The following is a 117,920-nucleotide window of genomic DNA, read 5'->3' as shown; positions in this document are numbered from 1 at the left end:
GTTTAATGGAACTATTTTTAGATCAATATTATGGTCTTGGTGTCGTAAGAAACTCTACCTTTGCATGCTTCCAAGCTAGGGTCCATACACATGTATGTTCTCAACCATATTTGACGGTCCATACTCTAGTGAACGACAAATTATACTTTGACTTTGTCTGACTTACGTTTACGTTGGTTTTTGAATGAACTCTTTTCAAGTTGCCATTGGCCTCTTGAACTTCACAAGCACCTTCAATTATGCATGACCATATTATGGTCTTAACGTAACTCTCATGTACTTTGGTGTTTGGACCGCATGACTAGCTTTGATTTATTCCCTAGTAGTTATTTTATTGTTGTTATTAATATTGTAGTGTGTATAAAGAAAAAAAGAACATATATATAAAGAATATTGATGCCTATGACAAACCTAAAAAGTCAGTTTAATGAATAAATCACATGTCATATATTTGGGTTTACATTGACTTATGCCGGAAATAGGTAATTGTAATATGGTGTATTACGTATAGCTTAGAGACTAAAATAAAACGATTAAAGATCAAAGAGATAATAAAATTTATATTATCCCAACAGTTTTTCACATGTTCTCTTTCGATTAACATCTTCTTAACTATTTATTTAGTTAACATCTAATAACAAACTACTAATAAAATCACGAGGTCGTATTTGAAAACATTGAATTGGAAAAGGGAAATAGATTGGCGAAAAACCAATTACGTTTTTTCCTAAGATTAATCAAACATAAACCTAATTTTTGACTTTTTAAAAATGTAATAGTTCATCCATGAAAACAAAAGGTATTCAAAATGGTTGTGAAAAAAAAAATGTTCCATTAAACTTAGCTACCAAAAACTAAGCAAAGTCAATGATAATGAATTCCATTCTCCACTATATTAAAAAGTTTCAACATATAAAGAAATAAACCTAAATTAAATTGTTAACTTTTTTTTTTTCTATAGAGTCAAAAGCCATTTTCTTAACCATCAACTAATTGAATTGCCAATGGCCATCAAGTTTTGATGGACATTTTAGGCCAAAAAATGGTGTGTGTTCAACACACTTGTCCAATTGACAAAGAGTCAAAAGGCCCCAATTTTGAATTTTAGAAGTCCCAAGAAAAAAAAAAGAAGGAAATATTCATCAATAATATTAAAATTTTACTATAGGGTATTTTGAATTCTATTTGTGTTTTTGGATGAATTGCGCATTTAGATTAAGAACTTTGGTACAATATTAGATAACATGATCCAGTTCTATCTTAAATTAATTGAGAAGGAGAAGAATAGTTCATAGATATTGATTCTTTCTACATTAAAGTTTACATTTTCATATTATAAAGTTTAGTTAAAATGTAAACTTTATGTTAAAATGTATATCAACATACATTATATTATTTCTTTAAGTGAATTTGAATCATTCAAATTTCATCCAAGATATAATAACCTAACGACCCTTTACAAGCTAGAAAGAGAATCTAATGAACCTACATGTCAGAAGTTACAATGATTGTGTGAGATTAATTAACTAAACTCAATAATCAAACTAATCAATATTTGTTAACTGTATGTACACTGCGCTAAAAATTCACAGTGGAATTATTCTTACTGTATATATATTTCTGTTTACACAGATATAAATCAACAAATTAGTCCTTCACAAATGTTCGTAACACTAGTTGGATCAAATTACTGTTTTACCTTTTAATTACTTCTTAGTCCTTAAATATGTTCCTCTAATGAGCAACCTGTTTATGGTCTAACTGATAAAAATAAGCACCTCTCTTTCAATAGAGAGGGTAGGACCATCTGATTAAGTGCTAAATACACTATTTAAGAGAACATTCATCCACTTATCCTAAAGTCAAGAATGAGTGAATTTTATCTTGTGTGATTGTGTTCCCTACTCCCCACTCGATCTTGTCCCCAACTGGTAGGCTTATTGAGTCAATAATTTGACAATTCCACCCGTACAAATCAAAAAATAATCATTCGCGAACAGAAGTTCATAATATACTCAGGATTAAGACTAAATTTGTAAAGACTCAATTTTTTATACTAAGCTGAGGTCATTACTACTTAAAAGAAAATAAAATTTCTTAAATTAAATTGGAAAGTAAAACAAATGTTCATGATCAAAACTTCAAATACTCATTTAAATCATAAATAAATAAATAAATAGAAATAAATCTTCAAATAACAGAATCCTAGTTCGGGCTCTATCTAGTTTTAAAGAGTAATAATGAAAGTACAAGAAATACTAAAATCAAACTAAAATCATAATGGTGGAAGCAAAACATTCCCTATGGCATGTCACAGTCACTTCTTGTCATTCGCCAGCTTTCCTCTACCTCTCCCTTTACCTTTGCCTGAAAAATTAAACATAAGAGAGTGAGTATAAAAATATACTCAATAAGGGACCTACTACTAGTCTCGCTAGGTGGCTATTAACTTCCTATTAGAGTCCTGTAAAGTGGTATCCTTAACTGGCACGTTCCTGAACACGTGTAATCTGTGATCCTGTAGGAAATCTTTGGTCTTCGGTGAACCCAAATGAACACTTAGGACAAAACTGATCTTCGGTGAACACAAGGAACGCCAAGGACAAATTGGTCTTTGGTGAATCTCGAAAAAAACACTAAGACAATCAGGCTGTTAATGACCCCATCGAGCCATTCATAAACATATCATCTCATACTGGATTGGTGATCCCGTTGGATTACATAGTCATAGTAGTTTGTTATATTTAGGAAAGTTTCCCTATTTTAAACTTTAAATTCAAATTATTATATACTCCTATATAATTATCCAAAATTCTCTCAAATACAAATCTCCAACACAAATTTCTTAAAACAACCAAACCAATCATTAATTCCAAAATTTCAATTAATTAGATATTTTTCCAAAGTATCTAATTAATTTTAATTTCTACATATAAATGATTTCCAAAATTTAAATCATATAACACCTAAAATAATTCCAACATTAGTCAAAATTAAACTTAAGATAATTAAAATAAATTACCTGAATTTGGGGCGTTACAAAGTTGCCTAGGTCATTCTATTGAAATAAAAATCTTGCTAATCAATGAAGTTACATCTAGTGGTTACTATTTCAATCATCTAGTTTTATACAAACTCATTATATAGGATATCCTCATTCACTTGTTGTCTACACAAACTCGCTGGATCATTGTATTTGTATCAAATACAAAGTGGGTTGTATGCATATTGTTACCATAATAAGATATTGTCTTATCCTTGTACTATAGACGCTTTAAATTGTATCTTGAGCATTGATCTTTGTGCGTCTCCACATCCAGTTCAAAAATTACAAGACGACTTAGGATATGTTAGTTTATTGGATTTAGCTTATTAAGAAAAAAATTAATAAAATAATCAATAATACTTACTCAAATTAAAATAATAAAATTTTATTAATAACGATCAATGAATTGTATTTACTATCTACGAGATGTAAGACATAAAATCCAATAATAAACTGTTTAACTTTATAACATTAGTGGATCATCAGTACCTCCCAAATGTAGGTAGTTTACCATAATACAAATTTGCCAACTCTTGTGTGTCTTACTATATTTACTTATTGTTTGTGTTTTTTGTTTGTCATCCACGATTGTGACAAGTCATCTCAGTATTTTTTTTTAACAATAATAATAATAATTTATATAAAAGGAAATACAATACATATGTGAATATATTTTAGAATTTATAGTAAAAATGTTATAGATAAAAAAAATAATGGTAGTTGGAACTAAATTTAAGATGTATTAAAATTAGATAACTGAATATACAAAGAATAAAATTGTACGTTGGTATTTTAACCTAAAATGCGAAAGCAGGAGGGTGAGGGGGAAAGGCAGCATCTGGCGAGGTGGATTGTTATGGATGTGGGCTCAATTATTCGTCATTTTGGGCCCAAACCCAATTATTTGTCGTTTCAGCCCAAACCCAAATTATTTCATTCAAGTACCAACTTGGCACGTCGACTAAGTGGAAATTTCATATTATTCGATGCTCGTTGAGTTAAATGTGACATATCGTTGAAGAACTCTAATAAAATAAAAAGTAAAAAAAAAAAGCTTTTATTATTATTGTTATTAAGAATATCAAATTATATATCAACAATTTAGATGAAAAATTTTAACTTTCAAAGCTTTCATGTTTCACAGATAGCATTCTTTTTACAATTAGTAATACTAATTTCTTATCTTCCTTCACCGAGATTGACCATTTATGAGATTGTATGTGTTATTAAACCTTTCACTTCCAGGTTGATAGAACACGCATTATGCGCATTGAAAGGTTTTTGGAATACATATAAAAGAGAATGACAATGCACTTTATCTGGAAGTTTATCTTCTTTTATAGACTTCTACAAGATAAGGGTGTAAACGGGTTGGTTGAGAGACAACCATATATTTCAGGTTAGTTGGGTTGACAACCCGAATAATCCGAATTAAGCTTTCAACCCAACTGTAAAATATGGGTTGGGTTGGATTGTCGGATTGTATTTTTTTTATTTCTAAATTCTAATATTTGTAAAGTTCGAAATTGTTTCTTAAAAAAAAAATTCTACATTGTTGTACATTCAAAGTTCCAAACAAACATATAAATACATATACATATACATGTACCTATACATGTGTGTGTGAATTTTTCAATCCTACAACTCGAGATCCGATCCAACTCGAAAAAAATCAAAACTTACAACCTAATCCACATTTTAAACTAGTCCAACCTAACCCAGTAATATAGGTTGAATTATCTAGGTTGTTAGGTTATTCGGGTTATTCTTGCACCCTACTACAAAATGATTATTAACCATTTAAATTTGGAATGTGCTTTTCTAAAACATGTTGCAAAATAATGTGGTTGATGCACCTTCAAGCAATCAATCATATAGGGCAGAACCATCGTTCCATAAGTCATGTCACCAACAAGGCACTCGTGAACCACCAAATTGTAAAACAATTTCGTAATCTATGAGATGCAAGCCATTGAATGGTTGCAACATAAAAGGGGTTGTTTGGAAAGATGGAATTTATGAAATTTATATGTTTGGAGAGTTCATAGGTCTATATATTTTGGGGTGTAGGTTTATTTCAATTCATGTCTTTATTTGGGATGGGGAGTTGAATTCAAAATATGGGAGGTATCGGATGGAATTTCTTTTTAATTATAAATATTTTGTTTCTTTATACTTATTTTATATTTTCAATTTTTTATTCAATAATTTTGCATATATTTGTTTGAATAAATTGTGGGTTTGATTTTTTTCTTTTCTTTTTTACGATGAATAACAATTAACCCACCACATTTATTGCGCTAACGTAGATAAATAAAATGTGAAATAATTCTTAATTTTTCTCTATGAATCTCATCACCATCACCTTTTTCTTTTTACTTCTTCTATTGTTGCTTTGCATTTTTAATCTCTCCTCATCAGTTTTTCCAAATTTAGAGGATCATAGAAAACTAATTTCCATTTTCACTCATTTTTTTAAGAAACCAATCTCCATTTGGTGGGTTTCTTCTGTCATTTTTGTATGTTTTGTCTTGCTTTTTGTTCAACTACATACCTACTTTTCCAAATTATTAAGACTCGTTTTGATATGTGAATTCAATTAAATAAAAATATAATGTTGTACACATTTAGCTTACAAAAAAATGTTACTCTTTAAAATAGTTGAGTTGGTTGGTCCTACTAAATAAGCATAAAAAATACATCTTCATTCATTGTGGTGAGGTTATTAAGAAAGAAACAATCTTCTGAAAGCTTGTGACAAGAGGGTCTATAAGAATGACAGAATCATCCTTAGACAACTTCACAATATCAAATTAATATTAAAAAAACAACTAGTGAACATTGTGAACTAATGATTTCATTTTTATATTTTAAATCACTTTTCCCAACCAAGTTCTTTTTATTTTTTTTTCTTTTTATAGTATATTATTGGTTGAGTTAGTCATTAGAAATGAACAACAAAGTTGATGATTGGAGTTCGTTACTCAAAACAGTCGTCAAAATTGACTACCGAATGTGATCATTGTTGAAGAAAGTCATTAGAGGTGGTATTTGTCGTTCTCGGTTCCCTAAGGTGAATGTTGGTACTGAATTTAGAGATTGTTGTTATTGAAGTTCATTATCAAATGTGATTTTCGTAGAAATTTATTGCATAAGTAGTTGTTGGAGCCCGAAGTTGCAGGTGCTAGTCGAAATGGGTCATAAAATATGATTTTTACCAAAATTTGTAGTTGTAGGTGGTAATCAAAGACAAAAGTTGATTGTATGAAAGTGACCTTAGAGTACAAAAGTTGTTGTCAAAGTCTAGAATTCATTGCACGAAAGTGGTCATCGAAGTTGATTTTTATCGAAGTTTGTTATCAAAGGTGGTGGTTATTGACGACCAAAATCGGTCACCAGAGTTAATTGTGGAGGTGGTTGCCCAATTTGGTTCTCAAAATTAATCTCAAAGTTAAACATGTTAAAGTGATTGCCAAATTTGGTTCTCGAAATTTGGCATCATCAACAGCGGTTGATGGATGAAACCATTGGAACATTCCCTACATGTAAAATTCAGTGAATCAAACAATGATTTAGTATTTATACCAACTCAACTCATGTTGGTGTGCCAAACAACCTAAAGATTTGAGACTAGATGCACCTTAGACTAAGATAAATATTACGATCTAAACCTCATTTGTATGTTTCAATAGTTAGACTATTCACAATCACCAGTATGTGATTAAAAAAAGAAAAAAATGGGTTTTGATTAGATAGGAGATTTTAGGACCAGAAGATTCCATAGTCATAATTTCAATTTCAAAATGTTCCTTTATTCATCTTCCACACCTATCTCTCTATCTCTTGCCTAATGCCTATGTTGTATTTAACTAGAAATATTCTTGAATGTGTATAAATTTGTTGTGAGAAAACTTATCTTCCTAATAAAATTTGCTTCAATAAATGCACTCTTCAACGTTTGTACTTGATTTGGAGTGAGGACTTGCGTAACCATATAAAATTGGTGATGGAATTAAAGAAGACTTGGCAGAACCTTCAGAATTTGTTAAAGATAGAGATTATGAAGAAACAATTAAAGAGGGAGAGTGGTAGCCGTCTCAATTTTTGGGGATTTGAAGAATGTAATTGGAAATGCAAATTACAGATTTTGTGTTGCAAGGGTGGGCAATAAAAAGGATTCAAAATTGAGCATTGTTTAAACCCGAGTCCCGATTCATATCAACCATAGCACCTAGATGTCTAGACTGAACAAATCACTTGGAACAGTGATCAAAACCATGGTGGTTCATTCCACAAAACTAACCATAAACGTCCGGATAACTTGAGAGTTACTCTCCAATTTTCACTTCTGGAATTAGCTATTAAAGTTGCCCAAGAGGTTCATATAATTATAAAATAGAAGAATTGAAAAAAATCATCAAAAGCTGGAAAAGGAATCATACATAAACATGAGATATAGAACACACAAATTGATGGGCGAGGGAAGGATAATTGCTGTCTGAAAAAATTGCAATGAATTCCAAAGCTTGATAACTATGGCAATTCCAGTTTCAGTATAGCAAACAAATAAAACTCATAGACTAAGAAAATTGGCTCATGAAAGTCTTCAAAAAGAATGCAGGCCAAATCTCCTGTAACCTCCCACCAACCAAAACAGCAACTAAAAACAAAACAGGACTCTCTACTTCTTCCCATCTAAGTTCAAAAGTGCGAAAATACCAAAAAGAAGTAAAACCAATCTCATAACATTACTTAGTAAAAGAAACCAAGCACTTTACCACCAACATTCTTTCTTCTGGCCTCTTCGTGATCCATGATTCCCGCAGACGTAGTCAACACAATGAATCCAAACTGCAATCGTGCGAATGACATTTTTTTATAAAAGTTTGGATTCGAATAAAATACAAACAGGTCTTAAGCATAATACAAGTAAGAAAGAAACATACCTGTCTAGAGGGTAGCAACCTAGCAGTCCAACCTTCAATCTCCTTGACACCGACATCAAAACGGGGACTTATGACACCACATTTGTTGAGTCTCCCATTCAGTTCAACAACAATTTTCCCTGATCTATGGTCATCAACGAACTCAAACTCCCCAATGTATCCTAAAACAATGAAATTTTTAACAGAACCAAAATTAAACAGGTTTAAGGTGTTGCAGCGAATGAGATGGATATGAAATTGCTAAACAACGTGTACCGTGCTTCTGCATAACGAGAAGAAACTTGATGATAACTTTAGAAGACGGTCTTATCATGACCTGACGCTTCCCTCGTTTCTCAGCATTATACATGCTTTTAAGCGCATCATTCAGAACACTCACACGCACCATTATTACTGCAAATACATAAATCCCCAAAGTTCAAGTTAAGAATGCCGCAAAAGTTAAACGAACAACTAAAAAAGTGTATATCATTTTAAATGATAAAACCCTACTTCTAATATGAATCATTAAATAACAAAACAATCTATGAGATTAATTAACAAAAAACACAATCAATCCCTTCTTTTAAAAAATCCAATTTATCTATGAACGGTGTATAAATTTGACTTGTACGCTTAAATCATCAACCAGAAGAAGTAATGAAAGATTGAAAACAAAGAAATTCAAAACAAACCCGAGAGAGAAGGGAGGCCAGAAGACTAAAGTTGCAGACTTCGAATGGGAATTAGGGCTTCTGGTTCTTCAACGGCTGAGTGAAAAGAGAGAAGAGTGAGGATGAAACCTAATTTATTTATAGTGCCGTTTAAAATGGGCTCGGTTCGAAACTATAGGGCTTCGGATTTAGGCCCAAATAGGGGAATTTGGACAAAGTGGTTTTGGAATTTTTGTTCGCCCACAAATTTATATTGCTTAGTATGGTTTCAACCATATATCATTTTACACAATGACCTTTTTCACTAATAAATTATAGAAAGTAATGGACTGTAACATTTAACAAATATATGGCCTAATTTATCTTATTACTCGTTTTTATTAAAAATACTAAATAAATAAAAAATAAAAAAAGGAATGTGCAGGTATGTTATAAGCGTGAAGTATGGTAAGTGATTTATTAAATATCCTACGTAAATATTGGAAGTAATTAATTATATTATGGAAATATTATAATCAAAATTACTCATTAATTATTTTCGTTTTGATGATACATATATTCCACGTTATATAATTATAGTATATATTTAATGTTCTCCGATATATGTAATGTTGAGGAAAATTGAATATGTTTACGATATAGGGACTTTGATGAAAGAATTGAAGATCTAGGGAATTGTATGAAAAAGTGGTTGAATGGGGAAGATATGTTAAATTGATTTATGAATAATATATATGAAATTATGAATGAAAAGTTGAATTTTCAATTTGTTAAATTGTTTTATGTATTTTATTTCAAATATTCATATTATATGTAATAAATAATAAGTTATGTTTGAAACAATAATGATTATGTATGAAGAGTAGTATATTAAATATAATAAATTGAGGAACTTTAATTAGTATGCTGGAAATTTATAAAAAAAAAAATGGAAATAAAATAATTGAACTAAAAATTGGAACATGAATATTTCAAATAAAAGTCTGAAACAACATACTAAAAGTCTAATAATAAGAAGAAAAAAAACTAATTCAATAAGGAAAACTTGCATCTCTTTCGGTTATGGTTAACACGTTCACAACGACCAAATTTAACACATCTCATGAACTCTATTTTAGAAGGAATTCTAATATTCTTTGGTCGACCAACTGAACATTTTACATTCAGTAGGAGAATGACAACTTCGATTTCTGTATTATTGAATATATGCAATAGTATATTTGTAACAAATCACTGAACATAAACGTATTATGCAGTAGTATATATGTAAGAAATCAAAGAAAATACTAATCAAATCAAGAAAACGATACGAAACATGAAGGAAAAAAAACATGAACTATATGTGTTATTAAATATCGGTTATTGTATATATAAAGATGTATATATTGATAACATCATCTGTGTATGAAGTGATATATAATGAAATTCAACTACAATTTACATATTATTGAATATATGCAGTAGTATATATGTAACAAATTAAATCACTAAACATAAATATGAATAAGATGTATATATTTGATAAATCACTAGTAGAAGTAGGTTAAACAGTGGTATATAAATGTATATATTGTTCACAAAAACTTTACTAAACAAAAATATGAATAAGATAGTCGAAACATGCTGTAATTATTGAATATATACAGTAGTATATAAATTGAGTAAGAAAAAATTACAAAACATGATAAAAAATATGTGTATGTATTATTGAATATATGCAGTAGTATATATGTAACAAACCACAAAACATAAATGTATTATTTAGTAGCATATGTGTGAAAAGTACAAATAGGAGGAACATTACCGGAATATATGCTACGAAACGGAAGAAGAAAAAAAAAACTTTTTAAGGAAAAAAGTTATATGCTACGAAATGGAATAAGAAAGAACAAATTTTTAAAGGAAAAATGTAACGACTCAACTCTTTATATTAAGTTGAGGTCATTACTACTCACAAGAAAAATAAAATTTATTAAATTAAATTTAAAGGTAAATGTTCATGGTTAAAACTTCAAATGCTCATTTAAAATCATAAATAAATAAATCAATAGAAATAAATCTCAAAATAGCAAATTCCTAGTTCGGGCCCTATCTAGTTTTAAAGAGTAAAATAAATAAAAGTGCATAAATACGAAAATCACAACTAATATCATTAGATGCAATCAAAACATTTCCTATGGCATGTCACGGTCACATCTTGTCATTCGCCAACTTTCTTCTGCTCTTACCTCTACCTCTGCCCAAAAAATAAAACATAAGAGAGTGAGTATAAAAATATGCTCAGTAAGGAACCTACTACTAGTCCCGCGAAGTGGCTGTTAACTTCCTATTAGAGTCCTGTAAAGTGGTACCCCTAACTGGCACATTTTCGAACACGTACTATGTGATCCCGTAGGAACATCTCTGGTCTTCAGTGAACCCAGAGGAACACCTAGAACAAAAATGGTTTTCAGTGAACACAACACCTAGGACAAACTGGTTTTTAGTGAATTTCGAGAGAAACAGTAAGACAATCGGGCTGTAAGTGACCACATCGAGCCACTCGTAAACATATCATCTCATATTGGACTGGTGATCTCGTCGGACTACACATTCATAAAAAGGTGGTGATCTCGAGGGACACCCATGTGGGTACGACTCTAATAGAAAAAGCTAATTGTACACTCTATCCATAACATGCAACTTAACATATAATCATCATAAACATGGCATGAGCATTAATCGAAACATTCTTGATCATGAGATTAATACTTTATGCATAAGCATCAACAACATCAAATATCAACATCATAAACAGAACTCAGTCGAATCTATCAGTCATCATAACCTAGACTAGTCATGACTAGCAATCATCATAAACATAAACACATTATGCATTTTAGCTACATCATTGCATAATGGAAAAGTTACATGCATGCTCTGACTTCAATTCGTAGGTTTAGTAAGAGAATCTCTTACCTGGAGATTAGCTTAACCAAATGTAATCCTAACAGTAAGGTCAAGCTTCCAAAAAATAAATCATAAACAGTAAGGGCAATTTACTCAGTTCAAAAACTTAACTCGCAGTTGATTAAGGATCCAAAAATCCAGTTGATTTAACTTACCCAAAGTCGAGGTCGAATTCGATTTACACTTAGTTGGACAAATTCCCAGCTCAACTTCCAATTGAATCTAACCAATTTAATCAAACATCCAAAATTACATTAATTAGAGGCAAAAAAATCAATCTTTGTTGAGCAGTAACCAAAACCCAATCAAAACTTACCAAAAATAGATAAAAAGGCCAAAATAAGTTTGGTGGCTCAAAATGGCTTGGCTAGAGGAAAAACTAGCTAGGTGGCTCGGTTGAAGGAGGGAATCGACTTGGTTACGGCTTGGAAATGGGGGCGGCTCAGACGCTGAGGTTGGCTTGTGCGCGCGGCTCGGACGCTGGGGTTCGGCTAACACACGCACGCACAGCTCGGGCAACTGAGGGACGACTCGCTGATGGGTCAACTTGGACAGAACGGTGCGGTGGGAGGCGATCGACTGCGACGGTTGACGAGAGACTGACGAAGAAGCGACAAACGACAACCGACTGTGACGGCTGACGATGGAGGAGACGACTTAGAGACGGAGACGGACGGTTGACGAAGACGACTTAAAGACGGAAACGGCTCGGGCTTCAGTCAACAATGCACAATCGGGTCGGCATGCGAGACGATCGACGTGGAAGAGGGCACGATTGAGGGGATGATTGTCAGCTCGGTGCTCCTTGTGGCAATCGACGGACAGGTCGGGCGGTGCTGAGACGAGACGTGGCGGCGGTTGATTTGGGGTTGAGATTAGGGTTTCTTGAGGGTTTGTGAGGAAGATGATGGATGGTTACCACGCAACCCGAGGCCCTAATTAAAGAAAATTAATAATAATATAAAATTATTAGTATTTTCTTTATTTAATTCCTCAAAATCTCATACTCTCTCTTTGTTAAAACCCACCAAATCTTCTCTTTAAACTCAAATTTCTCTCTTTCTCCAATCCAATCACCTTTATCTTTCAAAAATAGATATCTTCACCTAATTATATTATCTACATAATATAATTATTTAAACTTCAAATTCAATTAAATTATATAATCATATATATAATTAATCAAATTTCTCCCAAATACAGATCTCTTAAAACAAACAACTATAATCAAAATTCCAACTTTAAACAATTAGATATTTTCCAAAATATCTAATAAATTTCAACCTCCACAAATCAATCGTTCCAACAATTGAAAGAAAATTACACCCAAAATTTTCAAAATTACCCTTAAGATAATTAAAATTAAAATACCTTGATTTGGGACGTTACAAAAAAAGTATATGCTACGAAATGGAAGAAGAAAACAATTTTTTGAAGGAAAAAAAAAAAGATATGCTACGAAACAGAAGAATAAATACTATACGAAATGAGAAAAAAATTAACCATATAAAAATAGGCAAATCAGAAGGAAGAAGAAAGAACAAATTTTTTTGTAATAGAAATCATAGAAGAATGTGACGTCGGAATTGATGATCGTGAGAAAAATAACTTTTGGTTTGGGCATACAATTTAAAATATTTATTTTGTAGGATAATTAAAAAAAATATTACCATATAAGATAATAATTTATACCTTAAATCATTCTAAAGGTAATAAATATTACATTAATAAATACAAATATATATTTATCAATAGTTAAGGAAGTTACAATTGATACGGTAAATATGATTGTTGATAAATAAGGAAAATATTGTTCAAGATTTTCGAAAATCATTATTTTTAAATAACTATATGAAGGTTAAAATTGTCCTAAAACACCACGATTTCTTACTTAAGATAATTATTGAAAATATATGATTATGCATTGGGTAACTTTAGTTTTATTAGCATTATATTTGTTGCTACATCAACTAAGGTAGCATAATCACCTTATGAGTGATATAAACGATTGGAGTTGCTATGAGCCAAAGCGTTAGATATATATTATTAACTTGTACAAATGACCAACATTATTGGTTAAAGAAATACCTAAACTACTCTCCTATTTTATATTGTCGAGTTAATTGCAAACTTGAGACTGGCTTGAGTGCAAAAGTGTGTGTCTTGACACTATAACGATGTTCGATCTCTTTTGTCTTGGTAGGCACTTTGACTATTTTTTTCTACAATACAAATTTACGATTGATCCATTTTTTGACATCAACACTGCTCATGAGTTAGAATTCTTCCACCTTTGCTCTCTTGCGCTAACTTGCAACCCTATTTCCTCTCTCACTCTTATGTTCATTGCTTTTTGAAAATAAATATCAAACATAGACATGTAGTTTGTGACATCATCGAATAAATATTGTGATTTTAGGGATGTTTAGCTCTCAAACACAAGTTGGGTTTGTTTGGTTTTATGTCATAACATACGTACATAGTAAATATAAGTTATTTATTGATGTTAATAAAGTATTATTATTGCAATTTAAATAAGTACTGTTGATTATTTTGTTAGTTTTGGTACTTTATTCTGATAACACTGTGGATACAACCTATTTTGTATTTGATACCATATTAATTTGATATTATAATATGATATCATATATTTTAAACAATTTAATAAAATATTGTCCTAAAATTAACATATAATTTTCTAAATATCAATACAATATAATTATATATAATTTATAAAATATTATATAAATTTAAACCAATGCTATATAGTTAAGGTTGTTATAATATTATAACCCTTAGTATTTAATAAACCAACAGTATTTATAATATAATTTGATAATACTATAGTTTCCTAATATAGTATTTATAACAATATTAGGTAGCTATAACATTTGCTAATTAAGAACAAATATGAATAATTTTATACTATCACTAATATCCCTACAAGTTTAATTCATATGTATGTTATAACAATTATATATAATAATATGGGAAAATCATAATATCTATCATATTTATCACTATATGTATATTATAAGCAGTGAAATACATATATTATAGATAAAACTCATGTTAATTGATTGATTAAGTTTAAACTATTGATTTGGAACTAAGTTATTATAAATTTAACGCAATCTTTCATAACTTTGGTAAAAGAATTAACAAAGTAACAACACCAAAAAAATCAGCCAAATTTAGATTATTTCCTCCTACTTCTTTTATCTCCTCCTACCTTTATAACCAAATAGCCGTTAAGCTTTGCAATCAATGATAATTGGTATTGCCTCTTGCTTAATTATGCTAAACCCATAATTACAATGTCTTTTGTCCAAAAGGGTTCATTTCAAGATAGAATAAGATTGAGAAATTAGCTATTTGGTTTTGTAACTTACAGCAGACTTAACGTGCTCCAACTTATTCATTTTTGTTATATATAATACTATATATAATATAGTATTATATATAGTATATATTTATACATTTTAATGATAATATTACAACATAATGTTATTATATGATTATATATAATATAATAAAAATTATCAGAATAGTATAAATTTATTAGTAATATCTATTTAAATATGTAATAATATAGTTGAAGATTAGATATACACATATTAATATAACAATTTATTAATAACTATTATTTAAAACATATATATTATATTATTATGTTAAATAATATATGAATAATTTAGTTAAGATATTTGTAATTTATAGTTAGTGGATAGTATTTTCATTAATATACTAATCAATATGCAGGTGTTATGAAAACCAACTGTCAATAATAATTTCCATAAACCATTGAAAAATAAGCTATTATTGTGGTTTCAAATTTTTCAATTTACGATCACCGATGAACAACCAACATTGATGCCCAAGGGAGTCTTGGAATGCAGTGTAGTGACGTCAAATGCCAGCATGTGAAAGGTCCAAGTCGCACACAAAGTGCCATTGCTCTTCTCCTTGATTGCCTTGGCAACAACAAAGGGTGAAAGTCCAAAGCTGCACACCAAACACTAGCGGAGTCGAACAACAAAGTGGCAGAGGGTGGAACGAATCAATGAAGGCCTTCGCAAGAGAGGTTTGGGGGTTTTGCCATGAGTTGGGTTTGTGCCCGTGAGATAGAGAAAAAGTGGGGAGGGAGTTATTTTTTTGTTTTATTAATTATTTAATGAAAGGGGTTGGAGGGAAATTAAAAAAATAAAAGGGAAAAATTTGGAAGTTCGGTAAAGTTTTAGTTACATGTTTGTTGCTAAAACTATTTAATGTTTAGTGACATTATCGTTGTGTTACTAATTCTTTTAGTGGCGCAGATTAAAAACGTGTTGTTAATAGTAATATTTTGTGATACTTTTTTTTTTGCATTGTTATAAACGATCTTTTACTGACAAAAATTACTTATTCCACTAAAATTTTGTTATTGAATAATGAATTTCTTGTAGTGAATTCAAAGGACTGACCTCACAGGCAAGAGTTCATAAATGACTCAAGATTAACATCAAGTTGCTCGTAATCATCATTTGAAATATTTATCTCATCAACTAATAGATTACAAAGATTATTTCGCAGTCCGATCTTATACGAACTCTTTGTATAGAATACCCTCACTCACATGACTCCACATGAATAGTTGGATTAAAACATTTGTAACTATTACAAAATGAGTCATATCCATAGTTTCACGAGGATAAGACACCCAACTGTATCCATATGCCACAAGGTCTTATGACATGAACAATCAACTAATAAATTACGTGGGTTTAGGGCATAAATATTCCCAAACTCATTTAGGTTAGATTGAGTTGGATTCAAATGAATGAAAATGTTATGGGTTAGGTTGGTTCATATATTCATCTAATATAACCCAACCTAAGGTTGAACTAATCCAAAGATGCTATTTATGTACATATGTTAGTTTCATCTATTTAATTAATATTTTTAATAATTTATTATTTAACATCTAAAAATAATGTTTTAACACTTTGAAAATAATTTTCATTATATAAATTGAAATTGATGGGTTAATCTTAATTTAATATAAAAAATATAATTAAATCAAACTTTTATGTATTAACATTTTACTTCTTTTATACTAAAAAAGATTAAATAAACAACCTAATCTGAAACAATCCAATCCAAATGTTTACTTTGGATAAATGATAAATTTTTATTAAAATTGATAAAATAGCAAAATAAAAAAAATATGGAAAACTAATTATTGGAATAATGTCTTCAATACCCATACCTAGCTGAAAAAATTGAATCATAAATACAATTATTCAAGAAACTACAAATACCCTATAATTAAAATCAAACTCCCAACACATGATTTACACATCAAAATCAAAACTTCCATCAGTTGCAGAAACTTTTGGAGCTTCCAGCTTGTCTCCTTCAAACCTTTTAAAGTATTCATACTTGGATTTTCTTCTTGTCGGCTCCTCTGACCGGAGATTTTGGGATTTTCGTCTTGCTTACGGCTAAACCTGTGAAAGTTGACTAACTCTGACTCCAATAAACGTCGAAACGTTAGAACCCGCTGCAAACCCACAACCAACATCGAGTCGTCAAACGCTGCTAAAAAGAGCCAGTTTCTGTTGACGTCAAAACTCCAACGTCTTCCTCTGATGGCTAAACCAACCTCTAACCGCTCTAAAACCATAGTTAAACCAGCCGTTAAACACATTACGAAGTTGTTGAAACGAACGTCGGAGTTGCCGTAAATAGCACAAAATCGTCATCTTCTGTCTGCTTCGAAACCTATGACTAAACCTTTAACATCTTCCTCTCCATTGACCAACGTCTCTTTTCCTGTTGGAACGCCGAAAACCGTCACACCACACTCTTCTCTATCAATCTTTTTTGCTAGAAAAAACTCTCTTTACTATGTTTTTTCAACTTGTGGCTGCCCCCTCTTCCTATTTTTCATGTTTCTTTTTTCTTTTCTCTAATTTAATTTAAAAGACATAATAAAGAAGATTCAATTAATTGCAAAAACGCCATTAAGACATATTTAAAGTCATTTAAGACATTGTAATAATTACCAATATTATTAATAAATGGTTTAAAATATAACAAACCCCAAGTCTTGTAGATATATTTTCATCATTTTAGAGATAATATATAAATTTTGAACTCAAAATAAAAATGAGGTATTATGTATTATTTATGAAATTATTGTTAAATCAGCAAAATTTGGGGATAAAAATGCTCTAAATGAAGTTTGTTATTTTAGCATTATTTCAGGGATGATAATTTAACTCAGATTTAAGTTTAGTTTCTTTAGCATAATTTTAGGGATTCAAACTAACTATTTAAAATTAAAGTGTAAAAATTGGATTTAAAAATAAGGTTAAAAATTGAGATTAAAACTAATTATTTTAAGATGAGATATATATTTCTAAACTTTAATAAATATCAAATACGTATTATGTATTATTTAAGAATATTTTTTGATAAATAGTTTGAAGAATAAAAAATGCGAAATCGCACTACAAGAAACGGGGGCACTCCCGACGCACAAATACGTCGGCGAAAATGCAAAGTACGTCGGAAAAGGATATCCCGACGTACAAAACGGCGTCGGGAAGCACGTCGGGAGAAATGCGTCGCGAGAGGCTTTCCCGACGCCGTACCAAAGCAGCGTCGGGAAAGGCTTTCCCGACGCCGGAATATGCGTCGGCATGACGGCGTCGGGAAAACCTTATTCCCGACGCCGTCTATGCCGACGCATATTCCGGCGTCGGGAAAACCTGTTTTCCGACGTTTTTTTCCCGACGTAATGAACGTCGGGAAATATTTTTTTTATATATTTTTAAAAATATTTTATTTTTACTTTTTTCCTTATAATATTTTGCTCAAACATTCACAATGATGTTCGGATTGCTCAAAAAAATTTCGCGACGTTTTGGATTAAATTAAAATAAATTAATAAATATACAAACACAAATTAAAAAAATAGAATTAAAATTAATAATACGAATAAGTTGACTACAACAAAATATAGTTCTCAATATAGAAAAAACATAAACATAATGAAGCTAGGGATCATGTGGTGGTCCCTGTTGTGCACGAGTTAGGTCTTCAATCATCTTTTTCATAGCTTCCACTTGTGAAGCTAATGCTTGGTGATTTCTATCTTGTACTTCAATCCGTTCCAAAGCTTCATGAAGTTTAGCTTGTAATTCAATCTCTTTTTGTGTGGACTGCGAACAAGATGTCGACGAACTGCTTGCACTTGCCGTTCTGCGGGCCTTCGGCTTGGGTCCCCAACCAAGGCCTTTTGAGTAGCCTGGTCGTCTACCCAACACCTGATCGCATATCTCATCCTCAGAGAGTGGCTGACTACCCTCTGGGATAGGCTGGGATTGGAGTTCCAGCATTTGATTCTGCAACAAATTTAAAAATTATGTTAGGTAACGCGCAAAAATATATAATAAAAGTGGATAATTAATAAGGGTATAACTTACATGCGCATCCTCGGCGGCTTGCGACACGAATGTCCCAGCTCGAACGTGTGTTTCCCGGAACAATTCCACACGATCGACCGGCTGCCCTCTTCTTTCAGCGAGCTCATGCTGTCGTTGTAGAAACGACTTGGACCCGCTACTATGATTGTAAGGCTGCTTCTGTCTAGCAGCCTTGTTTGTCCGTGATTGCTCCTGCATTAAAATAATTATATTGTTTATTTCTTATACATATAAAAACTTGTTATCATAATTAATCATGACAAATACCTGGAATGCACGGCTGATATAATGGTCGCAGAGGAAGTGCCATTCCTCATCACGTCCAACCAATGCGTTTGGTGGGTTGGCACGAGCCTCCTCCGGGTCGCTGTACTTTTTGAAATGTTAAGACAGCGGACGGGAAATGTCTTTCGCACGCACACGCCTATCGCCTGGCTGAAGCGAACGGCGTGTGGAGAAATAGGCTTCTCCGCTCCAGGGGCGATCGTCATCGGAATGCGCCCATTTATTGCAACGTGGCGCTCTAACTCCAAGAGTCGAGACTGCGCACGTCTCCTAGGAGTCGGAGTCGTTTGTTGAGAAGAAGACTCTGCTCAATAAATAGACAATAACATATAAAGTTAGAAAAAAAACATGAAATATTTGTAAGTTAAAATGAAGAAAATTCTTAGACTCACCCGTATTGTCGCCCACAGATGATGACCCTCCCGCGATGTTATTATCTAAATCGTCCTCAAACTGGAGGAACATATCGTCCGTCTCCATAAAATTTGATGGTCGATATGACATAATGGCTATGGACATAGAAAACAAACATTTTCAATTTAACTTAAACCTCCCTCTCCCCAGATAAGTAGTAATTCCATTTCATAATAATTACACGACCACTGTACACAAGATAATCTTCCCCATAGAATTTCTATCAGATCAAGACATCTCGGTATAGACTTAAGCATATTCAAAAATCTCATGCTAAAACTTTAACTTTCTTAAGTTAGCATGCTTATGAAAAAAGAAACTCTTGCATTAAGCAAGTCTCAAATCTAGCTTTGCTTTAAATTATCTCTTTGCTCTAATATTTTCAGAAACTTAGCATTCTAACACATTCTCATAAATCTCATGTTTTAAGAAATATGTTGAGTAGACCCATTAAAACCATCCGTATATAAGATTGAAGAATGTTAAACATTTTGTATAAACACAAAATTAAAAGTTTATTAGGTATTTCTCAAAGTTCAAACGACTAAGTAATTGGAGATCCTAAATCACAATCTCAAATTCAATAAACACCCCCCCCCCCCAATTCAATATAACCTCAAAAATCTCTACACATTCAAATTTTTTATCAATCTCAAATTCAATTTCAACTTCAATCTCAACGTCAATCTTAAATCCTAAAACCACTTCAAATTCAAATTCAACACTAAAACCTAAAACTAATTCAAAATCTATATCCTAAAACGATTTCAAAATCTAAATTCTAAAACTAATCCTAAAACTAATTAACTAAAGCAAACCTAAAACAAAAACAAAAAAGAACTTTAAACAATTTCAATAATACATACATTTTTTTAACTTTGAAACAAAAAGAAAAAAACAAAAAAACAAACAAACCCTAAACTAATTTTTATCAAAAAAAATCCTAAAAAAACTAAATAAATTTACATATTTCACTTACCTAAAGTGGCAGACGGCGACGAGGAACAACGGCGAGGCGGTCGGCGACGGACGGCGGCGGAACAAAAGGAAAGCACGGCCGGGCGACGTTCTTCTTCTTCTCCTTTCTTTTTCTCCTCTCCTCTCGGCTTCGGTTCTGTGAATACAGAACTGAAACGAATTTAAAGGGGATTTCCCGACGCAGTGACGGGGCGTCGGGAAATCCCTCAAAATGCGTCGGGAAAAGGGGAATTCCCGACGCTCATTAAACCCCTTTTCCCGACGTTTAACGCGGCGTCGGGAAAAACCCCTATTCCCGATGCCGCTCCCGACGCACTGTTCACGGCGTCGGGAAAAAACCCCTTTTCCCGATTTACTTTTTGCCGACGCCTTCATGTTGCGTCGGGAAAAAAGGGTTTTCCCCGACGCCGCTCCCGACGCACTATTCACGGCGTCGGGAAAAAACCTCTTTTCCCGATGTATTTTTGCCGACGCCTTCATGGTGCGTCGGGAAAGGTGGTTTTCCCGACGCATCTCCCGACGCGTTGTTGAGGGCGTCGGGAAAGCCCTTATTCCCGACGTTCTTTATGCCGACGTGCTTTTCGGCGTCGGGAATTCTCCATTTTCTTGTAGTGTCGCTGATTTTATCTTTTTGTTATTTTAGGGATGCGAGGTAAAATTTTAATTCAAATTGACAATTTTAGGGAATGATATAAATTGTAGAATCAAATTGTTATTAAAATTTTGTAACATGTATTATTTAATAAATTGTTGATATTCATATAAAAAATTATGAATTAATTGATTTAATTCTTAATAATCAAGGGATGTTGAAACTAAAGTCATATGGGATGTTGGTGAAATATTCTGTGATAATATTTTTTGATTTAGTTAAGATTTAGCAAGAGTGAATGTGTTTACAAATACACTGTATCTATTCATACTCCGTGCTATTTTGTTTGATTTTTTGACCTATACAAATACACTATGCGTGGAATTGCCCTTCGTAAAAAGTATACTCAGGCAAAAAAAATTGAAAAAAATATGCATAGGATTTTGCCATAAATCAAAATATTTTTGGGATTTGCAATTTTTCTATTTGCAATCCAATATTTTGCTGGTTAATTTTGATGGAAATAGCAAATTGAAACTAATGACATATCTTTAGGGATTGTTCGAACAATATAATATTTTTTTTGATTTAATTAAGAATTATCACAAGTGAGTGTGTCTACAAATATATTGTATTCGTGATATATGATATTTTGTTTGATTTTTTGATCTCAACATATATAGACAATTGTCATTCGTAGAGGTAAATTCGAGCAAAAAAAATTGAAAAATTATTATGACGGTTAGTTTTGCCATAAATCAAAATAATTTAGCAGTTTGCTATTTTTCTTTTCACTATCAATAAATGTGCTATTTCCATGCTTTTCCCTTTTTAATAATGATTTGTAATCTAATAGTTAAGTGGTTTTAAAAAGTATTTCAACCCAATGCACATATGCGCCACTTGTTTGGGTTGAAACCTAAAATTATCTATTTTGAAATTTTGTTTGGTTTGTAGAGTTTGTCTAAGAATTCAAATATATTTAAAACTAAAAATTGATATTTCTACATTTTAGTAGGTTCAATATTATTGATATAAATTAACGTTTTTATTATGATTCTTAAATATTTTCAACCATTTTTTTATTTAGGATAACTAACTTATTGTTTATTAATTATTAATTAAAAAGTTATAAAAAAACATGATTAATTTTATAAATTGAATACGAACACAATTTGTTTCTAGAAAAATTAGGATGAGACCAAACAAATTCATATTTTATTTGGTGGAGGAATTTTATTCTCATACTTGGTTATTAGTATCTTGAATTTCAATGATATCTCTAAAATCTCAATCCAAACTGTCCTAAAATTTAAAGATTAAAATAGAATTATTATTATATTATATTGTTTAAAAAGTAAAAATAGAAAATGAAAAATGATCTCCACACTATGACCATTTATTTAAAAGAAGTATGGTGTAAAACAAAAAAGATTCTCTGCTGATTCTAGAGCTTTTGGCTTCCATTGTACTTACCCCCGACACAGTTCCTCATCCTGAACCGACTTCGTCTTCTCTTCTAGCTTCCACCACCACCACCACCACCACCACCCTTCTCTTTCACCCAATTCTCTCTTTCCTTCCCTTTTCCCGTTTCTCCTGATCGCCGGCACTTTGCCCAGCACCTCCTCTTCAACCTCTTTCCCTTCGTTGGTGCGCCGCCAACCACCAAACCGCTGTTCTACGATATCTTTCTAGTATTTTCTCCCTTGGACCCTTCTCCTATTTCCCTGATTGGGATCGTTTTCATTAGCTGCCGGTGATTTCACCGTCCTGAGTTCCCGGTATAATCACCGACTCGGATTCTGATTGATCGGCTTAAGTCTCTTCTTGTCTCTATCTCTCTTTCCCTTTGAAGGGGTTTGCGTGCTTTGAAACCCTAAATTTCATTTGAAGGTTTGCTTTCTTGTATTGATGCAGTTGTGATTCGTTTTGTGTGCGTAGCTATTGGTTTCTTCTTTATTTGTTTCGTTAACTCCGACTTGGGTGTTTAGGAGATGTCTGAGAAATTCTCGGCAACATTGAGGATAGGGGATCTGAATGATTTCATAGCACCTTCTCAGGCATGCATAGTTTCTCTCAAGGGGCTTAAAGCCACTACCACGAAGCCGGATAAAGTTGAGGTACTTTTTCGATTTGTTGTGCCTATTGCTGCTAAAGTTGCAGCTCATTATATGCTTTTAGTAATCTCTAGTAATTGGCACGTATAAAAACTGAGTGGTTCTTTAGGAATTCTCTGTTTGTTGATATGTTGCTTTTCTCTTTTTGTTACCTTTTCTTTCATTTCTGCATATCTAGGTTTCGGCTTCTAGGATGCAATTGAAAGCAGAGCCAGTTAAGATTTCACTGAAGGATTGCTTAGCATGCAGGTAACTTTGACTATCTATGTTGTGAACTATTTTTGAAAGTCAAAGTGATTTTTGGCTGAACAAATTTTTTTAAATGAATTTTTAAGTATTTTCGATGTTATATATTTTCTCTCTCTATGTATTGTTTTCCGTTGATATAACCTGCTTGTTCTTTATGGATAAAAAAATCAAAGGAACTTCAGAAACCTTTTAGATCTGAGGTGAAGTATTTGAAAAGCTGTGAATTTCTGATCAACCACTGATAGACCCCTAATTAGATTTGTTTACAGCAGAAGGAAAAGTTAGTTATACCAGCTGGAGTTTGTTACATTAGTTTGTTATATTAGTTGTAATAACACTCACATGTGAGTTAGTTAGAGGCTGGCAAGATTAGTATAAATACTAATAGAATTTAGGAGGAAGGATATGAGAATTTTGTAAGAAGATTTACTGTAATTTCTTGAAAGAGAGAAAGGCAGTAGAGAGAGAAAGGAATTGAGTTACTCAATTCCAGAATGTACCCCTTATCAAAATCTAAATAGAAGAGGAAATTCATACCAAAAGGTGGTGTTCCATCAAATTGGTATCAGAGCGGTGAATCTTGGGAAGGAAATCAACAATGGAGCAAACGCAAATTGAAGAAAAACTGGAAGCCTTTGAACAAGAAGTGATTGGGATGAAGAAAGAATTAAGCAAAATTCCGGCAATTGAAGAAAATCTGAGATCCTTAACAAAGAGCCTTCGGCTGTTAAGAATTCAAGCCGAAAAAAATCAACAATTGTTGTTACAATGCGTTGAAACCATGGTGAAAGAAAAATCGATAGTGAGTGAACAAACAGTGAGTGAAAGAATCACAACAAATCTACCAGTGATGAAGAGTATAGTTGAAGGAGGAAGTACACCTATGAAAAGAATCGAGACCGAAGAACAAAGGAAGGAAATCGAAACTGAAGAGAAGGTGGGCGAAGAACAAACAAAGAAGATAGGAATTGAAGAAGATATAAGTGATCAAAACAAATTCAAGAAGGTAGAGTTACAGAGGTTTAGCGGCAAGAAGTTCAATTCATTTATTTTTTGGATCGAACGGAATTTCCAAAAATATGAACTGATCAATTCTGAGAGAGTAAACGTTGTTGTAATCAAATTCGATGGAACCACATTAGATTGGTCTCGGTCGAAGGATGAACACGATGCATTCAAGGATTGGTTGAGATTAAAACAGAGGTTGTTACTTCCTTTCCAATCAGTGAGGGAAGAACTTAGCCGCGGGTGATTTCTAGCAAACAAATCGGAAATCGTGGAAGATCGGCGAGAATTACCGGCGAGACCCAAAACGAAGATCCAAGTGAAAAAAAAGTTGCAGTTCGGAGACGCTGGAAGTGACTGGTTTCGATGGAAAAAAAAGAGACCGGAAGTTGACTGGTTTCGATGGAAAAAGAAGACGGCAGCAGTCGTGTGGATGAGAAGGAGGAAGAAAATGCTGGCAAATAGTGGTTGTCCGAGAAGGCGATACGGAAAGCGGGAGAGTTGCGAAAAGAAGGAGATGTTGCCGTGATGCTGATGACGTGGCAGAAAGGGATAGAAAAGGAGGTTAGAGGAAAGAAAACTAAACCCTAAAATTGTCGATAACAAACCAAAAAAAAAAAAAAGGAAAGAAAGCTGTAAACACACCTTGAGGACAAGGTGAATCTGAAAGGGGGGAGTAATGATAGACCCCTAATTAGATTTGTTTACAGCAGAAGGAAAAGTTAGTTATACCAGCTGGAGTTTGTTACATTAGTTTGTTATGTTAGTTGTAATAACACTCACACGTGAGTTAGTTAGAGGCTGGCAAGATTAGTATAAATACTAATAGAATTTAGGAGGAAGGATATGAGAATTTTGTAAGAAGATTTACTGTAATTTCTTGAAAGAGAGAAAGGCAGTAGAGAGAGAAAGGAATTGAGTACAATTCCAGAATGTACCCCTTATCAAAATCTAAATAGAAGAGGAAATTCATACCAAAAGGTGGTGTTCCATCATGAAGTATTTGAAAAGCTGTGAATTTCTGATCAACCACTTATGAGATTATTTGGTAAAAACTTAATTTGGGAACTCCCAGTTTTCATGATATTGTGTTGGAAAGTTTGAATATTCTATTTGAATTCATTTTCTTTTTCAATGATTTATTGCTCTTTTGATTTGCTTTATATTTCTCATCTTTTACTTTGTGATGATGTGTAACAGACCTGCTTTTATGTATGACTGTAGTGGTTGTGTAACATCAGCTGAGACTGTCATGCTGGAGAAGCAAAGTTTGGATGAATTTCTATCCAACATAAACAAAGGAAAGGTTGTTATTGTCTCATTATCACCACAATCCAGAGCTTCACTTGCTGTCCATTTTGGTATCTCTCCCTTGAAGGTAAAATTCAAGTTTTGTTATATATATCTTTGCTTGTCCCATGATTGTAATTAGTTTACTGCATATATTCTTTTTGAGAGGGCGGTGGCTAGAGGGGAAATCTAATTTACCGAGGTGCTGCCTCTCGATGTTGTATTTATGTCATTAAATGCTTGTAGTGCCTTTCTCTATTAAGGCAACTAACTACGAAGTGCTTGGGGTTGGTCAGGTTTTCAAGAAACTAACGACATTTTTTAAGTCCATGGGAGTGAAAGCTATATTTGATACAAGTTGCAGTAGAGATTTAACCTTAATTGAAGCTTGCAATGAGTTCATAGCAAGGTATAGAAACAGCCAGCTAGACAATGAAGAAAAATGCAATTCATCAGTTCCTATGATATCATCAGCATGCCCAGGTATTTTCTTTTGTTTGGACGTTTGGCTATTATACTTCAATGGTAATTGTGCAAATCCCACTTTCTTTTTCGAAATAACTTGTATAGTTGAGGGTGAATGTCTTTTCTTTTCTGGTAGGACAGAGTTAGTAGGGAAATGCCACTTGTCTTTAAATGGGCCAGTTGGTCAATGATATAACACTGACGTAGTGTCTATACTTTATTGATATCTCAAAGGAAAATTACAATATATGAAAGCAAAAGGTAGTTCTCAGACAATGAACTACGTTAATAATCCTCCCTTAACCACGATACCCCTTCTAATCCAAAACACAGAATAGAAGAAAAGAAAAACGAAATAACAAGAATAGCAAGAAAGGATGAAACCTGATCCTTCTGCTTCTCCTATCTCTCAAGGAGTAAGGCATCCCTTTCATTCACCAAATCTTCCTCCCTTCCTCTCTTTCTTTCCCGGCTTTTAATTTCCCCTTCTAACTAACTGCTGGTCCCACCTGAGTGGTCCCCTTTCTCCCTCCCGCACTGCCTAAGTTTCCTTTCACATGTGCTTCCTCTTTCTTACCCATTCTACTATATTGTATAATAATAGGATGTCTATCAGTCAATTTGGATAGTTTTGACTCCAATGTATAACGATGTTTGGGTTGTTGTGCGACTTATAATTTTCACTTTTCTAACTTCTCTGCGATTTCAAATTGATCGTGTGCAACTTCATATGCTAGGAAATCCAATTTCACTATAGATGGTTTTGGTTGGATGGCCAAGAACATAAATAAATAACAATAACAGTGCTTTTAAAGTTTGGTAAGAGGGAGAAACAAAATGGTATTTTGCAAGCAATGAAAAGAAGAAGAAATAAATAGAAAGAGATAGAGTTGAAGCTTATTTTGCAACCAATGAAAAGAGGAATAAGAGTTTTTCAACACCCTTAATTTTGCAATGCGTGAGTGGAGGAAAGGAGGGTGTCAGCTGAATATTAGGATAAGTAGAATGTAATTCCCCATTTGGAATTGGGATATTCATGCTGACGAGATTCATGAGTTTATAATGAATATTTTCGTATTGTTATTATGTTGAAGTTCCTTTCCCCTGCACTCAGAAAAATCCAACAAAAATAGCCACAAACAGAGCAACAAGCTCTGGAATAACGATATTGATTGAAAATATGACCAAGATCGGAATGTAGCAATAGAAGAAAATAGTTCAGTCTTATTAACTCAAAAAACAGCCACAAAGGAAATAAAGATCAAGAAAAGAAATATATGACCAACACTTTCAAGAGTGCTGGTGATCCTCTCCTCCAAAAAGCTTCTCTCAGCTTTTCTTTATTTTTCTTTACCCAAAATAAAGCTCGCCTTCACAGATCCCCAAAACATTCCCATCTGTAACAGCTTCTGTGCCCCCTTAATATCGCTTTCCTTACCAACGTCTTTTTATCTTCTGTTTTCTGTGCATTTCCCTTCTTGCCCCTCCTTGTATGTATGAAGGATTGGGGGTTTAACATATTACAACAAGAGATTTCAAAATTGATAAGATACACAAAGGAAAGGCTAGAAAAGTAAACTAATCTAATTAAAACCTAAACTTTGGGAATGAAATAATATCATAAAAAGATGTAATGAAGGAAACTTTCTCTAAAAGGTTATGTACAAGTATTCTCTTCTTTGATACTCATTTTATACAACAATCATATCATGAATAGTGGCACTAGGGTGAATTGTAGGGCCTCTGATGTATTCTGACGTAATTCAAGTAGAATTATATTCAAAAATGAATTCTCTCTTACCTAATTGCTGGGAGATGGGGGTATTTATTGAGGTTCCTTGTGAGTAGTTACAAGTAACTGTTTTAGAAACAGTTGAGAGGTCTAACTAATTACAATTTTAACAGCTCTAACTGATTACAGCTGTTTACAGCTTAACAGCTTAACTAACAGCAGCTTAACTAACCTATTACAGCCTTTGTTCTTATTACATCATTCCACCCCCTAGCATTGAGCTCGTCTCGAGTGATTTAGGTGGCCAAGTTGAAATCATCTGGAGCATAATACTGTTTTAGGTCTGCCACATTAAAAACAGGATGAATGTGTAAGTCTGGTGGTAGTTCTATTTTGTAGGCATTATCTCCGATTTTCTTTATGATACGGAATGGCCCTAGTTGTCTATCCTTTAGCTTATTGTATGTTCCAGTTGGGAATCGATTTTTTCTGAGGTGAATCATCACTAAATCCCCTTCAGTAAAGGTAGCTTGTCTTCTCTTGTTGTTTGCTGCTTCTTTGTAGCATTGAGTTGTTTCTTTTAGGTGTTTGTGCACTTCGTCATGTAAGTTTTGGATCTTTTCTATCATCTTTTCTGCTTCTAAGTTGGTGTCCACAGTTGTGGGGAGTGATGCTAGGTCAAAGGTAGTCTTGGTTGTTTTGTATATACAACCTCAAATGGGCATTTGCCGGTCGATCTATTCTTCATATTGTTGAAGGCAAATTCTGCCTGAGCAAGAACCAAGTCCCATTGCTTCGGTTTTGTTCCACTGAGGCAACGTATCAAGTTGCCTAAGGTTCTGTTTGTCACTTCTGTCTGGCCATCTATTTGGGGATGTGCTGTTGAGCTGTATTTAAGTGTCGGTGTCAAGTTTTTTCCATAGTGTTTTCCAGAAGTGGCTTAGAAATTTCACATCTCGGTCAGAGACAATAGTCTTTGGTACTCCATGCAATCGAACTATTTCTCTAAAGAAGAGATTTGCTATGTAGATGGCGTCATTTGTCTTTTTGCAAGGTATAAAGTGTGTCATTTTGCTGAATCTGTCGACCATAACCATGACTGAGTCATGTTGTCTTTGAGTTTTGGGCAGTCCAAGCACAAAATCAATTGATAAATCTTCCCAAATGGAAGTTGAGGTAGGTAGTGGTGAGTATAGGCCTGCGTTTGTGCTTGTACCCTTGGCTCTTTGACAAGTAGGGCATCTTTTGACGAAGTTATTGCAGTCTCTTCTCAATTGAGGCCAATAGTATCTCTTAGAGATTATTTCAAAGGTCTTATCTTGCCTGAAGTGTCCAGCCAATCCTCCTGAATGGGCTTCTTTTAGTAGGACTTCTCGAAGTGATGTGTGTGGAATACACAGCTGATTTCCTTTGAATAAGATACCTTCCATTATGTGAAAGTCTCCAGCTTTGATAAAGTTGCTACATTTAAGCTATGTCTCAGAAAAATCAACATCTTCTTCATATAGGCTAGGAAGGGGTTTGAATGCTTCGATTTCCATGGATAGGAGAGTGAGTGAGGAGCTTTTTCTGGATAGGGCATCTGCCACTTTATTCCCTTTACCACATTGATGTTTTATGACAAAGTCAAATCTCTGTAAGAAAGAGATCCATCGAGCATGCATCCGGCTGATGCTCTTTTGTGATTGGAGATATTTTAAAGAGAAGTGGTCTGTTAGAAGTACAAATTCCTTACATAGGAGATGGTGTTCCCACTGCTTGAGTGCTCGAACAAGGGCATAAAGCTCTTGTTCATATGTGCTCCAAGACTGCCTTGATGTACTCAATTTCTCGCTGAAATACTCAATTGGATGACCTTGTTGGGATAATACAGCTCCAATTCCAGTTCCGCAAGCATTAACAGCCACTTCAAATGGTGATGCGAAATCTGGCAATTGAAGAATTGAGCTAGAACTTAATCTCCTTTTAATTTCTTCAAAACTCTACTGCCGCATATGCTCCCATTTGAAATTTCCTTTCTTTAAACAGTCGGTTAGGGGGGCCACTATTAAGCTAAAATTCCTGATGAATCTTCTGTAGAAAGATGCCAAGCCAAGAAAAGCTTGCACTTCTTTGATGGATGTTGGTGTTGGCCGAGAATGTATAGCTTCTATTTTCTTAGGTTCCATCCTTATCTTTCCTTCTTTGATCAAGAATCCAAGAAAGACGATTTCCTTGGTGAGATATGTGCACTTCTTTGGATTTATATATAATTCTATTTCAGTCAAAACTCGAAACAGTTTCCTTAGGTACTGTAGATGGTCTTCACGGCTGCTGCTACACACAAGGATATCATCAAAGAAAACCACTATAAACTGGTTTAAGAATGGATGTAGTACTTGATTCATCAACCTCATAAAAGTGCTTGGCGCATTGGATATAAGCTAAAAAGCATTACCAACCATTCAAACAATCCTTCATTTGTCTTGAAGGCTGTCTTCCACTCATCTCCTGGTCTGATTTGTATTTGATGATAGCCGTTCCTTAAATCAATTTTTGAGAAAATCGTAGCCTTGCCTAGTTGGTCCAAAAGATCTCCAATCCGAGGGATAGGAAACCGATACTTCCCAGTAACTCGGTTAATAGCTCTGCTGTCTACACACATCCTCCAACTTCCATCTTTATTTGGTGTGAGTAGTGCTGGTACAGCGCATGGACTTAGACTTGGCTTGATGTGGCCCTTTTTTAGTAAGTCTTCAATATGATCGTGTAAGACTTGGTATTCTTCGGGGCTCATTCTGTAATGGGGTAGATTAGGTAGTGATGCTCTTGGAACGAGATCAATTTGATGCTGAATGTCACGAAGTGGTGGCAGTCCTTGTGGCTCCTTTTTTAAATGAGGGAATTCTGCAAATAATTCCTTTAGCCTTGGTTCAACAATCTCACTATTTCCTCCTTGGGATTTGTCAGTGACTAATAATCCCAAAAGATCTTGCTCCCTTTCTTTTAATAGGTTTTTTCCACTTACTGTGATGAAAAGCTGCCTTTTATTCTTTTGCCTTATGCTTTCTGTGTTTTTCTTTGCTAATGGGAGTAAGATAACTTTCTTTCCCATCCACTGGAACTCGTAGGTATTTTCTCTCCCCCTATGTAGGGTTTGAGTATCATGTTGCCAAGGTCTGCCTAGTAGTAAGTGACACACATCCATCTCAATTACATCACACACAATCTGATCCTTATAGCTATTACCGATGGAGAGTGGTATAGTGCAGATTTCGTTGATTAAGGTTTCTCCTCCCTTCTTTACCCATCCAATTTTATATGGATCAGGGTGTGGATCTGTCTTCAGATTCAAAGCAGTCACAAGTTTTCTTGCCACGAAGTTCTCACTGCTCCCACTGTCAATTATAAACATCACAGACTTTTCCATTGATAGTGCACCTCGTTTTGAATAGGCTGTGATGTTGGGGATTCGTTTCTTCTTTAGGAGTAATGAGGACTCTTTGAACAATGCAGGAGATGCGATCTCCATCATCGGCTTCAATTAGCTCTGTTTCTTCTTCTTCTTCTCTATCTGTTCCGCTCATGTAGGTGTCTTCATCTTCAGCTAGTGCTATGGTCTTCCTTTGCGAACAGTTGTTGGATAAGTGACCGGGCTCTCCACATCGAAAACACTTGCCCAAAGATGGGCGTGTGTAGTTGTTTTGGGTCTTTCCTCTGACTAAACTTTCCTTCTTCTTGTTTGTCTCTTGGATATCAATAGCTTTACCCTTATCTACCATTGACGTTGAAGGTTGTTCATCTGTCTTCTTGCCATAAGATTGTTTCTTGGAGGGGTTCGTCTCCCATGCTGTCCTTCTGTTGGAGTTCTTCAGGCGTACAGTCATCATTTCTTCAACAGTTTCTGCAAGGGAGATGGCCTCAGACAAAACACGAAAAGAATGTAATTTCACCTTTTCCTTAATGTCGAATCGTAGTCCTCCAATGAATCTTGCAATTTGATGTTGCTCATTTTCACTCAGGTTGATTCTTGCGCCCAGTCTATGGAATTCTTCGATGTATTCAGCCACCAATTGACTTCCTTGACGACAGTTTTGATACTGACTGTAGTGTCTGTTCATAATTTGGGGGTAGGAAACGGGCCTTTAGTAGTGTCTTCATTTTTTTCCATGAACAAATAGGAGGCTTACCACTCTTCTGCCTATTTACTTCCAGCTGATCTCACCATGCTGAAGCTCCTCCTTTTAGCTTTAAAGCCACTAGGTGTACCTTCTTTCTGTCCGGAGGAACCATATATTTAAAGAAGTTTTCGGTGTTTTTAATCCAATCTAGGAAAGACTCAATATCGCGTTTACCATTGTAAGTTGGTAGGTCGATTTTCATCTTGTAATCATGATAAGTTTCTCTCCGTGCTTCTTGTCCTCTATAGCCTTGGGCCATTCGAAATTCTCCATCATCATTCCAAATGTTTCCTTGTTCGTCACCGATGGAAGAATCATGATCTTGCGTGTTCTGCCAATGTTCGTACTCTTCTTGACTATTATCGTCGGCATATTGCAGTGGTATATCCGTTGGTCTCCTTCTTTGGTTAGGAAAATTTTTGTAGTTCCTTCGTGCCCGTCGGCCCCCTCTATTTTCATCATTTCGAGCATAGGCTTCAATCCTCGCCGGGCTGGTAGTTCATCCATCCTTCGAGTTAGTGCGTCCAGGCAATCCATCACTCTATCGACCTTTCCGTGCAAATCTCCCAAGGAGTCTTCGACGGCCAGCAAGCGTACCGTAGATGTCCTTGGAGAGAGGGTGGCAATTTCCTCCACCTCTTCTTGCTCGCGGCCCCTGCGGTTGGGTTGTTTCCTCTCCGGCCAGCCATTCGTCCAAGGATTGGGGCTGTTTTGATACCACTTGACGTAATTCAAGTAGAATTATATTCAAAAATGAATTCTCTCTTACCTAATTGCTGAGAGATGGGGGTATTTATTGAGGTTCCTTGTGAGTAGTTACAAGTAACTGTTTTAGAAACAGTTGAGAGGTCTAACTAATTACAGTTTTAACAACTCTAACTGATTACAGCTGTTTACAGCTTAACTAACCTATTACAGCCTTTGTTCTTATTACATTATATTCTAAGTAGCCTCAAGGAGTAATCTTCCAAGAACCAAGATCGTAAATATTAAAATGATAATATTTTTCATATAAAAGAGGAGACTCCTAACCAGTTGCCAGAGGGCCTTACATTTCCCTTTTTACCCCACGACTAGTCTCACAAGTGAGTGTATTTCAAAGGGGAGGGATGCAGAGACAGGTAGATGTTCCTCTGCATCAACTTCTTTTATTTGTCTTTTTCTTTTGTGCGTCCAGAGGCTAGTGTGTTGTGGTTCTTAAGCAGATGACTTTTTTTTTTTTTTTTTTTTTGGAACTAAACTATTGAAGACTCATTTTCTTTGTTAGCAAACATAATCATTTCCTTGATAAGATGAAATTACACAATGTTGTGGACATCCCAAGGGTTTACAAAAAAGATCTCCAATTGGACAAAAGATTAGACAAACTACAATTACGAAAGGTAGGAATCAATTTACACCAGTTAAGTGCTAAATAGATGTGGATGTAAGAAAAGATTCAGTGTCCTGCTCCTTATCTGTTCAGATACAAGAATTGTGCATCAATCTTGTGACCACCAAAATAAAGCCAGAGTGAAATTCATAGTATCAATCTTTCTTGAACGGATGGCCTTCGAAAATAAGTGGAGATTATCCAAACATCTTGAGGAAAGTGTTCTTCCATGTGAATTCTTGAAAGATGAAGTCCAGTTTTGGTAAAGTGACACCGAAAGAAGAGGTGGATGTGCAATCTCCCCTCATTTTTGCACATAATACAGCAGTTTGGTGAGATGTTTATACAAGGGAGTGCCTGTGGAGTTTGTGTTAAACATTGGAAAGAATCTCATCTTTTGGGATACTATCCTTTTCAAATGGATACATATAGATCTTTAAAGGCCATGTAACCCATCGACGACAAGGATTTTGTGAGGGATTTCGTAGAGAAAACCCCATTCTCCTCTAAACTCCAGAGCCAAGTGTCTAAAGACTCGGAGAGAGAGAGAGAGAGAGGACCATTCTTCAATTTCACTTTCGGTCTGTCCGATTTATCCTAGGATGGGAAACTATTGAAGACGCCATGATTAACTGCTATTAGTTTGTTCTTCTTTTGGGGGCTGGTGGGTTGTGTTGATCAATTGTCCGTGTTAGTGATCTACAATTAAATTTGCCTTCAACCACTAGCTTCAGCTTCGGGGTGAATTGGTAATTTAATATGGTATTAGAGTAGGTGGTCCAGGGAAGTCTTGTGTTCAAGTCCCTACATTGTTGTTTCCTCCCTAATTAAAATTGATATTTAAATAATATTTTTATACATAATCGGGAATGATATAATATTATTACATGTTTAAATATTAGATAAATATCATATAAAATAAAAATGATTTTATATATGTTAATTATAATAATAATTAGTATTATAACTTATAATTGTTGGTTTATTATATAATAGTATAGTTTAATTATTACATTATATGTGATATTTTATTATAATGTAAACATATATTAATTAAATATATATGTATGATATAATCAAATAAATAATATAATAATAATATTAAAAGGATGATTATATCATTCCCTATTGGTTATATGATAATAATAATTAATAACTAAATTATTATTTAATATTTATATAATATTCTATTTATAAAAATATATGTGTTTCGTGATTTTGCTGAAGCTAGTGGATAATAGTCTCTTTATCATTAATTAAATTGTGATGTTATTAATTATAGAGGCATCAATATATTTATATTGATGAGGCATCTTATCAATTGGGACATATTATACATAATTAAGAAAATTGATATTTTTGTAATTGTTTTTCAATTTTTAATATTTGTATGTTTGACCTCTAGTGGTAACCAATAATTTGACCGACAATGTCGACATATTAATTAATCATATGTCATATATGATTAATTAATATATGTCATACTTATTATCATATTATGGCAAAGATATTATGAAGTATACCTCTAATACCTTAAGCTTGTATTATTATTTTATTATCAATATAATTATATGAAATATCATTGCATAACATTATTATAATATATAAAATAATTTGCCAAATATTATTATACCTAACTAATAATCAACCTTAATTATATTAACTACAATTACATCATTTTAGATCATAACATGATTATTATGTTCACGGTATTATAATTAAAATGTATTATTATAATATATAATACATTTTAATTATGTTAATAATTATTATATAGATTATAATGCATATTAGAATAACGATTCTAATATATTATAATCCATTATATATTATAATGCAATAGGATATACTATAATTAATATGTGTTAATTTAATAACTATTCTGATAATATAAACAATACTTAATAAGTACAATCATAAATTACTAAATAGGGTATAATATTATTATTATATTATTTATTTAAATATAATAAATTAACACATATTAATTATAGTATATCCTATTTGTGATAATATTATAATTATTATAATATTATCTTAGTCATATGTATAATTACGGACATTGCTCTTACCTAATTAATGGGTATGCTAGAAATATATGTTGTCATGATGTTATTATATTGTATTACCCTTTTTCTTAATAGGTTAATCACTATTATAAACATATCACTATTATAAATGTGTAATATTTTTGATATAATATTACACATTAATATTCACGCATGTTCCTTTTTTAATACTATCTTGTGCTAGATAGACTTCTCCTTCTCATTTTTTACTGTCGGATACTTTATATTTAAGAATGATCGCTCCGTGGGTGAAGAGACCATGCTACTATTCCTACAACTGCAACCTCCGCTTAGAGAGACTGACTATCATCTATGAAAGTGGAAAATCATGATTCTGAAGGGGATTGCATTCTAATGCATGCTTATCTATAGTTGAGTATAGCAAGTCCCTAGGGAGTGAAATTCAAATCTGGACTAAACCTCTCATCAACTAAAAGACTGCAACCTAAAAGTTAGGGGCTAGCCCTTGATCTTCCACTACTACAGAACAGGGTTCACTTGACACTTTTACAATTGATATACTTGACAGTTTTAAGAAAAACTGTCAAATAACACAAAAAAGCGTCAAGAATAAGAAAGATTGAAAAAACCCAAATTTTTTGTTTTGATATAGCTATAGTAGTGGAAGTTATAAATGCGATAATTATGGGTATTATATAATAAGGATTATATTTATATGGGTCTAATGATGTTTGTATATAATCTATAATATGTAATAATATGGGATTAATATTTAAATAATTGTAGGAATATAATTTATAGTTATATATATTATGAGGTATTATTTAAATATTATATTATTTTTGAAATAATCAATTATATGGTTAAATATAAGCATATTTAAATACTTCACAAGTTAAACCATATCCCTTACATTATTATGAAGGGATATGATTATCAATTATTATAATTAATTAATTATCATATTTTATATCATATTAATTACATGCTTATATAATAACATTAGTCTTTTCATACATTAATATACATATAATACAATGTATTATTATATCCACAAATGTAAACATGTGGATATAATTAAAATAAATAATATAATATTATATAAATATTATTTTATATATTAATTAATTAATATTTATTTATAATAATATCCCCTATACTTATAATGAAACACATCTTATCATAAAATCCCCATTAACTCTTCCCACCTAACCCTTCCCCCAAACACATATTATCATAAAACACCTACAACTGTTATAATAATATGGTATAATGGGGATTTTATGATCCAAACAACCCTATATATATAAATTAATGAGGGTATAATAATTATACCCAATCCATTGTATAATAATCAATATACAATGTGATCGTATAATTTTTGGATATCATAATAATTAATGGGTAATTATTTATATTTACTTGTAATTAATGTGATTTAACTTTTTTTTTTTTTTTATCGAAGATGTACTTCAGACTCTTATGATTTGCAAAGATATCCAAACAAGTAATACCTTCAAATCTTAAATGGCAACACTACGACTGCTAACTCTAAATCATGAGTAGGATAATTACACTCATGCTTCTTCAGTTGTTTAGAAGCATAAGCAATCACCTTACCTTTTTGCATTAGTATAAACCTAGTCCCTTTCTTAAGACAGTGTGATAGATCTTAGATCTTAGACTCTTTCCCTAACACTAAGGGTGCGTTATACCACCAAATAATATTATTATTACCTTAACAAATCATTAATAGGGTGATATAATATCATTATTATTAGAATTGATATTATAATATTACTTGTAATAATGCCCAACGATATATATAATAAGTATAAATATTTAATTTATACTTATATAAATTAATATTAATTAATTGTTATTACTATATGTTAATAGAACACATCATATTACCGTTAATTATATATTTATATGGTAAATTATCCGTAAAGATAATTTACGGATATGATGTATAATTAATTATCATGGCGTTGAAAGTTAGTATTCATATCCGCTAGTCACAGTTAATAAATAATAATATTAATATTATTTATGTAACCATTAATATATGCATTATAAAGGTAATTAACATTTGTAATTAATTGATTATTTATAATATATTAATTGTTATTACTATATGTTAATATTATATATATATGTCATATGGATAAAAATGTTATCCTTTAACATTTAGTGTCAAAGGATTATTTCAAATCAGTTTATACTAATTACTAAAAATGATAATTTGTAAATAATCCTTGGGGTATTATATGTATTTCATTGGTTTAATTAGTTTACTGAGACTCCTAATAATATTATATTTTATATTAAAGGGATAGTTTATTATTTATTAAAATAGTATATTATATTGATTATCATATAAAATATATGGTATTTTTTAGTATTTGAGGTGTGGTGAGGTTTGGTCCTTATCAAAGGGTACGGCCCAAGATGCCAAAATTCTTTATGTATAATTATCCCTCATATTTATATAGTATTATGTTTAAAATATTAGCTTATCACATTTATGATAATATATTAAAATATTATATATTACAAAAATATCATATTGGGTTATGGTATGATTTAACCATAATATTATAACCATATTATATATATAGTTATAAATACAATATTTTATTAATAGATATTTAATATCTATATAAATGAAGGATTGTACATTGTTAATATTTATATATGATATAAATACAACGGTTGTATTAAATTACAACTTATAATACGATGGCATATGTATAATGTATGATTAATGATGCGTTTATATTAAGTTGTATAAATATATATAAATTATTTAATAAAGTTAAGGTATTATTTATTATAATATTATAATATATAATTTGTTTATTATAATTATAAACAAATTATATATATTATATAATATATATATAAAATACTATTTATATTTATTTATTATATTATTAAAGTAAAAATATTTTTATAATTATAATTTACTTTAACTTTCTTTTGATATTATGCTTAATAATAAATATAATATAATAATTATTTTAATACTATATTACGTATCAATATCACAATGATATTAATAATATTAATTAAGATACAATAATATTTAATTATTATAAAAAATATATGATTTTATTTTTTTAATAAAATAACACACAACCATAAAATAAATTATTATATCCTATAATTATATTTGTCATTATAATTATATTAATATATTAGATATTAAATACTAAATATATTATAAAATAATTATATTTTTGGATATAATTATTATTATATTATTTATTTAATATATAATAATTAAATAATATAATTATAAAATAATACTATTATAATGAATAATATTACAAGGTCATTTTAATAATGGTAATAGTTTAGTTAAATACATTTTTATATAATATTATAAGACTAAAATTAATTAACAATAATTAATTAATATTTATATCATATTATCAATTATTAATTATTATGATATTATCAACTTGATTGTAATGCTCGAAACTAGAATATAATGTTAGTTAAAAGATACTAACTCTAGCATCTTTTAACGGTAATAATAAATTAATAGTATACATATCTGATAATTGATATATCAGATAACATCTTCCTTTATAAGAATTTAATTATACTATCCCTTACAATTATTAAATATACATATTAGATTAATATGTATATTAATAATTATGTATAATTAGATATTATATAATATGTATGTTACATGGATTCCATATGAGCTAGCAGGGGATATTAGCATCGAAAAATAATTTATATTTAACAACTTGTTGTATATTATGTAAATATTAATGTATAGTCATGTAGATTATAATTAATTTTATTTAGCATATTTTATAAATTAAATGTTTATATAATGTTCGTATCAAATATTAATAACTTGTGTGTTGATAATAATGTTTATAATACTATATTTCATAATAATTAAATTATATATTTAATATTTATTATTATATTATAGGATGTTCAATATATTGATAGTTCATTAATATATATGATTTATATATTGATAACATAAAATATATTATAATATGATTATAATACGTAATTATTCTAATGCATGATAAAACTATATATGTAATATAATAATCTATTATATAATATTATTATTATTTATTGTGTTGAAAGCAATGCGACAACTTCTAAGAAAAGGCTAGGAAAACTAATGGTAAGGGTTATGCATTCAAAGGTGAGTTGCTAAGTTTGAGGCGTTGAGAGAGTGTTGGTTTGGTTTTACATATGGCTAAGCATGCATTAACTTCAAATTCCGACAAGCATGAGCTGTCAAGTTGAAAACATGCAAGACTGATTATATAATCTTACTTTAGACGATGAGTGCTACCATCTTACTCATGTAATTTCAATGATTTTAGTCTCATAAGAACTCTGAGAGAGTAGTTTTTCGATGAGACTACGAAGAGAAAGGAATTGGGGAAGGACTTTGTTGGTTGAAGAAAGGCATAGAAGATCAATTTTCTAGAAATTCTGGAACAACCTTTAAAGATTTAAGTCCAGCTGAGGATAAAAAGCAAGTTTATATAATGATCTTTCTTCATTTTATGAACGGATTTTTAGTTATAAATTTTTTAATTTAAAGCTTGAAATCCAGGTTGCACAAGAGACTTAGGCATCTGAGCAACCATAAGGGCTTAGGCTGAGAGTTGGAGAGTTGTGCATAAAAAAGGTATGCAAGAGTAAATGTGTTGACGCATTGAGAAGCTCAAGGCAAGGCTACCAATAGCTAGACGGTAAGGCTTGCACACACTAGGGCTTGTGCACGCAAAAGGCAGGCAAGCGGCAAGGCAGGTGGCCATGTTTGGCACGCAGCATGTGGCTTGTAAAGTTAGCACACATCTTGGCACCCTCACAAGGACAACATGTGTGTGCAGCCTGTCACCGCCCAACCATGTCCCAGCCCACACTTAGTTTTCTTTTTTCAAGTGAAGAAGAAATTGGCCAAGTCTATAGATTTGAGGGAGTTAGCTCAAACTGATGAGTGACAAAATGAATCTTGATTTAAGCATGAGTTTCAAGTATAACTGCTTAAGGAAGCTTTTGAACTACTTAAAGCATTGTTCTATTACACTAATTGATTTATAAGCATGAGATTTAGCTAAAGTTTAAGATTTGTTAAATGAGCATGAGATTTAATCATGAGATTTAATGTTTAAAGTATTTCCTCAAAGCATGTCTTAAAGAAAATATGAGTTTGCAATAATCAAGAGATCTACTCAAGCATGTTGTTTCTAAAAGCTTTTAAGAGTATAAGCATGAGATTTTTCTAAGTTTTGAACTGTTTGAATTAGAAAGCTTGAGTTTACAAGTATGTTTTACATTACACTATACTGAGTTAACTAGAGATCAGTTGAAACCTTTCGTAGTTAGTATATTGTGCACAAAGTTTGATTGACACTAAGGTGAGGCCCCTATTAGGTGCCTAGAGTTCCCTTCAACGAAGGCATAGTAGCATTGATATCATTCTACTACATTGAGCCAAGTTTTAGAGAAATTGGGGTTCTTAGTATCGATTAAATTTTACCATACCTGAGTTAGGTACAAACAATTTGTAGATGGGTAGTAAACTAATGAGAAAGTTTTATGAGCTTATTTATTGCTTTGCTAAGTTTCTTTTTCTATGGATTTATAAGTGTGTTTTGTTTTAAAGTAGTCACTCACTGGACTTTAGCTCATGTTTTCAATGTTTTCTACTTCTCAGGTAGAGATTACGAGCTTGACCTACTGCCGCTAGTCTATCTTCCAGTTTTTGTTGTATGTCATATACTTTGATCATGCATTTTATTTTGTGTATAGTGTGAGGATTGAGTTAACAGTTATCTATATGTCCTTGACTACTGAACCATGGTCTTATGTTGTTTATGGTTGTGTTTATGTTATTCTCATTACTGAACCCTAGTTTGGTATGTTGTTATCAGTTTCATATTTATGCATAGTTATTTAATAAAAGTATACATATTTTCTTCAATTGATTCTAGAGTTAGAGTTAGTAACTAAGTAATTTGTCAATGAATGGCATTGACAGAAGAACAATACTTGTTGGCTTTATTTCTAGGCTTAGAGAAGAGGTTTAGAAAGGTGTGTGACAGTTTGGTATTAGAGCAAGAGTTCTTAGAAAAACCTAAGGAAGTCTAGACAATAAGAAAAAGACTATAAAAGTCAAATAAAAAGTCAAAGAGAATTAAAAATCAAGTATCATGCATTATAATTTCAAATCCAGCTGATGCAAAAGCATGGCTTAATCTGATATAGAAATGCTTCAAAGTGATGGATTGCCTCAAGGAGTGAAAGGTTACACTGGCTACGTTCCTACTTCAGAAGGAAGCAGAAGGCCGATGGAAGGCAATAATAGAGTTTTGATGAAGTGATGTCAATACCTTAGATTGGAAGACATTCAGGAGAATATTCAAGGATAAGTACTAACCTAGTACTTACTGTGAAGCAAAGAGATGATTTTATGAGATTAGTGCAAGGTTCACTGTGAGTAGCAAAATATGAGAAGAAGTATAATGAGATGTTCCAGGTATGCCAATACTATAGTATACTAAAAAAGGTTCTGAAAACATATTCGTAAGCTAGTGACTGCGATATCGAAGTGGATTGATTGTTCACACTTAGTTGAGACGGTTATGAGAGTCGAGCAGAGCCTAGCTGAGGAGAAGCAAGAGGTAGAACCTAGTCAAGTTGTTTCTTCTGCTAGCAGATTTTTGGGACAAGTTCAGACTCAAAGACGTTTTACTCTTAGAGTGTCGGGAAGGGATTTTAAATCCCAATCCAATAGACAGCCATTTTGAAGGGATAGTGCATGAAGTGCCTATCTGAGACAGAGATAGAGAGCCTCTAGTCAGGCAGCCAGGATGACAACAGCATCCAAATCAGGACATGATTCTATAGCCAGCAGTAGAAGCGAGTGTTTGCTATCACTATGGACAGTTGGGTCACTACAAGAGAGATTACCCTCACAGTTGACATTAGGACTACAAGTAGAGCAATTTTTCGAGTCATAAACAGTTAATCAGGCAAGAGTTGCAGCGATTGGAAGTCAAGGATGTAGTGATACAGACAATTTATAGATGGATATTAAAGTAATGATTATGCATTTTAGTTTATGTATAGTGTGAGGGTTGAGTTGACAATTATGTATATGTCTTTCACTTATGTTGTTTAGGGTTGTGTTTATCTTATTTTGATTATTGAACCCTAGTTTGGTATGTTGTTATAGGTTGCACAGTTATGTACAGTTTGGTTTAATAAAAGTATACATGTTTTCTTCAGTTGACTCCAGAGTTGGAGTTAGTGACTAAGTTGTTAGTAAATGTTGTTGAGAGAAGAACGGTACTTGTAGGTTTCACACCTTCTTTTAGGCTTAGAGAAGAGGGTCTAAGAGGGGGCATGACAGATAGTCATTCACTAAGCCTTTAAAGTTCATGTTTTCAAATGTTTTCATTTTTCAGGTAGTGATCGTGATCCCAAATCTTGACCTACTGCTATCAATCTTCCATTTCACTTACTAGGTGGTTTGTCAATTTGTCTCAGTCCTACGTGATGAAGTCATGCATGGTGGTGTTGGATTTTGGGGTTGAATTTTGTTAAGTTTGTAATGTTTTCAAATCTTTTTATAACCTCATTGGTGTAATGACTTTCATGGATGTGTTTTTCTTAAAACGATTTTCCCCGATGAATGTTTTAAATTATGTTTTTTTTAGTTCATCTATGCATTTGCAATGTAAGTTTCAAGTCAAGTAGGTTAGTAAGTGTCGTAAGAGAGTGTATGCTTGTTGGTTTCATGCCTCTTTCTCGACATAGATAGGGTGCCATGGAGGAGGTGCGACACATACTTTTAAGGAGGGAAGAAGGGATGTTTTATGCATTTGGTATTCGAATAGAGTTTTCTTGTAAATCCTTCTATAGATTATTGTTGGACCATTCTCCCACTGAGGAGTCCACTTTTGATGATGTTTGGAGGATTAAGATCCTAAAAAAGTAAAGTTCTTTTTTTTGACAAGTCTTGCTTGGTCGGGTAAGTGCTTTTGATAGGCCTGTAGGAGAAGAACTTCGCTTGTGGGGCCTATCTGTTCTATCCTTTGGAAGGGGGAGGAAAACCCATATCACCTTTTTTGGATGTTATTATGCGTGCTCGGTGTGGATTTGTTTCTTACAGAAGTTCGACGTTAGCTTCGTTGGGCAGTGAGATATTCGTGCAATTATTGAGGAGTTCCTTCTCCATCTACTTGTCACACAGAAAAGTTGTTTCTTATGGATTGTTAGGATGTGTTTGGTGGCTTTGGATATTTGGGGAGAGAGAGGATAGGTTCGAGATTTGATGAGATTTCACATTTTTCTCTGGACTTCAATTCCGAAGTGTTTTTTTTTTTTTTTTTGTAATTGTTCTTTAGGAAATAATTTCCTTTACTTGACCCCCCCTAGTTGGAAGTGTTTTGTTGGGTGGTTTTTTTTTTGTATGCCCCTGTATTTTTTTTTCCTCAATAAAAGTTGATATTTCATTTTTAAAAAAAAAAGATTTGAGGAGTAGAGAGAACCGATGTTGAAGATGAATTAACAATCAGGTTTAAAAAATACTCAGTTCTAATAGGTGGGATCAAGTTGTAAGATAGTGTAGGAAAAAACAAGAGAAAGAAACAAGAGTTTTACATAATCGCCAAATTTTAGTTAGATTGTATGTTTTTTTTCGAACTTCTTTTTCTTTACTTTTGTCATTTTTGTCCTTAATCTCAAAATAATTAATTTTTTTGTTTGTTTGTTTGATGATAACAAATTTGATTTTGTGTAGTTGTAATTTTATTATTTTAAAGAGTCCATTGCATAGAGTTTGGAACAATGATTTTGATGCCTTTTGTATAACTTAATCGGCGTTCAAACGAAAAAGATATAATTGAAATAAGCTTTTATTACTTTTTCACTTGTAACCTCTACCCTTCCTTTTATATTTTGAACAATTTAAAGGCTGAAATTAAAATTCCGTTTTTACCTCTCTTCCATCTTTTTATACTTCATCTTCTAAAATTGTTTCAAATTTTACAACTTTGCCATACTCAAAAGTTACAAAAATCAACCATTGTTTCTCTCTCTGCAAGCTTCCAGTTATCAATTTTTTCTCTTATTCTTGAGAGAATTTTTTTATTATTTTATGAAGATCAAATATTGTGAACACACGTGTATGATAATCTTCAACAATATTGTAATGGTTGGATCCTTTTAGAAAGGATCGACTTTGCTCTAAAACTTGAGGAAGGAGCAAAGTGGTAGCTTGACTCTAATCAGCGGAATTCCCAATGCTATGCTTGAAAAAGTAAATATAGGCTAAGCTTTATCGAACCACTATAGAAATTATGATGCCTTTCTCTCTAACTCGCTCTTAATTACTTTTGCATTTAATTTTGATCGCATATTTCTTGTTTGTTGAGATTGATTTAGTATTTTATTACATACTCTTAATCAATATTGTTATTTACCAACAATTAGGATGTTTATTAATTTAATTTAGAATTGCCCCATTAGTTTAGATTGAGCACATTTATTGAAAAATATAATTGAATTCTATTGACACAGCAAGGGTTGTATACTGATCCAACATTTACATGCAGCAATAGATGGTCAGAGGTGTTAAGATTGTTGTCGAAGATGGATGGTTTTCCCAAAAAAGTTTGGAAACTATTATCTCACATCAACACCACAAATAAGATAGATAGTAAGAATGTAGCTTACAAAGAGGTCAACGAGCCTTTAATAGTCCAATAATTAAATTTTACTAACATATTGACAAATATTATGAATAAAGAAATTAGAATTCACACAAATCGGCAAAAATGTTGTAAAATATTTTATTAAAATAATTAATATATGTGAGATGGTGGAAAGAGGGAAATTTAGTTTCCAATTAAATTGAGAAGTTAGGGAATTAGTGGGTATGTAGGAATTTAGATATAGTTTTCCTTATATATATTATATATAGCCAATTAATATACTTCATCCAATCTTCATACAGTCAACCTACTCACTCACACTCTCAATTGGATTAACTTACATGTGCACTTACCTGTCACACTAACTGGATCAGATACAAATGGCTAAATAAATGAGTTGTTAAAGGTAAAAAAAAAAAATTCATGCTAACATTTTTAGTGTTATATTCCTGGGGGACAATGCCATCAATACTCTACCCAAAAAAAATAAAAATATATGAAAATAATAACAATTCTATATTACTTTTTTACATCAAAACAAAACACGGTTATATATAGTATGCACACTAAATTAAAGTTCATAAACACAATATGATATAACATATCAATCCTCGTCGCTATCGTATTGGCACAATGACTCAAGTCCAGTTTTGGTATCATTGCTTTGAAGTTGCAAGCTCTGTTTATTCTCCACCCAAGCAGTCACTTCTGGTTTTTTTTTAACAGAAACTATAACCGGAAAAGATTTCGAAACAAATTTCGTATCAGTAGACGTCCCAACGTTGCCATTTTCACCTGTTCAATAAAGTAACAAAAGAGCAAACACATCAAAATTTGAGCACTCAATCCGTTTATCAACTCAACTGATGCAATCGCATCTCTCACATAGACTATTATTTTACTTATTTTCTTAATTGTAACGCCCCAAAATAGTTAGCAAAGGTAGTACGAATGAAAAGTGTTCCATGTTAAAATACTAAATAAAACCAATATGAGATAGCTCAAATGACAAAGCATAACCCCAAAGGTTCGAATCCTTACTTTGTACATTGTTAAGCTAGAAAAGAAATGAAAGAAAGAAGAGGGAATTGAGAGTGCCTTGAAAGATCTTTATTAGAAAGATGTACAATAGCCTGAAACAGTAAGTAAAATGTTATACTTGTAAAGAGAGTGACAACCATGATTGCACCGGTTAGTGGAATACGACACATGTTGGAACCTCAAGATTGAATAGAGTACCAGAAAAGATCTAGTAATATCTGTTCCCCTTACCGATCAACAAAAGGAAAAAAAAAAAAAACAAGGAGAACCCCACGGTAGATGCTTTTATTCAAAAGGTCGAAGAAGCTTTTCAAATATAGTCAAAATTCGTGGTGTTAACATAAGAACAGCCCTCAAGATTTCGATTATAGTTTCTACTTAATGTCCATGTTCCCACACTCTATCCCTTTTCCAACCTCACACCGCAGCTAACAATGGCTGTTTGGTGGAGCTCCATAGGTTGAAGGACCTTGTGAAATAACCACCCGATTTCTTTACACCTATATTACATATATAATAAAGTGGAGGGAGCAACCAATGAAAAGAGTAATCCCAAATGGCTTTAGCTTTTTCAAAACTGAAAAGAGGTGGGAGGCGGACAACAACCTAAGGTTGGGAAAAATGGGAAAAGGGAATATTGTTGAGATACCTCCTAACAAGAAGACTCAAACACAAGAACACACCAAATAACACTAAAATATAGATTTTTTTTTAAACGGAAACATGCCTATTTATTGATGAGATAATAAATGAGACTTAAGCATAAGGTACAAAAGTATTATACTAAGAGCAAAGAGAGCTAGGGGAAAACATTCGAAGACTAAAACAAAGGCTATACTTAGACAATGTAAAAATTATGGCAACCTAAAAACAAATTCCAACCAAAAATAACGAGTTAAACAAACCACTTAAAAGACAAAACAACAATAAAAAGTTAAATACAAAGCAAAACTTAAAATCTCTCCCAAAAGGAACCCATTTGAATCTAAAATATTGCATGCCCAAATCTTCAAGATGAAAGGTGAAAGAGAAACCCAAGAAGATGCAAACTGGCAGCCTCAAAACTGTCTTGCCAAAATAATCCAATACTCAAATAACCTCTGAAACCAACAAAATCGATAAAGAATCTAAAACTGATGCAGTCGCATAATTCTTAGTTTGAATCTTTGAACTGCCTATGCATTTTCATCAACAGTTTCATAACAGCTATCACTGTACTTTTGTTGCTTAAAATGGTGCAGCTCTAGTCGTCATAATGATATTGGAGGCTCCTTTTCTTGATTACCTTGGAAAAATATTTCAGCAATTTGATTGCTGTGGGTATACTTCTTTTGACACTAATCTTCAGCATCTTATCGTTGAAAATATGTTGCCCACAACAAGCTTCAAGGTGAGAAAAGAGGGGACCGCAAGAGAACAACAGCCATCCTTGCTAAAACTTCACTAAGATGAAAACCACAAACGGCTAAAAAGTAATGATTGATCAATCAATAGGAAACAATTCTTGAGCCCAACTTCTTCAACGAATCTAGGGGGTACTAGTTCTCAATGAAGTGTTATAAGAGACTGTAGGCCCCCAATCTTATTTATGTACAACAGGAGAAATAAGAAGAAACATGAAACCAATGAGGGGGAAACAAGTGGCAGGGGAGAACATGCCCATGAATCCAATCAGGAGGAGGCACGTGGTGGAAGGGAGGAAAGCAAGGAGATCGAAGACCAGCAGGGGGACCCACAGTTAGTTAGTAGTGGGTAATTAAAAGGGGAGCGGGGAGCACAGAGGGGGTACGATTGTTTTGGAGAAAAGGGTAGAGGCTGCCGACTCCTTGGGGAGGAGAGTGCAGAATCCAGGTTTCATCATTTTGTTTTATGTTCTTGTTATGGCTGTCCTTGTGAACGATAGTGTCGTGCTCCTTAGTCTTTTCATTCTACTATATAGTTTTATGTTCTTTTGTTATCACTCCAAGTAAAACGGCTTGTATTTGGTTGGAGTGACTTGTTTTTGGGCTGTAAACTCTTTTTGAAAGTAATAGATAGATAGCTATTTTGAGGTGTCTTAACATTTTGGTATCAGAGCCTGAAACCTGGGCAAGTTCACAACAATGACGAAGGTGGTTAACGTTTGGAAACAGTGGAGCAGGAGATGAAGAGATTGTCGGTGATTGAGGAGAATATAGCGTTGTTGTCCAAAAGCATTGCTGAGATGAACTCACAAATCGACAAACAGTCCCAGCAACAGCAAGTGATCTTGAAGTACATTGAAGGGATCATTAGAGATGACTCGCCGAGAAGAAAAACAGAGGAAGGATCCACCAGCCAAGTCACGACGGCGGGAACAAATCCCCCAACGACAGTTGAAAAACCAAAGGTGGAGACAAAAACAGAGGAAGAACGAACGTGGGATCGAAGTAAGTTTAAAAAAGTTGAGATGTCGGTATTTGATGGAACAGACCCCAACTCTTGGTTGTTCAGAGCGGACCGCTATTTCAAAATACATAACCTATCAGACTCGGAGAAACTTACGGTAGCCGTGATTAGCTTCGACGGCCCAGCACTAGATTGGTATCGGTCACAAGAAGAGCGGGAAGCATTTCCCGGTTGGGATGATTTGAAACAGAAAATGTTAGTGCGGTTCCGAGCGACCAGAGAGGGAACATTGGTGGGCCGATTCTTAACCATCAAACAAGAGACAACCGTCGAAGAATACCGGAATCGCTTCGACAAGCTACTAGCACCGGTGGCTTTCTTGCCCACCGTGGTGTTAGAGGAAACGTTTATGAATGGGCTTAACTCGTGGCTGAAGTCTGAAACCCAGGAGCCCAATGGGCTGGCCCAGATGATGAAGTGGGCCTTAAAAATAGAAAATAGGGAGTTGGTTCGAAAAGAGTGTGGGCTGATCAGCGCTTATGATATTAAAACCACCTACAAAAGTCAACAAACCAAGAATACCGGCTCAGCAGCCGCAAAGGATGGGGCAACCGATGGAAGCTGGCCAATGAGAACGATAACACTGAGAGAGGTGGCCACGGGGGATATCCGTCGGGAGGGGCCCACGAAAAGATTATTTGACGCTGAGTTCCAGACTCGAAGGGAAAAGGGGTTGTGCTTCCGTTGTGGAGAGATACTTCGCGGGACATAGATGCAAGTCCAAAGAGCATAAGGAGCTCCGAATGCTAGTGTTCAAAGAAGGAGGAGAAGAATTGGAGATTGTAGAGGAAGAATTTTTCGATGCCGAAACTGAAATGAAACAAGTTGAAGTCCAGAACGTGGAAAACCTGAACATCGAACTGTCCATCAACTCGGTAGTGGGACTAACCAACCCAGGAACCATGAAAGTAAAAGGAAGGGTTGGAGAAGAAGACATAGTGATATTAATTGATTGTGGGGCGACCCACAACTTCATTGCTGAGAAATTAGCGACCAAACTGGGGCTGACACTGCAGGAGACACCGAACTATGGAGTGATCTTAGGATCTGGAAAGGCAATCAAAGGTAAGGGGGTGTGTCGCGACATAGAAGTACAGATGGAAGGGTGGAAAGTGAACGACAGCTTCCTACCGTTGCAGTTGGGAGGAGTTGACATGATCCTGGGAATGCAATGGTTCCATTCTCTTGGGGTGACGGAAGTCGATTGGAAGAAGCTACTGCTGACTTTCTACCACCAGGGTAAGAAGATTATGATAAGGGGAGACCCGAGTCTCACCAGAACACAGGTGAGTTTGAAGAATGTGATGAAGTCATTGGGGGCAGAAGACTAGGGATTTCTTGTGGAATGTCGAACCATAGATCGTGAGTTGCTGGAGGAATACGAACAGGGAAGAGAACAGGGGAAGGAAGCAGAGGATCCCATAGCCGCCTTGCTCGAAAAATTTGCCAGCGTGTTTGAATGGCCAACAACACTTCCACTGCAGCGCAACATTGACCACCACATCTATCTGAAGAGTGGGGCGGACCCGGTTGAATGTCAGGCCTTACCGGTATGCACACCACCAGAAGGAAGAAATGGAGAGGCTGGTGGATGAAATGCTCTCCTCAGGATTTATACGACCGAGCAAAAACCCGTACTCCAATCCGGTGTTATTGGTAAGAAAGAAAGATGGGAGTTGGAGGTTCTGTGTGGACTACCGGGCCTTAAATAGTGTGACGATCCCAGACAAGTTTTCAATCCCAATTATAGAGGAGTTATTCGATGAACTGAAGGGAGCTAGCATCTTCTCCAAGATAGACCTCAAAGCAGGATACCATCAGATACGGATGTGCCCCGAAGATATAGAGAAGACCGCATTCAGAACTTATGAAGGGCACTACAAATTTTTAGTAATGTCGTTCGGATTGACTAATGCACCATCAACGTTTCAGGCATTAAAAAATCAGGAGTTCAAACCATATCTGAAAAGGTTTGTTCTTGTCTTTTTTGATGATATTCTAGTTTACAGTCAAGGATTTGGAGTCGGGGCGGTGTTGACTCAATGTCGGAAGCCAATAGCTTATTTCAGCAAGACACTATGTATGCGAGATAGGGCGCGGCTGGTGTATGAAAGGGAGTTAATCGCAGTGGTTTTTGCAGTACAAAGATGGCAGCCGTACCTGTTAGGGAGGAAGTTCACGGTGAAGACAGACCAACGATCATTGAAATTTCTGTTGGAACAACGGGTCACACAGCCCCAATACCAAAGGTGGATAGCGAAACTCTTGGGATATTCGTTTGAGGTGGTCTACCAGCCGGGATTGGAGAATAAGGCAGTAGACGCCTTGACCAGGATTCCCCCAACCGTGCAGTTGAACCAAATCACAACCCCCACATTGATAGATGTGGAGATCATCAAAGAAGAAATAAGGAAGGTTCCCACACTGCAGGAGATCATAAGGTTGATAGAGGAACAAGGGATGGAGATACCACATTATACCCTACAACAAGGGGTGCTGAAGTTTAAGGGAGGTTGGTGATTCCAAGTAACTCCACATTGCCGCCGACAGTCTTGCACACCTATCATGACTCAGTTTTCGGGGGACACTCGGGTTTCTTAAGAACCTATAAAAGACTGACCGAGGAACTTTACTGGAAAGGAATGAAGAACATCTAGAAATATTGTGATGAGTGCGCGATATGCCAGCGAAATAAGACTTCAGCATTGTCACCAGCAGGGTTGCTGATGCCACTGGAAATTCCAGACGTGATATGGAGTGACATCTCCATGGATTTCATCGAAGGGCTGCCTAAATCCAAGGGATGGGATGTGATACTAGTGGTGGTGGATAGGCTAAGTAAATATGGCCACTTTTTGATGTTGAAGCATCCATTCACAGCCAAGGTTGTGGCCGAAACGTTTGTAAAGGAAGTCGTCAAGCTCCATGGGTACAGGGACAAGGTCTTCCTAAGTCATTTCTGGAAGGAACTTTTTCGTTTAGCAAGCACCAAGCTGAACCAAAGCTCTTCCTATCATCCCCAATCGGATGGTCAGACCAAGGTGGCAAACAAGAGTGTTGAGACATATTTCAGATGCTTTTGTGGGGAGAGACCGCACGAGTGGAGCCAATGGATACACTCGGCAGAGTATTGGTACAATATTACCTATCATAGTTCGAGCGGAATCACCCCCTTTCAAAGTACTTCGGCCCTTATCGGATCATAGAGAGAATCGGAGAAGTAGCATACAGGCTAGAACTCCCTAATGTCGCAGCTATTCATCCCGTGTTCCACGTGTCACAATTAAAGAAGGCTGTAGGGAGAGGAGAAACTGTTCAACCATTGAACCCTTATATGAATGAAAATCACGAATGGATCACACAACCCGAAGAAGTCTACAGCTATCGCAAGAACCCAGCCATTAAAGAATGGGAGGCCTTGATCAGTTGGAAAGGGCTACCGCCCCACGAAGCAACATGGGAGAACTGCGCCGATATGAAATATCAGTTTCTGGAATTCCACCTTGAGGACAAGGTGGATTTGGAAGAGGAGAGTGATGCTAGGCCCCCAATCTTATTTACGTACAACAGGAGAAATAAGAAGAAACATGAAACCAATGAGGGAAAAACAAGTGGCAGGGGAGAACATGCCCATGAATCCTATCAGGAGGAGACACGTGGTGGAAGGGAGGAAAGCAAGGAGATCGGGGACCAGCAAGGGGGCCCACAGTTAGTTAGTAGTGGGTAATTAAAAGGGGAGCAGGGGAGCACAGAGGGGGTACGATTGTTTTGGATAAAAGGGTAGAGGCTGCCGACTCCTTGGGGAGGAGAGTGCAGAATCCACGTTTCATCATTTTGTTTTATGTTCTTGTTATGGCTGTGTCCTTGTGAACGATAGTGTCGTGCTCCTTAGTCTTTTCATTCTACTATATAGTTTTATGTTCTTTTGTTATCACTCCAAGTAGAACGGCTTGTATTTGGTTGGAGTGACTTGTTTTTGGGCTGTAAACTCTTTTTGAAAGTAATAAACAGATAGCTATTTTGAGGTGTCTTAACAGAGACTTGAATCCCGATTTCTTTATTGCAACCTTCAAACCTCGCAAAGTAACCGATTACTAAGCCAAAGGGTGACTAAAACCAGATCTCAAACGAAAACTAGTTTGCATTTTTCTACTGTCGACTTTAAATGGCCGGAATTTCCCAAAGTTTAGATTGAGAGGGGTTTCCAGAGGTTTAATTACCATCATTCAATTTCTCTCTATCTAAAACAAATCGTTGAGATTAGTTTCTAAGGGTTCCTTCAAAGAATGATCCCCCAACTCATCTAGCTTCCCCAATTGATCATCTTCAACACTACTCATAATAAAAGGAGATTCGAAATTTGAGTCACATTTCCTCTTGGATGGAGGTCTGGAGTTTAGCAAGGAAAGCCTCTAAAAACTTTTTTGAGGAAGGTAGGTAAAAAACAGAATATTTAAATGGTGGATGACAAGATCTTTGAGGAACTGACCCAATTGAAAGAGAAGGAACTTGAATCCGTGTGCAATTAACCTCCAAAGAATTGGGGTTACGAACTATCGCCAAGTTTTCCTTCAAGGCATTAATCACCAAATCTCTATATCAATGAGTGTCCGAACCAGTTTAGGCGCAACTCGACTAATCTCACGGGACAACCCGCCTACAATATTGGAGTGTCAAGGTAATTCGTAGAAAATTGATTCTTAGGTAGATGGTCACAATGGATCGAATCCATGACCTCTTACCACTAGACCAATCCATGATAGGTTATTATTGTCCAATTTTCTACTCCCATATGACACTAACGGAGGTGGTGGTCTGCCAAACACACTTTAAAACAAGGTAGACATTAATGATGCATGAAATGTGGTATTATATCACAACTCCGCCCATGGAATGTATTGATTCAATTTAGTCGGTTGTTCATTGCAGAAACAGCAAAGATAAGTTTCCAAACACCAGTTGACACTCTTCGTTTGCCCATCCGTCTGAGGTGGAACGTTGTGCTTCTCATAGGGTAGTACCCATGGTTGAGAATAACTCCTTCCATAAATTACTCAAAAATGTTTTATCACAAACCATGATAGACTTCAAGACCCATGCTTACTTATCAGTCTCTCAATAAAAATTTCAAAAACTTGTTTGTCTGTGAAGGGGTGTGTAAGTGAGATGAAATGGGCAAATTTACTAAGCCCGTCATTACACCCATTATGTGAAGGGGTGTGTAAGTGTGATGAAATGGGCAAATTTACTAAGCCTGTCACTACACGCATTATGGAATTGGGTCTCCCTAATTTCGACAATCCTTCGATAAAGTCCATGGTCCAATCCTCCAAAATTAACTCAAGTACGGGCAGCGGCTGTAAGAGGCCAGCTAGGGTTGTAGCATCAGTCTTGTTTCTCTAGCAAATTTCGCATTGCTCTACATATTTCTTAATTTCATGTTTCATTCCTAGCCAATGTAGTTCACCACTCATCCTCTTATAGGTCCGAAGAAAACCTAAGTGTCCCCCTAAGACAGTATCATGGAAGGTGTGTAATAGAGATGGTATAAGAACTGAAGTCTTAGGAAGTACTAACCTCCCTTTGTATAATAGCTGCTGATTCACACCCATTGATAATTTGGCTTTCCCTTAGGGTCCACTTCCAATTTCTTCACTATTTTCTACATCTCCTCATCCTTCCACACTTCTTCAAGCACAGTTTCTACATCCACAATACTCGAGGGCATTAAGACTGTCAGTTCCAACCGCTTTGTTTTGCAGCCCCGCTTGATATAATATCTCAATGTTGTAACCCAATAATTTCATTAACCATTTACGGAACTGTAGATATCACCCATGAGGAATTTCAAAGCTTTCTGGTCAAATACCACCCTGAACTTCCTGCCCAAAAAATAATGTCACCAATTCTGCACTGCCGTCGCTATTGCCATAAGTTTTCTTCTATAGATGGACTTCATTTGGGCCCTAGGTGATGGTTTCTGACTGTAGTAAGCGATGGGTTTAGCATACTGACTAAGCACGGCCCCCAGTCCCACTCTCGATGCATCTGTTTCTATGGTGAAATGAAGAGAGAAATCAGACAGAGCCAACACTAGGACTGTTACAATGGCGTGTTTCAATGGTGTGTTTTGATTGTTCAAAAGCCTTGGTTGCCTCTTCGTTCTAGTTGAAAACATTTTTTTGTAGCAGTTTGGTCAATGGGGTTGCAATATCTCCATACCCCTTCACAAACCTCCTGCAATATCGGGTTAACCCCAAAAACCCAAGTAGTTCTATCAAATCTTTAGGTTGTGGCCAGCTAATCATAGCTTTTACTTTCTCACCATCTGCTTCCTCCCCTTTTTGATATCTAATGGCCCAGGTATTGGATCCTCGTATTCCCAAAAACACATTTCTATCGATTTCGAAAACAATTTATTATCTTTGAGGATGTTAAAAGACCACCCTAAGATGTTTCTCATTTTCAGTTATATCTGTACTATAGACCAAAATGACGTCGAAGAAAACCAACACAAATCATCTTAGGAACGGCTGAAATACGTGGTTCATTAAGGATTGAAAGGTAGCCAATGCATTGGTCAACTCAAATGGCATAACTAAAAACTCATAGTGACCCTCATGAGTTCAAAACGCAGTTTTCTCTACATCGCTCTCTTTCATTCTTATTTGATGATACCTCGAACACAGGTCTAAATTAGAGAAGACAGCAACCCCATGTAATTCATCTAATTTCTTCAATCACTGGTATCGGGAACTTGTCCACTACTGTTACTTGGGATGGTTAACACAAAAACACCACCCTCTATCTTTCTTTTTTACCAGAAGTACCGGACTCAAGAATGAACTCACACGGCCAATGATCCTAGCCTATAGCATCTCCCATTACTAATTTCTCAATTTCAACCTTCTGGATATATCCATATTTGTACGATCTAACATTTATTAGTTGTTGTCCTTCAGAGTTAAGATATGATGGTTAGTAGTCCTTTTTGGAGGCAAGCCCTTCAACAACTCAAAGATAGTTTCATTTTGCTCCAACAATGCTCGGATTAACGAAAGTTCTTCACCATCCCCTTTTTCACTAGTTTCTTCCACTCAACTTTCTGTTTCAATTTCCAAATTGTGAAATTCGTCTAAGAATCCTTGATCATCTTCTTCCTATGTCTTGGCGAGTGATTTCAATGAACATTCAACCTTCATTAGGGATGGGTCCCCTTTTAACAATCACTAGGTTCCACCAGCCCTAAACGTCATTGTCATGAACGGCCAATGTACCCCCATGAACCCATCATGAGTAGCCACTGCATTCCCAAAATTACATCCATATTTCCCAATTCAATCGCTAAAAAGTTGGCCACAATAATTATATCAACCAAAACCACTTCAACTCTTCTACAAATGCCGCTTCCTTCTCGCATTGTTTCATCCCCAATTGTCACCCCGAATTTTGACTCTTCTATATTGGGTAAGTTCAATTCGTCCACTAATTGTTGGTGGATAAAATTATGGGTTGCTATGCTATTAATCAACACTATCAAGTGTTGGCCCTTTACCCAACCCCGCAATTTCATCACTCCCTTTGCAGAAAATCCCAAAATGGACAGTAGCGCTACTTCTATCTTACCTGGTACTTCCAATGAAGTCAATTCTACCAATTTCATTTCTTCATCCATGGTCGTAATTTACTCACCCAAATCCGCCAAAACCTCAATCTCTTCTTCTTCGTTCATGATAAACATCAGTTCGCAATTCTCCCTTACCTTGCAACAATGGTCGTGGGAGTAGTTGTTGCAACAAAAACACATCCATTTATCCAACCATGCCCTAAATTCACAATCTAAGAGACTCTTCACCGGTGGTTCTCTCTTTACGCCTCCAAATTTCATCGAAACCACCTTCCCTCTCTACTATCTTCGGTGGGATTTCCCTTCAAGAGGGCTTAATACCTTTCCTTCTTCCTTGATGCCTTGCGATGGTTGTACAAATCCTTCCATAGATGAGTTTCCAATTGTAATCTGATGGGAGGTTTCATATTCAATAACCATCATGAGTGTTTCCTATTTTTCTGACCCTTTCTCGGCTGATTCTTCTTCCTCAATTTTTTTGGTTGCTAGTCTACTTTCTTCTTTTTCTTTATCCCTTTGCAGTGATACAGCAAGCTTTTGTTGCAATGATCTAACATCCCTCATACTTTCCAACAAGATTTTCATCCTCCGTTCACAATCCAAATCGATGGCTCTAACACCAATCTTTTAGGATAACACCTAACAAGGAGACTCAAGAACAAAAGAACACACCAAAGAACACTAAAATAAAGAATTTTGTAGTGGGATTTACTTGATTGGGAAATTGGGGAGAGTCCAGCCCTCTCAAAAGGCCAGGGGTTGCTTGTTACTTGTTCTTGTGGTATTCCAGCATATATTTCATATATTTTCACATTTGATTGTTCTTTAACTGTTCTTGAGTTCCTCCTTTTGTTCTTGAGATAATTCTTGTTAGGTGGGATCCTAACACAATATCGAGAAGAAATGACAATATATCTCAAATATTCAACAGGGCGGAGAATCCTCTTCCAAATTCCCCCATTAGAAAAACCTTGACAAAATTCTTCACACCTTTCCCCACCCCTCTCCTACTATACGTAGCAAAAAGACCTAACAAACTATTTACTAAAATGCCCCCAACTAAAACCATATTAATATTCGCCGTACTCCTTTATTCTATAACTAGGAATCTCATAGAGGTGAGCGTGGGTTGAGGACCAATAGGAGAGAGAAATGGGATTAGAAGAGATTTTTTATTATTTTTCTTGACACAATAACTACAAAAATATTATAAAAATAAATATCTTTACCTTAGCACATATATATACTAGTCCATAACACAAGTGATGCATATGACATTTATAGTTTATTTTTAGTGCATGGAGAAAAAAATTTAAAAGATTATAACTAATAAGTAATAATATATTTTATGTCCATTCCAAAATGTCTCTACTTTAAATCGTAATGTTCCATATTTATGATATTGTTTCTTAAAAAAGGAGTTCGTTAATTATTCCATTCAAGATATTTACCTCAACTGGAATGTTTTTCTCAATCAAGACTAACCGTTGCTGCACCAGATCCACTGCATTGCAGATTTCACAGTCTGAAGCCTCGAAGTTTTGAAGGATCGGCCTTTTGTAAGTTTTTAATTTTTAGATTGTTTTATTGGGTCCTTTTCTGTTTTTTCTGGTCACGTTTTTCCTATTTTTCTGGACCCTTGTAATAGGCTGGAAGTTATTATTATTGTTCCTCCATTGGTTTTTTGCCTTTATGTTTTTTGGGGATATGATGCTTGGCGCTAAGGGGGTGTCAACCTAGTTGAGATGTCTGGGTGCGCCTCCCAATCCCCCTACGACTCCCTCGATTATACTTTGAGTCCTTATTAATAAAGAAGCTTCGTCCCCTTTAAAGAAAAAAAATGATCTAGATCATACTGATACATAAAAGAATACACCATTTCACATGTAACCACCTCGACTCAAATCATTGTGACGCAAGACATACGAATTATGAAGACTTGTACAAGCAAAGCAGGGATGTAAAGACTCTCATCCTAGTCTCTTTTATATATAGTATAGATATAGATATATAGATAGATTCATGAATAAAGAAGTTTTCATAGAAAAGAGTTTGAAAGAATACACAGGTAAACAACGAGGAAGACCCACAAGAAGGAGATTCAACCAAAAGCCCACGACAAAGCATTAAATTCAATACGGGAAAAAGACCACTCGAAGAATTCTCAACCCCTCTAAAAACTCTACTGTTCCTCTCGACCCAAAGGTTCCACAAAAGAGCACACAACATGACTTGCCACAAGAAACAACCTTTCTCACGAAATCTAGCCAAAATGAAGCCAAACTCCTCAAAGACCAACTGCAAACCAAATAAGCAAGATCACAGCTCCAAAATATATGAATAAGATCTTTTGCCTCCCTCCTACAAACAACGTAAGACCACAAACCAGACAAATTGGGCACTTTGCTCAACACCCAATCCAACTTGTGAACTATTATGTGGATAACATATCAAGTAAAAAATCTTAGCCTTCTTGATAATTTTTCACTTCTGCAACAAGGCAAAAACCCAGAACTCACACGGAGGACTGCCAAGAAAAGAGGAGTTGCACAAAAAACCATCAATTGAGCAAACTCCAACCACAAACATCTGGATTACAACGAGACTTCCCAATTCAAGGAAAGAATAGCAATAATATTTGCCATTTCCTTATCGGACAAACTACAATAAAATCCAAAGAATGGGGAAAGATAGCAACAAATGATTGATTCCTCATTGAGGATGAAAGGTAAAAACATGGAAAAAGAGAGCAGTTAATAGGGTTATCCCTAATCCACTTATCCTCCCGAAAACTGTTTCCTTCCCATCCCCACAGAACACAAGAAGAAAGGAGAAGATAAAAGGTGAATCTTTGTGATGCCTTTCAAGAGTTTCACCATATGCCTTTGTTTCACCTCCCTTCAAGATGGGGTCGTTTTGAGAAAGAAAAGCACAGATATAAACTGACTTGTTTAGAGGAAAAAGACGCATCTGAGATCGTATCCCAATCCCTTGTAAACTCTAATTTCCTACCTTAAACTAAGTGCTACCAACTTGAAATTCCACACCTGCAAACCAAAATCATCTTGATTTTCCTCCCCATGAGAACCCCTCATTCCTCAGCAACAATCTTCCTTATAAGAAACATGAAAGGATTAAAAAAGGAGAGAACAAACAGCCTAGGGGTTGGGATAAGAGGTAGAGAGAATCCCCTCCCAAAGGAACTATAAGAACGCTCGTTGAAAAGTTCCTTACTAACTATTCTTTTACCATTTTCCCACTTTTGAATTGGAAAGGCCTTCCTATTAACTGTAACCTTTTCATGAAGAGAGAAAAGAATAAAGAAGATCCTTTTATACCCAGCACTAGCTTCTACCAAAAACTTTTTCTCGCAATATTGAGAGAAGGGACAAATCAATTAAAGATTGGTATATATTTGTAACATTCACACCATTTTCCCAATATATTCCTTAGAAAAGTATAAAGGTAGGGTACCTTCACCCATGCGGCTATGGAGAAAATCAGCTTTTGTTGAAGTACTGGTAGGATCATGAGGAGATCCTTCAGAAACCCTTAGCTTCTGCAATCCAAATGGATTGAAATGCTAATGAGAAAAGGCACATTCAAATTTGAATGCTACAAATAGGTTTAAATAGCAATCTTCTATGCAAAGAAATAATACAAATACTTTAAAATTCAATAGCAGGGACAAGTCTCAAACATACTCCACTTTTTAGTCCTTATCCTCCGCAAATTAAGATATACACTAAAATGAAGTTCATGCTAGCAAACAAAAAAAGAAACAAGTAGCAATTTTGTTATATACTTCACTTAAAGATTCACAATTAGATAGAAATGCCTATGAGAAAAGGCAAATGCATTTTTCTAGAAGGCATATGCATGTTTGAATGCTCCAATGACGTTTAGTTGGCACAAATAGTATCTTTATGCATATTTAAATTACTTTTGAGTTTTGACAACCCTGAAAATTAATCCTAATCACCAGATTTACCTTTGATTAAAAACTGCAGAAATAGTTAACATGTCGAGGAGTTAAGAATAAGCTAAATAGTTGAGATTCTCAAAGACCCTATCCGGTTTACAAATGTCTCACACCTCTAATGTTCACTATTCATCCAAACCTTCATATAAGGAATAGGAAAGAACTTCATTTATTACTTTATTACCTTTGCTTTAAAGTCCGATGCTATATCATTGTTGGTCAAATGCTGAACAGAATGACTACCATCATCAAATTCATCATCTGAAATTCTTCTAACATAACTGTTTGAGTTCTGCAGAAGGGTATTGACAAAAGCATATGAAAAATTTTAATTCCAAGGAAACAAAAAGAAACAACTGTAAATGGTTTCAATGGAAGATGAAAAACATATAGGAAAAATGAACTCACATTGAAGACTATTGATTTTATCAGTGCTTCATCTTCTTCTTCTAACTTCTTTTCCTGCAAAGTGTATATTGCTCAATATGTTAAAATAGTTAAGATGATGCTCGAAATTAAAAGACAGAATCAAGGCTTCTGTTTTCAATATTTTATCACATACATTTCATGTCAAACTGTTTTCATGAAGGCAGTGCTATACATACCTTTTCAGCAGCAGTTCGTTGCAAAGCCACAAGCATTGAATCAATACTCACAGTTGCGTGTCTCGACTGCAGAACAAACACCCACCAAGTTATTTTAAAAAATAAACTATACTTTATAATTGAATATGTTAAAATCAAGAAACAAATTAGAATCTTGTTCAAAGCCACAACTCCAAGAAAGCAATCACAACCCAAGAATCTTAGTAACAAAACAAAGGGTAATAAAACAAAAACCTTCATAGACTTCATCTCATCCAAAGCAGCAAGAATGTCCATCTCCCGTTTGGAATCCAAGGTTCTATTCTCCAAAGATTTCATTGGGTCCCCCATCTCTTCCGCATTCCTTTTGTGTTTCTCCTTCTCAGAAGCTTCATCTTCCTCACGCCATGGTTCGAAATTACGTGTGGCTCCTGATTCTACAACGTAGTCTGAGTTTTGGGGGTCTGTTTTAATGGTAAGCTCAGCAGAACATCTGGTACACTTGAAGTAGAACCTAAAAATTTGAATTCCCAAATATGTCTGAAATAAAAGGAAAAAAATACATGAGAAATCAGAAAATCAATTACAAAAGGAATAAACATCTTTTAGGTTAAAAATATAAAAAATATATAAAAGGGATTCCCTTGCCTCACCAATGACGTCCTCCTTGCGAGAATTGAACTTTGTGCCCTTGTATATGTAATTACCACAAGTATTGCACCGGATGCTCATAGGAAGCATCATACGAACCTTCATTTGCTGGTTTTTGGGTCTACGAACCCTTGGTAGCTTTGACGGATCAAAATCCGGTGGGTAGTATTTGTTAAGCACCTTCCTCTCACCCATTTTATCTCACTTCAAAGGGAAAGGAGAAGGGTGTATCACTCTGTACCTAGCACGTCACAGAAACCATGGAGATTTATATGCCATATTTTGAAGTAATGCACTTAAGAAAAGACATTATTCAAATAATGAATTTTACAAATGGAAAACCTAATTAATTCAACTACTCAAGAGCAAAATGAAAAAAAAATCATCACCCAACTAAAGCATCGTGATTTATATTTTATGACAACAAATTCCCCCTATTAAGGAATAACAAACTCACAAATTCCCCTATCAAGAAATATTGAACTCATAAACATGATACCTATCTCATCCTAAAAAGTTTTTCAAACTCAAAACAACCTAAGATGCTTAGTAAATACAATTTCAACAACAACCAGCGACTTGCAAACTCAAAATCAACCTAAAAAGAGACATTCAAATAATAGTAAAATTGAAATTTTGACATAGATATCTACATCAATACTTTAATCCTCAAATATAAGATGCTTACTAAATACAATTTTTCAAGGAACTTCTTTCATTCTTGTTCAGACATATAACGACATGATTAGTTATATATTAAACTTTTCAGCCTCACAACTCATTTTAGAAGGTTTAACAGAGAGGAGGGAGGTAGGGGTCGAGGAGGCCACATGTTTTAGGTTTCCACATGCGGCCACGCCATGTTAGGCTAGGCGGCGTCAAAGTACGACGCGGCGCCCTGAGGCCGCGTCTTTTCATTGCTTGGAAAGGTTATTTCTTTATAACTTTCGTTTTTAGTCATACTCATCTATCCACTTGGCAATCGCATTATTCAAGTTAAGAATGCCGCAAAAGTTAAACGAACAACTAAAAAAGTGTATATCTTTTTAAATGATAAAACCCTACTTCTAATATGAATCATTAAATAACAAAACAACCTATGAGATTAATTAACAAATCACACAATCAATCCCTTCTTTAAAAAAATCCAATTTATCTATGAACGGTGTGTAAATTTGACTTGTACGCTTAAATCATCAACTAGAAGAAGTAATGAAAGATTGAAAACAAAGAAATTCAAAACAAACCCGAGAGAGAAGGGAGGCCAGAAGACGAAAGTTGCAGACTTCGAATGGGAATTAGGGCTTCTGGTTCTTCAACGGCTGAGTGAAAAGAGAGAAGAGTGAGGATGAAACCTAATTTATTTATAGTGCCGTTTAAAATAGGGCTCGGTTCGAAACTATAGGGCTTCGGATTTAGGCCCAAATTGGGGAATTTGGACAAAGTGGTTTTGGAATTTTTGTTCGCCCACAAATTTATATTGCTTAGTATGGTTTCAACCATATATCATTTTACACAATGACCTTTTTCACTACTAAATTATAGAAAGTAATGGACTGTAACATTTAACAAATATATGGCCTAATTTATCTTATTACTCATTTTTATTAAAAATACTAAATAAATAAAAAATAAAAAAAAGGAATGTGCAGGTATGTTATAAGCGTGAAGTATGGTAAGTGATTTATTAAATATCCTACGTAAATATTGGAAGTAATTAATTATATTATGGAAATATTATAATCAAAATTACTCATTAATTATTTTCGTTTTGATGATACATATATTCCACGTTATATAATTATAGTATATATTTAATGTTCTCCGATATATGTAATGTTGAGGAAAATTGAATATGTTTACGATATAGGGACTTTGATGAAAGAATTGAAGATCTAGGGAATTGTATGAAAAAGTGGTTGAATGGGGAAGATATGTTAAATTGATTTATGAATAATATATATGAAATTATGAATGAAAAGTTGAATTTTCAATTTGTTAAATTGTTTTATGTATTTTATTTCAAATATTCATATTATATGTAATAAATAATAAGTTATGTTTGAAACAATAATGATTATGTATGAAGAGTAGTATATTAAATATAATAAATTGAGGAACTTTAATTAGTATGCTGGAAATTTATAAAAAAAATATGGAAATAAAATAATTGAACTAAAAATTGGAACATGAATATTTCAAATAAAAGTCTGAAACAACATACTAAAAGTCTAATAATAAGAAGAAAAAAAACTAATTCAATAAGGAAAACTTGCATCTCTTTCGGTTATGGTTAACACGTTCACAACGACCAAATTTAACACATCTCATGAACTCTATTTTAGAAGGAATTCTAATATTCTTTGGTCGACCAACTGAACATTTTACATTCAGTAGGAGAATGACAACTTCGATTTCTGTATTATTGAATATATGCAGTAGTATATTTGTAACAAATCACTGAACATAAACGTATTATGCAGTAGTATATATGTAAGAAATCAAAGAAAATACTAATCGAATCAAGAAAACGATACGAAACATGAAGGAAAAAAAACATGAACTATATGTGTTATTAAATATCGGTTATTGTATATATAAAGATGTATATATTGATAACATCATCTGTGTATGAAGTGATATATAATGAAATTCAACTACAATTTACATATTATTGAATATATGCAGTAGTATATATGTAACAAATTAAATCACTAAACATAAATATGAATAAGATGTATATATTTGATAAATCACTAGTAGAAGTAGGTTAAACAGTGGTATATAAATGTATATATTGTTCACAAAAACTTTACTAAACAAAAATATGAATAAGATAGTCGAAACATGCTGTAATTATTGAATATATACAGTAGTATATAAATTGAGTAAGAAAAAATTACAAAACATGATAAAAAATATGTGTATGTATTATTGAATATATGCAGTAGTATATATGTAACAAACCACAAAACATAAATGTATTATTTAGTAGCATATGTGTGAAAAGTACAAATAGGAGGAACATTACCGGAATATATGCTACGAAACGGAAGAAGAAAAAAAAAACTTTTTAAGGAAAAAAGTTATATGCTACGAAATGGAATAAGAAAGAACAAATTTTTAAAGGAAAAATGTAACGACTCAACTCTTTATATTAAGTTGAGGTCATTACTACTCACAAGAAAAATAAAATTTATTAAATTAAATTTAAAGGTAAATGTTCATGGTTAAAACTTCAAATGCTCATTTAAAATCATAAATAAATAAATCAATAGAAATAAATCTCAAAATAGCAAATTCCTAGTTCGGGCCCTATCTAGTTTTAAAGAGTAAAATAAATAAAAGTGCATAAATACGAAAATCACAACTAATATCATTAGATGCAATCAAAACATTTCCTATGGCATGTCACGGTCACATCTTGTCATTCGCCAACTTTCTTCTGCTCTTACCTCTACCTCTGCCCAAAAAATAAAACATAAGAGAGTGAGTATAAAAATATGCTCAGTAAGGAACCTACTACTAGTCCCGCGAAGTGGCTGTTAACTTCCTATTAGAGTCCTGTAAAGTGGTACCCCTAACTGGCACATTTTCGAACACGTACTATGTGATCCCGTAGGAACATCTCTGGTCTTCAGTGAACCCAGAGGAACACCTAGAACAAAAATGGTTTTCAGTGAACACAACACCTAGGACAAACTGGTTTTTAGTGAATTTCGAGAGAAACAGTAAGACAATCGGGCTGTAAGTGACCACATCGAGCCACTCGTAAACATATCATCTCATATTGGACTGGTGATCTCGTCGGACTACACATTCATAAAAAGGTGGTGATCTCGAGGGACACCCATGTGGGTACGACTCTAATAGAAAAAGCTAATTGTACACTCTATCCATAACATGCAACTTAACATATAATCATCATAAACATGGCATGAGCATTAATCGAAACATTCTTGATCATGAGATTAATACTTTATGCATAAGCATCAACAACATCAAATATCAACATCATAAACAGAACTCAGTCGAATCTATCAGTCATCATAACCTAGACTAGTCATGACTAGCAATCATCATAAACATAAACACATTATGCATTTTAGCTACATCATTGCATAATGGAAAAGTTACATGCATGCTCTGACTTCAATTCGTAGGTTTAGTAAGAGAATCTCTTACCTGGAGATTAGCTTAACCAAATGTAATCCTAACAGTAAGGTCAAGCTTCCAAAAAATAAATCATAAACAGTAAGGGCAATTTACTCAGTTCAAAAACTTAACTCGCAGTTGATTAAGGATCCAAAAATCCAGTTGATTTAACTTACCCAAAGTCGAGGTCGAATTCGATTTACACTTAGTTGGACAAATTCCCAGCTCAACTTCCAATTGAATCTAACCAATTTAATCAAACATCCAAAATTACATTAATTAGAGGCAAAAAAATCAATCTTTGTTGAGCAGTAACCAAAACCCAATCAAAACTTACCAAAAATAGATAAAAAGGCCAAAATAAGTTTGGTGGCTCAAAATGGCTTGGCTAGAGGAAAAACTAGCTAGGTGGCTCGGTTGAAGGAGGGAATCGACTTGGTTACGGCTTGGAAATGGGGGCGGCTCAGACGCTGAGGTTGGCTTGTGCGCGCGGCTCGGACGCTGGGGTTCGGCTAACACACGCACGCACAGCTCGGGCAACTGAGGGACGACTCGCTGATGGGTCAACTTGGACAGAACGATGCGGTGGGAGGCGATCGACTGCGACGGTTGACGAGAGACTGACGAAGAAGCGACAAACGACAACCGACTGTGACGGCTGACGATGGAGGAGACGACTTAGAGACGGAGACGGACGGTTGACGAAGACGACTTAAAGACGGAAACGGCTCGGGCTTCAGTCAACAATGCACAATCGGGTCGGCATGCGAGACGATCGACGTGGAAGAGGGCACGATTGAGGGGATGATTGTCAGCTCGGTGCTCCTTGTGGCAATCGACGGACAGGTCGGGCGGTGCTGAGACGAGACGTGGCGACGGTTGATTTAGTGTCTCTACGACTTTAACAAGGAGCCCATATATTTTTTTATGGCACGAGAGGGTTTTGTTTATTGGTTGAGCCGTAATTGTTCATTAAAAGTGTAACGCCCCAGAAAAATTTAAGGTAATTTATTTCTAATTATTCTAAGTTTAATTTTGAGAATTTTGGGTGTTATTTGATTCAATGGTTAAATTATTCGATTGGTGGAGATTGGAATTTATTATATATTTTGAAAAATATCTAATTATTTTAATGTTTGGAATTAATGATTGTTTTGGTTGGTTTTAGATTAATTATATGTTGGGTATATAATTAATTGAATTTAAGGATAAAATAATTATGTTATGAGGGTAATATAATTATTTAAGGTATATTTATTTTTTGAAAAGGTAAAGGTGATGTGATTTGGAGAGAGGGAGAATATTTGAATTTAAATGGAGGATTTGATGGGTTTAAATGAAGAAAGAGAATGAGTGGTTTTATTTGGAGTAAATTAGGGAAAAGATAAAAGAAAAATAATAATAATTATATTATTATTAATTTTTCTTTAAAAAGGCCATTGGAAAACGTGAGGCACTATTCATCATCTTCTTCCTCACAAAAACCCTAATTTTCCTCTCCATCGACAAACTCTAACCCTTGCTTCGCCGCCGCCACCTCGTTTCTCACCGTCGACCGCCGCAACCGACATCCAAGCTGCATAAGCCTTGCTCTTTGTCGCATCTTTCCCCGCACCGTTGAAGTCTCTGTCAGCATCCGTCGTCCCCGTCGCTCGGAAGTCACCGATCTCCTCTATCCGACAGTCGCCGTCAGTCGTCAGTCGTCGAGTGGGTTTCCGTCCAAGCCGGTTCGCCGAACCCGTGTGAGTCTACTTGTACCAGCCACCCGCGTGGAGTAGAGCCGTGATCGTCTAAACCCACACCGTCGACTTTCGCTTCGAGCTGCGCGCGGGAGCCCATGCCCAGCCGCGTTTCATCCCCAGTAGTGCACGCGTGCGAGCCGCTTCCCAGTGCGTCCCTTAGCCGCTCGAGCCCAGTCGAGCCGCACGCGAACCCTACCCAAGCTGCCCTGCATTCGCAAGTCGTCCTTGCCTCCAGCCGAGTCGAGCCCCCTTTTGACCCAGCCATTTGAGCCACCTGACCTATTTTTGGTCATTTCACCTAATTTTTTGGTAAATTTTGTTGGGTTTTGATTATTTTCCCAATAAGGATCAATTTTGGACCCTAAATAATTTAATTTTTGATTAAATTGAATTATTTCCTTAAAGGGTTGTTTAGGTCAATTGGAAATTGAACTGTGGAACCTTGTCCTAAGTTAAGGTTGAGTTGGAACCGACATCAACCTTGGGTAAGTTAAATCAACTGGATTTTTGGACCCGTAATCAACTGTGAGTTAAATTATTTTAACTTAGTTATTTACCCCTATCGTTTAGGATTTTTCCTTGGGAAGCGTGACCACGACTGTTAGGGAAATCTCGGTTTAACTGAGATCCAGGTAAGAGATTCTACTGCTAGACCCTCGAGTTTAATTTAAAGATACTGCATGTATGAATGGTTATGTACTTATGATGGCTAGCTACAAAACTTGAGGTTACAGATAGAAACTGGTATTCTAATTATGACTGCTGGATGACTTTGTGGTTAGAGCTGATAATGCATTGATGTTATCGCCTACGTTCTAATGACATAGTATTGTGGTTGTGGATGACATGGTATGATTTGTTATGATATGACATGTCATGATATGATATGTTATGATGATGATATGTTATGTGCATGCTATGAATTGGGTGTATGTTAGCTTTACCTATTAGAGTTGTACCCATATGAGTGTCCTTCAAGATCACCACTCTTTTATGGCTGTGTAGTCATACGGGACCACCAGTCTGACATTGACATCGACATAGACATGACTTGAGCGATTTGATGGGATCACTCATACTTATGACTGTGTAGTCCGACGAGACCAACAGTCAGACATTGACATTGACACAAACATGATTTGAGTGATTCGACAGAATCACTTACAACCCGATAGTCTTAGGTGTTCCTTTGTGTTCACCAAAAATCAGCTTGTTCCTACGAGATCACAGATTGTACGTGTTCGGGAACGTGCAGTTCAGGGGTACCACTCTTCAGGACTCTAATAGGAAGTTAACAGGCACCTAGCGGGACTAGTAGTGGGTCCCTTACTGAATATATTTTTATACTCACTATTTCTATTTCTATTTTTCAGGCAGAGACATGAGTAAGAGCAAAGGCAAGCTGGCGAATGACCAGAAGTGACCGTGGTGAGCCATAGAGACACGTTTGCTTTGCTTACATCATGTGTTAGATTTCAGAGATGATATTTCCTTTCATTTTATTCTATTTTATTTATTTCTTTATTTTTCTTTCCCTTTAAAACTAGTTGGGCCCGAGATAGGATTTTGTTTTAATTTACTTCCGTACATTCTATTTATGATTTTAACGACAATTCGCAGTTTTGTTTTATTTTCTATTTACTTTAAATAAAATTTAATTCTTTTCTTTTAAAGTAAAGTCCGCAACTTAGTATAAGAGGTTGGGTCTTTACAAAAATAGTACTGATATTTAAGGACCAAGAAGTAACCTAGGGGTAAAACGTTAATTCGTGGTGTTACAGATATTCGTGAATGACTAACTTGTTATTATTGGTCTTTATTAGTTGATACATAAATATATCTACGGTGATAGGAGTTCAACCGTGAGTCTTTAGTGGATTGTACACGCAGTTAAAGAACATTGATTAATGTGGTTAATGAATTTAACCAATTAATCTCATATAGTTATAACTTCTTATTTGTAGGTTTATTAGGTTCCTTCTTAACTCATAAAAGATAATGAAGTTATTATAAATTGGATGAAATTTGAATCATTCAAATTCAATTAGAAAAAAAAATATAATGTTTGACGATGCATTATAATATAAAGTTTATATTTTAATTAAACTTTATAATATAAATTTTATTTTGGATTATATTTAAAACTAATTTATGAAAGAATAAAATATTGAGTGCGAAAATAATTCAAATATGGATTAAATTAAATATTATATATTTATTTTAGTAATTAATTAAATAATTAAATAATTAAATAATTAATTAATATTTTAGTTTAATTCAATTTGGCTCTAAAATTATAGTCATTTAAATATGGTTTAAATAAAATATTAAATAATTATTATATTAATTTACATGATTATTTCCTATTAATTTAATTGATTTAACTTAAAATAATAAAATAACCCCATTACGTGTTAGTTATTTAGGGGAACGTTGGATGATCCTATATATTCATTCTCTCTCTATCTTCCACTTGTTCAATCGGAAAAAGTAGTAAAATGATGTAACCTAATTAATAAACTTTTGTAAGAAAAAAAATGTCTCAAGTTTTTTCTCTCCAGAATTTTCTCAATTATAAATTGTTGGTTCCCACTGGCCATAAACCTTATATCACTTAAATGATAGGAATGTAGCTAGTGAGAGTGTTCCAACAACAATTTGGTATTTAGTAGATATAGTGACATTCACGTGAGTAAGTACTTATTTTATATGTAATCTCTCTTTTCTTTTTTCCTTATGTGAAAAGTATTTTTAATATTTAATACGGTAGATTCTCTATATATTTTTCAATGTATGAGTATTTCCAAATTCAAATCTAGTTGAGTTAGGTATATGTATTCTTATGTTGCACAATGACTCGAATCTCTCTAGGGTTGAGTTGGTAAAAAGGGCATGGACTTAATATTTGCCCACAAACTTTTAAAATGTTTGGTGGTGTTTGGTTGATTACTTTTGCCAACTCACCCAACTTTCCTTCGAGGTGTAAAATTGAGGTCGAGATCGATACTTCAATAAGGGAGAAAATTTGATTTTTCCCCTTTCTTGAAATATTGAGATTTATATGTAAAATTTTGTTTTTATTTCTTTTCCTTTTATCTTCTTAGACTATCTCAATCCATGTTTTTTTAAGGTTTATGGACTTTATCTAATTGCACCAATTGTATAATTCACACAAAAAAATATTTAATATTATCTCACAATTGAATTGTTGCGAGTGTCTTTTTACCATCTTCAACTTTCATTTTCAAGAAACCAAAATTGAGAACATAGTTTCAACTTTATTCAAAACATCTTTTGTATCATGCATGTAATTCATAAAATATATTGTAGGCAAACAATCCATTTCATTTAATCTTGCAACTAGCTACCCATGTTTGATATTGCTCTCTAATTATCATTATTTTATTCAAAAAACATGCTCTTGCATCAACATCTCCATGAACTTTTAACACTATATTTCTAAAAGTTGTCTTACTTTATAAAAATGATTAAATGTGGTATAATTAGGTCACGTTCAAAGTTTCATGAACTAATTGTAACAATTTTCATCCAGTTCTTTTAAAAGTTCCATCAATATCGATATTTTCAGTAACTCTATCTGACGATTGTTGTTTGCGATTATATTGTCACACTTCCATGACCAAAATTGAGTTATTGCTACCCTCTTTGACGACGAATTCCAGTGACATATACTTCGACCATCCACCTCCAACGATCATTTAGGACGAAGACCACCTTTGATAGTCATCCATAACAACTCCACCTTTGACATCCAACACCAACATTCACTTGAAAAGACCAACTTCAACGATCACCCAAGCTCCAACCACCCTCAAACAACTCCTTGAGCCAAATACACCTTGCACTCTCGAAAAAATTACGTTAAGTCAACGCATAAGTTGTTCCTTGAATGAAATAATTGGGAGCTGGGCCTAAGAGACGAAGAATTGGGATCTTGGGCTAAAACGAGAAATAATTGGGCTTAGGCCCAAATATTGAATAATAGAGCCCACACCATAACAATCCAGCTCGCCGGTTGCCGCCATTGGCACTCAGCTTCGTGCTCTCGCACTGTCTCTCTCTTTTTGAATGAAGAAAGCGAGGGATTGTCTTCTCAAAGCCTTTCGCAGAACCTTCTTCACTCTCCAAAACCCTAAACCCCAGGTTTCTCTCTCCCTCTCCCTTTCTCTCACCTCTCTTTGTGTTTCATTCTGTGGCTTAACTTCGAAGGAAAAAAATGGCGCAACAGATGGAAGATCTACCAGAAAGATACAGTTACAATCCTGTTTTGAGATGGAATCCTCAAGTGGAGGAGTATTTCGTGAAGGCTTACGGAGCGGAGCATTTCTCCCACATTTCTAAAGCTCTCACGTACTTTTCTTTCTTCTGTTTACGTTATACCCTGTCTTCCCCGTAGCTATGAGCTTCATGATAAACAGGCCCGATTGAATGTAATTCTCAGTTGTGCGGTTTTTCTATAGTGGTTATGCAATTGGGATCGATCGAAGTCTAAATTTAATTACGTAGTTTGTGCTTATAAATTGACACAGCGTAATTAATCGTGCGCAAGCGACATTATGTTATACTTTTAGGAAATACAGGATTTTTTGTTATTGAATTTGTGAAAGCGTTGCGTCAGCCTCCACTGCGTTGTTTTTTACTTCTTTGTGATGTACTATACGTTTCATCTTTTTTTTTCAAATTATCATGTTCTTTCGTACTCTTTCAATGATGTGAAAGCATACCATTTTCCGTAGCGTGCCTGGTGAACCCGGGATTCCGCCAGAAAGAAATATATTGGTTATGAATATTAATAATGGGCATCTAGTTTACCGGTCATATCTAAGAAAATAAAAGGTCCAACCCAACACGTGCCCATTAGTTAAACAGTTGGAGAGTTTATTTTGGTGGTCACTGTTCCTAAGTTGCTTTGGTACTTTACACAGCCGTTTTGCACCACCATCGCTTGCTATCTAATGGTATCATCCATTAAAAGGTGGAATAATATATTGTGTTTTTTTCTTTTTTTGGCCGTGCTAAAAACATATGCTATTGAGTATTGACTCTGGTTCATATACTGTTAAAAAGTATTTCTCATTGTCTTATCTTTGTTTTACTAATGTTATACATAGTCGGGATATACTCTAATAGTTTTTAACTTATCCAATGGTCAGGCGTCCGTCGTGTTACTCATGTATACGTGTAAATACACTCAAGTCCACAACTGATACTGTTATCGAGAAGTTGTCAACAATTGTTAAAGAGATGGATCGTCCGAATTCTGAAGACAAAACATTAGTGGGTGGTGATGTTGATGCCAATGGTATTGATCTTATGCAAAGTGACAGTCAGAGGGCCTCAATAAAGATTGAAGATGAGAAAAAATCAGTTACTGAAAAGTTTCAACATCCATCCATCTCAAGGTGTCAGGTACCTGGGTTAGACTATGTTGTATTTGTAAGGGGTTCGGGACCACACACAATTGATTATGGTTATGCAAATGGCAGACCTCCAAAAGAAGTGATTGTGAGTCGAAAATGTGCCGAGGCAGTTCTTCGAGGAGCTCAGGTTAGCTGATTGGTTGGCATTCTTTTATAGAGTACATTTACACTTCTCTTTTTAATGTCATCACCCACAATGTGATTGCTTTCTATTATCTTGTTATTCTTTTTTTTTGTATCTTGCACTACATTTTGTCGTGGTATAAGACAAGCAATTCGTTACTTTCTCTGATCTTGGTTATACACTTATCACGAACTGTTTTCTAATTTAGCTTCCTTTAGGTTTATGTTCCCGGTGTCATGGCTTGCAGTGCTCATGTTGAGAAAGGGGATGCAGTTGCTGTTTCAGTTGCTGTGGAGCAGCCTGGACTTGATGGTGGATGGAGTCTTGGTATTACTCGAGGGACTGTTGTGCAGGGCTTACCGACTGGTAGGAAGTGCTTCATCATTCTATTAACTATAGAAAATGTGTGCAGTTAGAAATAATCTATTTTACCTAAATGAATGGGAGACCATTTTATGTGATCACTTTAGTCCTCGCCATTTTCCATTTGTTTGGAAGACATAATTAGTTTTGTCAACTTGTTGAAGTTCACTACTTAGAATAGAAACATTTCTTCAGGATAATTGTTATGTTGAAGAGCTAAGTTACGAGAATAGAAACATTCCTTTGGGAGGCAAGTCAAGAGCTAAGTTACGAGAAGATTAGAAAGAGGCTAGCCAAGTGGAAGAAAAGTTTTTTCTCCAAAGTGGGTAGGTTAAGTCCGATCAGATCGGTTCTCATTGGTATCCCTGTTTATTATTTTTCCCTCTACCAAGCTCCTAGTGCAATTTGTAAATGTTTAGAAAAATTCACGAGGGAATTTCTTAGGGAAGGTGTGGATGAAGGAAAGGGCTCTCATTTGGTAAGTTGGGAGGTAGTGGGTACTCTTTTAGGGAGGAGAGAGAGGATGTTCGCATTTGGAATCCAAATCCTATGGAATGGTTTTCAGTTTTTTTGTAAATCCTTCTTTAGATTGTTATTAGATCCTTCACTCTTGGGTTGTTTGTGTTTGATATTATTTGGAGGATTAAGATCCCTAAGAAAGTTAGGTTCTTTGCTTGGCAAGTATTGCTTGTTTGTGTGAACACTTGTGATAGACTAGTTCGGAGAAGAAGTATGCTTGTGGGTCCATTTTGTTACATTCTGTGTTTGAATGCAGAAGAGGACATGAATCATCTTTTTGGGACTGGCTGTATATGAGGACGGTGTAGAGTTCTTTCTTAGGAATTCGGTGTTAGCATTGCTGGTTAGAGAGACATTCAAGGCATGGGCGAGGAGTTCCTTCTCCATCCACCTTTTAGAGAGAAAGGTCATTTTCTGTGGCTTGCTGGGGTATGTGCAATTATGTGGGATATTTTGGGGTAGAGGAATGAGAGAGTTTTTAAAGGTTAGGAAAGGGGCCCTTGTGAGGCGTGGTCCTTGTTGAGATTTCATGTCTCCTTTTGGGCTTTACTTTCGAAGTTTTTCTATTAAGAAACATCTCTCTTAGTTGGAATCCCTTCCTTTAGTGGGAGGTCTACAGAGGATGTTTTGTTAGCTTTTGTAATCTTTCATCTTTACTCAATGAAAGTTGTTTTCATCAAAAAAAGAAAAAAAAAGACTAAATAACTTCCGGTTTTGTTTTACACACACGCGCACATATATATATAATTTATATCTATAGGTCACATTATAATAAATAATTAATGCCATACTTCTTACTGCAGATCCTTATCATTCTGAAAGGAATGGATTATATATTGGTCAAGGAACAACAGCAATGTCAAGGGCCGGGATTTTTCGTGTTTCAGGAGGAATTGCTGTGGACATGAATAATAGAGTATTTAAACTACCATCCTTTTATGGTACTTTTTTTTCTTTATATGACCTCTGTGTGTGTATTATGTATATTAATATTAATAATAAACAATTCATCAAATAATAATAATAATAATTCCTAAGAGAGAGAGAGAGAGAGAGAGAGAGAGAGAGAGAGAGAGAGAGAGAGAGAGAGGAGGAAAAAAAAAGAGAACAGAAGCAACACTTAAGTTTATATTCCCAAAATCTTAAATGCATAAATACATAAGGTTCCTATGTAACTGACAGTGTTGCATTATTCACACGTTTACTGGTGATATTTTTATTTTGCTTTTTGTACCCATTTTTCCAAATATCATATGAATGTCTTCTATGGAATTGGATACTGCACTATCGTGGCTCAACTGATGTTATTTCCATGCCGTTTTGTTTGAGTAATAGCAAAGAGATATGGTTGACGTTTCAGTTTCATCCTTGGAAATCACAGTATTTGACTAGTCATACCCCTTCTCTCGTGAAATATGATTACTCCATAGAACTTCTTAAATGTTAGTAAAAAGGAATCTGCTGTGAAGATTTTAAAGTATTTTACAAATAATCACATACAGAGCAATGCTAGCATTTCAGTCATAGCTTTGGAACTATGGTTTTGTATTATTCTCTTCATATAATTTTGCGTAAGAAGTTGAAGATCAAGAATTTGCATGGTGGTTTTGTTTTGGACATTTTGGCAACTCATTGTTGCATATGTAAATGCTTGGAACCTTTTAGATTATTTTGCAGTTCTTGTTCCATGGATGTATTATTTAGTTGTTGGTTCTGTTTGGAGTCTAGATTACTTGGTAGGTTAGTTGTCTGTAGGATGAATTAAATATTAGCATTTATCGTACATACAATTGTGACTGTCTTACATAAACCTATTTGTTTTTAGATTTAATATTTTGTCTTACAGATGTGCTTGAGGGAGAGATCTTTCTTCAAAACCTGCCAAGCATTGTCACTGCTCATGCTTTAGGTATTTTTGACAGACTTACTGTTGTTTCAGCGACTCCAAAGTTTCTGTTTCACTAACGAATTTCCTATCCTTTTGGTTTACCTTTCATTCAGGCTATTACTTGGCTAGTACTTGAGCTGTGTTTCTCGTTGATAGGATTTACTGATTTAAACTTATAATACTTTTTCTTTGACAATTGATATATGTTTTCCCAGACAGTTCTTTTCCCCTGCATCCTACTCAGTCTGTTTCTGCCGTTTCTTTATATTCTGTGCACATTTATCCTTGTTTTGTTTTGTATTTCTCCTTTTTCTATCTAGGCATGATTCAATATCTCTCTAAATGGACGTCTTTTTCCTATTTCTCAAATTAGATCCACAAAAAGGTGAACGCATATTAGACATGTGTGCGGCACCTGGAGGGAAAACAACAGCAATTGCAATCCTTATGAAGGATGAAGGGGAGGTCATTGCCGCTGATAGGTCTCACAATAAGGTACAATGTTACGTTTATAAATGGAGATATGGCAAAGAGGTTTTCTTTTCCCATCCATTTCTCATGTCATATTTAAACTGTGGAGCTATTTTTCACAAGTGTAGCTTTTGCTACGGTCTGCTTTCTTTATTAACCCTCCATCAAACTCATGTTCAGGTGATGGATATTCAAAAATTGGCTGCAGAAATGGGGTTGAGCTGTATCGTAACCTATAAGCTTGATGCTCTTAAATCTGTCAATCGAAACGGTGATTCCTGCAAGGGCACTTCTTCAGTTTGCATTGATGCCAATGATGGTGTTGTGAACAATGTCTCCAATTCAATGAATCTCAACAATGTAGAACCATCTTCAGTTACTGAAGTATCGGAAGTTGACAAGACTAAAATGCAGAATGGTAGGTTGTCTTTATTTTTATTCCTCCCCTGCCCTTTTGATCTATTTCACATAGGAAGAAATATTAGTTATTTATACATAAAATCCTAGCTTGTGGAATGATGTCTAGTTCTAACGACATAGGAGTTTGAAGTAAGGGTCCAAGGAATAAAGTTAACTTCTAGAATTCATCTTCCACATGTGCCAGTGTTATGATTGATACATTTTTAGTTCGATGATTGCTTACAGAAAGTCCTCGTTCATCTAAATTTGTAAAGATGTGTATTTTGATTTGTCTTTTGTGTACAATTATATTAGCTTTTGAATTCTTTGCAACTTATTCTTTAAAAACAAACTAGCATCGATCCCTTCCTTTTTGGGACAGTTCTGCAGTTACACTCCTGAAAGGTTGTTGATATTGTAAAGTTTAGTCTCTCTTTTGAAATTGAAATACGGTTCGATTTTAAATTTTGTATTATTGGGATCTGAATACAGGATTGCTTTTATTTTCTCGTTTCGTTACTTCCAGTTTTACTTCATTGACTGCATCATCATATATGTGTTTCGCTATCTGTATTTGCAAATTCAGTTTCTAAAATATTTTATCAACCACGAGAAACTGAATGGTGAACTTTGTTTAATAAAGCCAAACAAAAGAAGAATGGTTGGAGACCACGGAATGGTCCAGGAAGAAATCAATGCATGGGCGGTAGAGCTGAAAACTCAAGAGGTTTTGCCCCCAACAGCTTTGACAGAGTCCTTCTTGATGCTCCTTGTTCGGCCCTTGGTTTAAGACCTCGACTATTTGCTGGGGAGGTAGAATCACTTCAATTTTCTTTGAATGTGTGTTTATTAATATAATGTTAGGTTGAGAAACAGTTTTGTTATGCCTAATTTGTTTCCAAATTATGTAGATGCTTGTTGAATATGTCATTGGTTTATCTAAAGTCCAAGCGGGTGGAAACTTGAGGATAATAATATATTAGTTTGCCAGGAAACAATTGCGTCGTTGAGGAACCATGCAAAGTATCAGAGGCGCATGTTTGATCAGGCTGTCCAATTAGTTCGTCCAGGCGGAGTAATTGTGTATTCAACGTGAGTATGCAACATTGTATTATTTCTTCATATTTCATGTAGACCGTGAATTTGTACAGTGTGGATAAAATGTCTGCTTTTGAACTAATATTGTTGCCTCTCCTTAAACAAGAACATCCTTCAAGATTCTGCTGTCATGGCTATATCTTAAGAGATAATAAAGGGGGAGGAAGAGAAACCACAGGATCTTTTAGGATGGAATTAAAGATGCTGACCAAGTTTGGGAAATAAATTATTCCAAATATGTTCCCCCTTGTAATTAGACTGCAACTGTTTTGATGATCACTGAATCTCGCTCATTACATTATTCTTATGGTCCACCCCACTATCAATCCTTGTGAGGCTTTTGTCTCCAAAATTTGCTGCGTCTAGTATACACATCCCCTTTTGGACTAAAATTACTCGTGTCATTATATTTATTTGGCTTGTTTTTTTTTAATATTTTTTACTGTCAGCTGTACAATAAACCCCGGTGAGAATGAAGCTTTGGTTCGTTATGCTTTGGACAAGTATAAGTTCTTGACTTTGGCACCGCAGGTTAGATTGTACCATGATTCTTGCTACCTTCCTGTTTTTACTTCCATTGACCTTGGCACCAGAGCTTGGCTGTTCTTTCTGTATTCACCTCCTCTTTGGACAATGTAATTTATGTGATTCACATTCGAACATGCAACTTTGTGGTATTTCAGCATCCAAGAATCGGGGGACCTGGGCTTGTTGGCCATTTTGAGTTTGCTGATCATTTCGTGGAGTAAGTGCTTCGACTCAACACCCCCTCCCCCTCGTGAAAATGTTCATATATGTTAGTGAAAATTTTGTTTTCATCCCTTTAAGCAGTTTGATTAGTTTATTTATCTAAATTTTAGTTAGTGAAAATTTTGTTTTCATCCCTCTAAGCAGTTTGGTTAGTTAATTTATCTAAATTTTAATTAATTGGGTAATCTAATCTAAATTTGAATAAGTAGTGAAATGAAAACCAATTTAGAACTAAAGAGTTCTTGAAACAACCTATAAATCATCTAAAAATTCAATAAAGCTCAAGGCATATAAAATGCCAACTCTAATCAGTATGTTAGTATTAGTAGGCTTGGTCCAACAAAAATTTTTTCCCTAATTTTCTTTCCCTTTTTTATCCTAAGGTTGTTGTCTTTTTTTCCCTTTGTATCTTTCGTTCATAAGAAACAAAAATAAGAAAGTCAGATCGTGGTTTTTTTTCTCGATACTCAGGTTTCCACGTAACTCGGTGTCTATTTCCTTTTACCGCATTTAATACAGTAAAATACCTTAATCTAGTCACAATGTCAAGTAGATAAAAGTGTGGAAGTGTCCAAACTTGATAGTAAAATACCTAAATTTAACATTAATGGATTCAACTTAAACCAAAAGAGCTGACACTAACAAAAATATTTATCCAGTTATGTGAATGCACATAGCTATTCATAAAAAAGACTCAAAATGGAAACTTTGCCTATTAAGGAGCTGGATTTTATCAGCTTGTGCTTGTCTAAAAAAAATAAATTGAGAATCTAGACTTGAAAATCTTAAAAGAAAAGATAAGAAGCATAATATTAAGTTAGTTAATTAAGATTGGTTGAAGGAACAACAAGTTTACTTTAAAAAATGAAAGAAAAGAAAGAAAACGTGCTTATATAGATAAGCAAACTCTACACGGAAGGAAAACGTATGCTTCTGTTGGCCTTGGCCGTGCTCATGGCGTGGCATGTGCAACACATATCCCATGGTTGTGGTGGTGAAGCAGCTCATTTGCGTTTCTTTCAGATAAGCTCATTCTTCAATTCTATCATATGATGATTCATATCCCAGTCTTCTCTCTCTCCTTCATGCTCAAAGTACAATAAAGAAGACAACTTTTAAGAACAATGGTTGTTGAATTAAGACAGTATTTTTGTACTACTTCCATTCCATATAGTGTTTGTTATAAAAGAAACATTCAAGAATTGTATGAAAACATGTATTGTATTATGTAATGACGTTTCAAAAAATAATTGGAAGGAATACATACTGTGTTATGACACTAGTGATAGAAGAAGAGAGGAATTAGAGAATATATGTGTTTAGGAGTTGAAAGACAAAGTGAGTTGTAATTTGTAAAGATATAGACGTGCAGAGAAGAGGATGGATAACGGGTGAGAGAAGATGAATTATTTTTAGTGCTTTCAAGAGTTGTATATGACATTTTTGTACTTTTTTTGTTTTCGCAGAGAATGGTTAAGACCTGGTGAAGAACACCTTGTTCAAAGGTTTGATCCGTCCTCGCCGCTCGACACAATCGGTTTTTTCATTGCCAAATTTTCTGTTGGTGCAAAAGATTTCGAACAGTAAGAAAGATCTTGCAATTGTGTGGTGATCGACACCGGAATAACATTCTTGTTTGAAGTTAATTTGCAAGTTGCACTTTTAAGAGGAGAGGAATACGAATTGTTCCCAACAACTTATCAATTTAGTTGTCATGAAAGTATTGATGGGAACTTGATGTAGAATTGTTAACGCAAATACTTATATTCATTACTTCAGTAGATCAAATAAAGTATTTGTAAGAAGGATTGCCTATTCATATTAATCAATCCAAAGTTTTTTTTAATACTAATTTATTTATGTTATATAGATTTCTAGCATGATCTAATGCTATATCATTACTAAACACATTTGAAAATATACATAGTTTGAAAGAGTTTTTTAAAAAATATAACAAACCAACAAAATATTTACATTTTATAAAACAAATTCGAAAATAGAAATAGTTTATATGTCCATAATAGAAAATATAAAAAATGTTCCAGTCACACGTGCACTTGTAATTTTTTTTCTAAACGTTTACGATATGTGATCGTGTAGGAAATGATACATAATCGTGTAGCTCTCTTTAATGATGGGGAAAATGTTTGGTGTAATTCTTCTAAGCGATCATGATACACGATTGTCTACAAGAAATGAGAGAAATTATACACGGTCTTGTAGTACTTTTTATGATGGAAAAAATGTTAGAACGATCGTTTAGACCATATCAAAGTGATATTCAAACGATCTAGATATTTTGATGGAGAAGCCGTAAAAAAAGAGAAGATGAAGAAAGAAATAAAGAAGAAGAAGATGAATAAAAATAGAAGAAAGAAAATCATAGAAGAAATCTGTTTTTTATTTACAAAAGAAGATGAATGTAGGAACTGAAGAAATTTGGAATAAAAATAAAAACAGAAGAAGAAAGATGAATTAATCACAAAAAAGAAGAAAGAGAAGTAATGAACTGTCCGTAATATCAAAGACAAATATGAAATTTATGAAAAAAAAATTACTAACTTCATAAGCTTTTTGATTATGTTACACGGACTGTAAATATTTTGGTGTTTTGTTATATTTAAGAAAATTAACCTTTCAAAATAGATCTTTACTAAATTTTCATTGGGTAATTATTTGTTTTTTGTTTTTGGATTTTAGAAAATTAGATCTATTTTCTTTTCAAGTTCTATAATAATTTTCATTTTTATTCAATATAATGGTTGAATTCTAAAGCAAATTTAAAAAGAAAAAACAACTTTTTAAAAGTTATTTTTATTAATTTTCAAAATTTTAAATGTTTCTATAACTATTGATAAAATGTAGATGGTAAATGAAGAAGATTGGGAGTAGAAAGAGTTTATATTCTTAAATTTTAAAAAACAAAAACAAAATGATTATACAAATAGGTAGAATTTTAAAAATAAAAGGATTGCCGATCAGTTCAAAATAAGTTTATTTCGTAAGTAATTCTTTTTTCCCTTTTGAGAATATATAACCGATAAAATATAAATATTGATAAGTTTTTGTTTGTGAGCAATTTTTTTATAAAATTTAGGACAAATATCAATTTATATCTCTAAAATTTTAAGTTTGTATATGTTAAAATTTACGTCATAAAACTCGTAGTTTGTAATCATATTCTATTCAATAAAATTGTTATTGAGAAATTATTAGTAAAATTAAATATTACAATCTTAAATTCAATTAACTAAGGGCTAGAGGCTATCTTGAGTAAATTTGAATTTTATATAGACATAAACGTGAATAAAGTTCGAGAATATAACTTAAATAATCTATAGTATACGAATAACGTTGGACACCTTATTTTGGAAACACTATGAATGCGGCCCACTTTATAGTTAGTACAAACAATATATGATATTGAATCATGTAGAGACATGAAAACGGGATATCCTATGTAAAGAGTTTTACATAAGACTAAACTATGAATTAGTCACTTTTACGTTACAATGTCGTTTACTATTTAAAACTAAGGATGTAAGAATAGCCCGGGTTAGTTTAAAATATGGGTTAGGTGGGTTGAAATTTTTTATTTTTTTCGGGTTGGGTTGGAGGGTTGAAAATTTGGGTCAACATATATATATATATATATATATATATATATATATATATATATACATGTTATATTATATTATTATTTATTTATTTAATAAAAATTAAACAATCTTATTAGTTCGAAGAGTTTTTTTTTTTGCTTAACTTGATGCGAAACATATTCGATTTATGCTTGATGATTTCCATTTACAAACCTTAAAATTTAGAAATGAAAAAAAAAAAAATAATAATACAACCCAACTCATATTTTATGTGTAGGGTTGGGTTGGAAACTTAATTCGGGTTGACAACCCAACCAACCCGAAATATGGGTTGAGTTGAGAATGTCTCTTAACCCAACCTAACTCAACCCGTTTACTCCCCTATTTAAAAGTAACTATTTCGATTATTGATGACCTAGTTAACTTAATCTTAATCTTGAGCTAACTATAAACTCCTGTCCACATAAAATTATCCTTAGGTCTGCATAGGTGAGGGCAACTCATCAATGTTGGCTCAATAAACCTTCCATTTCAGGGTAAGCTCGAGTAGATAGTTCCACATATGGTAAAAGACTTGCTTTAAGGTTAGTAGATAGATTGTTCCCTTAAGAATTGAATCCAAGTCTTGAACAAAGGGCCCCACCCTCTCATTAAAGATTCATTTTATAGGTTGGATCTTAAACCAATTATTTAATAGTGGATCAGTGAGACTTAAGAAGTAATGTAGTTTCGGGGGTAAAATAATAATTTGAACCAACCGATGTTACAAACAACCTATTAAGGATTAACTTAGTGATCATGATTATATCAAATGGACACAAATATATCTATAGTGGGAAGAGTGCAACTACGAGACTTTAGTGAAATTCCTGCTAGTTAATGGATGTTGATTAGCTCGATCTAAAAGAGTTTAGTCAGTTAATCTCAGATCGTTGGAGCCTACGATCTATAGGTCCATTAGGTTCCTCTGCTCGTTCATATGGAATAAACTTAAAACAGTATGATGGAATGAGTCGAATTGTTTGATTTAGGTGAGGAGAGAGAAATCAACAAATATATGAGTTATACTTGTCAGTTATTAGATTAGATATAGAGCTTTATATTGAAATGAGATTTAAATATTAAACATATGGATGCAGATTCATACTTGGAAGCTCGAAAATGATGGAAATAGTCAAAATTGTAAACACTTTTTACTTTGAAAAGTCAAACTTTGACCTTCGATATATTCAAATGTGATTTGAATCTTGAGAAATTAAACCCACAACTTTGGAGTTGTATTAACTTAAACATCAATTTAAATCTTAGACTTTTATAAATGTATCAATTTAAACTTTGAGCTGATATACATATATTAAATTAAACCCACAACTTTCATAAGTGTATCTAAGTAAAACTAGATTGATACAGTTATTTAAGTTCATGATCTAAATTGATACACTTGTAAAAATTTAGGATTTAAATTGATATTCAAGATTAAAATTGATACATCTTCCCAAGTTCAAGATTTAAATTAATACAATTATCAATTTATGATTTAAATTGATACAAATCCCAAAATGGAGCCTAAATGAAAATTTACCTAAAATCTATTTAGATTATTACTTTACTCACGAATTAAGTATGTGGGCATATATATTTCCATCTTCATCTAAACACAATTTAGTATACAAAACTCCATATACCATTTAACAACACAATTCTCCACCACAGTTGAAAAAAGAATCTACTTTGATATTACTTCCATCCATTCATTTAACTAACCACCGAAAAATAAACAAATATATCCGATAGAGTTGGAAACTTTTATTAAGAACTAAAATAGGTATCCAATGTCCAACTTATTTAAGTTATCATGCATTAAAGAACCTAATACCGATGAAAATGGTATGATAGAGATCATCCTCACAACCAAAAAAACTAATCGTTTCTAATAATCTTAGAGGTGAGAGATCGATCATAATCTACAAAAGAAAAAAAACCTTAAAAAACATATCATCTTTTACTTTGTAAGTTACACAACCAAACAACTCTCGAACTCTCGGTGAAACAATTATTTATATAAGTTTATAGTTAAACCATACATTCAAATGATAACATAGGACGACCAATTAAGGTATCACATGATCTGCCACATGGTCCTCGAGCCCTGTCAACCTTGCTCAAGTACAAATAATATTCATATGATGACACTGAGTAGGGCAAAACTTATCCCATCCTTTTGTCTTTTTTAGATCACAAAATACCTAATACTATTTTAACACGTCTTGAATTCTAATCATTGTTCTTTTGGTTCAAAAGAGTACAAAAACTTAAAATTCATAGTAGTATGATAATACCTATCATTTTCATTCTTAATCCTAACTTAAAACATCTTTAAATGATATATTAGTTTTCACCGAACCTTCTAGAAAAAGAATAATGTTTTAACTTTCAGATTGTAAGTCAAAATAGACAATAACACTTGTGAAAACAAACCTCAAACTACTTGAAGCTATTTGCATGATTATAGAAGGTCTACACTCATCAGGCTAACACATTTCAACTTCTATTTCATTGGTATTAAGGTATCATAGGATAACCATTTGAATCTTTTTATGTGAAAATTAAGCTCTTTGATACTTCTTGCTGTGATTTTTAGTTTTTGGGTTACGATCGGTTTTGGAGAATTCAGCTAAGGATTCACATGTTTCTGCAGGAAAGATTTGACAAGATTTAACAAGAAAATGATGGTTTTGACTTTCAAATAGCATTTTGTATCTTGCAACAAACACATCTAACGAATTGAGAGTTCTAATAATGGACTCCAATTCTTTCTGATGACAGATCTCTGAAGTTTCTATTACTTTATTTACACAAAAGAAGAAAGTTTCAAGGGCCTATCGGATGAACTCAATACGAAAACAGCTGCTGATTTTATTAATAGAAGTTGGTTTAGTTCACACAATTACTTACTAAGATGAGACAAATAAAGATGCATTAGAAACTATACAGAGAACTCATGAAGCTAATAAATAGCTTCGTTGGGTTTCTATTGCTGCTTTTACTGCAACAAGTATAAAGTACCTTATTAGTGTGGCTTCGATATGTTAGACTGAATGGAATTGATTTTCAAGCATCAGCTGACTCCGAAACTCGTTTGGCTTCAAGAGTCTTCTCGTATTCTTCAATGGATTTGAAAAGTTCGGAGAAGTTTCCTTTTCCAAAGCCACCACACCCTCCTTTCTGATATGCTTTCCCCTCTTCATCCTTCATCATGCATCCCAATCTCTGAATTATCTCAATAAATATGGTAGGCCTGCATAGAATATGTATATGAAGTTATGAAGCTATGGATTAAATCTATCAATATCGAAGAAAGAAAGTGTTACAAGATAGCGCATATGTGAATTATATAGTTCAGATTGATTAGAAACACCAATGTTTATATTTCCATGGAATTGCAACCTCCATCGACACTAAACTATAACTCAACTGGTTAGGTCATTATAAGTTCGACCAAAAGGGCAGCGGGTTGAACTCAAGGAGACAAAAGTGGATTCTTCTTCAGCTTCTTCTTCTCCTCACCCTCATCCTCCTATGAGGGTAGAAAATAGAGTATCTTTTGCTATTATAGCTGTTCTTATCATGGAAGACAAAACCATGATCTGCTAAATTATTGATCGACTCAAAAAAGCTTAAAGATGATGGGTTATGACTTATGATAAATTTGATTATTTGAACACTTTTAACATGATACTAAAGAGGTTCGAAAACATGACTAACTCCGAGATGGGATGTGGTAAATTTAATTATACTTGCACTCTAAGAGCTCTACTACCAGATAAGGGATCATCCATGGAGGTGAAGAAAACAGGACAATTTCATTACGACCTTTGCAGCTCAATAACGTATAGAGAAGCAATCCAACAATGTTATGCACAGATACTACAACTATTCAAAGGGTATGAAAATATAATATGGCAAAATTCAACTGGAATTTGAATTAGAACCAAAGATAGAAGAAAAAAAAAAATGCCATGGTTTTCAATGGAAGCAATTGATTACGCACCTATCTCCCACGGGCTTGGTGAAGATCTGAAGCAAAGTTCCTTGATCATCTTTATCCACTAGAATCCCCAATTCTTCGCACTCCTTAATCTGCTCATCCGTCAGCACATCACCCGCCCTGCTCTTCAAGTTCTTGTAATATGTTGGCGGCGGCGACGGCATGAACTCAAATCCACCGACGCTACTTCGTTTCCTCATCTCCCTCAAGGTTCTGAAAATATCCTCACTCATCAATGCCAAGTGCTGAACTCCTGCTCCTTCGTTGTGCTCCAAATACGTCTGTATTTGGCTCTTTCGCTTTGTCCCAAAAACCGGCTCGTTTATCGGTAGCAGAACCATTTCCTCGTTGTTTGCCAGAACCATCGAATTCAATCCGCTTTCACTCGTCCCCACATCCTCCGCCGTGAATTCTGCAAACTCGTGAAATCCAGTGAAACCTTTCAAGTAAGATACGGCCGGTCCCAACTCCGGCACATTTCCGACTGCATGATCCAGTCTTCGAATCCCGAAATCAAGTGGGAATGAAGCAGTTTCCTCCATAGCCTCGAATTTCGGCAAGAACCAATCGTCTGGTTTATTCTCGCCATTATCACCAGAAACCGGGTTTTTGTAGCTAATGTAACGCAAAACAACATCGCCATACATATGAACTTCTGAAAGTACAGCGCGATTATCGAGAACAATCGGAGGACACGAAGGTTTCGCACCGTGTGTAACGCTCGTTCTGAAGGCAATCTCAGCATCTTCAACCTCAAGAGCGATTGCTCGAGCGCCAAATCCATGGGTACCGGAGAAGGCACGGCAGACGGAATGGTCGAAACTAGGGATTGAAGCAGTGGATGCCGGAGTAAGGTTATGAGCGGCGGCAATGGAAGGCGAATAAGGTGCGGTGAAGAGAAAGCAAAGCTGGCCGGAACGGAGGAGATAAGAAGCATGAGTCATATTCCCGGTGGAGAGATCCGATTTAGCCACAATCTGCATACCAAGTCCCCAGGAGAATCTCCGAGCAACATTCGTAGCGTCGGTACACCAGAACTCAATATGATGGAACCGCTTAACCTTAAACCGATCCGATTTGGGATTCGTTCGAGTGAAGTTATTGAATCCTGTAAGCTTGAACCCCGACCCGGCAGCAGTAGCGCCGCCCTCAATCGGCGTCGGCTCCGGCTCCGCCTCCACCTCCGAGGGAGGTCTAGGAAAATCGGCCTCTTTCCCCATAACGCTGCGTGTTCTCGTGTTTTTGTGGGTGTGGAAATGGCGAAGCAATACCGTGGATAGACACACAGAAAATAATTATATATACCGGAAATGAAGTGAGATTGTCGCCACGTGGAAGGTTATGATTGGTAAATTTTTCTGAATTCGGTACTTTGACACGTCGGAATGACTTTGTCCGGGTCGGGTCGAGTATTTGATTGGAATGATGAGGTGGCAAGATATCGTTTGTCAAGACTGAGATAAAGCAAAGGGTTGGGCGCGTGGCGTCAGTGCCGTGACGGAGAAGTTTGTGCGTCCGCCTCCGTGAACTGCGTTTGGTTTTTTGTTTGCTTTGTTTTCAACGACTTTTTTACTGGCTTTATCCTTATCCTTAGTTAGGGATCTTAAAAAACTAGATCAAAATCGGATCCATCCACAAATTCAACCACAATCGAACACAAATCGTATGCATGGGATCCGATTTTGTTTATACGGTTCGATTCGATTTAAGACATTAAATCGATTCTAAAACTAAATTGAATTGCTTTATTTTTAAAAAAATTATAATTACTTAATTAATTATATAAGTATAACTTACTTAGGATAGATGGTAATGGAAGTGGAACTTGAACGTCATTAAAAGATGAATACGATACCCTCTGGCATGCAAACCTTTATTTTCATTCTAAGTTAGGTTTAAAATTTTGTATATTATAGCCAATAGGCAGAATGTCGACAATGTTGAGACTTCTATATTTTGTACTTAATTATTATATAAATTATAAATTTAATTTATGTTTGTAACTTTGTAGGACTTTTATTTATGTATAATGTTCATAAAAAAGATTACAATTCTGATATTTATATATAAGCGGTTCGGTTTTGGCTCGGTTTTATTTATTCATAAACGGTTCAGTTTTGATTCGGTTTGACACAAATGAGTGGTTCTGTTCGATTTCATATGAGGTTTTTTTTTGTATTTTGCGGTTCGGTACGGTTTTAGCTTCGAACCAAACCGTGAACACCCCTATTCTTAATATTTTGAGTTTTTTTTTTATGATAATGTTATTTAAAAAAACAACCCTAGCCGCAACCCATTATGTCTTCCCATCCTTATTTCACAAAAATAAAACTCCCCCTCACTCTTGTTCGCACTGTCGTCCCCCTCTCGTCGTCATCCCTTCTCGCCACCATCTCCATCTCACTATTCATCATTCAATGACTAGCATTTCTAACGTATGTTTAGTTTTTCTATACATATATTTATGTGTATATAACGTGAATATATTTGAATGGTTTTGTGAAGTTTATAAAATTTGGTTTTTATGGGAGAAAATGTTTTCTCTTTTTTACATATATTTTTGTTTACCGTGAATATATTTGTATGATTTTGTTGAGCTTAATCTAGTTTTGAACAGGATACAAGATTTTGGTTGAATACTACTTAAGACTGAATCAAATTGATCAAAATGTTTATAATTGAATTAAGGAAAGGTACACGAATTCCTTCCAAAACAAAAACTACCATATTTTTTCACATTAGTCTTTACCCAAACCCCATTTGCGCACTTTCTTTTCTAACTACCATAACTTTTTCATTATTTTTTAAATTAATCCTAAAATTTGTCCATATTTTGAATTCAGAACTAATTTCTTCAACAAATAATAATTATCATTTAATTAATTCCTAAATTTAGGGTTAGTTTTTAGTTTCATCTTTAATTTTTAAAATGTAAGATTTAGATTTGATATTGAGCTTTGATTTGGATTGAGTCTCTCAATTTTAAATATTATATTCTAAAGTTTTTATTTAATCTAGTCGTTGTGTCTAGTGACAAATCAAGATTTTCTTTATTTAAAATTTCTTTATACATATAGTTTGGAGCACAATTTTATTTTTCTAAATTTATGTTTTATGTGTATGTTCTCTAAGGTCTTATTTAGTAAATTCCTAAGATCCCGAGCCTTGAACGTGTACGTACCAATTACCAATGCACCAAAAACTAAAGTTACACGTTTCAAAACTAATTACCAACATTTGTCTATTTGGAATAAAATATTCTAAAAATGGAAAAAGAAACCTCACATACAAAATAAAAACATATAATTTGGTTTCATGGTTGTACCTATATACTATAGCTATATAATTCTTGTTGAAATTTGTTTCTTCTGAGAAAATTGTACAAAAACAATATATAAAATTGTAACCAGTGAGTTTACAAAATCTTAAAGAATCAACTAAAATGAATAGAGAATATAAATTTCATACTTTGTTTGTTTTTTTTTTTTTTAATTAAGTTGAGTTATTTCCATGAAATTAAAAGTTAATAATAAAATAATGGATATTATATAGTAGACAAATTTAGGTTAAAAAGATTTTCCTAAAAAGAGTAGATTTCAAAGCTATTACATCATTTGTGATTGTATTCCTAATTTTATTGATATTTTTCACTAATAAATAAAATTACATTATATAAGAAAAAATTACCATGATTGTTTTTTTTTTACTTCAATAATTAAAAAAATCAAATCATAAATGGAATTTGGGAATATCTCAAAGACCCATAAGTAAATGAAGACCCTTATAAAAGGTTCTATATGTTACATATCCACCAAAGACCAAATTGTTTCATGAAAAATTCAAAGTCAAATGTGTTGTTGGGTTGACTTGAAGTCAACCCTTTTGTCATATGTGTGGAATTTTGCTCAAATGGTTCTTAAATTTCTAGTCATAAAAGCAAAGTCATGACTTATGAGTATGACCTCTAAATCAAACAATTTTTCTTATCAAACCAAAGAGTATGCCCAAATTGAATCACATTAATTATTATTATTATTATTATTATTATTATTATTATTATTATTATTATTATTATTATTATTTTAATCTTTTGAAAAGAGAAAAGAAAGAAAAAAAAACTCTAGCAATTGTTGTCCGAAATAGCTTCTACCCGTTTTCGCTGAATTAGTTTTTTCTTTGTTCCTCTTGAATAAGAGATTTTGTATAATTTTCTTTTTAACTTTATCTAAAACTATCAATTCTTTTTCGCTATCTTCGTGAATTTCGCCATGAGCACAAGGATTCATGTGAACTTTTTTTTTTTTTTAAATCTTAACTAATATTTTTATTTTTTTTAATTAAAAAATTAAAATTAATTAAACTATCAAATACTAAAAAAATAATGGGTAAACAGAGATAACCTACATTTAAAAATAATTACATGAATAATCTATACTTATGAAACACGTGAATTAGGATAAAGAATCAAGAAATTGTGTAAAAATTGATATAAGATATGATATAAGTAATCAAATTGGGAGAAATTTTGAAAACTAAAATTAATTAAGATACAAACCAAGATTCGAGAAGATTATATACATTTAGAAAAATTGGTAGTCTTTGGCGGTGTTGATACTACTCGAGATTTCATCGTTTAAAAAGTTACGATTTTAAGATTATCTCGACATTCGATCTCGAGCGAGAAGTATAAAAAAAAAATAAGTTCAACGAATTTCCAAAAATGTGCTATTTTAGTAATGTGAACATGTTAAGAAGTTAGATTCCAAATAATTTTCCAAAAAAGTGATCCTGACAATTGAAATTGACTTGTAGACTTTTTAAATGATTGTTTTCAATATATAATTAATTGAACTAAAATAATATTATATTATATAACAAAATTCTACTTTCTGTATAGTAGACTACTATTTATATTGTTGTAAACTCATATGGTAGTTTATTACTATAAATTGCAATAGTTTACTATATTCGTAATTATTTTTAGTAATTTTATCATTTAAAACAATCATTCTATTTAATCTTTTATATATATAGAGAGATAGAGTTAATTTCTTAATTAGATTTTAATCTCAGTCTTAATCATCATTTTGAGAATGTCATGTCTTCACATATATACCAACTTCAAATGACGTTATTATTATTATTTTTGCTTGTGATAATATGCATAAAATTGGCCATGGAAAGAGACGTGGATATGTATCAAAAGTGGTTGATATCATAGTTGTTCTTTCTTTAAAATGACTTTTAGACATAGAAGAGATTAGGATGTGCCCTCGAATTTTATTTATGTATTTAAATTTTTACACTATGTTTTATTTAAACGTTCATTAAATGTTACGATCAACTTAAATAAATATAAAATTCATTAATATTATCAATGTATTTCATCAATAAAATATCATTCCTTCCCATCTTGGAATTTCACAATAAATATCAAAATAAAACACTAACTAATATAATTTGTTTCTTCTTTTATTGGTGCTTGTCGATGTGGAATCATGTACCGTTCATTCAATAGAAATTTTTTAAAATACCTATATGTAGTATTAGGAATTCTATCGGTTGGCTTCGGACTAGAGAGCGAAGATTGGATAAAATGTGAATTCGACGGGTTGGTTTATAATAATTCAGGAAGCAAATTCTAATAGTCCCAAAATTCAATTAAATTAGACGTAAAATCTAGAAATGTTTCTTTTGTGTTTGTAGTTATATTTTTGTTTGATTTTTTTTTTTTTTTTTTTTTTTTTACATTTTAAGGAATTGGTTAGTCGTAACAAGTACGATATAAACAATGGTTTAACCACTACAACAATTTTAGTCCTTTTTTATGTGTAAAGCATGTCAAAAAATGTCTACCTTGATAGTCAAAGACTCAAAGCCCATCAAGTAGGCAAACATCAAGAAAACCTGTTTATCGGACTAAAACATGTCATCAAAAACTCTTTCTTGATGTTTTTTGCCATAAAAAAATGAGACTTTAACGTTTTTTGTCCATAAAGAGTCAAGACTCTAAATTTAAAATAAGTTACATATACATATGTAGTTTGCATTAATTTGTTTTTTTTTTTATAATATCTCTTGTAAAATCTAAACTCAAAACTATTGTCAAACAGAGTACTCAAAACTATTGTCAAACAGAGTACCATTTAACTTTGCGTTTCATTTAGATTCAAACTTCTAAACATTAAACATCAAAGTACAACGATGTTTATATACATTCATATAGTTGAAAAGAAGGATCAACGGCAAATTGAACGATAGGTCGAAGCTCATCCCAACCTCCACTAGTCGTGAAGTTATCATCTCCTCCACCTCCGCCCTCGACACCGTTCCACAAGCTCGAGAGGCATATAGGAGAGGATTCAAAGGAAGAATTAGCACAGCTGGGTAGGGTTAAGTTAGGGTTGGTTAATTGTTCAAAAGGCTTTGGCTTAGTTTCATGAAGGTGTATGAGATGATGAATATCAGTTGAATAAGGTTGAGATTGAAAGTTGGTTTTAGGTTTAGAAGTGAAAATAATATTGGAATTATTAGGGTTTTGAGGTTTGGGATATGTTTGATTATTATTGTTGTTGTTATTGTGTGTTGGAATATACTTCTTGAAGGATGGGATTCTTTTGAAGATTCTGCATAAGGTCCAAACTTCCTGCATATTTCCCAAAATCATAAAAACATTGGATTAAATGAATATGATGATGAAGTGCATGTAAGACTCAACTTTTTATCTTAAAAGGAATTGATTGTATTTAGTTGCTATTCACACATGCATTGGTTATAGTTATTATCATACGATGTATATCAGGTTCACTTGATATTCTAACTAGGTCAACATCATTCACTGCATGCACCTTCATGGAATATATTAATAAAAGCCCATATAGAATGTGAATTTAGAAGGATAGCTCTGTCGAATGAATACAACAAGGCAAAGTTAGAGAAAACCCTTGATTAACTATAATAGTAGCTAATGACATAGTTAAGAAAAGTTAATTATTATTGTTGTTATGTTTTTTCTTTTTTGGCATTCATGAGTGTACGGTTCCATTTATATGCATCTTTAATTAATTTTATAAAACAATCCATCTGACCTTACAATATTTGAGTATCAAGGAAACTCGTAGGAAGTTAATTCCTAGGTAGGTGACCTATTGTTGTTATATTATCTTCTTATTATTATAAACTTAAAAAATTATAAAGAGATAATTATTTTTTCAAGTATCATGTTAAAAATGGTTAAATTCATTGGAGAAATAATTCTTCTAATTCTTAAAAGAAGCATATAATAATAATAATAAATACCAGAGAACTGTGCCTCTATCTATGCGGTATTCACTGTAGTACTGCAAAAAACATCATTAGTTTTAATGTTGTTGTGGCTACTCTATGGACAATATAGACCAATAGGAACGACAAAATTTCATAGAGAAAATTTCAAGCTTTGAGAACTCGTGGGAGACATTTGCTCTCTTACGGGTTGTTGGTCATCAAAAAACAGAATACTCAAACATTATAGTCAAGCCACTATTTCTTTAAACATCAATGCCATTTGTCTAAACTCTTTGTAACTTTGGGCATTCTGTGTACCTTCTTATCAGATAATAAAATTTGTGAAAATGTGGTTATTTTCCAGCTTCCTTTCCCTGCTATCTTTTCCAAATAATAATAAATAACGTGAATAGAGTTTGTGATATATACTTACTTTTCAAATATATATAATCATATAACTAAATAATCATTAAATTAGAAAAGGCATGAGAAATATTATATTTTGAAATTAATAATAATTAAATAAAAGAATTAGTGTATAATGTGAACTAAGATGCATAAATTTTGTTTTTGTCAAAAGATCATTGTTCAATGTGTTTGAATATCAAAGTATATACAAAAGGGGTAATAAAGACAATAAAAGGTCTCATTCAAGAAAAACGTCATGGACATTTTTCTTTATAATTTTCAAAGGATACTATAAGAATAAAGTGAAAAATTATATATTCAACCATTCATAATAATAATAATTAAATAACCCAAAGCTTATATGGTTTTGTAGTTTGACAAAAACCCCAATTTTTTTTTACCATAATTATATCAAATAAATGTTATCTTGAAGAAAAAGTCTTTATAGTCCTTAAAAGGATTTTAAGATAGGATTACTTTTAGGAAATTTCCTTTTTGGGTTAATTTTTAATATTGGTCCAAACATGAATGTTGAATATCATGCCTCCATATGTTAAAAAAGGAACATGGAATATATATAGACTATATCTATTTCTGTGCATATTAAACCTATTAAAAAATTACGAATGATTAAATTTTTATAAAATAATTTTGTAATATATTTATGTATTTATATGAAAAAGAGTCGTTGCTCTATAATTTATAAATTTGTTAAAAAACCTTTAAAAAAAAAAAAAAAGATTCTAAGTCGTGTCTTTCTTCAACTTAGTAACAACCATTATTAAATTTGATACTATACCATAATAAAACAACACTATATTATAAACTATAAAACTATACATATTGAACTAAAACGCAAAGATACTCTTGTCTCACCAAGAATAAGGAAAACATTTGAAATCCTTTTTCAAATAATATATCATTTTCATTCATCACATGGTCCCCTTTTAATAATATTTCTTAAATTATAATAAATCATAAACCAATTTCAATACTCTACATTATTATATTCAAGAATGTACATCATTTTTATCTTACAAGTTGGTGTGTTTTGAATATCATATCTTTAAAAAATAGAATAAGAAAAAAAAAAGAAAGGCTAAAAGACAACATAATTTTCAAACTATACACACATAAGCATATTATACCAATTTTAGTTTCTCTACTACTAGAAAATGTACCTCTCCATAGACAAAAACTTTACCCAATGAAATAGCACTTTGTAGACAAAATAGCTACGTACGTGGTTATATCATATACCAGACTTTTAAAGTCTTTTCTACCATCTTCAACATGGTTAACCCTAATAATTTTAAAACTATTTCGGAAAACAAATAAACAAATAACATGTGCATTGTGTATATATAATCAGTGTCGATCAATATCTAAAAGTTATATAAAATATATGTACCTACGTGATTACATCATACACTAGACATATAAAGTCTTTCTACTATCTTTGGCATGATTAACCCTAGAAACAATATATATGTATATAAATTAGTGAATATCACGGAGAGATTCTAAAATTTTACTATATTTGTAAATATTTTCAACCGTTTTGTTATTTTCAATCATTTCTCTATTTATATATAAATTTTAGAATCTATCAATGAAAGACATAAATAAACACCTTCAATCAGTGTCTATAAGTAATATTGATAGACATTAACATGATAGAAATGTATCGGTATTTATCATCGTATCTATCTTCGAGAAATTTTGAAATTTTACTATTTTTGAAAACATCATATCACCCATGCATACATAGAAGAACGCCACGAAATTTAAATTAAATGTATATTATATGAGTTTAATTAATTGTATTAATTTGAACGAGAGAAAAGGAAAAATTAGTGGGAAAAAGAGAATTAAGAGAGAGACTTACAGCATTATTATGATCTTGATCATGAGGAATAATATTGTTGTTGTTGAAAGGAAGCCTAAACTCATGCATCATCCAATCAGTTTTGGTGCCTTTACCAGCACTTCCTCTATAGTAAACCAAAGATTTCTTTAGCCCAATAACATTATTATTGTTATTAGCATTATCATTTGATGATAATTTGAGAGTGGAAAAAATAGGTTTATCAATTCCTGTTGCTTTCCAAAACCCTGAGCCTGTCACCCTGTTTGGTCTTATGCTGTTTCTGTACTTCCTCCCTCTTATGCAGAAAAAATACCATTCTTTATCTCCCACATTGCTCACCTCTTCAACAACAAAAACCACCGACTCTTCTCGTTACAAATATATTCGAACTCTTCTCATTACAAATATATTCAAAAAATGGACATAACCCAATGAATGATTATGAGAATATAAATATATATAAGCTAAGACATACGTACGTTGTGTCATACTTTGCTATCTTTTACCTTTGCTATCTTGTTAAAAAAATTTGTGTATACATACCTCCAATTAAGACAAGGAATTGAAGTAATGACATTTTACATACACGCTTTTTAGATTTTGTGTAAGTTTTTGTATATTAAATCAATTCAATTTAGGTGTGTCTGACTGAATTTGGAGGCAGTAATTAAAACCTTTCCATTCAAATTTTTGGGTTTTGAAGATGTAATTAGGATGATTTAATTAATAATAGTAATCTTATTTTATTCAAATGAAAATTAAGAAAACCCTACTTTTCAACTTTAGCTTTCTTTTTTTCTCTATAATATAGCCTAATAAAATTGTTTGGCAGTTGAAAAAAATACCCATCTAAAGATAAAAATATAAACACTAGTGTGCAATTAATTTTGTGTTTGTTTTTCTTTTCATTTCTAACTATATCAATATATATATATATATATAATCTGTTTGATGATTTCGATGGCAATTGGTTTCTTTTTTTCGAGATAAAAATATAAACACTGGTGTAAACTTTTTTTCAAACCATATTCATCAAAACCATATCAGCAAAAAGAGAAAAGGAAAAAAAATCCTTACTTGGGAGGTCCCATGGATCATATTTGTAAATATCAATCTGTTTGATGATTTCGATGGCAATTGGTTTCTTCTCCACCTTTCGTCGAAGATAAAACCCAACAAGCTCTTCGTCAGTCGGGTGAAATCGGAACCCTGGAAGAATTATTTGATCATCTTCATGATCTACAACAATATCCATCAACTTACTAGTAACCTCCATGGAAGCCTCTTAATTAAGCTCTCTTTTGATCTTCCAGCCTCAAAGGCTTTGAAGTTTTAATAATTTTCTTAAATGGAAAATATAAGTCCAAGTTTAAAGCTAGAGCTATATCACCAAATGACTCTTTCTTATGTGTATATATATTAGTGGGCTACATATTTGACTCAAGAAGAAAAGCCAAATTGGGTGAAAGGGCTAATTATTTCAAAAAGATTCAACAAAGAAGAAAAAAGGGTTTGAAAAGTTGCTTTTATTTCCATGTGTGTTACATACATGCATACTTCAGCCTTATTGCATTTGTGCCCTCCTTTATGGACTATAACTATAGAAAAATTAAAATACTAATTTAAAATATATATTGTTAAATAATATAATATTAAAATTTATTTTCACTAGGTTAATCGGTGTTTTTAACACTGTATCTAATTGACCTTTCAAAAAGAGCAAGAAGTTCAATAGGTCATGTTTGTGTTCAAACTATAGCTATCTCAAGAGATGCATCGAAATGTCTTAAACTAGGGTTGATACATCTATACCACTCTTATTGGTGTCGAAGTATTCCATAAAAAATGAGGATAAAAAGTCACATACATACATTTTGTTATTCTTTTTTAATACAAAATTTCGAATATTTATCTAATTATGTTGAATTATATATATTTCTTTTAAGAAAATCGATGTCGAAAGATTAGTGGACGCGCTTAGATATCTCAACTAAGTTGAATTTATATTATTTTCTAAAATAAAAGTATAAAAAAAATATTAATTTAAGTATTAATAAAAGAATTACCATATGTAAAATACTTTTCTTTTAATACAAAAGACCTTTCTTTTGAACTTTTTAAGTTGAATAATTGAATCTGTTGAGTTATGTGTTCAAATTGACTAATTATTTTCTCAGTTAAACCTAAAAATGTTGAATATATATTATATAATTGATCAGTTGCAATCAACCCAACTCTAATTATATATAATATATATATATATATATATATATATATATACACATATGACCCTAATTTATTATTGTAATTTTCTTTAAAAATTTAGTGTCAGATTGAGAAATTAATGTATTTAAATATTTGTTAGACTTTGAATGATAATTAGAGAGAACAAATTTTACATAAAAATAATAAATGAATGCATTATTACTGACACTATTTTTAATATATATTTATTTAAAATTTGTCTTAGTCAATTTATGCATCAAAGCCTCCCTTTAGTTTATAATGTTGGTTGACAACTTGACATGTAATATCTAATTGAGACATTTGTTTTATAACCCTCTTTGAATTATTTGTATGGATTCAATTTAATTATGGACCATATGATATGAAAAGAAAACATTTTTCTCATTTAAAGAAATTCAAAAGTATGAAACCTAGTGTTTAATTTGTAATATAAATAAACATTTAAACTAAAATATTTACAAAATATAGTAAAGTATTACAATCTATAATATGGATTGTGGTAGACTAAATTATACTAATATTTATGTCTTTCTATATCGTTATAAACACGTACGTATTGTTAGAGATGTTGAGAGTCTCACATTGGAAAAACCAATAAAACTCACATTCCATATAAGATAGATGAGTTACTTCTTTCATTGTCAATTGATTTTGAGATGGAACTACATACTATCTAAATAATTTTTCTTTTGTTTTTTTTCAAGACTAAAAGAATTTATTATTGAGGAAGCACACATCCATACATGTTTTGTCCCACGACAAGTAGGGATGTTTGGTGTAGGTATTATCTAATATTATAACAATCGTATATCTTGCTAAAGTAAATATTATCTTATACTCCTCAATTAGTCACCGTTAAAACTATTTCAAAATCCATCGCTTGCTATAGTACTTATCATTTGCTACAGTTTTTACTATTTTATAGTCTATCTTTATTTTATTCTTTGTTACAGAGATCATTATTTTCTTCTCAAACTAAAATGATTTAATTTACAACTCAAACTAATTTTACTATTACACACCCCACCTATGATAACCTAAAACTATAATAATTAACTCCTTAATTCTCGCAAACGCTCCTAAAGAATTTACAGAAGATTTATATTATATGTAAGCAAAAATCTCTATTGAGTTTTGTTTTTTGTTTGTTTTTTAAAAAACTACCCCATCATTAAAAGGTGTTTATTTCTCAATTTTCTTAAACATTGATAGGGCTGTTTAGTGAAAGATAAATGAATATAAAAATGCTTAATTAATCACAGAATTCTTATTTTCAAATTAATTAAAAGATTTTCTCAAACATATAAAAAAAATATTATTTTGGTCCATACAAATACAGTTTTTTAGTACAACAATTAGAGAATGAAAGATTAAAAAATGTTATACAATTTTAGAGTTTAAGAATGGAAGCTCATATCGTTAAGCGTTGGCTTCAACTATATATATATATTAGAATTTAAAATATTAAAAGCATAATTACATTGAATATAAATTACTAAAATGAAAAAAATGAGAAATAAAAAGATGTAGTAGAATTGAACAAGTTCCATTGTAAAGAGAGAAGCTTTTGAAAAATTAATTTACAAATTATTTTGATCTTCTTTCACATTGAACCTTACCTTACAATGTGGAGAGATATTGATAGGTTTGAAAAGATCACTTTAAAAACATTAATTTGCCCACAAGAATCACATATTTATAAATGTGTAAATAAATAAAATATTGTGAGATATTCTCTAATATATAAAGAGAGAAGAGTTAGCACAAGGATTAAATATTTAATTATCAATTAATTAATATCAAACTTGACAAAACATTAGTCAATTTTCATTCACATATTGTTCATTTTATATATTATAATTTCTCATTAGCTTATTACATTTTATTAATTCAAGGGTTTGGAAAAGTTTTAATATACCTATATTTTTTTTATTTTCTTTTTCTAATTTCTTTATTTTCATTTTTCTCTCTCTTGATTATCTATGAATAGTGTGGTCACACATTAGACTTCTAATCAGGGTCTTTTCTTAAAAAAAAAAAAAAAAAATCAAAATATATAATTCGTACAACAAAATCAATTAAAAACAAATTTCATTACGCATCATTTTTCTATTAAGTATAAGTATTTTGTTAAATGTTCTATCTTTTTTACAACTTTCTTTGAAAATTTAATTGAGAAAAATATTTAATTTCTCCATTAACATTAACATTTAATAAATCAGGACTAATCGTGCACTTTCAGTAATTCTTAAATATAGTTTCGATACTAATTTATTAGTTTTTTCTTTAAAAATTGTTAATTCTATTGTCTACTAGCATTTTTAAGATAAATTTTAAAAACTTATTCACATATTTTACTTCATTACATGAAAATTATTGTTTTTTTTAAATAAATTTCAATTAAAATAAAATAAAAACTAAGTTCAACGTTGGACTGAAGTTTAATATGTATCGAAAGTAATAAGCTAAAATTTGGCAACTTACTAAAATGATATTTTTAAGGTTAATTTACATAAATGTAACAAAATCTAAAAATATTTACGGTCTATATAAAAAGAAAAATCCATGAAGCTTACAAAATGTTTTCACAATTTCAAGTTTGTCCTTGCATCACTTCTTAGCTTTCTTCTTCTTTCTTCTCTCCGATTTCTTCTCTTCCAAATTTCTTCATCTCTTCTAGATTTTCTTTCTTCTATTTTTAGACGATTTATTCTTCTGTTATATCTCTTATTTCATCTTCACCATTTTTGCCAAGATTCTTTAAAGCTACTTTATTTTCCTCATATTCGAAAATATCATTCATTTAGACGTACACGATCGATTAGAAGAAAATTACTCATGTTAACTGGGGTATTTTTTATATTTTCAATCGTGGGCCTGTAGACTTTTTCAGTTTTCTAAATTGTTCCATAGAGTGTAAACATTTTATCAGTTTGTTATATTTTTGAAAAAAAAAACCCTATTTTTAACTTTTAAAATACGTTTTATCAAAAAAAATGATTTTAAATAACAAAACTCTATAAAAATATTTCACAAATATAACAAAACATCACAATCTGGTCACAATAGACTAATAAGATAAAACATTATTATATATTTTATCATGATACAAATAAACACAGATAGTAGTATTTATTTTGATAAATATTTTAGTTTATTTTGCGATATTTAATAATACTCCTTAAAACTTATAATATCGAATGATTATGGAGGCAATATTTTCAGACATAAAATAAAATTTCAAAGCCATGTTGAAATTAATATTTTCGAAAGTCAAATTAATTAATTTCATGACTTAGCAATGAGTTGGTTAAACTCTTTGAATAAACTCCTTTTTCTTTTTTCTCCTTTTTCTAAGGGGCATCTCTTCAAACATGTGTGATTTTGACTAGAAATGGATGGTTTTTATTATTACATCATCATCATCACATATATTATATGCTTCTATTTTAAATTATACTTTTTTATTTTATTTCATTTTTGTAAAATGTTTCTTACTCCAAATTTAAATATGCTGCTGCATTGATCTGTTTTGGTAGTTGAGAAAAAAGAGAGAAACTAGAAATCAGTCTAAAATCATATCTAATTCTATATATATATATATATATAAACTTTTCCTCATTAAAAAAGACAGAGATTTGTTCTCTAATCAAACCACTAAAAAAAGACCCCAAAAAAAAAAAAGAGCAAATAACCTCTGAAATCTAACGACAACAAACACAATTGAAAATTTGCTTGAATTAAAAAATGAGACATTTTCAAACCTGACGTAATAAACAACAATATTTATAACATAAAATTTTGATATACTTTGTAAATATTTTTTGTATTTTCGTCGATTACATAAATTTTCTTTAAAAATTAATCAAAATAATTATGAAAGAAGACATATTTTAATTAACCTCTAATAATCGATAGTTCAAAATACCATTAAAAAAACGTTTTATCTTATGCATGTTGTGAAAACATTATAAAGTACGACATAAAATTGATAACAACAATTTTAGAGAAAAAAAAAATAGCATTTGTGCATTATTATACATTCATTTTTGGGCGAAAGTTAATTTTATTTAAATTCATAAGTTTTATGAAGAATTTTATTTGTTATTATTGTACACAAATTTTTCATTCAACCATTATATTTTTTAAGTGAATGAATCGATTTAAATTGAGGGTGAAAATGTCGAACGTTTTATTAAATTTGTGGTCTAATTTGACAGTATAAATACTTTATGGTCTAAATTGCTATAATACAATCAATTTAATTTAGTGTCTAAATTGGATTTTTCAAAGGACGAGTAGTATTGATTTTATACATAAATTATGTAATGATTTAAACGAGAAAAATAATCATACTAATTCCATATTAAAGTACTGCAAATCTAAAAACTATCTATTTGTTAAATCATTTACCAAGTGTGGTATAAATTTATCAAATGCTTGCAAACATAGTCATTAGATTGAAAATATATTGACGTATATCGTAATTTTTAAAAAAATTTGTAAATATAATAAAATCTATAAAAACCTATCGATGATAAAAGTTTAACGGATAGATCTTGCTATATTGCAAATGTAACAAAATAGATCATGTGTTAAATATTGGTCTATCACTAATAGATCATAAGAATTAGCAATAGAAGTTTATCGAGGATAGATTTTCTATATTTATAATTTTAAAAAAATATTGTTATATAATTACCTATTATTCCTAAAATTATTACCATTATAATTGTAATTATTCATTTTTCATTTTTTCTAATTTCTAGCTTACGTCTTTTAAGTTTCTTTTTCTTTCACTATTACAAATTAAATATTAATGAAAATTAGAACATGATGGTATTAATCATATTATTTAAAAAATTATTTTAAATAATAAAATTATTAAAATATTTACAAAAATTCAAAAAATTTATGGATGATAATAGATATTAATAAATATCAATAAATTTTTATAAATAAAATATTATTGACAACCATGTCTACATAAATAGAATTTTAAATTACATTATATTTGATAGTTATTTTCGTGAATTTGTTTGTTTATTTTTCTATATTTAAAAATAAAGCATTATCCCTATTATAATTAATTAATTTTAAGTTAACCATCAACTATTCAACAATTCTATTACTTAAAATAATCATAAATTCATTTTGGCGGTTGAAATTTTTAAAAATATTATATTATGTATTATAAATTACTTTCATATTAATAATATATTGGGATAAATATGTAAATAAGCGATCCACTCAATTTTTTACCTTAGAAAAAGTTAAAGTGGTTAAAACTTTGCACGTGTAATTTCCTTTTTCAAGGCTTCTAAACATCATTTACTTATAATATTTTATTGAAACTAGAAATAGAAAATGGTAAAAAAGAGAGGACATTGAAGAATTTTATCAAAAAAATTTACAAAGATCATACCCATTAATAGTATTAATCTCTATTTGTATCCTTACTTTTTATAAGATTTTAAAATTTTGTTATATTTTTAATAGTTTCAGATTTTGGCCTAGTAAAATAAAATTTAAAAAGATTAAGATAAAATAATATATTATAAAAATAATATAAAATTTGATCATAATTTGTTAGAGTGTTTAAGGAAGTAAAAGAATAAGGAATAAAAAATAAAGAAAAGAGGACTATGAAAAGAAAAACATTGTAATAATCCTTGTTTGTGGCGAAAAATAAGTGGGAGTATTATGAGGGATTAGGTGGAAACGATTATGACCCAATTTTTTTCTATTATTTTTTAATTTGGTAAGAATTAAATTTTTGTTCTTTTTTTTTTTTCAATTTGTACATATGGAATTTTCTTATTAAAAAAGTATCATTTCTTATTTATTGAAATGTGACATTTTTATAGTAAATCATGTTCCATTACCTATTTAGAAAACGATGACAATTTTGAACGTCGAACGTTTGCATGCCGCGCTTTCTCTTTGTATATTTTTTGAAAATTCGTATTGTAAATCTAATACACAAATATTCTTATTTTATTTATCGAAATTTAGAATTTTTATCGAAAAACATGTTTCATTAGCATTTGTAAATACAATGCCAATTTTGAACATTTTGTACACAAGCTTTCCGTACCAAAAAATTAATTGATACGTTACATAATTCAAATCCCTTATAAATTTTAACTCCATGAGACAGATTCTTGCTTTTTATCTATTTGTTCGTTTTTTTGTTGATTTAGGTATCTGAACTTTTTTTTCATATCCTCTCTTTTTCAAATTACAATTTTACTACTAATTTATGAAAAGATCAAATGCATTTTTGGTGGAGTTAAATTTTACATCAAACAATAATAATTTTACATTGATGAATAGGTTTATAAAGGGATATAAAATGTTATTTTAAATAAAAACATATTAAAAGATGTAGTGGCACCTTTTAAGTTTTAACTACATATTAAACATTAAAGAAATACAATAGTCAAAGATAAGAAACAAAAGAATTGACAGAAGTGATGACTTAAATTTATTTTGATTTGAGTTTGCACCTACTTCATTAATTCATCAAATCCCTTCTAGAATTTCCAAACACTAACTTAAAAGAAAAAGAGGAATAATTGAATAGTAATTAATTAAACTATTCAAAATAGTGTGATTCAAACCAACACCAACAACATAAGTCTTCATTTAACTTTTATTGGGTTGCCTCTTTACAAAAACATTTTTTTAATTAATTAAAAGAGTACAATTAAACATTACAAATATTATTAATAAAAATAATACTAATTACGTCCAATTATTATTTAGTTTTGATTTAGGCTTTTATTTTTCCAAATTTATACTGTATTATATTATCAAATAAGCTGTGAAATAATCTCTGTAGGCTCTTTTTCCTCTAACTTTTTTCATAAATTTAACTATGGTCCTTTGTTGAGAGGTAACATTTCAATTTTTGTACGTACGTAAGTCTCTATTTGAAATTAACCACAATGAATTTGATTTTTCTAATTTTTATTTTTCAAATTAATTTATATATTTAAAAAATAAAGTCTTAACATTAACTTTAATAAGTACAATTGATAAGATGCAACTTCTCGAAAAAGAAGTTCGATAGATGCCAAGTGAATGCATCTCTCCCGGAGGAGGAGGTAGTTACACAAACCAAATTGGTGTATTGATTCTTCAATGTACGTTTAAGATGCAGATGTACAAAAACAAAATAAATAACTGTATTTACATTCTTAAAAAATTAATTTCATGAAATCAAAAGTTTATTTAACGATCACATGAGAACATTCAAATCAAATTGTTACATTAGCTAATTTTTTAAAAGTAAATGGAAACTTAAGATCGTAAAATAGTAGACAAAATATTTATATTTTATAAAAATTGGTGTAATAAATTTTTTGTTTTTTAGTCTTTTTTTTCCCTAAAAAACCAAAAATTAAGTCCAAAAAGTGGGCTGAATTTTTTTCGACGAAATAGGAGGTTCACTTTGCTAAATTTATTTTTAAATTGACAAAATAGCAAAACAAAAAAAAAAATTGAAAAGAAAATTGCAAAAGCAATGTCTTAAATACCCCTATCTAAGTTACAAATTTGAATCCTAAATATAATTGTTCAATAAATTACAATGTAATTGTGTCAGCAACATATACTATACATTCTGTCAAATACCGTGGATCTGATATGGAAATAATAATATTGTCATATAGTATGTACAATTACACTATATAACCCTATAAAAAAATCAATGCAATCAAACCTGATTGATTTAACCAATAAATCGATTTTGTTAAATTAAGAAAAAAAGAAATAAACAACAAAACAAATTGAATAAACTAAATATATTCAAATTTTTACTTCCAAACAAAAAAATATTTTTAAGGGGTTAGATGAATATTTTGGATTAAATCGATTTTTTTAATAAATAAATAAATTTGGAGATTATCGAAACAAATTAAAACTAATAAATTTGATTTGTTATATTTAGCATTTGAATCATCCAATCAAATCGTTATATGTAGCATCATTTTAGGGATATGTATAAAATTTGAATTGAAAATAACAAGAATTTGGGAGATGAAGATGTTGTAAATGAAGTTTGTTGTCTTTAGGATTATATTAGGGATGATAATGTAACTCAAATTTAAGTTTGGTATCTTTACATATTTTATGGATTCAAACTAACGATTTAAAATTAAAGTGTAAATTTTGAATTTAAATTAAGATATAAAATTTGAATTAAAACGATTTTAGGAGTGAGATATATATTTCTAAACTCAAAATGTTAATAAATATCAAATATGTATTATGTATTATTTAGGTCTATTTTTTTTATAAATAGTTTGAAGAATAAAAAATGCAAAATAATTGAATTTATCTTTAGCATTATTTTAGGGATACGACATAAAATTTGAATTTAAATCGACGATTTTAAGGAATGATATAAAATGTAGATTCAAATTCTTATTAAAAATATGTAATATGTATTATTTAATAAAGTTTTGATAAATAATATGAAATATAAAAAAATGTGAATTAATTGATGTAAATCCTAATAATTCGAAAACTTAGTTGAAACTAAAACTATAACTTTAGACCAGCAAGAAAATATTTTTTGATTTAATTAAGATTTACTAAAAGTAGATGTGTTTATAAATATACTGTATTCGTGTATTTTGTCTGGTTTTTTTTACCTATACAAATACTGTATGTTGAGGAATTGTCCTTTATATAGGGGTATCCTCGGACAAACAATTTTGTTATAAATTAAATTATTTTTAAATTTATTATTTTTCTAGTTGTTATTTAATATTTTGCTATTTTGACAGTCAGCTCTTTCTTTTCATTTTCTTTCGGTCATTTTCATTTTCTGTCATTGGGCCTGTTTTGGGCTTTTAAGGGAGATGGGCTTCAACAACAACGAAATGAAAAAAAGAAAAAGTATCCCTTAACCAAGAAAATTCAAGAAATAATATTTATCCGTTCTGTGAAAATCTGAAAAACAATTAATTTGTACTTCGTTTGGAAACAAAAAAGATTTGCAAAAAAAATTACTAACAATTCTTTTTAGACAGTAACAAAAATAAAAAATAAAAATGCTCATAATATAATCTTTACTATAATATAATATGTTAACATGTTGATTGAAATTTAAATACACTCTATCCTAAAATTGAATCAAAATATTTACAAATATAACAAAATGTGACAATTTATTAGTTTTACCTTTTAGAGTCTCACTTCCTATTATTTATTATTTATTCTTTATTCAGATGAAAATATCTTGTTTAAGATAATATCTTTTTGTTAAGATTGGTTTGTTTGGGTTTAGGGGATTATCCGTATCTTGGAATTGTTATTGATATCCCTGGTTTGGCCTATTTGCGGTGGGAGAAGATTAAAAGAAAAAAAGAGAATTTTTCAAGAAATAAAAAAATAAGAAAAATCGTTGTATTCTGCTATTCTTTTTTTAGTATAGAAAATCAAGATTGAGATTTAGCTTTGTTGAAGATTGAATGAACCTTAATCAATGGTTCAAAGAGTTTAATGGTTAAGGGAAATTTTTTTCTTAAATTGCATATGATAGTTATTAGTGATTAATTTACTATTTTAAATATAGTAAGAGAGATTCGCTAAAGTACACAATGTTGAATATAAATTTGTACTAATGATCAGTAATTATGATTCACATCTTAAGGTAATACAAAATTTCTGATCAAGGACCCTAAGATGTAAATGTTGTGTTATCGAATTTCGTTAACAATATTGTTACTTACTGATTTTTTTGTTTTCTCAGTATCTATCATCGCTGATAAATAGTAAAAATGTGTTGTATTTATCAATATTTTCTATTTTTTTATTATTTAAGACAAAAAATAAAAAACCCAATAAAATTCTTATTTTTTTTTTCAAATTTTAAATCACTAGCATAATAATAATAATAATTAAAAAAGTTTCAAAATGAGAAAAGGTCAAATAGAGCATAAAAGAAAATGGTTAGAAGTTAAGGGAAGTTAATGAATGAGACCCAATTATTAGTTGATGAACAGAGTGGCAGTTTAGTCATTTTCAATCCAAATTGGTCAAACTTTTTTTAATCTTTTTAATCTAAATCAAAGTAGAAGGTTTGAAAAAAGTTGGAGGAGCAGTTGAGGTTGAACTTTTTTTTATCAAAATAACCTTCAAATCAAAATATAATCTTTCTTTTTTCTTATAACAATTTTATATTATAAATAAAAGAAAGACTCTAACATTGATTTTTACTTCCTACCAAAATAATATAAATACCAATTAAATTATATCAAATCACAATCAATAATTCTTTATTCAATATTGTAGAGGTGGCAATTGACTACATATCATCAAAATAATATAACTATATTTATTTTTTGTAATAAGTTTAAATTCTTAAATTAAACCTAAACAATTATCGTAAATGATAAAACTTGTTAAAAATATTACAAAATTTTAGGTACTATCAATAATAAACCTTATCGGTCACATATATGCATTTTTATTATGTTTTATAAGTATTTTTGTTCATGTCTTTTAAATCTTTCTTTCAATTTTTACCTTTTTAATTTGATGGTCTATATTTAAAATTATGATTTCTTTTTTTTTTTCTTTAATTTCAATGTTTTTAGATTTTAAAACGATACAATTTCTATAATCTTTCAATTTTGAGTTTGATTTTAATTTAGTCCATAAATTAGAAAATGTTACACTTTAATTTTAATCCAATTTTGGTTCCAGGAATATTATACTTTTAACCTCACCTTTTCGAAAGATACTAATTTTCTATTTTTGCATTGATCTATATCAATCGATTTAAAATTAATTTTAATACTCACTCCCAATTTTTGCATTAATTTTAAGGTTTATCAGGAGTGAAATTTTAAAATTGATTTGAATAGTCGGGTAAAAGACGGTAAAACTAAGTTAGTTATACTTTTCTAACTCTTTTAAATTAATTAATTGAATACCAAAAGTTAGTATTTAGTGAAAAATAAATGTTAAAGTGCAAACTTTAAAATTTATTCGGACCAAATTGAAATAGATTAAAATATCAACTAATCCATTTTGTTTTTTATTATTAGCTTTTAAAATTGAGTCTATAATCATCTCTTTCACCTTTAAATCTTTTACATTGATAGCTACATTTTCACAAAATTTTAAAACCAAAAGAAGTTAGTTTTTAAAAGCTCGTTTTTTTTTTTCCTAAATTTGGTTAAAAACACAAGTTTTCATTTTAAGATTGATAAAAATTATAATAAAAAGGTGGAAGAAAATAAACGTAATTTAAAAAATAATAATAAAATGATTATAGAACGAATATATATATATATGGAGAGAGAGTTATAGGAGTAGGCGCCGAATACGCATAGTGAAACCTTCAATGGCAATGCTACCAATTATCATATGGATGAACTCGAAACCAAAGTCTTTGTATCAAAATCAAACTTCTCTCTCTCTCTCTCTCTCTTTGTGGATTTTCTTTTAAAAGGTGCATTTATTCTACGAAACTTAATAAACGGAAATAAAACGATATTGACGGGAGAATCTCAATAATTAAATTATATTTTTAAATATAACAAAACAAATAAAAATATTTACAAAATATCGTAAAAATTTGAACTTTTTTTAAAAAGAGAAAAATAATTGATAAACTATCTCCCATAATTAAATTACTATAAAACAAAATTTATTATACTTGATTTTTTTATAAAGTGTAAATATTTTGTCAAATGTTCTATTTTTGATAATTTTACTAAAGATTTATATATATATATATATATATATATATATATATATATATATATATATATATATATATATATCATTAATATTAGTGTCTATTAGTGATAATGATAACAGTGTCACTCATTTTTAAAATAAAAAATTTAGTTATATATTTTAAATATTTTCAATTATTTTTTCCATTTTTATCTATCTTAAACAAAAAAAAAAAATTGAATATTTATTCTTAATTAGTTAGTTACATATTTTACGAGCTAAATTTTTGATTGAATGATTTAGTATTTTCACTAAGAAATAAAAACCAAGCCTTTTATTTGAAGAATGAAAAGATATTGAACTAAGCTTAGTTTATGGACTTAAATTTGAGAGTGAAAATTGTGTATATATATAATTGAGTTTAATGGTCCTTGTGGAGAGGTTATGTTGTGAAAGGGAAATTACACATAATAAATGATAATTGATTTACTTGTTAGAATTGTTCTCTTTTATACAAATTACGTGTATATTTAAAATTGATAATTAATAGTAAAATTCTTTTGGAAAAAAAAAATCTCATAAGAATGAGTTGAATTTCACGACTAAGTTATATAATATATTGGGTAATTGACATATCCAAACTTGAATTTCAAAATTGTTACATTATCAAATAATTTAATCTGTCCTTATAGGTTTGGACAAAAGGTGTCACAAACTTCATTTCTTCCTACATTTCCAACTCTCTCTCTTCTCTCTTCTTCGTTTAGAAAGACAATCTATTTGAGTTTTGAATGTTTAAAGAATTACAAATGTAGTAAAATCTATTAAAATTTTTGATAATAGACTATATTATAAATATTGATCAACTACCGATAGAAGTACTTAATTGTAAACAAACTTTAATATATTTACAATTTTTTAAAAATATTGTTATATACTAGGGTTTAGATGGGTTGGATTAGAGATATTTTTGGATCAACCCGAATTTTCAAATGGGTCAAATTGATAATCCAAATAAGATCTACAACTAGGTTGAGTTGGATTGCCATATTATTTAATTATTTTCTTTTTTTAGTATATTATTTGTTAACTTAAAATACTTCAATTTATCTACCACATATTTCAATAACTAAAATTTCATAAAACTCGAATAAAACTCACATGTTAAATATCAAAATTCAAGATATCTATTACAAACTTCAGAAAACCACTTCATAATACATGCATGAATTATAATATTTATAAGTTGAAACATATATTTTAATAATATTAAAAATTTGGTTGGGTTGGGTCAATCTAGATTTTAAAAAATGTAACTCGAACACAATCCAATACAAAAAACACAAAATATTCAATCCAATTCCAGTTGGGTTGGATCAACCTAAATTGTTTGGGTTGGTCGGGTTATTTGAAAATCCTTGTTATACATTCCATTATTATTCCTAAAATTGATACTTATTGTAATTTTTCTTTTTTTTTTTTTAGCATAAACTTGTTTTCTTAGAATTTGTTTGCTATAATTTTCATTATTTTCACTTAGAAACATAATTCCTAAACAAAATTTAAATGTAACAACCTATTTTGAAGATCCATTTTTGATAATCTTTTAATCTTCTTTTGAAGAGATTTTGTTAATATAATTAAACTTGTACAATCTAATATTAAATTTATATCAATTTATCATCAAAGTCAAAGAATAAGAAAATATACTGTTAGAAGAAAAGAAAAAGAAGAAGACAAATAAAGGAGGAGGAAACTTATTTTTTCCACAGTTTCAGAACTTTCGCGGCATCCAAACACAGCCGTAACGCCGCCCCCCCATTATTTATATTATTATTAATTAATTAATTAATAGCAGGTTGATCCAATCTAATTTTACCATTAGATTAAACTATATTACAATTAATATTAATTTAATTTTTATACATATATTGTATAAAGAGGATAAAATCGAGGGAGGTTCGAATCCCTAAATTTATAAACATCCAGTTAGACTTATAATTTTATAGGTTAACATCCTAAGTTTTATAACTAAATTGATTTAAGCTCTCGATTAATGTTTAGTTTTAAAAGTGTTTCTATCCATTGTAATAATCTATTTATTTATTTATTCAACATTAGAAAATTAAGTCAAGCAGACTTTTCAATGTAATAGTATCAACAAATGGTCTAAAATGATTCATTTATAACACATTTTTTTATGTTTAAGACAAGAGAATGATATGTTTCATATGATATTTTGCTAAGTTTAAATGAGGGTGTTAGATTTATGCACCTACAAAAGCTTAAGGTGTGTAAATTGATTCAATTAGCTAGTCTTAAATTGATACGTATACCAACAAAGTTTATGGGTGTATATGAGAAAATTTTTTATGCTACGAGAGTGCGCCAAATTTTCTATACTCGAGACATCTATTGTGTGTCACATCAATATGTATTTAAAAATATAACAATTCCTATTAATAATAATTAACATAAAATCTATGTATATTCGTAACGTGAACTCTAAAAAATTTAAGAATGTTTTATTTAAAATTTTCGGACCATAAGGGAGAATATAGTTGAGGAATTTATTGAAAGGTTGGAAGGGCAAAACAAAGAATAAAATTGAAAGGGATAATTAAAATTTGCCTTTCCAAAGTTTGGAAAACGTTCCCAAATCTCCCATCATTGAAGGTTGGCCACAAAATCATGATAAGCGACACAAATTTAAAATTTCAATCAACAATTTATAACTTCATCAATTAATTTGCCCTCTAAAATTACATAGTAATTATTCAAATATTTATAAATTACGGTAAAATTTTATATTCTACTTCTTCTCTAATCGATTAAATATAAAAATTTGTTATACTTATAAATATTTTTAATAATTATTTTTGTTTATAATAAAATTTGTATATATAGTGCTCAATAATAATTGAAATGTACTTATTTTTTTTAATTATGATTGAATATTCAAACCTCTAGTTATTATATTTATTATTTTATGGTTTTATAACTATGTCAGTGTGAACATAGTTAAATAGACGAGTATACATTGTTTCAAAAAGAAAAAAAAAAAGAAAAAGTAAATACATACTGTTTAAATCTAACTTAATAGATAAAATCATAAAACATCAATTACTGTTGTAAAAGTTGATTGTTCGATCCATATAGCACAATTGTCTAACTTTCTTTAAAAAAATCAATAGACTCTGTACCTATGGACCTTTTTTTATATGAATTATATAGTGATTTTATTTAATAAACGAAGAATTTCAATTCCTTTTGATCTAAATTATAAGAAAGCGTCCATTTTTTAGTGCAAATTAAATGTAGAAATCATAAGACTTAAATAACGTAATTTAAATTAATTAAGATAATTGTAACTATAAAACAACTTTCAGTATTTTTTTTTATCACTACTCAAATTATTTGTAAGTTTACACTTCATAATTAAACTCAAGTTAACCCATAAATATTCACGTCAAAAACTAAAAATGAATATTTACTAAAAATAGAAGAATATCAAATTAAAATCAAACTCATAATCTCTAAAAGTTAATATTTAAAAATTATGAATTAAATTGAAATCAAACTCGTAATTTTAAAATTAAACTATTTTAAATAATAAATTTTTTAATATTATTATAAATATAACAAAAAAATATTATAATTCACAAACTATTACATGTGTCTATCATATATAATACACATAAAATTATCTTAGTATTTTGAGGTTCATCGTTGATTTTGTAAATATTTTAATTCATTTTATTATATTTAAAAATACGATGATTTAAAAGGTAATTTTTCATAACACATAACTAATTAAAATCTATACCCTAAAAATTATTAAGAAAAGAAAACAAATTTTTCTTCCAAATTCCAATTATATTATTCAACTAATTTGAATTTTGGTAATGAGAAAAAATTGCATAAACAAGTATCATTACGATTATGCCCCTCTCTCATATGGTTTGGTTTGCAATGGGAACGTAAACTTTAGGTTTAAAAAAGCACGTGGGATTAGAGTGAAATAGCCTTGCGTGATACGTGTGTCTTTTTCTTTCTTCTTCTTTTCTTTTCTTTTTTCTTTTTTCATTTTTTCCTACCTTAAAAATTAATTTAAAAATGAGAATAAAAATAAAAATAAACCTTTTAGCTATTTTCCTTTTTTTTTTTTTTCTTTCTAATAATAGATAGAATCGGAATGGGAACTTTTAGGTACTTATCAATTTCATGGTGATTAATATTTTCCAAAATTTTGTAATATGTTCTTTTTAAATATAAATTTTTGAAAAATTTTGTGTGTTTTAATTAGATCAATTGTTTTTAAATATAGCAAAATATCATCAATAGATGTTGATAGATTACTATCGTCTATATCTAAAAATATGGGTAGACATTAATAGAGTATAAGTTTTATTAGATATTTTAAACACTTTTGTTATTTACGATTGTTTTCTTAATGAAATTCTATTTTTAATTTCAAATTACACTCTCAAATATTAGGTTGTAATACAATTATAAAACCTTAATGAAAGGGGTTTAGGTAATACAATTATAAAACCCACACGATCCATTTTTTCATATAAAATGTAAGTTAGATACATTTGAAAAAGTTCAGATTTAATTATTATTATAATTATTGAGTTACATATTTAATTGATATAACCTCTAAAGTTAAGAATACCAATTTGATGTCAAATTAAACTTAACACAATTACAATTCATATGGTTTTCTTTATTAGATGGTCGTCGAAGCTTCGACCTTCTATCTTTACCATCAAGAAAATCATAACGAAAAATCATATTATATGATTTTTAAAATTTTATCAACCCTACACTACATTTGTATTCACTTTAATTAAAATAATATTAAGAAACAAAGAATTAACTAATAAAAAAGATACTCCCAATTAGAGTATATTAAACTAACATTTATAAATTATAACAAGATTTTAATGGATAGATTTTTATAAAATTTTATTATATTTTATAAATACTTTTTATGAATATATATAAACCTAAAGCGTTATTTTTTTTTATTTTTTTTTTTTTTTTTTTTTTGTTTCTTTAGATTTTGAATTGGTCGGTTGTGGAAAAGAGAACAAAAATCTAATTTTCTTTTCCTTGACTTCTTAGACATTCTTTTAAATTAAAATACAAATAATAAGTCATTGATTTTTATATAACGATCTAAATAAACTTAAAATAGTTTTGTTTTGACAAGACGATATAGTTTAATTTAAAGCACTCCCACTCCCTCCCATACAGTCGAGTACACTAAAAAGTTAATACTTAATTTCTAATTAATATTAATCCACATCGTATTTAAAATGCTACAATATCTAATTATTAAATATATGGTGATAATTATTATTAACTTTCTTAATTAAGAAAAGAGTTATTCCTTTTTGGAAATTCTCAATAGCATATTCTTTTTTTTTCTTTTTCAAATGGTTAACAACTGTTTTTCTGCTTCCCATATATTTGTTGGCACCGACCCTTTATTTTCTTCACATGTCACTCACCTTTATTGTTTTTTTTTTTTTTTTCCCCTTCAATCAATTGCATGTACGTATGTATATATATAATTATGGATAGGAAAAAAAAAAACGAAACCATCTACAAATTAGAGTAAAAAGATTTAAATAGACTAAATGTATCGAGATGTCGTGAGTTTTATACATTAGAAAAATTCTTATAAAATAGATGGACTACTGCTTTCATTACCAATTAATTTTGAGATAAAAATTCATACTATCAAACACTAAAGAGCTTTTGATGAATTTTGCTATAATTTGTAAATAGTTTCAAATGATTGCTATATTTTAAAATACTACCATGTAATTAATTGATATCTTATCTATTAAATTTCGTTAAACTTTTCTTTTCTCTTTTTATTCTAAAAATCATTTTTGAGTTAAAAGGTTAAAAAAAGTATTTAACTTTTTGGATATGAACATTCAAATTTCACAATTAGATAATTTTGGTTTTCATTGTGGGGCTAAATTATAATATGATTACAATAGGTAACAGTTTTATGAACAAGTTCATAATAACATTAAAAAAGTTATAAATATAGCAAAATTTCTATCGCTGATAGACTACCTGTTTTAGGACGCTCTATCAACAATAAAAATTTGTCGCTCATAGATTTGTTATATTTATAATTCTTTAAAAATATTGCTACATACGTAAATATTTTGATTATATTTGTTAACGGTCCCAAAATTATATTATCAACTCAACTATCTATGGATAAATTAAAAAATATATTTTTACTCGACCATTAAAATCAACTATGATAACATAAGGGTGCTAAAAAAAGTGCTAATTGAAATATTTGGATCAACCTCAGAATCGCTCTCTGCCTTCAATCTTTATTTTTGATAAATAAAATAGGGAGAATAAAATGAATTGCATGAATAAATTAATAAAAGAGAACTGTTTTTTAAGCATGGATTAATAATTATCCATATAAAATAACTATGGTTGTGGTTTCCATTGGTAATATACAACATTCTTTTTTTTTTTTTTTCTTTTCTCTATGTAACTAAAAAAAGGTTCATATTTTCTATGGTATTTAAAGTGAAATATAATAATGTCAAAATGTTAATTACGATGTTAGATTCAAAGCGAATTTAATTATTTATTTCTTCAAAGTTTGAAAGTTATATCTTGGTTTATAATTAACATTAAATGCTTCCCAGCATCCCATTTGAAAGTAAGCACAAAAAAGAATAATAATTGAGTTGAAATTCTTGGTGTACATATATATATATATATATATATATATGTGTGTGTGTGTGTGTGTGTGTGTGTGTTATAATAACAATAATTAAAAAAAAAATAACGATAATATGATAATAACAAATGGACCATAATATTGAAACTCATTAATTGATTGGATGAACAAAGTATAAAATTGAGATATATATGACAAAAAAGAGCATTAAATATTATATTTGACTCCAAAAAGATAATAAAAGCAAAGAATGAGAATTCAAATGTAGATAAAAATTCATTAAATGTCACATCCCCCATCTCACCAATTTTGTTTTTTCTTTTCTTAAAAATTCTATGTTTGTGACAATAATTCAATCCACCATAGTTTTTCTTTATTGGTACACAAATTGCAAATATATAAAAATGTTTTTGGAATTTTTTATATCTTTGTCAAATAATTCATCTTATTCCAAAAGTTTACTTTATTATCTAACAATAATACCTCAATTATTTCAAGCAATAATATATAGTGGTCATCTTTTTATGAATCAAAAGTCAAATTCTTACCTTACATTCTAAAAAGAAGTTTTTTCTTTTGTATATATAAGGATATAGTTAGGTACCTACAATTTGTTTTTCTCTTCTCTACACATTTTTTTTTAATATTAGAATAACAATTTTATTCGATTACTTGCAAGATTTTGTCAAACTCAAATTAAGATAAGAATTGAATCTTAGACTCTAGCAAAATGAATTCATACCATGAATGATTATGTGAAACTAGTTAACTAATTGATTGTATCGAAAATATCTTTTTGGAAAAACTATATTGCAAAATAATGTTAATTGAAAAAGTGTATGGATGCCTCATCACACATTCTTGGATGTTCCATGGAAAGCACTGACAATAACTGAAACAAGTAAAATACCAATGACAAAGAAAAGTAAATGCGATACAAAAGTAGGTAACCTAGTTCAATAATATACCACCTATGTCTGGGAGTAGTGTGCATAGGAAAGATAATCCACTAATATCGAAAGTTAAATAGTTTATAATGTATAGTACTTATATGCAATTCTCATACTACAATGACTCATGTAGACCTTAGCTTAATGATCATCTAGGCTCAGACCTCCCCTCAAGAATAATTAGGCTCCACCAAAAGTGTGAGCTCTTTCACACTCTCATGTGCTTAGGCTCTCACTAAAAGTACCAATTTTATAAGTGTCTTCACTTCAATTTCCGAAAGTGAGTTTGAGATTCTCCATCTCACAATGATATCTTTCCTTCTTATCAGCAAACTTCCTTTATTGATAGATCTTAGGCTC

General features: G+C 31.7%; 7 protein-coding genes across 18 annotated transcripts; 2 read left to right on the top strand and 5 right to left on the bottom strand.

Moving 5' to 3' along the window:
* Positions 1 to 7,515: 7,515 nt before the first annotated feature.
* Positions 7,516 to 63,165, bottom strand: LOC103503055 (40S ribosomal protein S15a-1). 2 transcript variants are annotated; one of them, XM_051088034.1, is made up of 4 exons: positions 63,034 to 63,165; positions 8,248 to 8,385; positions 7,993 to 8,153; positions 7,516 to 7,897 (listed from the first exon to the last, which is right to left on the bottom strand). In XM_051088034.1, the coding sequence occupies exons 2-4, from the start codon at positions 8,378 to 8,380 to the stop codon at positions 7,799 to 7,801; spliced, it is 393 nt and encodes a 130-aa protein (XP_050943991.1). In that variant the 5' UTR covers positions 8,381 to 8,385; positions 63,034 to 63,165; the 3' UTR covers positions 7,516 to 7,798. The 2 variants fall into 2 exon arrangements, with proteins under 2 accessions (XP_050943991.1, XP_008465450.1); XM_008467228.2 differs by lacking the exon at positions 63,034 to 63,165 and adding an exon at positions 8,667 to 8,851.
* On the bottom strand, positions 18,547 to 19,448 carry LOC127150353 (uncharacterized). Its single transcript, XM_051088035.1, has 3 exons — positions 19,334 to 19,448; positions 19,067 to 19,258; positions 18,547 to 18,985 (listed from the first exon to the last, which is right to left on the bottom strand). The coding sequence occupies exon 3, from the start codon at positions 18,977 to 18,979 to the stop codon at positions 18,638 to 18,640; it is 342 nt and encodes a 113-aa protein (XP_050943992.1). The 5' UTR covers positions 18,980 to 18,985; positions 19,067 to 19,258; positions 19,334 to 19,448; the 3' UTR covers positions 18,547 to 18,637.
* On the top strand, positions 22,744 to 43,480 carry LOC103504369 (protein NAR1-like). 5 transcript variants are annotated; one of them, XM_051088029.1, is made up of 7 exons: positions 22,744 to 23,231; positions 23,330 to 23,458; positions 23,634 to 23,704; positions 25,910 to 26,087; positions 26,296 to 26,482; positions 41,472 to 41,524; positions 43,225 to 43,480. In XM_051088029.1, the coding sequence occupies exons 2-7, from the start codon at positions 23,333 to 23,335 to the stop codon at positions 43,282 to 43,284; spliced, it is 675 nt and encodes a 224-aa protein (XP_050943986.1). In that variant the 5' UTR covers positions 22,744 to 23,231; positions 23,330 to 23,332; the 3' UTR covers positions 43,285 to 43,480. The 5 variants fall into 5 exon arrangements, with proteins under 5 accessions (XP_050943986.1, XP_050943988.1, XP_050943989.1 ...); XM_051088031.1 differs by lacking the exon at positions 43,225 to 43,480 and adding an exon at positions 42,023 to 42,968; XM_051088030.1 differs by having other exon boundaries at positions 22,750 to 23,231; positions 25,934 to 26,087.
* On the bottom strand, positions 45,882 to 63,172 carry LOC103504362 (uncharacterized). Of its 5 annotated transcripts, none has more exons than XM_051088024.1 (8): positions 63,034 to 63,172; positions 61,784 to 62,027; positions 61,391 to 61,675; positions 61,157 to 61,222; positions 60,960 to 61,013; positions 60,736 to 60,843; positions 60,044 to 60,128; positions 45,882 to 46,269 (listed from the first exon to the last, which is right to left on the bottom strand). In XM_051088024.1, exons 2-8 carry the CDS (start codon positions 61,979 to 61,981, stop codon positions 46,079 to 46,081), a joined length of 987 nt encoding a protein of 328 aa, XP_050943981.1. In that variant the 5' UTR covers positions 61,982 to 62,027; positions 63,034 to 63,172; the 3' UTR covers positions 45,882 to 46,078. The 5 variants fall into 5 exon arrangements, 4 of the variants coding, with proteins under 4 accessions (XP_050943981.1, XP_050943982.1, XP_050943983.1 ...); XM_051088025.1 differs by having other exon boundaries at positions 61,784 to 62,021; positions 63,034 to 63,169; XR_007822665.1 differs by having other exon boundaries at positions 46,033 to 46,269; positions 58,021 to 60,128.
* An 8,551-nt stretch (positions 63,173 to 71,723) lies between these two features.
* Positions 71,724 to 80,588, top strand: LOC103504116 (rRNA (cytosine-C(5))-methyltransferase NOP2C). 2 transcript variants are annotated; one of them, XM_008468567.3, is made up of 13 exons: positions 71,724 to 71,847; positions 71,933 to 72,054; positions 72,858 to 73,251; positions 73,467 to 73,614; positions 74,934 to 75,071; positions 75,977 to 76,039; positions 76,392 to 76,513; positions 76,670 to 76,907; positions 77,532 to 77,701; positions 77,880 to 77,980; positions 78,436 to 78,517; positions 78,670 to 78,731; positions 80,203 to 80,588. In XM_008468567.3, exons 1-13 carry the CDS (start codon positions 71,773 to 71,775, stop codon positions 80,321 to 80,323), a joined length of 1,836 nt encoding a protein of 611 aa, XP_008466789.1. In that variant the 5' UTR covers positions 71,724 to 71,772; the 3' UTR covers positions 80,324 to 80,588. The 2 variants fall into 2 exon arrangements, with proteins under 2 accessions (XP_008466789.1, XP_008466791.1); XM_008468569.2 differs by lacking the exons at positions 78,436 to 78,517; positions 78,670 to 78,731; positions 80,203 to 80,588 and having other exon boundaries at positions 77,800 to 77,938.
* Positions 80,589 to 85,222: 4,634 nt separating this feature from the next.
* LOC103504117 (4-hydroxyphenylpyruvate dioxygenase) lies at positions 85,223 to 87,660 on the bottom strand. Its single transcript, XM_008468571.2, has 2 exons — positions 86,387 to 87,660; positions 85,223 to 85,633 (listed from the first exon to the last, which is right to left on the bottom strand). Exons 1-2 carry the CDS (start codon positions 87,601 to 87,603, stop codon positions 85,447 to 85,449), a joined length of 1,404 nt encoding a protein of 467 aa, XP_008466793.1. The 5' UTR covers positions 87,604 to 87,660; the 3' UTR covers positions 85,223 to 85,446.
* Positions 87,661 to 91,858: 4,198 nt separating this feature from the next.
* LOC103504119 (transcription factor JUNGBRUNNEN 1-like) lies at positions 91,859 to 97,296 on the bottom strand. Of its 2 annotated transcripts, none has more exons than XM_008468572.2 (3): positions 97,005 to 97,296; positions 95,946 to 96,268; positions 91,859 to 93,029 (listed from the first exon to the last, which is right to left on the bottom strand). In XM_008468572.2, the coding sequence occupies exons 1-3, from the start codon at positions 97,201 to 97,203 to the stop codon at positions 92,592 to 92,594; spliced, it is 960 nt and encodes a 319-aa protein (XP_008466794.1). In that variant the 5' UTR covers positions 97,204 to 97,296; the 3' UTR covers positions 91,859 to 92,591. The 2 variants fall into 2 exon arrangements, with proteins under 2 accessions (XP_008466794.1, XP_050943980.1); XM_051088023.1 differs by lacking the exon at positions 91,859 to 93,029 and adding an exon at positions 93,777 to 94,026.
* Between the last annotated feature and the right edge of the window lie 20,624 nt (positions 97,297 to 117,920).

Source organism: Cucumis melo, chromosome 7 (assembly GCF_025177605.1).
Source record: "Cucumis melo cultivar AY chromosome 7, USDA_Cmelo_AY_1.0, whole genome shotgun sequence".
Lineage (NCBI taxonomy): Eukaryota > Viridiplantae > Streptophyta > Magnoliopsida > Cucurbitales > Cucurbitaceae > Cucumis > Cucumis melo.
The sequence above is the reverse complement of the archived record's forward strand: the minus strand, read 5'-3'. Positions and strand labels throughout refer to the sequence as shown.

Coding starts and splice junctions, on each gene's coding strand:
- LOC103503055 (XM_051088034.1), bottom strand. CDS start 8,380: ATGGTGCGTGTGAGTGTTCTGAATGATGCGCTTAAAAGCATGTATAAT. Junction 8,154..8,247: donor TCTCGTTATGCAGAAGCACG/GTACACGTTGTT, acceptor TCATTGTTTTAG/GATACATTGGGGAGTTTGAG. Junction 7,898..7,992: donor GGTTGCTACCCTCTAGACAG/GTATGTTTCTTT, acceptor GCACGATTGCAG/TTTGGATTCATTGTGTTGAC.
- LOC127150353 (XM_051088035.1), bottom strand. CDS start 18,979: ATGCTGGAACTCCAATCCCAGCCTATCCCAGAGGGTAGTCAGCCACTC.
- LOC103504369 (XM_051088029.1), top strand. CDS start 23,333: ATGTCTGAGAAATTCTCGGCAACATTGAGGATAGGGGATCTGAATGAT. Junction 23,705..25,909: donor AAGGATTGCTTAGCATGCAG/GTAACTTTGACT, acceptor GATGTGTAACAG/ACCTGCTTTTATGTATGACT. Junction 26,483..41,471: donor GATATCATCAGCATGCCCAG/GTATTTTCTTTT, acceptor TCTACTTCTCAG/GTAGAGATTACGAGCTTGAC.
- LOC103504362 (XM_051088024.1), bottom strand. CDS start 61,981: ATGGGTGAGAGGAAGGTGCTTAACAAATACTACCCACCGGATTTTGAT. Junction 61,014..61,156: donor AACGAACTGCTGCTGAAAAG/GTATGTATAGCA, acceptor TACACTTTGCAG/GAAAAGAAGTTAGAAGAAGA. Junction 60,844..60,959: donor TAAAATCAATAGTCTTCAAT/GTGAGTTCATTT, acceptor ACCCTTCTGCAG/AACTCAAACAGTTATGTTAG.
- LOC103504116 (XM_008468567.3), top strand. CDS start 71,773: ATGAAGAAAGCGAGGGATTGTCTTCTCAAAGCCTTTCGCAGAACCTTC. Junction 72,055..72,857: donor CACATTTCTAAAGCTCTCAC/GTACTTTTCTTT, acceptor TCCAATGGTCAG/GCGTCCGTCGTGTTACTCAT. Junction 76,514..76,669: donor CTGATAGGTCTCACAATAAG/GTACAATGTTAC, acceptor ACTCATGTTCAG/GTGATGGATATTCAAAAATT.
- LOC103504117 (XM_008468571.2), bottom strand. CDS start 87,603: ATGGGGAAAGAGGCCGATTTTCCTAGACCTCCCTCGGAGGTGGAGGCG. Junction 85,634..86,386: donor ACCAAGCCCGTGGGAGATAG/GTGCGTAATCAA, acceptor TATTCTATGCAG/GCCTACCATATTTATTGAGA.
- LOC103504119 (XM_008468572.2), bottom strand. CDS start 97,203: ATGGAGGTTACTAGTAAGTTGATGGATATTGTTGTAGATCATGAAGAT. Junction 96,269..97,004: donor TGATCCATGGGACCTCCCAA/GTAAGGATTTTT, acceptor TTGTTGTTGAAG/AGGTGAGCAATGTGGGAGAT. Junction 93,030..95,945: donor ATCAAGATCATAATAATGCT/GTAAGTCTCTCT, acceptor GGAAATATGCAG/GAAGTTTGGACCTTATGCAG.